Source organism: Musca autumnalis, unplaced genomic scaffold, assembly GCF_047663935.1.
Source record: "Musca autumnalis isolate F117 unplaced genomic scaffold, ASM4766393v1 scaffold_4, whole genome shotgun sequence".
NCBI lineage: Eukaryota > Metazoa > Arthropoda > Insecta > Diptera > Muscidae > Musca > Musca autumnalis.
The window spans coordinates 76,997,614-77,141,792 of record NW_027411977.1 but is presented as its reverse complement, the minus strand read 5'-3'; the positions used below and the strand labels follow the sequence as shown (position 1 = coordinate 77,141,792).

Here is a 144,179-nt window from a genome sequence, read left to right as displayed (position 1 = left end):
GACACAAATATTCATAGGCGGTATAGAAACATTAAAAAATTACATTTTGCTTCTACCTCTATACATTCCATGTATCGCTCACTAGAGTCAAGCTCAAGCGAGATAGGAATGTACTGAACAGACAAGTGTATGAGGATGACAAAACGTTATAACCATCGCAACGTTGCAAGCTTAAGATGACTATTATGACTAGTTTAATAGTCATACGATTTCGATGATTTCGGGGCGCTGAAAAACAACATGTGGTGTTATATTCTGCGTTTGTTGTTGTTGGGGAGTTACATCGTATTCCGGCGAAGAAGTTGGTGACACGGTGGGAGATGATCTGGCGCAGCCATCAGCAACATAATTCCTATCGCATTAGTCCTGGAGACTGCCTCGGAAGGGAACCCATTCCATATATTCACCGATGTTGAAATATGGTGGATGCGGTTCTGGCAAACGGAACAGGGGGGATCTTCTCAATTCCGTCACGGACCAAAAGAGCTAGGGGCAGGAACCCCAGAATAGATTTCTGTTCCCATGGTGAAGAAATACAAGAACAAAAACACATAATTTTTGAGGATATATCCCACTAGTCAATCTTCGTAGAACCGGTAGCCGTGAGATTGGTTGTTGTCGGTCTGGACGATCTCTCCATTAGCAATCTGGCTATCAAAGCTGACAAAGAATGGATCGGTGTGACAGTTTTCATCGATTGGACAATAAATGTGGTCCAATGGATTTTTTACAACCACTCTAGTATGTACATTAACTCAGTTTAAATATTCGCGTGAAAATATCACACATTCTTGAGTAAGAGTCTAGTCAATAATTCCCTGGCAGAATACAAGATCTCTAAAACACTGTGCTTCAATCGATTTTTCATTGGAAACATTATGTAGTCCAATATTTAGAATGACACATATGAATGTATGTATGTATGTACTTAAATATTGCTAAAGACAAAATTAGTATATCTGGAAAACACGTACAAGCGTACACATATACATACATACATACCGATAACGTGGAAATGCCTATTGACGAAGTTTGATTGGATCGATACATGTGCCACATTTGTGTGGATGTGTAAGAACTTCCTTATTAAACGAGGAAATGATGAATGAAAATTGATGTGTTACCTACATGCGTATGTATGTATTTATGTATGTTCGAAGCTATGGATTAGTATTTGAAGCAACACAAAGCCAACACACATAATTTCATCTATTCCATAGGAAGATGACTTGCCACACATTTCTGGCCTCTACCGTTAGTCTAGTCTACAAAAACAAGTAGGAGGAGGTGGTGTTTCATTAAATGTTAGCACAATACTGTTCATCTATCTATGTATCTGGCCAACAATGTGTTGCTTCTTTTAACGTTTGACACGTACAGGTAAGATGGGCACAGGAATGTGCGTAAGTTCAGACATTTTCGGTCAAAGGTATTATTAAAACATGTCTCGAGTATTATTGAATGCTCTTTGTTGAGTGATTGATTTCCAAACATTTGTTAATTTTGATGATTTGTGTGTTTCATTGTTGTTCGTTTCGATTCAAAGGTTATCGGATGTTCGATGTAGACTGAGTGGGAATTTGTGTCTTTTGTGGGGAGGATATTTTGGTAACACCAATTGTGTTGAGTAATTAATTAACGCACTTTTTCAACTATTTATTATTCGAGTCACGAACAGGTAGGCATATGTTTGTTGTGATCCCATTGTTGGAGCAAATTTATTTTGTCCAATGATCAGGGAAGAAAAATAAAATCTCTTTCAAAATAAATTGAATTGAATTGCGGCTAATTGTAACTAATATACATTTGTTGTTGGTTTCACACTTGGTGAGATTCAATAGAAGAAACTAATTGTATACTTTATAATAACTACAAAAGTCGTTTGGTGGTAGGGAGTTATTGGTTGGATTCTTACTATCGATCTATTTTTCAGCATAGACAGTGACTTCGGAGTCGACTCAGAAAAATATACTCTTCATGTGATGATACAACAACAGACGTTCAATCTGACATTATGTGGCGATAATACTTACTAACTTAGTTGGCACTCTACAGAACATTTGTAATACCTCGTTTTTCGATCACGTCTTCCATTTGTTTACTCTATCAAAGGCCTGACCGTCCAGTTCCGCGTGTACCGCAATGCGGCCCGTATTTATTTCCCTTTTTACCGATTCATCGTCGCTTATTCTTATAACATGGCCGTTGGCTAGGCCATGTCATCGTTGTATCTCGATAAGTTAAACTCCACTTCTTTTATTGTAAAGGGTGATCCATTTAGAGGTTCCTACTTTATTTAAAGAAAAAGTACAGAAAAACCAAATTGAATGGGGAATGTTTATTATCATTTGAAAGAACATTCGATGACATTTATTTTTTGCAGATTATGTCTACGTCTCAGACGGTCCATCCGTTCAGTCCAATTTCCAATGACTCGTTCAAGCTTTTCGACTGGTAACTGGGGAATGGCACGTCTAATGTTTTCCACCAAGCCCGGAATCGAAGCGGCTTTATCCTCATACCTTTTTGACTTTAAATTTTCTCACAGGAAAATGTCTAACGGAGTGATATGAGACGATCTTGGTGGCCAATCGACTGGTCCAAAACGTGCTCACCGAAGTGTTCTTTCAATAAGTCCATTTATTGATGCGATGTGTGGGAAATGGCGCCGTTTTGTTGAAACCATATGTTACCGAGATTACGAGCTACAATTTCAGACATCAAACAGTCGGTTATCACTGCGCAATAACGGTCGCCATTGACGATGAAGTTCTAACCGGCATCACTTTGAAGAAATAGGGTCCGGCGATTCCACCGACCCACAATCCCTCATTTTTTCTGGATGAAGTGGCAGCTCTTGAATCTCTTTAAGCTGCTATTCTTCCCAAATGTGGCAATTTTGCTTCTTTACATACACATAAAACCAGAAATGTGCCTCATCACTGAACAAAATTAGGCTCACAACACACTCCCCACATAACGCGAATATTCGTAAGCTGGGTGACGTAGGGGATGGAAGATACAAAGGAACGGTCCTGACCGGTTTTAACATGGCAAAGCCCAGGATTTATCTTGGTCACTCTTTCATCTCAAGTGGACACTGACCTCCCCGTGGTGTCTCCTGGGGAACTGCCTTAAACACCCTTTAAAGGTAGTGAGCTAACATGTGCCGCGCGTTCACCCATAAGAACGTTAAAAACTTGGGTTTGGGCGTCGGGTTAGTAACCCTCCCCTATAAAAAACAGCCTACTATGAAAAAAACTAAAGAAAAGAAAAACAAACCCCTCTAAAGTTGACGAACCCCGCAAACGTTTTAAGCACCATGATCTGCGAATCTGCACCTGGAATGTTCGCACTCTTTATAGAGAAGGTGCCGTCTTCGCATTAGCAGACGTACTTGAAAAGTACAACGCCGATATTACTGCCATACAGGAAATACGATGCATTGAGAAAGGCGTCACAACAACACCTAAAGTTGACGCAATGTATTATAGCTGCCTTGACGTAAAGCATGAGTTTGGTTGCGGATTCGTAGTTAGTCGGAGACTAAAACATCTGGTTTCCAGCTTCACTCCAGTGCATGAAAGACTTGCTGCAATTCGAATAAAAGCTAAATTCTTCAACATCAGCTTTATTTGCGCTCATGCTCCCACTGAAGAAAAGGACGAACAGACCAAAGATATATTTTACGAGCGCTTAGAAGAAACGTATAACCATTGCCCTGCCCATGACATTAAAATCATTCTTGGCGATTTTAATGCCAAAATTGGAAAGGAGAATATCTTTGGCCCAACAGTCGGCCAAAGATACAACGCGGAAGTTGGACATCGATAGGCAGCAAACACAACAGATAGCCACAGCATATTCCACTCATCAAGCCCAATTGCTTAACGCGAGCACTCCTTGTCCCGATAACATAACAACACAATGGCAAAATATTGCCGTGCTGCTATTGAAGAGAAAAATGCGGCATATAAAGCTACTTTACAATCAGTAGCAACGCGTAGCGCACGAGAGAGATATCGGGAGAAAAGGAGAGGAGAGAAACGTCTTTTCCGCAAGAAAAAGAGAGAAATGGAAAAGCGGGAGTGTGAAAAAATCTAGATGTACAGGAGCCAGAATGAAGTCCGAAAATTCTACCAAAGAGTCAAGCATCAATCTGATGGCTTTGGTACGGGCACATCCTCCTGTAGAGACCAGCAAGGTAATCTGGTAACAGATACAGATAGCGTGCTCAGCATATGGAAGGAACATTTCTCCAATCTGCTTGTATCCAATGGTAGCGAAGACGATGATACCATAGATCCAATCCCAGAAGATGGTATAGAATGTATACCGCCCGACCAAGATGAGGTAAAAACAGCAATCAACCGGCTGAAGAATAATAAAGCAGCCGGAGCCGATGGCTTACCAGCCGAGCTGTTTAAAACCGGAGGCGACGCGCTGATAAGGTGTATGCATCAGCTAGTTAGCACCATCTGGCAGGAAGAACGCTTACCCGACGATTGGAATCTGAGCATCCTATGTCCCGTCCACAAGAAAGGAGATAAGATTGTATGCTCCAACTATAGGGTCATAAGTCTACTCCCTATTGCCTACAAGATCGTGTCAGGGATATTGTGCGAACGACTAAAGCCAATGGTCAACGAGATTATTGGACCATACAAATGTGGTTTTAGACCTGGCAAGTCCACCATTGACCAGATATTTACCCTGCGGCAAATCCTAGAGAAGACCCAAGAGATGCAGTTCGACACATATCACCTTTTTGTCGATTATTAAGCAGCATTCGACAGTCCCCTCCGATCAAAGGTATTCCATGCAATGTCTGAATTTGGTATCCCCGCAAAGCTCATCCGGCTTTGTAAGATGACTTTAACTGATACCAGGTCCTCAGTTAAAATTGGAAAGAACCTCTCCGAACAATTTTGTACCAAAAGAGGTTTCAGACAAGGAGACAGCCTTTCATGTGACCTATTCAACATTTTGCTGAAAAAGGTAATACGAGATGCAAATGTCAAAAGAAATGGCACAATTTACACCAATAGCCACATGTTACTTGCCTATGATGATGACATAGACATCATGGGACGATCAGTAAAGGAAGTAACTGATACCTTTAGGAAGGTCGAAGCAGAATCTGCGAAAGTGGGTGTGGCGGTAAACGGCGAAAAGACAAAATTGATGGTGTCGACGCGCAAAGCGTCCATAGAGCTCGGAACAACTGTGGAAGTTGGTACCTGTCTACAATTTTGAGGTAGTTAAAGACTTCGTCTACCTCGGCACTGCCATAAACACAACAAACAACATCAGTTGTGAAATAAGAAGAAGAATTGTATTGGCCAACAGATGCTACTACGGTTTAAGTAAGCAATTTAAAAACAAAGCCACATCTCGTCAAATAAAAATAACACTATACAAAACGCTGATACTACCCGTGCTAATGTATGACTCCGAAGCATGGGTACTTGCGCAAGCAGATAAGGCAGTAAAAATTCTTCGAAAGATCTACGAGCCGATTTGCGTTGACGGTGAATATCGGCGTCGTATGAACCACGAGCTATATCAGCTATACAAAGGCGTGAATATAGTTAAACGTATCGAGATGCAACGATTGCGTTGGCTAGACCATATCATAAGAATGAGCGATGATGAACCCGCTAAAAAGGCGTATGAATACATGCCACATGGCGGTGTACACAGAATCGGCAGGCCTAAGCTTCGATGGAGCATACAAGTGGATGAAGAAATGAAAATGAAAATACTAAACAAAAATAACATGAACACGTGACACGACTCACGCGTGATCTGTCAAAAAAGGCAGTTGAAAAAATTATCTCTTGCTGGATATCCCCTCATTACCGCTAGCTCTTGGTTCATACAACATCGATATTCACTGTCAACGTATATCTTTTAAAGAATTTTTCTTTTAAATACACCAAGCACTGCTGTACCTGCTTCTGCAAGTATCAGGCTACGGAACCTTACATTAGCATGGGTAGTATAAGTTCTTTGTCTGCCTACTTAAGCCAAAGTAGCATCTGTTGGCCAATATTATCTTTTTTTATTCTTTCACAACTAATGTTGTTTCAAAATTATAGGTACAAATTTCCACAGTTAGTCCAATTTGTATGAACGCATTTCAATTTTTTTGTCGCCGTTTACTGCCAAACCCACTTTAGCAGATTCTTCTTCGACCTATTTAAAGGCATCAACTTAAATATTTTTCAGATCTTGTGGACGGGACACAGGATGCTCAGTTTCCAGGTGTAAGCGTTATTCCTTAAAGATTGTATTAACTAGCTGATGCATACACTTTATGCGCGTCCGGTTTTACACAGCTCGGCTGGTATGGCATCGGCTCCTGCTGCCGTATTCTTCTTATACTTATTCTTCACCCGGTTTATTGCTGTTCTTATCTCACCACATATATTGGGATTGGATCTGCGGTTCTTCGTCGTCTTCGCTAGTATGGATACCAGCAGTTTGGAAAACTGATCTTTCCATATCCTGGGTAACTATCTGCACAATTTACCAAATTACCTTTTTGACCTTTGCAGAAGGGTGTGTCTGTACCAAAGTTATCAGTTTGATATTTCACTCTTTCTCTCTGTCTGTAGAGCGCTGCGCGTTGCTTCTGATTGAAGTGTAACTCTATATGCCGTATTTTGCTCTTCGGTAGCACCACGACACTCCTGGTCGTACCATGTATTTTGCGGCTGTTTGCATGAAGTGGACAATAATTTGCCCCTGTACTGGTATGGTATCGGGACAAGAAGTGGTTTGATTTGGCCTGTTGAGTAGAATATGCTGTGGCTATCTGGTGTTATTGCAGCTTCCCAATGCCCAACTTCCGTGTTGTGTCTGTTTGTATTTTATTTGCTACCTTTAATCGGGTGCATACTTTTGCTACAAAAAGGTGGTGGTCCGAGTCTATGTCTGCTCCTCGGAATTATCATACAACCAACACAACGGATCAATTTGGTGTCTTGGTTTGTTTGAATTTTCCGACTATACGGTCCAAAATATTCTACTTTCCAATTTTGGAATAAAAATCCCCTAAAATAATTTTAAAAATATATCTTTGTTCCTTGTGTTCAGAAGGGACATGTTGGAAGAAATAATAGGGCGTACAAAGTTTGTAGAGTTATCGCATGCTCCAGACAGCCAGCCAGTTGAACGGGCATGACCAAATCGACACCAAATTCTTTCGGCACCTTATCTCGGGAAGTATGGAGGTCCTCAAGAAAAAAGTTGTACTGTTGTAATAAGAACTATTTGAAATATATTTTGAAATAAATTTTGAACGGTTAAATCACTCTCGAACCCGGGAAAGTTAGACTATTACTTTCAACGGCGTATTAGTGACAGATACAAGGAGGGGCGCGTGTTTGTGAGGTGCGCGTTTTGGGTTGAGCGATGTTGCAGATGTCAACCGAGAAACGAAATCATCCAGGAATCTAACTGATAGTACTTAAAAAACTTTATGAACACACAGTTGAGTATTTGATAATTACCTCAATTTATCGGTGCCGCTACTGAAGCCAGCCAGAAGCAGCAATCCAATTTCCCTCTTGTCACCAAGAGCGAAGATTCTAAAGGCACTACTCATTGCCATGATGAGTATTACAACAGCATTACAGTAGAGAACTAAACCGGAACAAACATAGCTTACTTAGTGTAGTTCTCCCATCTGAGGAATATGAAAATATCTGCCGCTAAATCCACTGCCACACAGTTCACCACCTGAACGGTTAAAATGTGTCTCCCCATGAATATATTTGTCGATGGTGTCCTCATTCCGACCACATTCTACACCAAGACATTCCGAGTAACGTTCGATAGCATTTTTAAGTCATCCGCGTAAGCCTTAGCTATTCGCGACAAGGTCAGAAGTAGAAACAAAGTCCTCATGTCGCTGGCCGGTGCTGACAAAGAAACCTTGTTGATTTCAATGCTATAATTGGTCTGGGGTAAGTTATGCGGTATCAGGTAGGCTTGAATAGTATGACACTGATACAGTTGGGCAGGGCAAATATACAGTAAGAATGTCGTACCCGGAGACCATCACTAATCAGCAGAAAAACGGCAGCTACCAAGGCAAACGACTGGTGTTAGGATACAGCAGCCTCAACTCGTATTGGTCTGGAATTTATGGCACAATACCCAACACATGCACTGCAGGTGGATGGGGACTGCAAGATGCCCTGCTAAACTGTCAGCTAAACCTTTCACTTGTATCCTGATTTTTTATGGGCGTAGGCAGTCTAGGATCTAGGATTTTTGTATATGGACAGAGAGGAACCAGATCCTGATAACTGAAAAGATACACGAACGAACAAATTTGCGTTGCTACAACAACAACTGATTTCCCAGACAGGCTATATAAGTCCACAAAGTTTCAATTATTACTTGAGCGAAGTTTAAGGGCTCCTCTTTGCGGTGCTGACTACTGCAATTCATTTTTGTTAGGCGATAAGGACATAAAAAATCTTCTAGTAGTCTCCAAAACTGTTGGTGAGCAGGATTTTTCCTGTTCGAAAATAGATTTATGTCTACTATGTGTTAATAGACTCAACATTCAACAAATTTTGGGATTTCTTTTCGAGTTCATTGACGAACATAAATACCAAAATCATTTTTAAAGTATTAACCGGTCACCGATCAAAGAAAAACTGATGAAATAAATGTATATCCGATTTGTTGCTTGTTTTCGTCTATCGATGTGGATCTGGGATAAGATATTTTAGCCTCCGATCAATTGAGCGATTGAATATGTCTAACACTCACTAGTATAAAATATAATTTAAATTATTTTCCTTTCGAAATACTAAAATGATCCTCTGGAAATAATCCTTCTTAACTTACAGAAATGAAATAATTTATTGCTTTTATTTGAACAATAATAATCTGTCTTTTTTGGAGTAGTCATAGACCGGATTAATACCAAACCAAAATATAAATAAAAAACAAGATCTAAAAGAAAATACAACAAACTCTAAGCTCAAAGACTAACATTAATCTGCAGCCGCTTACTGTCAGGTTAATGTGTTGGAAATATCAATCACAAAACCAGACGGTGGCAACAATAACAACTAAGTCTTGCCAAGCACAATGTGTCCAACCCGGTCTATATGTTTAAAATGACCATGGCTTATATGAGCATATTCTTACTCCATACAACAAGCAGCCTTTTTGCAAACAGAAATGGAGACCGAAAAATATTAGAAATTTTGGTCTAACCAACTTTTTTGATGGTGATATACCTAAAAAAACAAGAAAACAGACCAACCAACGAATGCTGTCATGCAAGTCACCCTCATACTCATATATGTATGTACTTACGGATGTCTGAATATATGCCCACTCCTCTTTTTAATGTGAACGAATGAGTGCCAAGTATTATTAATGCTGGTCAAATCTCCTAGTATGATAAATTATCATAAGCCAAAACCAGCTATCTAAACTTTAAACAAACGAAATCAAATAGCGGCATATACAAACGATGTATTCGAATCGGTTACTATGTATGTATGTTGGTATCTGAAAAACGTTTGGGAAAAGCGCTTACACGATTTCTTCTTATACCGCAAAAGGAATCCATAAGTAGTTCATGGCAGGATTTTTGTCCTAGTTTAATGAATGTTTTTGTGAATGTGTCACTCCATGATAGTTATATGTGTGAATATTCTACAAATGTTGGTTTATCCTGAAGTTTTATATGTTTGTATTAAATACATAATCCCAACATTGTTCTACTGTCGGAATGCTGTTAGTATATTTAATCATTTTGATTTAAGTTCATGACCATAGGTAATTAAATCTGAAGTGTGACATTTTTTGCACATGTGTACCATTTTTCATCCTTTTTATATCCTTTTCATTTTGTTAAGTTACTATTAGACAAAAACAAGTAGACATACCCTCCACCACGAACTGTATTGACGTGAATAGGAACAATAAGTTTCATTTCATTTATGAAAGTACTAAGCCCATCCTTTTATTCCTTGCAGGAGCAGAATATCTTAACTGATAATACCATCTTTAAACGAGTTCAAAAGCGACGTCATCGTTGTTCTTTCCCAAACATGTACCAATATTTAAAATTTTCCGAATTGAGATTTTGTATCCTCTGACAACACAAAATATTAAATTACATCAATCTTGGTTTGAAAATTTGACAAAAAAAACCTCGAAATACATAAAATTGTCCAGTGCCGGCTAGACTTAAACCTGGATATATGAGAAATGTTGCCAATTTTTTAATATTCCATTTCCAAAAAAATTGATATTTTCTTTTCGCGGTACATCAACGATTTTTGGCACATAGGTTAAGAAAAAAATCCCCAGTACAAATCCGCTCGCGAGAAAATTTTTGTTGTTGCGGAAAAAATTTATAGCGGTTTTACTTCTGCCTTTAAGAAAAATATTATGAAAACGGTAATTATTTTAAGGAGCATAATTGTCACTAAAAAGGGACGCCAGTGAGTAGATTGCATAATATTTGTAAAATGTTACTCAGTATTCGCTGAATTTTAATTTAGTTACGACGGTAAAAGTTTTTTCAGGGGCAAGTCCATACTTCTTGAGAATACAACTCTAAAAGTGTATAACACTCTATGGCACCATGTAGTGGCTGGAGAGCACGACAACTCCCGAACCAAATACTGAGTTGATCCACACTTTGCATATCGTAATCTTTATTCGAATATTAGATGAAATTTAAAGGTGGTGCTTGTAGGTCCACTCCTTCCGGTACCTCCCCCACCAAAGTTCGATAATATTAGCTAAAATAATACACGCGATATTTGTCGGTTCATACTCTTAACATTTTCAAAACCCCTTAAATATATACGTTTTTGGAAAAAAAGTGTTTCAATTCACACAGGCTGTGGGTATATCTCTGTCGGCAAAGCCGACTGATCTTTTTTACTTGTTATCTTAAGTCTTCAAGATTTTGGTTGGAAACCGCAAGTCATATCAAAATTGGACTAAAGAAAATGTTGAAGCTGTGAAAATTCTCTATAAGATTGTATGATTTATTTTTTCCTAGGTTGTACCATTTTCAAGATATATAAGTTTAATTTGGGAAATTGCATAAAATGACATTATTTTATAAGGAGGCGATACAGTCAGTGTATTGTCTTAATTTGAACTTGTATATCTCAAAAAGGTTATAACCTATGAAAATATTATAAAGACCAATCTTTTGAAAAATTTTCACACCTATAACATTTTCTTTAGGCCCATTTAAATAGGACTCGCGGTTTCCAAGCAAAATCGTGAAACCCTAAAGAACCCTTAAAAATTTGAACTTAAATCGCGATTTATTTGAAAATCCCTCCGGCGATTTTTTTGTTTCTTGATATTTCCCATCTATGAGCATTGTAGTTTCAGAATCTGCATAAACTTCCCAGGTGTAAGCACCTTCCGTTTAAAATTTGATAAGGCGCACCGTGACATACATATATACGCCGTCATTACTGGAAACGTAAAACAAGTTAGAAAGTATCAGTCAGCTGTGCCGACGTAGATATACCCTCAGCCTCGGACACAAAGAAAATAAGTAAACTCAATAATTATAACGTCTCTATGATATTTTTAAATTTTGGGCCAACTTCCCAAGAAGAATGGACTTTGACCCCCCAAAAAATTGTACCGTCTTAACAAGGGCCTCAAAGACAAAAAAACGCAAAAAAAAATAAACAATCCGAGAAGAGTCCTTAAACGGCACTCTTTCCAAAATGTGTGTGGCAAACACCCGAAGAAGTGTTCCGATGTAGTCCATATTCCGACGTAATCCAAGTCTCTAAGAAATGATACGATGTACAAAATTAAGACCAAACCGGTTTCTCCCTTCAAGGGTTATCTTAGGCACTAGTTAGTTTAGTTAGAGTCGTCGCAGAAAGGCGAACATGTTTCAAACAAATTCAAGACGGTTCGAGAAGAACTGTTAGACTATACTTTTCCCTAAGGAGTGGGCCGATATAGTCCATATTGGAACCTGTAGTGCGATTCTCTAACTCATTTTTTGAGTTACCGACAAAAATCGGTAAAATTAAAGCGCAAAATTATGAATGAAAAGTTCAAATAAAAGTTGACAACACTCTTGCTATCGGTAGAACTTTACGACTACTTTTTGTTCGTCGCTAACTTACCGAAAAACATCGGTAATTACCGAAATTATAAGCATTTTAATTTTACCGACAATTGTCGGTAACTCAAAAATGAGTTAGAGAATCACACTACTGATGTATGCATGGAAGTAATATTTCCACATCCCTAGTTTGGAACAATTCGGTTAGTCCCTTCTGGAACTATCGTGCGGATAATCCTAACGAAAAAATTTGAACTTTTGTGGGGGTAATTAACGGAAGGGGTAGACCAATATGGTCCGTCTTCGAACTTAAACTAAGTATGTACAAAATTTACGAAACCTCAAACTCGAACCAAATAGGTTGAATCTTCGAGAGTTATCGTGCGCACCAGGCAGCCAGACAGACGCACGGTCATGGGTAAATCGACACCAAATTGTCTGAAATGGATTTCGTCCAAGCATACTTGGGGTCTAAAATCATTATTTCGATAATCTCGTTGGTCTAAATGTTGAGGGTATAAACAAATATTAAAAGAATTTTAGAAATAGTTTTCGGTGATTTTGCTGTTTTTTCATTGATCAATTCCATCCAAAGGTATCACAAAAACTTCAAGACCCCCTGCAGCATTGTAATTTGTAACAATTTAAAACCCTGGGAATCCTTCTTTCATGATTTGAAAACTTTCCTATCATGATTGCGACATTTTGTAACATGGAATTTACATTCCATGCAAGAAAATCACAACAATAGAAAAACCACTTATATATTAGGCCGTACTTCAGTTATCTAACCGCTATATTCATGTTGGTTTTCAAGTTTATTTTCGTAGATTGCCGAAATATGTCTCCTAGAAATAAAATATAGACCAAACATTGAATTTTGATATTGTTCCCACAAAAGTTCACACGCTAAGAACTATCCGCTCATTATGCAAAATTGTTGGCATCTACCAAAATCTTTACCTCGTGTAAAAATGTTTCAGTATTAAACTATAACTGCCAACTCTAGCTCTAACTCTACACACAATTAAAACTGTGGTATTTCTGTATATACTGTTATCTGAGCATGTACATACTTCAATAAAATTGTCATCGATGGAAAGGTCGAGAGATCTTCTTTCATTCCACGTGGGTTTAATGTGTCTACCAGTAATAAAGATAAAAGATAAATATTAAATTTTTTTCCAATTTTCACACAAAAGTTTCGGTCCATTTCACCAGCTAAAAACAATCTGATCATCATGTTAAAAAAAAATGCAAGCTTCGTTTCTATCATAAGCTCACACTTTATTTAAAATTCCGCGCTGATCGGACTATGATTGCGACCTACAGATCAGAAACAAATTCGGATAAAAATTTGGTTTTTGGTCCATTTCACCGCCTAAATCATTCACGACCATCACCAATAACAATAGCGATCTATTCTGATGTGAAACCGACCTCCGTACCAAATTCCGTGACGATCGGTCCATAATTGCGGCCGGGAGTTTGATTACAATTTATAATGAACAGACGAACACACATCGCTATATCGCTCTATCTCGTCGAGATATGAAAAATGGTATATAACATTGGGGGTCTACGACGAATATTTCGCGGTGTTACATGAATTTTTAGCAAAACAAACTTTTAATACCCTTCCCACATTGTGGACTAGGGCATAAAAAAGCGCAGTGGGCTTGGATGAAATTTTCGCGATTTAATATTTAAAAACAAGTTTTATCAATGATTGTATCTTCGATGTTCTTGACTTTTTTGTATTAAATCCTATTTGATTGTTGTATTGGAATAAATATACTTTATTTCTATTTTTTTAAGTGTTGATAGCTGATAAAAACCCAAAAATAGTATCAAGCCGCGATATCTCCAGAACCGTTTGTCAAAAAATATCTTAATTATGCTAAAATAGTTTGCTAATGAGCAGCAATATCACAAAAAAGGACATTTTTGAAAAAATTCCGATTTCACTCAGAAATCCCCATATACATATGTACATACTTGTTTCCATAGTAATTTCTTTGGGGCCAAATGTGCATTTTCACGAAAATTCACTAAAATCAGCATTTATGGTCCACTCGATAAACATTTTTTTACTTGTTTACTGTTGTTCCTAAGAAACGAGTCAAACAAAAAATTGTTGCTATCGAAATCTGATCCGATTTTCACAATTTTTTATGATTCATTTTTTCATCAATTGGACCATAAATGCGGATTTTAGAGAATTTTCGTAAACATGCACATTTGGCCCCAAACAAATTACTATTATCGCCCGGGTGGGAGGGATTAGCGTTAACCGATCGCCGTAAAATGTCATATACAAGGTTTTTGGATCAAATGGTTTTTTTTGGGTCGGTCTAATGCATAGCTTGCTTCATTACAAACATTGTTAGGTCAATAATCAAATAGCATATCTCAAATATATGGCTTTGGACTATTCATTAAGAAAGAGCAGCTGCTATTCTATTATTTAGCATTATTTTGTTTTTTTTCTTTCGTTCTGTGTCTATGTAGATATGTACTATGTAGGCCGGTTTGTGTTCTTTCAGATGTAATATCGAAATAGTAAAGGAATATACACACTCAAAGAAAAACAAACAAACAATGGTGTTGATTTGTGATACCACTAGAACTGCATACATTATGTGTGTTCAAATCTCAGGAGAGTTAATTTAGATATACCAATTGCCTCAGAAGTTAAGTTCAGTTATTCCGGTTGAATAATAGGGCTCAAACTTTCAAAATAACGAAAATCGGGAGTACCGTTCTATGGTACGATTGTAACTCCAAGCGAGATTAAATACCAAATTTCAATCATTTCGGTGGGTTATTAATGTCACAACCTTCAAAATACTTTAAATCGGGAGGTACCGTTCTATGGGGGCTATATGAAGGCGTGGACCTTTACCGACTAATTTAAGGTGGTTTATACCCGCAACGAGGACAGAATACCACATTTCAGCCATTTCGGTGTAATATTGGAGCCAAAAGCTTCAAAATGCCGAAAATTTGGAGGGATCGTTGTATTGGGGCCATATGAAATATCGACAACGATTTCAGGTAGAAAGTTTTATATGAAGACTAAATACCAAATTACAGTCGTTTCGGTGTGGTATTGAGGGCGCAACCTTAAAAACACCGAAAATCGGGAGATACGCTGCTATGGGGGTTATATGAATACGTGCACCTGTACAGCAAATTTCAGGTGGAAAGTTTGTACCCTCAACGAAGATTAAATACCAAATTTCAGCCAGTTCGGTGGGATATTGAGGCAAAATCCTTCAAAATACCGGCTATATGAAGACGTGATGTAACACAGTTTTCAGGTGGAAAGTTTTGTACCCTCAACGAAGACTTAATACCACATTGCAGCCGATTCGGTCGGATATTGAGGGAACAACATCGGGAGGATATTGAGGAAGTAACCTGAGGGGAAACTCGGGAAATACGCTTCTATGGGTGCTATATGAAGTCGTGATCTATAGTGGTAATTCTTTTCTGAAATATTTTATACCACCATGGAATTATCGTTCTATGGGGGCTATATGAAAGGAAGGACCTATATCGATAAATTTCTGGTGGAAAGTTTTATACCCGCAACAGAGACTAATTATCAAATTTTGGTGTGATAATAAGGCTAAAACCTTCAAAAACCCGAAACCCGGGAGGTACCGCACAATATGGGCTATATCAAAACTTGAACCGATATATCCCATTTTCAATACCAAACATGCCAGGAGTAATATGTATAAATTCAATGCCAAATTAGGAAGATCTTAAATCTCAATCTTAAAAAAATGAGAGCTGTATCTTGACGGACATGGCTCTCTTTTTAGAATTTTATGCTGATCTAGAATATATATATACTAGCTGACCCGGTTCCGCGTTGCTGACCCGTCGTTTTGGATTTCCGTGTAAGGCTTAGTAATCTATCTACAATGTATCTATCTAATATTAGGTCTGTACGATAACCCAAAAAGTTGTAGAAATGCGTAAAATTTTTACTAAATGCTGTTCGATAACCAAATTATCCAGCAAAAGAGAGCGAGTTTGGAGAGATTTTTGGAGAGTTTTGTGACTGAGAACATGCAAATTTCTGCTGGGAAAATTTGTCCCGCAAAAATTTGCAAGTCTGATCAGCTGACTTTTAATCACCTGTTCAATGTAAACAATTCGAAATGTTAACATTTTTGACCAAGAAAATTTCGCAATTGCACATTTTTTCTTTTAGATTCTAATACCCTAGACAGACGGCAGAGTTAATTTGCATTAAAAATTTCCTAATTTGAATTAATTTTTCACCCTGACAGACGATAGTATCTGCATTTATGAAACAGCTGTTTGTGTTGTTTGTTTGTACCCTGCAGACCATTTCATAAAGCTTTACAAAAGTTCGCCAAAATATGCGAAACAAATACACTTTCTACCTTTGATCTTTTCACCACGATGAAGCAAAAATAAATTTAATTTATTCGCGATACTTTTGAGTCTTTTTAATATTAATTTATTTATCAATTCGTTAAAAAGGTCGAACAACTTCAAAACTAAATCATTTGGAATACGGAGAGCACGCCGAAAGCAAACAAACCAAAAATGATCTACAAAAACACAAAAAGAAATAACTCCAGACAACGAATCAACAAATATACAAATTTGAAGATCTTCCCTGAAGATGCAATTTTATAATTGCGAAATATTGGAATAAAGAACAAATAAAAATAAACTTATGACCTCAAGCTCAAATAAAAACTTTATTTATCAATTCGTTAAAAAGGTCGAACAACTTCAAAACTAAATCAATATTGCAAAACTTTAAAAAACATTTGAGGATGATATGATTTTCGATAGAATTGGTATGGTGGGTAATAAAATTTTTTGTGAAAATAAAAATTTGAAAAAGAGATTTGTTAGAAGGCGTGAAAAACGATTAGCTGCTATTCTACTCGCGAAAGACCACTACTTATTTTGAAGAAACGCGAAAATTGCTGATTTTTATTTTCTTAAACATGGAAATTTGACAAAAGACAACTGATTTTCAACAGCATTGCCATATTGAAATTGCTAAATTCAGTTTAAATTTCCTTTGATTTTGTGCATTAAAAATGTGGATAATGCACGAATTAATTTGAATTAAGGCAGTTAATGCAAATTAACGCTGCCGTCTGTCTAGGGTATAAAGCTGGATAGGATTAAAGCATTAAATAAGTAAACTGCAATTTTAGTCCCAATTTACATTAGGCGAGTTTACTTGCGGCAATTGTCAGTTTGTAGGTGAGAAAGGGTGCTGAGAGGCAAAGGGTTACCATATGCCTCACCTCTCTCTCCTACAAAATGACAATTGCCGCAAGTAAACTCGCCCAATGTAAATTGGGACTTAAAATTTACGTTTTTGTTCCGTTTGGTAAATATCAAAAGAAACAAAAACAAATTTCATACCTTTTCGGAAACGGCTGACTTTCTTGCAAGTTTTGCAAAATGCTGTTCGATAACTTTCTACAATTTTTCTTGCTTGAGAGAGTAAAATTCACTGAGAGAGGTTGCTGGAACTGACTGAGTAATTTTAGCTTGGAAAGTTATCGTACACCCCTATTGATACCTCTAGATATTCGAACCGAATTGACGATAAATCGACGTTTTGGTATAACCCTCATGCAATGGTATCTCCAGATGTAAAATAGAATATTACTTTAATTAAAGCCTCCACCATAATATGAAGGGTATAATAAACTTTATGATTCTGTTTGTAAACCATCGGAATATTCGAATGGGAGAACCTATAAAGTATATATTCGTGATCAACATAAAAAATAAGTGAATATAACGATGTCCGTCTATCTGTTGAAATCAAGATACAGCTCGCGATATTTAACATAGAGCTTTTCAATTTGGTACAGAAGTTTTTATTTTTTCTCGTAGCATGTTTGGTATTGAAAATTGGTTATATCGGTTCACATTTTGATATATCACCGACTGACCGCCCGATTTTCGGAATGTTTAAGGTTATAGCAGCATTATCCTACCGAAATGACAATACTTTGGAATTTAGTCTCCCTTAGAGTCATAAAGCATTTTTGCATATCAGCATAGGTCCACGTTTTGATAGAACTACCCTAGAACGGTACCGCCCGAGTGTCTATATTTTGGAGGTTTTAGTCTCATTATCCCACCAAAATGGCTGCCATTTGATATTTAGTATTCAGTGTGGACGGTACCTCCCGAGTTTAGATAATTTGGAAGTTTTTTTGTCTTCATTGTGGGTATAAAACATTCCCACATAGAATATTCGGTAGAAGTTTTTTATGTAGCCTTCATTGAACGATACCTTCCGATTTTCAATATTTTCAAGGTTTTAGCGGCATTATTCAACAGAAATGGCTATATTTGGTATTTAGTCTTCCTTGGAGGTATCAAATATTTTAGCAGAGAATTGTCGGTATGAAACCATGTTTTCATTCATAAAACCTAAACCTACCGATTTTTTGGGGATTTTGAATGTTTTAGCCACATTATTCAACCTGAATGGCTTAAACCTGATTTCAATATAATTTATGGTGGTGTGCATAAAAGTTGGGGCCGGTCGAACTTAACGTCGTTTTTACTTCTTGTTAACAGAGAGATGTTTCATTGAACACGTTATTATTTTGCACTCCTAAACATGAAAACATCTGTGATTTATAAAAATGACTTCAAAATGCTATTGGGTTTATCTATACTTTGCTGTATTAAAAACGTTGATCGAGTTATTCCAAGCACTAAAGTCAATGTTCATGCCATGTTTGCTGTCCTACCTACTAAATTTGTAAATCTAATCAGTTAGAATAAAGCTTTCAAAAATTGGACGCAATCGCGGAATTCTGCTTCCAAAACACCCATTAATGACGTTCTAGTTATTTAACCATCTTTGAAATTATGTTTGCCTGATTTCTCAATCATTTTTTTGGAATTTCGGTCAAGGGACATTTAACGTTATTTGGGTTGTACTGTATTCCAAAATGTGGGGTTGTTCGCGCTTTATATGGGCATTTCGGAGTGAAATCGGACACTTTTTCAAAAAGTGGTTTTTGATTTCCATTATTTTTTGCTGTGGTGATGCTGCTCATCCGCTAAACATTTTAGTATATTTTCATATTGTTTTTTTACTAACAGTTCTTGAGATATGGAGCCTTTGAAAAGGTAGAATTCTGTATTCTAAATGATTGTATCTTCAATTTTCTTGAATTTTTAAATCCTATTTGGTTATTGGATTGGAATAAATATTTTTTTCTATTTTTTAAGTGTTGATAGCTGATAAAAAGCAAAAAATAGTTTCAAGGCGCGATAACTCTGGAACCGTTTGTCAAAAAATATCTGAATTATACTAAAATATTTTGTTAATGAGCAGCATTATCACAACAAAAAATAACGGAAATCAGAAATCACTTTTTGGAAAAATTTCCGATTTCACTTTGTAAATCCGGATTTTAAGAATGCGGATTTTACAGAATTTTCGTAAAAATGCACATTTGGCCCCAAACAAATGACTATGGAAACAAATATCACCCGGGTGGGATGGATTAACGTTCATATATAATTAATTTTTTTGGGTCGGTCTAATGCATAACTTTCTTCATTACAAGCATTGTTAGGTCAATTACCAAATAGCATAACTCAAATATATTGCTTTGGACTATTCAATAAGAAAGAGCAGCTGCTATTCTATTATTTTGTTATTTTGTTTTTTCTTCCGTTCTGTGTCTATGTAGATATGACCTATGTAGGCCGGTCTGTGTTACTTTCAGATATAGTCGAAATAGTATCAAAAATATAGATACACTCAAAGAAAAAGAACAAGCAACATTGTTGATTTGTGATATCAATAGTGAATCTATACTGACTTACTACTGACATTGTCAACAGTACTACTGACAAACTGTGGACAACTCATGTAATTTCCTATAGACATTTTGTGTGAACGTGTCATTCGAAAGACAGTAGTGACAGTGGAACTAGTATGTCAGTAGTTGTAGTTAGCCAATAGTTCATAGATCGTACCAGATTTTCACTACTAAGTTTTTTGGCCTATTTGAAATTTTTTAAGCCGGCTCAGAATTTATAGAATTGTTTATTTTTTCACTTGTCTTTCATAATTTCTTTTGCTCATACTTGTTGTTATTAAAATTAAGGTATAAGTTTAATCACTCGTTAAATGCATGATATTTTTTTGATTTTTTACAAAAACGAACCGCCAAAATTATTTTGCACGAAACAATTAAGAAAATGAAGAAAAAAGATTCCTCTTCTTATTAAGGTAAAAGTATCAATTGTTGTCTGCATGTTGACAAAGTGTTGACTTTGCACCATAATAGTAGACAAAGTGGTGACATGTGGTAACATAACCCCATGATTCCTACTGGGATTCCACACCACTATAACTACACACATACAGCGACTGTCAAGGAAAATTATGCAACATGAAATAACAAATGTAATCGTTGTTAACTACGAAACGAGTGGAGATTTTTTAACAATTCAAAATACAATTTTGTAAGCTGAAAAATTGTCTTTAAAATGGCATAGAATATTATTTCATTTCCCGCACTGTTCTACTACAATTTTACTACATTGAGCATTGAAAATTATGCACCACAATTTTCGATTAATAATTTCCAAATGGTTAGTTTTTTATGTCATTTTAGTAATCAGAAAAGTAGAATAATTTGTTCCCTATTGTTTTCAGTAGTTTTGTCATTGATTCCGACAGAAAGAATGATGTTTCTGACGTAATTTTGGCACGATCGTAGTTAGTGTCCCTTTGTAGTCAATTTGGCTAGAAATATCTAGTTTTTTAAGTTATTTTCCAAAAAATTATTACGAACAAGTAAAAAAGTATCAGTCGGCTTCACCGACAGAGATATACCCTCAGCCAATGTGAATTGGAACTTTCATCTACGGACAGATCGAATGTATTTAGGGTCTTTTCAGTATTTTGTGGCACTTTTTGGACATTTGAACTTGCCGACGGAGTAGGGAATGGACCGACATAGTGTATTACGGAAGTAGATCTTATTTTGAGAGTCATATCTTTTCGATAGATATCGCGTCCTTTTAGTGGTTTATCGTACACCTGTTGGACCGGTATGCCAGGAAGCATGGACTTGTCCACGGAAAACATAATATGGCTGTACATCATCGGTATAAATTTCCAAAGGATCTCCGAACAGACCCTAAACTGCACTTGGACACAAATGTTGAACTTTTGTGGGGGAGGTATCATAAGGAGAGGTCCGATATGGGCCATTTCAGAAGTTAAACTAAGTTTGGACAAAATATGACGAAAGCCAAATTTTGGACCAAATCGGTATATCAATTCGAGAGTTATTGTGCTCTCCAACTACTACATATGGTGCCATAGGAGTTTTTTACAACTTTTGGGCTGTTTTCCCAAGAAGTATGGACTTGCCATTGAAAAAAACTTTTACCGTTGTAATTGGGACAGCGATTGCAAGTTGCTTCAACAGAAATCAAAGTTAGTCAAGAGCAGGTCTTAAAGTGAACTTATCCGAAATTTTGTGTGGGAGGTACCCGAAGGTGTGGACAATTATAGTCCATATTCGAACCTGATCCATATCTGGTAGTTATGAACCAAATCGGTCACATCCCTTCAAACGTTATCGTGCGCAAAATTTGTCCGAACATTTTTGAACTTTTATGGGGGAGGTATCTGAAAGAGTGGACTTACGGCTTATCCTCGAACTTAAACTAAGTTTGGACTAAATATAGCGAAGGCCAAATTTTAGACCGAATCGGCAGATGCTTTCGAAAGTTATCTTGCGCTCCGATCACTACACACGGTGTGATAGGGTTTTTTGAAACTTTGAGGCTATTTTCACAGGATGTATGGACTTGCTCCAAATAGAAATTGTGCCGTCGTATAGGGGCCAGTGAATACAAGTGGTTACAACAAAAATCAAAGCGATTCGAGAGCAGGTCCTAAACTGAACTATTCCGAAATTTTGTTTATGTTGTAACGTAGGGGATGAAAGATACCAATCAACAGTCCTGACCGGTTTTGACTTTCTCTCATCTCAAGTGAACACTGACCTCCCAGTTTTGTAACATGGAAGCTGCCTTTACAACACGTTAAAGGTTGCGAACTTACATGTGTCTCGCGTTTACCCATAAGAACGTTAAAAACTTGGGCTAGGCGTTGGGCTATTAACACCCGTCCAAACATACTACAAAAAAAAAAAAAAAAACAAAGGAAAACAAAACCCAGTGAGCAAAGACTGTAGTAGGGGTGGGGCCGACTATGTGATAACCTTAACCACTACCCCCATGCATAAGTTTATCCGACTATTAATAACCAAATCTAATATCCTTTGTCCTCTCTGGGACCCCCTTAGGCCTCCAAAATTTCGTGATGATCCCATAAAAATTGCGTAAATACCAAAAAATATGGTAAATTGGATGCATTACGGGCTTTTGTGATATCTCCCTTGTTTGACCACCTTCGCCAACCTACTTTGCATCAATGTAAAGGCGATACTGTCTTCTTACATTGATAAGCTTTGCCGTTGAAATAGAGCCTACTAGAAGTCGAGATATTCGCAAAAAAAACATTAATTTTTTCTCCACATGAATTTTTGTGCATCCAATAAATATCCGTTGTCCTGCCCATGACATTAAAATTATTTTTAATGCCAAAATTGGAAATGAGAATATATTGGTACAACAGTCGGGAAATTCAGTCTCCACAGTGAAACATGTGACAATTGAATGTAGCTGAAAGATTTCGCAACAGCGAAAAACATGGTAGCGCGAGAAAAGTATCTGGTGAAAAAGAGAGAGGAGAAACATCTTTACCGCAGCAAAAAGAGAGAAATGGAAAAGCAGGAGTGGGAGCCAGAATGGAGTCCGACAAATATACCGAACAGTGAACCATCAAACTGATTTCTTTGCTACAAGCATATCCTTCTGTAAGGTAATTTGGTAACAGATACAGACAATGTACTCGGGATATGGAAAGATTACTTTTTCAAACTGTTGGTATCAAATACTAGACGAGGAAGATACCACAGATCCAATCCGAGAAGATGGCATTGAATGTATACTGCCCGGCCAAGATGTGGTAAAAACAGCAATAAACCGACTGAAGAATAATAAGGCAGCAGGACTCAATGGCTTACCAGCCGAGCTGTTAAAACTCGAAGGCGACACGCTGATGAGTTGTATCCATCTGCTAATTAGCACCAGGGACAACGTTTACCCGGCGATTAGAACCTGAGCATCTTGTGTCCCGTCCAGAGATTTAAATTTATGCTTTAACTAACGGGGCATAAGTATGCTCCCTATTGCCTACAAGATAATTTCAGGGATATTGTGCGAAGGAGTAGAGCCTATGGTGAACGAAATAATTGTGCCATACAAATGCGTTTTTAGTCTTGCAAGTCCACCATTAACGACATGTTTACACTGCGGCAAATCCTCGAGAAAACCCAAGAGATGTTCATATACACCTACCACCTTCGACAATCCCCTACACTTAAAGGTATTCCATGTCTGAATTTGGTATCCCCGCAAAGCTCATTCGGCTTTGTAAGATGTAAAGAAATAGGACTACTTACACCAATTACCACATGTTACTTGCATATGTTGATGATATATACATCATGTGACGATCAGTAAAGGAAGTAACTGATATCTTTTATAAATTTGAAGAAAAATCTCTTAAAGTGGGTCTGACGGTAAACTGCGACAATACTAAGTTGATGGTGCGAAATACAACAAAATCGGGGGTACCGTAACATGGGGACTATATTAAATCGTGGATGTGTTTCAACAATTCTCTGTAAGGACATTTTGTAGCGAAAACTACTAATATAATAATTGTTCCACAAACATCCCATAAGGGACAAAGGAGACTTCTCTCATATCAATGAGTGCACCCCGATACATATTAGCTCAATGACCTACAGTATATGGCAGAGTCCGAACGGAGTGTCTAAGACACCACTTTTGTAGAGATGTTTTTCATTTCATGAAATACTCAGGAAATGTCGCCAACATTACTGAGAGGTATTTTGCCACCGTTGAAAAGTGTTTTGATGTTGCCTGGCCGGGGAATCGAACCCACGACCTTATGTGTGCAAGGCGGGTGTGCATACCATTGCACCACCGTGGCGGAAACTACTAACACTTTTAAAATACCGAAAAGCGGAAGTTACCGTTCTATAAGAGCTATATCAAAACGTGAACCAGCATAGTCCATATTCAATACCAAACACCCAAGGAGTAATATAAACGTTTTTACCAAATTATAAAGCTCTGTCTTAAATATCTTGATTTCAGCAGACAGACGGATATACTGTCTTCGTTATTTCGAATTTTATGCTGATCAAGAATGTATATGGGGATTTCTGAATGAAATCGGACACAAATGAGGTTTTGATGTTATTTATTTTTGCGCCATTTCTCGATTTTGAAAATGGATGGATGGATGGGTGGATAAAAATAAGCTAACTAAATTGATGATGAAATAATTTTTTTTTTTTCATTTTTATACCATCAGCATTTATGCTAACGAGGGTATGTACATACATAATCGAAATAATGATTTTAGACCCCAAGTATGTCTGGACGTAATCCGTTTCAGACAATTTGGAGTCGATTTAGCAATGTCTGTCCCCCTGTCCGTCTGTCTGGCTGGCTGGTGCGCACGATAACTCTCGAGCGGATCAACCGATTCGAACCAAATTTCGGGTAGCGTAAAATTTTGCCTAAGCTTAGTTAGAGTTCGAAGATGGGCCATTTCGGTCCACTCGTTCGGGTACCTCCCCCACAAAAGTTCAAAAATGTTGGAAAATTTGTGCGCACGATAACTCTTGAAGGGAGTAACCGATTTGGTCCATACTTTGCACATCGTGAAATTTCTACTGGAATTAATTGAGGTTCTAATCTGGACTCCATCGGTCCACTCCTTCGGGTACCTCCCACACAAAATTTCGGAAAAGTTCAGTTAAGGACCAGCTCACGAATCGCTTTGATTTTTTTTTTGTAGCAATTTGTATTCACTGCCCTCCATACGACGGTATAAGTTTCATCAGGGGCAAGCCCATAATTCCTGACAAAATAGCCTGAAAGATGCAAAAAACCCCTATGATACCGTGTGCAGTTGATGGAGCGCAAGATAACTCTCGAAAATATCTTCCGATTCGGTCCAAAATTTGACCTTCGCAATATTTTGTCCAAACTTAGTTTAAATTTGAAGATAAGCCATATCGGTCTACTCCTTCAGGTACCTCCCCCACAAAAGTTAAAAAATCTTCGGAAAATTGTTCGTACGTTAACTCTTGAAGGGAGTAACCGATTTTGTGCTTACTTTACACATTCGAATATATCTGCCAGGTATAGATCAGGTTCGAATATGGACTATATTTGTCCAGTCCTTCGGGTACCTCCCCCCCTCACTGACCCCTTTTACGATGGTACAAGTTTTTTTCAGGGGCAAGTAAATACTTTCTGAGAAAATAGCCCAAAAGTTGTAAAAATCCCTATGGCACCATGTGCACATATTAAACACTCGAACTGGTTTGGACCGAAATTTGTCCTTCGTCTTACTTTGTTCAAACTTAGTTTCAGTTCGAAGATGGGCAATACCGGTCCACAACTTCCCCCCGAAATTTAAAAATGTCAATTAAATGGTATGCACGGTACACTTTCGTGAACAGGTTAACCAATTTGGTCCAAACTATAGATCTCTAATATTTTGTCCGCAAAACTTCAACATTTTTGTTTAAGTGCAGTTTAGGGTCTGTTCGAAGATCCTTTGGAAATGTATACCTGTGCTATTGGATGTGGTCCTGTTTACAGCGATATTATGTTTTCCGTGGGCAATTTCATGCTTCCTGGCTTACTGGTCCAAAAGTTATACGATGACCCACTGAAATGACTAGCGGGCGCAATATCTGTCGAAAAGATATGACTTCCAAAATAATATCCACTTTCATAATGGACTATGTCGGTCCATTCCTTCAAATGCAACTTTAATCATATTCCACATTTTTGTCTGCAGTACAAATGTACAAAAAGGGCCACAAAATTCTGAAAATACCAAAGCCATCAGTTTAATGTTTCACTCGTTGGTAGAACTTCTTTTTGAAGTTCATTCTGGGCTTTGCCATCTCTACAGGAGGATGTACATGCACCACAGCCATCAGTTTAATGTTTTACTCGTTGCTAGAACTTATTTTCGAAGTTCATTCTGACTCCTGTACATCTCGATTATTCCGCATTTCCATTTTTCTCTTTTTTCTGGGTTCCTTGGAAGAGGCTTCCTATATCCACGTATTGAGTTTTCGAGAGTTTGCATGAGGCGGGCAATACCTGTGCTGATATATTAACAGAAATCTAAGTGCTTTCGTTAAGCTATTGGGTTAGTTGAGCGGAATATGCTGTGACTATCTCTTGTGACTGCAGCATACATTTCATTTCCTTTTTCCTACAAACATTTTTTCATGAGTGATTTTGCTACAAACCAAATTTATGTATGCTAAACTTCCAATACAACTCCATAGGAGTTATTATTATTGATGTATTTGTTGTCTTGCCTTTTGCCCGTGCAGTCCGCATAGATAGATATGTATTGTTGTTGTTTTTTTGTCTTTTCGTTATGCATTTCTTTCATTTGTAACAAATGTCCAAATGCGCAATTGCATTTGGTTCAGTTTCAACATTGCCAGCTGTGTCCGACTGTCTACCAGTTTGCTTTATTATCCATTATTATATGGATTAAAATAATTCACCTTCTGGGGGGCTTTTTTCCAGTTCCGCTCGCCCAATCGTCATCATCGTTGTATCAAGGGGACGTCGGCATGAAAACCAAGATACCGGGAGACACAAAGACTCAAAGGCGAATGCAAAAACGTCTTGGCTACGAAAACGGAGCAGAGCACTTTTAATTTAATGTTCGAAATGAAACTAGGCATTAGGAATAGAAGGAGGTCGCGGGCACAGGCATACATAGACAGAGGTATTTTACAATTCGATTGTTTGTCCGGTGGCTTGGTGCATTCTCTTTCTTGGTTCGTTGCATGGACGGTTGGAAAGCGGCCGTTGATTGCAAATGCACAGCAGCGCCACAAATGTTCAGTATCCATTGGGGTTTGGTTTGCAGCGCATATATATCTGTGTATGTATGCCTGCATACGTGTGTGTGTGTGAACGTTTGTCAGCATTGAGGTGATTCAGTCTATTATTTTGTCTGCAAGTTTGCTCGATGTCCCTCCATGCCTGGCCCATGTTAAACAACTGCAAATAGAATGTGAGTACCCCACCTTTTTTAATATTTGTGATATGATTTTGCCGTACGAGGGTTAGTTTAGAAATTTAACGGAACTGGAATTTTCCTCAATAGAGAATGCTTAAAGCTGGCGTAGTGACAAAGCCCAGAATATATCTATCTTTCATCTCAAGTGGACACTAGCCTCAGCTTGGGGACTGCCTTTTACACCCGCGAAATTTAGTGAGCTAACAAGTGCGGTGCGTCAGCACATAAGAACCATATAAATTTAAGTCGGACGTCGGATTAGTATCACATTTATTAAAAACATCAATCAATCTAAGCTCGGCGACGACCCGAGTCCAACTCGGCCAGGGATTGCCTACTCAACGCAAGCTGTCATTCTATATGTCCCAGGTGAGCCGTTTTGCTCAAAATCCTGTTGATTATGGCTGATATTGAGCAGAAACCGGGCTTTTCCTCTGTGTGTCTTAATGAAAAAAGAAAAGAAAAATTTAATTTTCTTTTTTTGGAAATGGTATATGAAAAAATAGCAACATTTCCCATATACTTACAGGGTCGCTTAAAAACTTGTTATCAATTCGTTAGAATTGGAAAAACTAACTTAATGGTAGAGGGAAGAGGGTATGAAAATCTAAGTTGTGCTATTTAAATGAGCCGCAGGATATAACCAAATTTACTATATAGTTGAACAACTTTTTAAACTACCCTCTTCTATTGTCTTATTTGCGGGTTTCGCTTGTAGGAAATGAACTTACAATTTGAAATTTCTTCAACTTATTTACTGCTTGAATCCCCTCCTGTATTATCGAAATGCCGTTTAGTATTGTGTGTTACAGGCATTAGCCAAGTTGTAACCAAGTTTATTCATAGCTACCGGGGATCATTTGAGCCAGGCTGGTTGGTATATGTTGACTGTGTAGTGTAATGCTTCAATAAGTTTTGTTTTACTTTGGGGGGCACAGTAGAGGATTTTTACGTATGAGAAGGATATGTTTCATACAGTATTTATTAAAGAAAACTCCTTGGTAGAGTTACCCACATTATAATTGTGGGGCCTAAAGCTAGTGTATTGGGAAGTACACCCTGAAAAGTGTTTAAAATTAATAAATTGCTATATTATTTTGAATTCAATTTATAAAATGTTCTACAATCGTTCCCACTGTAACTGTTTGTCGCCGCTGTTGTTTTTTCTGTAATTGGCAAGTACAACTTTTCTGCTAAGTAAAGGCTTGCGTTGCATGGAGACACGCCTAACCGCAAGGCAACCGTTTTCCTTCCATATGCAGAACACTCACTGGTCGTTTGTTTTGGCATCGTTTGTTTGTTGTCGTATTTGTTGTTGCCTTGTGTTCTCGTGCCTTTGTTTAGTCTAAAGTTAAGCTTTGTTTTAATAAATCTCTTGTTTAAAATTCAAAACACAATTCTTCATTCTTTCAGTTCATTTCTCTCCATGTCCATGTTTCTAGCTTAAGCTACCCCATCTATCCATTAGCCTTGGCGTGTTCATGTTGTTAAGAAGAAAAACATATACGAACACATTCGAGAATTATTTACCCGTTCCCGTACATGACCTACAAGTGTTTTAAGTCAATTCTCATTATCTCCTTGAAGAAAAGTGAATAATTTGAAATAGAGTTCCACCACTTAGAAGTTAATTGCATATATTTCAAAATAATCTGAGTTTTTGGAACTATGTAAGGTATATGCAATTATAGGATGCCACTATTGATGGATATCGGTTTGGTTTCAAATTTCATCATATTTGGTTAGATTAGAATGCGGTCAAATACACAACAATATGCACGGTACTCCCTTAAATTTTCAAATATTTCAAATTATTGTCAATCATTGTCAAATTGTGTAAATCATAGGAAAATCTACTATGGGCGATGATTCGATGCTTTTTACAATTCTAGTGCAAATTCGAGAAAAAAAAACAGAACAATTGAACAGAAATAAACATTTGACAGCACTTTTTTTTAAACGTCATTAACTTTTTATGAAAGTTTGAAAGTTAAATCACAAAGTATGGCACCTGGCGAATTAGTTTTGCAATACTAAACGGAACCTATTCTGAATAAATTACAATTTGAGTTATAACTCAGCTTTAGACAAACACACTCTACAATATCTCGAATATCACTGTGCGAAACGAAAAAAATCAACCATCTTCTTACATCGCGATAGAAGACAAAAAATAAGAAGACACGTTCCCAGGCTCATATCTTCTAAACCGCTAAGAGTTTCGGTTTACTTGTGGAAGCAGACTTGTAGCTCTCAGAGAATAATAATTGCGAACACATTAAATTCATTCAATCTAATCTTCAAGGTTAAAATCGTCCAGGTCAAATTTGTGTTATAATTTTTTCTCGGATTTAGGTCTTCAGATATCTAGCCTATCAAAATTGAATCAAACAACCAACTACAAAATGTACCTTAGATCTCAATAAACAACTTTCTAGAGCATATAAACTCTGTGGATATGGTACTTTAAAGTCAAAATAGCAAAGCAACTCCGATTTTCATCCTATTTTTCGGCTTCTGCTCCATAGAAACTAAACCATTAAAAATTAAAGAAAACAATCAACCACAATAACGTATCAAAGATTCCAGTAAACAACTTTCTGGAACATCCGAACTACCTATGAATGGTTCCTTATGGTCAAAATAGCAAAAAAAAAAAAAAAACTTTAGAAAATATTCGTTGTTTGTACTTTTTTCTCTGATTCTGGTCCATAGATACTGAACCGTTCCAAATTCAAGAACACAAGCAACTACAAAAAGTTACCTAAGATTTCAGTAAACAACTTTTGTGAACATATGAACATTCTAGGAACAGTCCTTCAGGTCGACTAAAGACTCCCTTCAGTCTATTAAGATTATCTTCAGCTCGTATGTAAAGTTTCCCTTCCGTTCGTCTATAAACATTCCCTTCAGACTCCCTTTATGTCGTCTATAAAGACTCCCTTTATGTCGTCTATAAAGACTCCCTTAAGGTCGTCTATAAAGACTCCCTTTAGGTCGTCTATAAAGACTCCCTTTACGTAGTCTATAAAGACTTCCTTTAGGTCGTCTATAAGGACTCCCTTTAGGTAGTCTATAAAGACTCCCTCCAGCTCGTCTATAAAGACTCCCTCCAGCTCGACTATAAAGACGACCTCCAGCTCGACTATAAAGACGACCTCCAGCTCGTCTATACAGACGACCTCCAGCTCGTCTATACAGACGACCTCCAGCTCGTCTATACAGACGACCTCCAGCTCGTCTATACAGACGACCTCCAGCTCGTCTATACAGACGACCTCCAGCTCGTCTATACAGACGACCTCCAGCTCGTCTATACAGACGACCTCCAGCTCGTCTATACAGACGACCTCCAGCTCGTCTATACAGACGACCTCCAGCTCGTCTATACAGACGACCTCCAGCTCGTCTATACAGACGACCTCCAGCTCGTCTATACAGACGACCTCCAGCTCGTCTATACAGACGACCTCCAGCTCGTCTATACAGACGACCTCCAGCTCGTCTATACAGACGACCTCCAGCTCGTCTATACAGACGACCTCCAGCTCGTCTATAAAGATGACCTCCAGCTCGTCTATAAAGACGACCTCCAGCTCGTCTATAAAGACGACCTCTAGCTCGTCTATTAGGACGACCTCCAGCTCGTCTATATAGACGACCTCCAGCTCGTCTATAAAGACGACATCCAGCTCGTCTATAAAGACGACGACCTCCAGCTCGTCTATGAAGACGACGAACTCCAGCTCGTCTATAAAGACGACGACCTCCAGCTCGTCTATAAAGACGACATCCAGCTCGTCTATAAAGACGACATCCAGCTCGTCTATAAAGACGACATCCAGCTCGTCTTTAAAACGACATCCAGCTCGTCTATAAAGACGACATCCAGCTCGTCTATAAAGAAGACATCCAGCTCGTCTTTAAAACGATATCCAGCTCGTCTATAAAGACGACATCCAGCTCGTCTATAAACTCGACATCCAGCTCGTCTATAAAGACGACATCCAGCTCGTCGATAAAGACGAACTCCTGCTCGTCTATAAAGACGACGAACTCCAGCTCGTCTATAAAGACGACGACCTCCAGCTCGTCTATAAAGACGTCGAACTCCAGCACGTCTATAAAGACGACGACATCCAGCTCGTCTATAAAGACGACGACATCCAGCTCGTCTATAAAGACGTCGAACTCCAGCTCGTCTATAAAGACGACCTCCAGCTCATCTATAAAGACGACATCCAGCTCGTCTATAAAGACGACATCCATCTCGTCTATTAAGACGACATCCATCTCGTCTATAAAGACGACATCCATCTCGTTTGTAAAGACGACAACCAGCTCGTCTATAAATACGACATCCAGCTCGTCTTTAAAACGACATCCAGCTCATCATAAAGACGACATCCAGCTCGTCTATAAAGACGACATCCATCTCGTCTATAAAGACGACATCCATCTCGTCTATAAAGACGACATCCAGCTCGTTTATAAAGACGACATCCAGCTCGTCTTTAAAACGACATCCAACTCATCTATAAAGACGACATCCAGCTCGTCTATAAAGACGACATCCAGCTCGTCTATAAAGACGACATCCAGCTCGTCTTTAAAACGACATCCAGCTCATCTATAAAGACGACATTCATCTCGTCTATAAAGACGACATCCAGCTCGTCTATAAAGACGACATCCTGCTCGTCTATAAAGACGACATCCAGCTCGTCTTTAAAACGACATCCAGCTCATCTATAAAGACGACATCCATCTCGTCTATAAAGACGACATCCAGCTCGTCTATAAAGACGACATCCATTTCGTCTATAACGACGACATCCAGCTCGTCTTTAAAGACGACATCCAGCTCGTCTATAAAGACGACATCCATCTCGTCTATAAAGACGACATCCAGCTCGTCTATAAAGACGACATCCATTTCGTCTATAACGACGACATCCAGCTCGTCTTTAAAGACGACATCCAGCTCGTCTATAAGGACGACATCCAGCTCGTCTATAGAGACGACATCCAGCTCGTCTTTAAAACGGCATCCAGCTCATCTATAAAGACGACATCCATCTAGTCTATAAAGACGACATCAAGCTCGTATATAAAGACGACATCCAGCTCGTCTATAAAGACGACATCCAGCTCGTCTATAAATACGACATCCAGCTCGTCTATAAATACGACATCCAGCTCGTCTATAAAGACGACATCCAGCTCGTCTTTAAAACGACATCCAGGTCGTCTTTAAAACGACATCCAGCTCGTCTATAAAGACGACATCCGTCTCGTCTATAAAGACGACATCCAGCTCGTCTATAAAGACGACATCCAGCTCGTCTATAAAGAAGACATCCAGCTCGTCTATAAAGATGACATCCAGCTCGTCTTTAAAACGACATCCAGCTCGTCTATAAAGACGGCATCCAGCTCGTCTATAAAGACGACATCCATCTCGTATATAAAGACGACGTCCATCTCGTCTATAAAGACGACATCCAGCTCGTCTATAAAGACGACATCCAGCTTGTCTATAAAGACGACATCCAGCTCGTCTATAAAGACTACCTTCAGCTCGTCAATAAAGACTACCTTCAGCTCGTCAATAAAAACTTCCTTCAGCTCGTCCACATAGACTCCCTTAAGCTCGTCTTAAAAAAACTCCCTTCGAATCGTCTAAAAAAATTCCTTCGGCTCGCCTATAAGAACTCCTTTGACTCGTCTATAAAGACTCCCTCCAGCCTTCGGCTCGTCTTCAAAAAACTCCCTTCGAATCGTCTAAAAAACCTTCTTCTGCTCGTCTATAAGAACTCCTTCGACTCGTCTATAAAGACTCCCTCCAGCTCGTCTATACACACCCTCCCCAGCTGGTCTATAATGACTCCTTTCAGCTCGTCTATAAAATTTCCTTCAGTTCTCCTATAAAGACCCCCTTCAGCCGTAAAACCCCCTTACCGTCTGTAAATACTTCGTTCATCTCGTCTATAAAACAATTCTCTTAATTTTCAAAACAGATTTTTCAAACTACTTATCAAAAAATTTTCAATTGTATTTCCATGTCAAAGCTTGTAATATTTCTACGAAACTAAGACTTGATAAAAACTTGGCCATTGCACTGTTCGGAACATTAAGTACTATGCCGGCAACATGTACCATTCCATCCATGTGCGGCAAATGTCATCTACCTTTAGTGTTTATTTTTCCCTTAACTACATGTAGAGAGATAGAGGAACAGAAACATAAAACAAAGTATAACGCCAACAATAACAATAAGAAGAAAATCCCCATGTTTGTCATCTACGCATTTTGTCGACCTACACAAAACGTGTGCCGGTAAATAACTATTTCAATGTGCAAACATGATGCACTGTGGTCCGTATTGGCTGCTCAAGGCTAACAAAATATTTCATTACATTAATTTTTGACTTTATTTAGTTATCATATTGCACTGCCACCAATTTACTTAATATAATGTTAAGGTTAGAAGTTTGAAATCAAAGATGTCATACTATATTCTCCTTGATATAAAAATGTGACCTATACATGTACGTAAATTCATAGTAAAATTAAACCACTGTGTTTGTATATTACTCCGTAGGCGCATTCAACCACAAGTAGAAAATCTTACCAAGTGATGCGTCAAGAGTACGACAGAGTATTTGTGTTGGCTAATGTTGGAGTGTTTATTTGTTGGCATGTAAATCCGTTTACTTACTTCAGAACCATGACTGTTTGCATGTGTGTTTGTTAAGATCGGCAATTTTAGCTGACTTTATTTGAAGAGGACGTTGGTTGTTTATGGCCTGCTTGTTTGCTATCCTAAACTCCTTCTATGACTTGTGATTTTGGTGTTTGTTTGAGTACTTCAATTATGTTTAGAATCAGAGAGGTATGTAGGTATGTTATATTTGGCATATTCTTGTTATATTTTGGTTATAAAAATATAGGTGTTTCAGTGCACATACATAGCACCAAGCCATAGCTTGGTGCTGAATTAATATTCTAAAATGTGTTACTATATTCGGGTTAAAAGTGTTATTGAAGGGACTCGTAACAGTAACCTTAGTTATTGACTATCATTTCGACCATAATAGGTATTGTCTTTTTCCAAAAAGTTGCCAGTTTTTTAACAGATCTTTATATACCCTCCACCATAATATGTAAGTAAGCAAGTTTGCCAATCCGTTGTTAATACATCGAACTACTCGTCGGACCTCGAATATCTGTTATGGTCGGGACCGGAGGCATTAAGGATAATCGATTTTCCCGCATAATGGAACAACACTGTATCTTATTTATTATTAAGCAAAAAATATACGTTCTTGCAAATATTTATAAATAGACATCGGATTTTTGCATGTATTTTATTTCTCATCCGATTGGACTCAAATTTTGGATCTAGGCGTTTTAAGGGTCAATTTTTCGATATTTGGGGTCATATCAAAAACATGCAAAAAATATGCAAAATATATGCAAAAAATATGCAAAAAATATGCAAAAAATATGCAAAAATATGCAAAAATATGCAGAATATGCAAAATATGCAAATATGCAAAATAAATACGAAATATGGACCTTGCCATTTGAAATTAGATTTCTTTGAAACGAATTTTGGTCCAATCAGAATCTTCGTATCTTTAATATTAAAAAAATATGCAAATATGCAAAATCGATGCAATATGCTTAATAAATAAGAGCAATTTTGAATTTGTGTGAAGTTGAAAAGATTTCTTTGAAACGAATTTGGTATCAGAATCTTCGTATCTTTAATTAAAAAAATATGCAAATATAAATCCGATGTCTATTTATATAAGAGCAATTTGAATTTGTGTGAAGTTGAAAAGATTGAAACTTTTCTAAAACAATTCTTTTCTACATTGTTTTTGTCCATTAAAATTTGGTAGAATGAATTATAAACCCCTGATCATACAGATTTTTACGGTTAATTAGTGTAAAATGAACAAACAATTCGGAGTTTTGCTTTCCCGGATAATGGAGGCTTATGCATAATCGATTTCGGATAATCGAGTTTCGACTGTACATCTGTATATATTATGTACATTTGTATATTAGGGTGACCCACAATTTTTTTTTTTTTTTTGATTTCCTACACCCTAATTTTTTTCCATTTCATTCAAAAACCTTATATATGTAATTTTATGGAAATAACCCATGCCAACCTAGCGATCTGTTTCCATAGTAATTTGTATGGGACCAAAGGCGAATTTTCACCAAAATTCTCTAAATGCCACAATTATGGTCCGATCAATGAAAAAACTTTACCAGTTGTTGTGGTAAAAACCGTTTTTAAAAAAAAAAATTTTAAAATCGGATCGGATATTGATATTGATTTAGGGTAGGGTAGGAAATCTAAAAAATGTATATATTATTAACCTGCAAAAAATATGATACAGCTCACAATATTTATGATAGAGTTTTATAATTTCGTATAGAAGTTTCAATTACTCTTAGGATATTTGGTATTGAAAATGGGCTATATCGGTCCAGGTTTTTATATAGCCCCCATAGAACTGTACCTCCTGATTTTCGGTATATTGAAGTTCGTGGTCTGAATATTTGGTATTTATCCTTCGTTGGTTGTATAAAACTTTCTACCAGAAATTTGGTAATTTGGCTTCGTTGGGGGTATACAAGTTTCCACCAGAAATTTTCCGATATATGTAAGTCTACGTGGTACGCCCCGATGTTCTGTATTTTGAAGTTTGTGGCCTCATAATCCTATCGAAATTAATGTTAAAATTTGGCATTAAGGTATTAAACCTTCCAGCAGAAATTTGATGGTATAGGTCCACATTTTCCATTAGCCCCCATAAAAGTGTACCTCCGATTTTCGGTAGTTTGAAGGTTGCGGCCTCAATATCCTACCCATATGACTGAAATTAGGTATTTCGTATTCGCTGGGGGTATAACCCTGTCCACCTTACATTTGTCGGTATAGGTCCACGTTTTCATAGAACGGAACTTCCCGATTATCAGTATTTTGAAGGTTGTAGCCTCAATATGCCACCGAAAAGGCTGAAATTTGGCATTTAGTATTCATTGGTGGTACACATTTTCCACCCGAAGTTTCTTGGAATAGGTCCACGTTTTCATATAGCCCCCATAGAACTGTACTTGAAGGTTGTGGCCTTAATATCGATCCGAAGTGGCAGAAATTTGGTATTTATCGGTATAGGTCTACGTCTCCATATAAACCCCACAAAACGGTACCTCCCGATTTTCGATATTTTTAAGTTTGCGGCCTCAATATCCAATAGAAATGGCTGACATTTTGTATTTAGTCTTCGATGACTGTATAAAATATTCCAGAAGAGAATCGTTTTATGAAGAGGTTCACGTTTTCAAGTAGCACGCTTGGGAATGGTACCTCCCGATTTTCGCTTGTTTGAAGGTTGTAGCCTCATATTCAACCGAAGTGACTGAGAATTGGTATCTTCGTTATGCCCACAATAACTCTAGAAGTCACTAACGATTTGTTCCATACTTTGCAGATCGTAATAATTCTGCCGGTCCACGCCTTTGGCAATGGCTTGTGCGCACTAGAACTTCCAAACTGTATACTGAGTTGTTCCAAAATTTGCATATCGTAATAGTTCTGCAAATCTTAGAGAAAGTACGAAGGTGATAGTTAACGGTTCACTCCTTTCGGTACCGTCGGTACCCACTAAAGTTCAAAAATATTCGCTTACATAGAACACGTCATATCTCATAAACGGAACAACCGGTTTGGTCCAAACTTTGGATCTCATAACATGTTGTTCAAACTTAAATATACAGAGATGAATATACAGAAATGAAAATATGCTACATATTTTGTTGAATTTTTGAGAGAGCGCGGTACTTTTTATTTACAATAATTAAGAATGTATCGGTTTGAAAATTCATTTGCGAGACAATTGTGGCTGTGTTGAATTTCGGAGGGTCGGGGTACTTCCCCTATACTCTATTTTTTAAATTCTATATCTTTATAAATAAAAATCAAATGTTGTTCGTTGGTAATTTCATTTGGGCTGGACCGATTTGGATATCTGTTTTTTTAATGTTCGTCATAACCCCACTAAGGTTTTTATGGAAAGAAAATTGTACCACGCCCATTTTTTGAAATATGTTATGTCTACAAAACTACTGAACCTATTTTGAAAATTTCAGGGAATGTACAGGGATGCCCCCTACGAAAATAAAAAACGCTACATTTGCAATAATAACGATTGTGTCGATTTGAATTAATCTAGGATCTCAAGCTTTGTCGTGGTAATGTATATTTTACGAATTTCGAAGAAGGTACCCTACCTTCTTGTATAGTGCACTAATATTTATAAAAACGTGTTTGCTTTTAAAAAAAGAATTTAACAAATGAATATTTTATAAAAAAAATTGTTGAAAAAATTGAATGGTTGAATGTTCATATTTATATTAGGAAATTTTTCTTACGACAATTGTCAGTTTGTCGATGAGGGAGGGTGTTGGAAAGCAAAGGGTTAACATACACCTCACCTCTCTCCATCAAATTGGCAACTGCCGCAAATTGGAAATTTTTTTCAACAATTCTTTTTTAATAAATATTCATTTGTTAAATTCTTTTTAAAAGCAAACACGTTTTTAGAAATATTAGTGCATTTTACAAGAAATTCATAAAATATACATTACCACGACAAAGCTTGAGATTCTAGATTGTGGACATAGGTCCACATTTGGGTATGGGCCCCTTTTTAAGTACCTCCCGATTTTCAGTATCTTGGGGGATTTAAGCTACATTTCCGCCCAAATTAGGTGTAATTTGGTATTTGGAGTTCCACAAACATTCTCCACCAGAAATTGTGGACATAGGTCTACTTTTTAATTTACACCCTCCTATAATTATTAAAAATAAACTTTGTTTAGTTTTTTTACGAATTTATTTAACAATTAAACAAATATGAAGTATGTTGCAACAATTTTCTTAAAATCTGATGCAGCAAAGTTTCTTGCATTGGATAGTGAATAGCTGAGATAATATTTACAACAACAACAAAGCAAAACCAAAATATTAGTCACCATAGTGTCTGTAATGGATACAATGGAAAACATTTCTCAGTTTTATAGTTTGATTTTTTGACTTTCGCGCCGCTAAATTAGTGGTTTCGATCACTGGTTTCGACCGCTGCACAGTGCGAAATATGAGCACTTTAGCGGAACTTTACTAATAACTTTTAAAGGAAAGAGCGTAGATTCCTAAAATTTTGCAAAAATGTTTCTTATATCAGTGGATAGTGTGGGGCTCAAATTTGGCCACATAGGCCCGCGGTTTCCCGTAGCGTTCATGTAACGCCGGCTGCCGTTTTTACGTTTTACATTCATTTTTCAATCGATTTTGCTGCAAATTGGTGCATTCAGTTTTCAGCGGATAGAAAACTTATGTACTAAATATTTTCAATATAGGTTCGCGTTTAGGTGTAGCCCCCATTGAACGGTACCGGTAGATGGGACCAATTTCAAATGTTACAGACACATTTTCCAATGTATTTGGTTGTATTTTGGCATTTTATGTTCTTCGTAGATAGAAAACCACTGTGCAAAATATTAGCATCGTAGATACGCGTTTTTGGTATAGCCCCCATATGACGGGTCCTTCATGTTAGGTATTTTAAATGTTGAAGACAAAAATTGCAACCGATTTTGATGCAAATGTAAATTTTAAGATATTAGCGAATAATCATCCTCTTCACATAAAATCTGTCAACATAGGTCCACTTCTGGTTGAAGCCCCCAACCCTACACATCCATTAAAGAGTAAAATGTCAATAATTTTTTGTTCTCATTTGTAGATATAATGTTTATTGGTCTATTTGGTCTGTACCATTTCATTTTGGAACTGCATTACAAATTTTAACGTATGTATATTGGTACTTGTACCACAGCATCCAAAAAGGTTGCACTATATATAAATCACCAACATTTACTGGTCAAAACTATGAAAAATTACGAGAGGATTCTTAATTTAACAGAAATCATCATTTGTTAGAATTAGTGAGTCCATTTCTGCAAAACACAGTCAACAATGGCGTTCATTGCCGCGTTTACCTTCCACTTTGGAAAATGCAATTAAATGAAATTTCCGAAGTCATTTTAAAAAAATTTGAATTTCTACGAAGACCTCACGTTTCCGCAGCTGTTTTATGGCTTTGCGTACAGAGGAGACCCCAAACTTTCAGATCATATATATCTTAACACGGAAATGTACGGAACTCACTTTTGAAATATCTACGGAAAATAAAAAAATAATTTTGAAAACCTCGAAAAAGCACTTCTTTCCTATTATAAGAGTTTTTTGCATTTTTTTAAAGAGTTAAATAGCATAACTGTTTTGTAAAATATTAAGAAAAATAAATTATGGCATACTGACTTACCATTTGTCCGCGCCACGCTATTTTTTAATGAACCCAAATTATATTTCTTAGAAAAAAAATATGAAACAACAGTGCAACTTTAAGTGCATTTTTAAGGCGTTTCGCGGAGTAAATCGCCAAACTGAGTATGGATCATTTGCAGTGGAGTACGAGGGCGGTTCGGAAACTTATTAGCCTATCAATGAAAGAGAATAGTTAGTTTTTCAAAAATATTTTTATTTTTCAATATAACACTGTGTGTAATTTTTTGAGTCATGTTTTATTAACCATATTCTGACTCCACAGTGTGATAGAATACAAAAAACGAGAAGACACGTGTCTCGCCGTTTTTCCCTATCTCATCAACTTTCGCGGTTATAGGCCTCCAAAGGTTTGAGGCTTCGATGTAAAAAGGGTCATTTAGTCAGGGCTATATCTTCCAAACCGTTAGGAAATTTGAATTTATCTCAGAGGCAAAGTTGTAGCTCTTGTCTTAAAAAACAAAAATTGTGAACACATATAATCCATCAAACTTCATCTGCAAGGTCAAAATTGCCATGGTCAAATTTCTTTTAAAATTTTTTCTCAAGTTTTGTTATACAGCTATCAAACCGATCAAATTTGAAGCATACAATCAAGTATAAAAATTTACCTCAGATCTCAATAAACATCTTTCTACAATATACGAACTCTGTAGAACCGGATCTTATTGGTCAAAATAGTAAAACAATTGCGATTTTTATCCCCTTTTCTCGGCTTCTGCTCCATAGATACTAAACCGTTCAAAATTCATGAAAACAATCAGCAAGAATATTGTAGTAAAGGCATCAATAAACAACTTTCTGGAACATACGAAATGTCTATGAAGGTTCTTAATGGTAAAAATAGCAAATAGCATCTTCTGAAAATATTCAATTTTTATACTTTTTTCTCCGACTCTGATCCAAAGATACGCAACTGCCCAAAAATTAAGGATACAGTCCACGACAAAAATGTACCTAAAATTTCAATAAACAACTTTTAGAACATATGAAGATTCTGGGAATAATTCTTGGGGCTGAAATTCACGAACAATTAAATTATTTTTAACATTCCCCTGCTCAGGTTTGGAAATAACAAACTGTTAAAAACTCAAGGAAATTTGAAAGGTTTGTTATTTACGGCCCTGAACAGGAAAGAATAATCTAAAATAATCGAATTTTGAGCTTGAAGAATCGTTCCTAGAATCTTCATTTGTTATAGAGACTTGTTTGTTGCAATCTAATTTTCATTTTTGTAGTTGACTGTATCCTTAATTTTTGGGCGGTTGCGTATCTTTGGACCAGAGTCGGAGAAAAAAGTATAATAAGTGGATATTTTCAAAACATTTTTGCTATTTTTTACCATTAAAAACCGTTCATAGACATTTCGTATGTTCCAGAAAGCTGTTTATTGATGCCTTTGCTACAATATTGTGGTTGATTGTTTTCTTGAATTTTGAACGGATTACTATCTATGGAACAGAAGCCGAGAAAAGAGGATAAAAATCGAAATTGTTTTGCTATTTTGACCATTAAGATCCGTTTCTACAGAGTTTGTATATTCTAGAAAGATGTTTATTGAGATCTGAGGTACATTTTTGTAGCTGGTTGTTTGCTTCAAATTTGATCGGTTTGGTAGATGTATAACAAAACTTGAGAAAAAATTTTAAAATAAATTTTACTATGGCGATTTTGACCTTGCAGATGAAGTTTGATGGATTATATGTGTTCACAATTTTTGTTCTTTAAGACAAGAGCTGCAACTTTTCCTCTGAGATGAATTCAACTTTCCTAACGGTTTGGAAGATATAGTCCTGACTAAATGACCCTTTTTACATCAAAGCCTCAAACCTTTGGAGGCCTATAACCGCGAAAGTTGATGAGATACGAAAAAACGGCGAGACACGTGTCCTCTCTTTTTTGGTCTTCTATCACGCCGCGGTGTCAGAATATGGTTAATAATTTTCGTGTTGCACAGTGTAATCTCCTGAAACTTCAATACACTTAGTCCAACGCTTTTCTAGCAATTCTATCCCTTGACTAAAATAGTTTTCCTCAAAGTCTTCAAAGGTCTTGCCAGCAAGGAATTTTTTTTATATTTGGGAACAAGTAAAAGTCACTGGGAGCTAAATCAGGAGAATAAGGTGGGTGGTCAAGCAACTCGTACTTTAATTCGTTGATTTTAGCCATTGTTAAAACACTCTTGTGCGCTGGTGCGTTGTCTTGATGAAACATTATTTTTTTGTGTTGTAAAAACGTCCTGGTTTTTCTCGAATTTGTACATTTAATTGATCCAAACGGTTGCACTAGTACTGTGAATTTATTGTTTCACCCTTTTGCAGATAGTCAATCAATAAAATACCTTTGAAGTCCCAAAAAACCGTTGGCATAACCTTACCAGGCGATTGAATTGTTTTTGCCTTCTTTGGGGCACTTCCTCCAGCTTCAGTCCATTGTTTGGATTGTTCTTTTGTCTCTGGAGTATAGTGGTGGATCCATGTCTCATCAACAGTTATGAAACGACGCTTAAAATCCATTTCATTTCGCTTAAAACGATCCAAACAAGCTTGAGAAATGTTCATTCTTATGCGTTTTTGATCGACTGTTAACAAATGCGGCACCCATCTTGTAGAAAGCTTTTTCATCTGTAGTTCTTCAGGCACTTTTATTCGTCGATCATTTAATACCATATCATGCACTTTGGCTACAATTTCTGTTGTTGCTGTTTTTGGACGTCCACTACGTGGTTCATCTTCAATGCTTGTACGACCACGTTTAAATTCAGCAACCCAATTTTTACTGTTGCATATGAAGGAGCACTTTCACCTAACACATTCACCATATCATTATGAATTTCTTGTCCCGATAAACCTTTTTTATGTAAATATTTAATGACAGCACGCATTTCTAATTTTTCCATTGTAAAAAAATTGCGGATGCGTCTTTTTTGAACACCTGTTTCTATATGAAGGAGCTGCCAGATCGAAACAAAATTTAACATGTGTTCATAACAGAGATGGAAGTTTCCGAACTGCCCTCGTACTTAGCTAACGAATTCAATAAAAATTTAATTAATTTTATGTACTTCAAAATTCCTCTAGGTTCCACTAAACTTCCCATATTTCGCACTGTGCGCTGGTTTGATTCGATGTGGTGATGCAGAATTATTCGTCTTCTCTTGTTCTTTTTCGAATTTCTCAGGAGTCTTCAGGCAAACAAATTGTAGTGTAGCACTCAGAATTAACCGTTCTATATGACTCAAGCCCTATAGTCGCCCAGGGTCAGTTTTGCCGAAGAAAGAGGCGACCATTTCCTTCGATGTGCTTTCTACATGAACAACATTCGTTGGATTTGATTCGCTTTCGAAGACCTAAACGGTTTATTCTTCTTTTGTTTCGGGCTCCTAAACATAGATTCAAAATTCGTCGTCTGTAATGATCTTATAAATGTCGTTAGAAATATTGCGATCATTTTTATTCACAATTTCTTTGCACCAATCCACAAGAGCATTTTTTTTTTTGAGCGATTGTCCAAATTTGCCGGATCTGACGAAAAAAATCCATTTTTGCGGCCATGTGTTCATGTAATATCAAATGTTATTTGGTGAAAAATATGCCCAAGGATGCATGCCTCTATCTCATGATGTATAACACGGCGATCTGGCACAATTTTGGCCACCCACACGACCATGTTTTTCGGCGAGTGTCGGCCAAGTTTGAATTAATTAAAACAGTTTTTCATAGTACTATAGGATGATCCTTTATCGACATACAAAGAATTAATTTCATCGATGCATTCTAGCCGTGATTATCCACGTCGAAAGATGTGAAAAATGATTGGACGAAAATGTTCACAAGAAAGTTCCATTATTTTTGCAAATTTATTTTTTCATGTCACTGTAAACAACACAACACATGGTGGTATGACAAATTGTCCTGAGTACGTTTAGGCTAAAAACTGTCAAACATTCCAAAAAACTTTTTCGTGCAGCCCTCGTATACCAAGGTTTAAGTTTGGCCCCAATCTATCTATATATATAAAAATGGTGTAAAAAATGTATAGTAATTCATAAAATGAGAACGGCTAGGCCGATTTCTGTAAAATTTTTTGTCAGTTATTCGTATTTTCGAGGAGAAGGTCTTTACGGAAGAAAATTTTGGAAAATCTCTCTGGAAAAGTAGGAAATTGGAAAAATCGAAAATTGAGTTTTTGTATGAAATTTTATTCCTTAATAGCGAGACGAAGTTCGCCGGGTCCGCTAGTAAACAATAATTATGTTAAAAAAAATCACTTTCAATATTCACAGATTTTCAAAAATATTTTTATTTCTTTATTTTATTCTTGAAAAAAAACCTTCCAACGTACTTCCATAATTTCCTGTGCTATTGAGTCATGAGCACACTTTTGATGAATGTTCTTAAATATTTTGTTTGAATATCAAAATTTTATCGACAATCCGCACGTAGCTTGCGAAAAAAAAAAAAACAATAAATCTCATTTGGCATACCGCCATTCAAACAAAAAAAAGAGATCCGAAACAAAGGTACGAATAAATAAAAAATCGGCCAAAGGCATTATTGTAATTTTGAATGCAACACATGATTTTGTTGTGCAAAAAAAGAAAAAAAAAACAAAAATAGTCAGATCGGGCTTTGTATCTGTAGCTCTCTGTATGGTGAGAATGCTCTCTCAATAATTTAATATCAAATATCTCAAAGATAAAAGATTTTTCCAAAAGTAATGTAAACAAAATTGTACTGGAAGTGAACCAATTGGAATATGCAGCTGTTTGTGATCAGAGAATGAAAAACTTTAGTATGTTGGAAGTAGTGAGACAGATACATATATTGGATTCACCCTCAATGGGCCAATGTGAAGATTGTGTGGATTTGTGGATAACTTGAGAGCGAGACTTGTACCCCATTTCCAACAACAGGCATAGATAAAGAAACACACTGAGAGATACAATGAGAGGGAGTTCATGTTATAAGCCCGGTTTCAAACACAGGAAGATATAGAGGGAGAGAGCGAGCGTGTCTTGTGCCTCACGTTCAACCACTTGTTGAACTCAATTTTAGTAACGTGCAACAGATACAAGCCTTCCAATTGTATCTTTTTTGTTAGTGGTGTTTTGTATTTTGTGTTGGCGAAGTGTAAAGTATCTCTGAGCTGAAAACATTGATCAGTCGCAATTGGACTTTTGATGGACGTACAACTGTTGGCGCGCACGTTTAGTTTTTTTTATTCTCGTGTATCCAATATTTCTACTTTGTTTTGAAATATAAAACGCGTTTTGCGGCATTTTAGCTTTTTTCGTTTGTTTTGTAAACAAAGCCGGAATAGAATTACAAACTCCTTATTTATGGATAATAATTCATTATATGAATAATATAAATAAACAAAATTAAACAATTTGAAGAGAAAAAAAAAACAAAGTTTCTTTTTAATAAACAGCGGAGGAAAAATAGTTGTTTGTAAACTAATTTGAATTGAAATCAAGTTCATTGGTGAAATAAAAAATACCAAACAATACCAGCGGTTCTAAGAGAGAAAAAAAATGTGCTAAAAATTAATTTAAACATCAGCAGAGCTGTGAGAACAAACCAACAAAAAATAAAAAGCTTTTTTTTTAAATTCTGATTTAATTAAATTCTCTGCATTTGTGTGTGGTGGTGTAGTTAGTGATTGCATGTGTTCTAGATCGCTGGATTACAACCGATCATTGTGCAAAATAAATTACCTCAACACAAAAGAACGCTGAATAGTTCTTCACCAATGATGTTCATTAAAGTATGAGCTCAATTTTATTGTCATTGCCACAACGTTATAAACGACAACTGCAAGCAATGACTTTAGGCGTTATCATCATTTACACCACTTTGGTGTTTTACCAAAGCTCATATGGATATCCTAATATTGATGTAAGTTGAAAAAAACAGGATTTTGACATAATTATTATTAGTTTCGAGCGGTAACAGTGGGAAAGTATCTCATTAAATCTTACTTGAAATAATAAATTAAAATTTTAATTTTACAAAATACAATTTAAATTCTTCAAAATTAAATTAAATAATACAAGAATGACGGAAGTCATCGATTTTTTCGGGTGCTTATAAGATTTGTGTGTGGAATTACCAGAGTGTTTGAACCTACCTACACATAACAGGGACCGATCGAACGCCGCAACGAGAATAAAATATTAATTAACAAAGATGTTACAAAATGAAATGTCGGAACTTTTATCCCGAGATAAAAAATATATGACGTGATTAGGACCATATGGACTAGCTGCGGTGCCAATGTTAAAACAAATCATTGAAGAATTGTTATGCGAAAAAAACACTAAATTTAATAACATTGAAATAAATATTACGAAGAGCTAAGTTTCTATAAAACCTCGCGGTCAGTTAATTTCTTAAAATTTATAAATTAGTTTTAGATCAGAAGATTGCAACACATCGAAATAACGGTCCCAGACCCAGCTTTATATATACACCAAAATGAATGTCTCTACCAGGGTTTCGGAGTCGGAGTCGAGCAAAAAATTACTAGACTCCGGGAACATTTTTTTCTACAGTATAGAAATATAACATTAACTTCGGTACACAATTTTTTTCGAAAATCATTACTTATTTTAAAAGAACTACTAGTCTTTTCATCACCAAATGCATGTCGAGAATATTTTGGTCCAAGCAAAAGTGAAGTTCTATGACAATCGAATAATAGTTGGACATTTAACGTCATCTATATCCGTCCTACAAGTCTTCTGGCAGAAGACCTACTGGTCTTCCCACAAAGACGTTGACTTCCATTTTGTGTCACAGTGTAATCAAAAGGATTTCCCATAGAGACCACAATGTCTTTCATAGGAGTCCAACAGGTCCTTTAATAGAAGACAAGGATGACTTCTCTATAGGACCAGTTGGACTCCTATGAAAGACATTGTGGTCTCTATTGGAAATGCTACTGATTACACTGTGACACAAAATGGAAGTCTACGTCTGGTGGTGTAAAATTCCCTTTGGGAACGAAAGTCCCTATTGAGTATATTAAGAACCCTAAAGGATCCCATAGCTGATGGTTCTGAGTTTTGACGTAATGATTTTTATATATTTTTGTTTGGCGATATTGTTTCATCATTTTGAGATAAAATGTTTTCAGTAAAATAGAATGAGGAAACTTTTTATAGACAATTTTGTTACTCTAGCTCAGTTCCTGTATTTCGGTACATTTCGTATAAGTTAACTAAGTATGAAATTCGGATGGTCTTAACACAGTGGACTTTTTTACAATCCCATATTATAAGGTGATTCGATAACAATCTAGTAAAGACATCAAAATCTAGTAATTCTTCGATCGAGTTTTTTAATTGTGGCCGTTCATGACCAAACATTTTAATTTTAAGCCAACAATTGAACATTTGACTTTTTCTATCCAATATTTCCCTAAAATTTAATATTTTTTTACACAATCGATCGATGAAGATCTAGTCATTGCGACGGCGGTCTGGCTGTGTGTGTCCGTCCCTCTGTCCATCTAAACCTTGTATTCACACAACAGTTCTCAATTTTGATCAGTTCGTCGGATCGTTTGGGGGGGAATAGTCAACAGTTTATTCATTTTTTTGGGGCATTCCAAAAGAAAATTCCATAGTAGGTTGTGAACAATGTTAACGAAGAGCTTCCGAACATTAAATTCGTCCCAAATTTAAATTGATATAGAAAATTGTGGAGTTTTACTTCCATGGCATATGTATGTATATCTCTGTTCCTGTAAAACGAATTCCAAGGCAAAAACCTGATAATGGAAGTAAACCTCCTGAGATTTAAAGCGCTAGGAAATCCCAATTTTAATATACATATATATTTTTTTTTAATTAAGGGCCAATATCTATGCTTCTTGTTGATGTATTAAATGGTATAAGAAGCGATAAATTTGGTCGGATCGAACTTTTTATACCCTCTACCAAGAGTTATACTAATGCAAACTGGAATAACATACATATGTTCCCACAACATCCCCGAAAGGACAACGAAGACTTCTCTTATATCAATGAGTGCACGCTTATTCATATTGGCCAATGATATGGGAACTACTTTTTATTGCCGAGTCCAAACGGCGAATCTTACGACACTACCTGAAGAAAAGTTTTTCAGGGCTGAAATATTCAGGAAATGTAAGCATTACATTGAGGGGATTTGCCACCTTTGATAATAGCTGTGTACCTATACTTACCTGAGGTTACCATTTTTACAATTTGTTACCATTTCTAACCTGCAAAGCGTTCCTTAACCCCAAAAAGTGGTAAAACTGGCAGCAATTTTTAAGAGAGTAAGAGAGGAGAGAGCACATATGCCTTTCTCTTCTACCACAGGCTACCAGACAAATTTCTGCTAGTAAAAAATGGTAGAATTGATTTTTCGACATTTATTCGACGATTATTTCACAATGAAGAAAAAATTAACGAAAAACAGAAGAAAAAGGCGAACGCTGACAAAACAAAACAAGTAAGAAAAAGCTATAGTCGGACGGAGCCGACCATGGGATACCCTATACTACTATCCCTGGACAATCGCTCTCCACGGAACTTCTTTTCAATGATTGTGAAAATTTAATTATCAAATATCCGAGATGTAATGTATAATACTTATGACCAAAACCAAAAAGTTATCTAGAATGACAAAGACATTTTTGTAGCAGGAAAGGAAAATTTAGTTCACATAGACTAAAATGTAATGAAACCCACTTATGTAGTACTACCACTTCCGCTATGTTATTGAAATTTTTACCAATTTCACACAAAAGTTTCGTTCCATTTAACCCGCTAAGTGTTATTTGATCTTCAGGTTGGTTTGTACGCTTCTTCTTCATCATAAACTCAAACTTTGTGTAAAATTTTGCGGGTTATTATTTTGACCTACAGAGCCGCTACAAAATTGGTTAAAGTTTTGTTTTTGGTCCATTTCATCCCCCGAACATTTCACGATCATCACAAAAAACTAATCATTTCTATTCTGGCCCGAACCCAACCTCCTTAAAAAATTCGTTACAATCGGTCCATAATTGCGGCCTTAAGCTTGTTTACAATTTTTAATGGACGGACACACATCGCTAAATCGCTTTATCTCGTCGAGATATGAATTTTGGCATACCAAATAAGGGGTCTAGGACGAATATTTCGTGGTGTTACATGATTTTTTACCAAAACAAACTTATAATACCCTTTTCCACATTGTGGTATAGGGTATAACTAAAAACTGTGAAATAAAAGAAGAAAATTGAATTTTTATGTTTCCCTTTGACATTGCTACCAGATCTACCATTTTTTCGTTCCTTTACTTTTCTGGTACAAATGTTCATGAGAGAACAATTTTGAGCAATTTTGACAGTTTTCTCTTTTACAACTTTTACCATTAAAAAAGTAAAGGAACAAAGCTAATTTGACGCTGCCTGGGAATCGAACCGTTTCGTTTCCTTTAGTTTATGAAAATACTAAGCCCCAAAGCCATTGTGTCTCTATCAAAACATAGCCCTATATTAACAATGTTCCGCATAAAACTTTTATATACACATTTCGATGCGAACATTCAGAATTTTTGACGTATGAACTTGTTGCCGACAAAAATATGAATTTGGATTAAAGCTCAAAATGGACCGACACCGTCCATGTTGGAAGTGGGTCTTACTTTGAGAATCATTCCTTGGAGTTGCCCACGAAAAACATAACATCGGACTACAAGAAGTACCTTCGGCAAAAATGATCATCACAACAAACATGTTGTGAAGAACGTACCCTAAGGAGTAGAGCTAGCAAACTATCGATAGTCAAACTAACGTTTTAATCGCAGCCCTAAAGCTTTCTTCATACCGAATAAATTATTTGCTACAGATAACCCAAACCACATGTTTGACCGATTTAACCTTTTTTGTGACAGTAATCAAAGCGACAGTCAGTCTATCGATAGTTTGCCAGCTGTACTAAGGAGTGGCCCAATGTGGACCATTTTCGAAATTAAACCACGTTTGGAAAAAATATTGGAAGATGCAAAGTTTGAACTACATGGGTTGCTTCTTTTATGAGCTATCGCTTGTACCAATATTTTCGAACTTTGGATGCGAAGGTATCAAAAGACCCATAAGTACCATCTTCGAACTTTTTACAGATTTGCACAAATATTACGATATGCTCCGTTATAGTCCATATTCGAACCTGATCTATGAATATTACGTTGTGCAAAGTATGGACCAAATCGGTTACTGTCTTCTGGAGTTGTAGTGCGCACCATGTTGGAGGAGGTTCCCGAAGGAGTGGGCCGATGTGGCCCATGGCGTAATCGACCCTACAAACAGTCTAAAACCATTTTTTCGATCAGGCACATTTTGGTCATATGAAAGTTAGCCTAAAGACTGAGGATATAAAAACGGGTGGTACCGTTAAATGGGGGCTATATTAAATAGTGGATCTATACCGAAATCTTTACGGGAAGGTGTTCCTCAACCAAGACCTTCGATATACCCTCAGTCGGTGTGGATTGAAATATTTCCCCAAAAGAGAGAAAAAAAATTAATGGATAGAGGTCCACATTTGGGTGTAATCCCCATATAAAGGTACCGCCCGATTTTTTATATTTTGATGATTTTAACCAAATTTTCCAATCGATTTGGCTGAAATTTTGCATTTTGTGTTCTGAGGGAACAACATAACTCCTTGCAACAAATGTTCATTATAAATCCAAGTTTAGATATAGGACCCATATAAACGTACCTCCCGATATTCGGTATTTTGACGATTTTAACCAGATTCTCTAACCGAATTGGCTGTAATTTTGTATTTTGACTTCGGAGGGAACATCATACTTCCGTGGAAAATGTTCAATATATGTCCAAGTTTAGGTATATCTCCCATATAAACGTACCTCCCGATATTCAGTATTTTGACGATTTTAGCCAAATTTTTAACCGATTTGGCTGCAATTTTAAGTTCTGTGGGAACAACATACCTCCTTGCAAAAAGTGTTCAATATAGGTCCACTTTTAGGTATAGCTCCCATATAAACGTACCACACGATTTTCGGAATTTTGGCGATTATACAGGCGTGGTATAAGGGAAATAACTTACAGGGTGGCATATGGGTGCAGCTGGATTTTTCTTTATCATAAATTAGATACTTTTCCATGTATTTAAAAAAATATAGACTTGCCCTTACGGGGCCAACATTAGTACAACTCAACATAAATTTATAGTAATGATGTTAAAAATAGCACAAAAAGTCATTAAAAAAGAATTTATTTTTAAGGAAGTTAGAAAACGATTTACGAATTTGTTTTTTTATAAGAATACTAGCAAAATGCCCGCTACTTCGTAAGCGGAAAAGGAATAATATACAAATAAGCAATATTTAGTATGGAGAACACTGAAAAATTTGATGTACTAATACCTATTTGAATTGATATTAAATTTCTTTCAAGTACTGCTCGTATACGTTTTGTTCGAATTTCAAAAAAAGACCTCTACACTTCAACAGCGGCCTACATTTTAAATTCCAGTCCATGTTTTATTAGAACGGTATGGGTATTTTGAAAATTTTATCCATATTTTCCAACCGAATTTTGGAATTTGTGATATCAAAATGTAGAAAACCATTATTCAGAAGATGTTACCCTACATAACAGTTAATTTTTGAGACATTTTATTTTAGGCCTTTTTTCTCAGGATGTAAAAACCTTCTTGTAAAACATTAGCCGCATAGATCCACCTTTTCAAATGAACTTACAATAACGTTTAGAATAGACAACAAAGATAAAAACAATTTTGTTGAAAAGGTACGTTTGACTTTTTGATTTCAGTACATTATTTAGAAACCAAATTCGTGTTAACCTAGAAACAATAGTACATTATTCAGTACAATTTTTAAAATCCAGGACCTTAGCTCAAATGTTACAGTTTTAGCTCTACTTGTTCACCCAATGTCAACGGTATTACATGTAGAAACCTTTCATACATTTAAAGGCGGATTTAAATAAACATTCTGATCCAATCTCAACATTTATTCTCATAACAAATTTCATTTATCAATTCACCCAGTACCAGTGTTTTAATATTTAGTATTATTTAATACTTCTAGTACACTTATTGTACGACCACCTCTAACAATGAACCTGACAAATCAATAATATATCAGAATTTCACTTCTATACCAAATTTATTGCAATTTTGTACTTTTCACGCACTAATGATATAATTCCATCTTCATTGCTACACCCAACGTCAAATTTAATAACATTTAGTACATTTCGTATTTCTCAATAAATCATCCAGCCCTCAGCCTAATTTTAGAATTTGTATGCATTTCAAAAAATCCTTATCTAAACACCAACACAATCCCTCATACAACAATTCGGAATTCCACCTATATCCCATCATGCAACACCAAACTGGTACAACATTTAGTACTTATAGTATGTATAAGTTTCAAAAATTACTTCCTTTTATCAAAAACTATATCCAAACCGCGATTTAGTGTTTTTCGTATACATTAGTACGAATTTCCAAAACTTTCCCTCTATCTCCACTCTGAACGTCAACTGCTATACTAATACAAATTTCACAATTTCAGCTCTACCCCTTTACACAATAACAGTTTGGACCAAATTCTGTGCCATTTAGTAATTTTCGTACACTTGTTGTACGTAAATCCACAACCACATCCATATCTCAACCCTACACACCAACAGCGGCTATAATACCAAATTTCCGAATTCCACTTCTATTCATAATACCATTAATACATTTCGTATGAAAGTACGCATTTCAATAACTATCTCCAACAGTAATTGCGAATATCAGGATTCCAACCCTATCCGTCCACCCAAATCTTAATTTTACCAAATTTAGTATCATTTATTAATTTTCGTACCCATAAGTACGAATTTCCATAAGTAATCTTAATTATAAATTTCAGGATTCCAGCTCTATCTGTACACCCAAATCCAAAATGTACTAAACTTAGTACCATTTATTAATTTTTGTACCCATAAGTACGAATTTCCAAAGCTACCTCAATGCTACACTCCATATGTAATCTTAATTATAAATTTCAGGAATCCAGCTCTATCCGTCCACCTAAATTTAAATTGTATCATATTTAGTACCATTTAGTACTTTATTCCACATTTCAGGATCCCAGCTCTATTCGTTCCCCCAAATCCAAATTGTACCAAAATTAGTACTTTTCGTACCCATGAGTACGAATTTCCAGGACTAACTCAATCCTACACTCCTAAAGTAATTAAATTCCAAATTTCAGGATTCCAGCTCTATCCATTCACCCAAATCCAAATTGTACCAAATTTAGTACATTCCGTATCCATAAGTACGAATTTCCAAAACTTCCTCAATCCTACACTCCAATAGTAACATTAATTCGAAATTTCAGGATTCCAACTCTATCCGTTCAGCTAAATTTAAATGGTACCATATTTAGTACCATTTAGTACTTTCCGTACCCATAAGTAAGAATTTTCAAGACTAAGTCAATCATACAGTCCAACAGTAATCTTAATTCCAAATTTCAGGATCCCAGCTCTATTCGTTCCCCCAAATCCAACTTGTACCAAATTTAGTACTTTTCGTACCCATAACTACGAATTTCAAAAAACTTCCTCAATCCTACACTCCAACAGTAACCTTAATTTGACATTTCAGGATTCCAACTCTATCCGTTCACCTAAATTTAAATTATACCATATTTAGTACCATTTAGTACTTTCCGTACCCATAAGTACGAATTTCCAAAACTTCCTCAATCATACACTCCAATAGTAACCTTAATTCGAACTTTCAGGATTCCACTCTATCCGTTCACCTAAATTTAAATTGTACCATATTTAGTACCATTTAGTACTTTCCGTACCCATAAGTAAGAATTTTCCAGACTAAGTCAATCATACAGTCCAACAGTAATCTCAATTCCAAATTTCAGGATCCCAGCTCTATTCGTTTCCCCAAATCCAAATTGTACCAAATTTAGTACTTTTCGTACCCATAAGTACGAATTTCAAAAAACTTCCTCAATCCTACACTCCAACAGTAACCTTAATTCGAAATTTCAGGATTCCAACTCTATCCGTTCACCTAAATTTAAATTGTACCATATTTAGTACCATTTAGTACTTTCCGTACCAATAAGTACGAATTCCCAAAACTCCTCAATCCTACACCCCAATAGTAACCTTAATTCGAAATTTCAGGATTCCAACTCTATCCGTTCACCCAAATATAAATTGTACCAAATTTAGTACATTTAGTACTTTCCGTACCCATAAGTATGAATTTCCAAAACTACCTCAATCCTACACTCCATCAGTAACCTTAATTCGAAATTTCAGGATTCCAACTCTATCCGTTCAACTAAATTTAAATTGTACCAAATTTAGTACCATTTAGTACTTTCCGTACCCATAAGTACGCATTTCCAAGACTAACTCAATCATACACTCCATAAGTAATTAAATTCCACATTTCAGGATTCCAGCTCTATCCGTTCACCCAAATCCAATTTGTACCAAATTTAGTACCGTTTACTACTTTTCGTACCCATAAGTAAGAATTTCTAAAACTACCTCTATCCTTCACTCCATCAGTAATATTAATTCCAAATTTCAGGTTTCCATGTCTATCTAAATCCAAATTGTACCAAATTTGGTACCATTTAGTACTTTTCGTACACATAAGTATGAATTTCCAAAACTACCCCGATATCTCAATCGTACACTTCAACGGTAATCTAAATTTTAAATTTCAGGTTTTCAGCTCTATCTGTTCACCCAAATCCAAATTGTACCAAATTTAGTACCATTTAGTACTACTCGTACACATAAGTACGAACTTCCAAAATAATTTCCTTATATCAACACCACTTCTCAACCTTGATTTTCATACCAAATATGAACATTGTAGCTATATCCGCTCAAAATATACAATTGGTACTAAATTTAGTAACTTTTCGTACACTTATAAGTCGAATTTCCAAAAACCCTTTGGTACATCTTTCTAAATCTCCATCAGTTACCCTCATTCCAAATTTCAGAATTCTAGCTCTTCCCGTTTGCCTAATACAAAGGGTACCATATTTAGTACCTTTTAGTACTTTTTGTACCCTTCTAGGTCGAATTTCCAAAAACCCAGCCTTATCTCACCCCTACACACCGACAGCAAACCACAGTCAAAATTTCAGCTTTCTAGCTTCAGCGGTTTCGTCTGGGCGATGATATGTCAGTCACTCAGTCACTCACTCACTCACTCACTCACTCACTAAGCTCTTTTATATATATAGATTGTCACTGATATTAACTATAAGTTTCATGTTAGCAATTGTACATTTACCTCTTCAATTTTTTGTAATTTCACTCATTACCTACGATTGCTTTGTCGATTTATTTTTCGTTTTTAAGGCACCACACACAAATCTCAACTTATTCAACTACTAATTTACCATATTATATCCGTCAATTGACAAAAATAATACTGGATATTAAAAATGTAATGTGTTTATAGAATTTTATTTCAATCGCAATCAAATTTGTCGCCATAAATTTTTCCGATTTTTCAGTTTCAACACACTCCATATTTTTATTTTGTCCTCTGTCGAAATGGAACAAGCGAACTTCTGATTTGTAGCCAAACACATTATATTCTACAGTGCCACGCTTTTGTTATCATAAAACAGGCCTGCTCAAGGTGCGCACCTGAGCTGTCGGTGTGTGTCAATTTTCTCACACACACAATTTAAAAAGAGAGCTTTTGTTTTTGTTTTGAATATTTTCAAAATTAAAAATCAGTCTCTATTGAACATTCAATGAGGAAGGTTCTGTTTTCGAATTTGTCTATGAATTTATATGCGTACACTGAAAAAATGAATGAAGATACTGAATACGAATTTTTATTTGCCTAAAATTTTTACGGCAAATTAGAGTGTTTGGTTTGTCACGAACTTGATTTGCAACAAATTATAACATCAACAGTCACATTTGGTCAAAATAAAATAATTATTCTACTCTATATTTTGAAATATAAAATAAAAAAAAAACTGTTACGATATTTCTCACAGTATACAGAGAGACAAAGGAAAATTGAAATTTGTGTATTTCAAAACCAACACAATTACAAAATGTGTTTGTATGTGTCTGAGCAGGCCTGTCATAAAATCATGTGCCGACGGAGAGCGGTAAATGCACAACTCTCCGTTTTGTAGTTGGATATACACGCTCTGTGGCAAAGTACTCACTACTTAGTAATGAGTAAAGTATGCAGTATTGCCTTAAAGAAATAACCCATTATTCCTCAGTCTACTCGTAATGTAGAAGGCAGCTTGTTTAGATTAAATATAAAATAAAGAATATTTAAAATAAATAATATATTATTTATAATAATTAATTACTTAGGACTGAGTAATTTATTTTAGTTTTGGTACTTAACTAATTTTTGTAGTTGTATTTAAATATATTTTCTGAAAGCTATGAAGTAATGAATTTTTATTTTCGGCATTAAATTCTTTTTCCAATTATATGATTTAATTTTATGTTTAACCGCACACACTTCAGAAAAATTTCAACATATTGTTTTCACCTGATTTTAATGTGACTGACAAAATACAGATTTGATATGTTAATATTGGTAATTTTCCCAACATTTTATTTTTGTTTTATTTTTTTGTTATTTTCTTCAAATAACAACAAGTCATATTTTTTTCTTACTAAACAAAAAAAAACTTAATCAAAGAAGACAAGAAAACACATCGTCACCATAAATGCCGGAAGACGTAACCCACAAAAATAAAACTTTACAGGAGAAGCAAAAAACGTTATAAAATTAAAAACTGTTTTATGGAATATTAATCTTATGAAGGCGAGTATATGGGATATTATCGATCATATACGAAGGGGAATTAGTAGTATAACCAAAACCGCTGAAGTGCTTGGTTTTGAGATCCTCCATTACAATAAAATCGGCAATATTATCCCATTTTCCGAAAAGCCATTTCTTGAATAGCATCGTTGTTTTTGAACGTAGAAGCTTGAAATTTTGCCAGAGCATGTATTTTAGCTTTATGTATCAGATTCCACCAAAAAACGAATTTCGATTTTCATGTCGGTTACGTCTTCCGGCATTTATGGTGACGACATACAACTTTTTGTTGTGAAAGCCTATCTAAAAGGCAACAAAATGTTAAATGCATCCACATTTACCGCTTGAGTCTCGTGAGATTGCAACCAGTTTTAATTTTATTCATAAACAAAAATCATTTGACTAATATGGGAAAGCTAATTTGAATAAAATAAGTTAATAAGCATCTTGGATATTTTCTTTTGTTGCTTTGTTGTTGTTGTTTTTTTTTTTTTTGAAGATATGACTTAAAAGCTACTTGCATACAAAAAACGCTATTCAAATGAACCCAACGATGGCCATAACCATAACTGCTGATAATAATAGTGAAAGAGACAAACAAAAAAACATATTTTATGTTTGACAAATAAGCATTTTTTCATAGTTTTCGTTTTTGTCGTAATTGTAAATGTTAAATGTTATTGTTGAATTTTTTTATTAATAATGCATTGATAAGAGAAATTTAATACTTTTCTTGGAAATTGAATATTTTTAGATAAATGTGGTTAGCATAATGTCTATGACCGTAGGTAACTTTTAATTGCATTTCATTTTCGAATAGCTACCATAAAACAGTAACCCCGTTTTATATTCGTCCCTACTGATAGTAAGCTCTAAATATTTCACAATATTCCAATAAAAAAATTTCTTTGTCTTTATTGAAATTAAAAATGTTATGTCTTTAAAATCCATCAGTAGCTTTTTATGATGTTAATGTGGGGTTCTTGCAGCTTTAAACCCATTTCGTACTTGGTGTTCCATTTTTTGAACAGTAAAAACACGTTTTTTTTTCAAAAAAAATATTTATGGATGAAAAACTATATTTTTGGAAACTATATTTTGGGATACTTTTTAAATTAATTTTAAAAAAATTATAAAAAAATGAAATTTAAAAAGTAATCATGGGGAATTATTGCCAATATATGTAAGAGTTTCACAACATATAAAGAGCATGAAGAACATGCGCAAACGCGACTTTTTATATGTGCAAAGTTGACTGTTCGAAATTTCGAACACTGGTTCTTATTCTATATGTCAGTGGCTATATCAAAACGTGGACATGTACTGACAAATTAGGGGATACAAGTTATTATAGCCCCATAGAAGACTAAATACTAAATTTCAGCCATTTCTGTAGGATAATACGGCTAAAATCCTGAAAACCCCTAAAATCTGAGGCTATGTAAAACATGGCCCAGTACTGACAAATTGCTGGAGGAAAGTTTAGTATCCCCAAAGAAGACTAAATATGTATTAAATTACAACCATTTATGTAGGATAATGTAGCTAAATCCCTGAAACCCCCGAAAATCGGTCGGTACCGTGGACCATTACTGACACATTTCCGGGGAAAAGTTTTTTAAGTCCAAAAAAGACTCAATAAAACTCTTCAACATTTTTTTCATTCAAAAATTATAAAATTAATCAACAAAACAAAGAGTAAATGAAAATTTTTTTACTTCTACACATACGGGGTAAGCGCCAGTGTCCGAAATTTCGAATACAATTTTCCGGGAAAACGAAAAATTGGATTTTTTTGAGTAGATTTTTGGCATCAGTGGGTCCTAATTACACTAAAAAAGTCCTAATTATCTTAAAAAAAAAATAAATAAAAAATTGTCTCGGTACGAAATTGGTTAAACGAAATTTTTACACATGAACGGATCAACCGATTTTGTCCAACCTTTGTCACGGTGCTCTTGAAGCAAATTTAAATGGAAGGTTCTTACACCTCGGAAGTTTTTGCGGATTCTGAAACTACAATGTTCATAGATGAAAAAAATCAAAAAATACCGGAGCGCTTTTTAAATAAATCGCGATTTAAGATGGCATTTTTACGGGTTGTTTAGTTGTTTTTCACGATTTTGTTTGGAAACCGCAGATTCTATTGAAATCGGACTAAAGAAGATGTTTTAGCCAAGAACATTCTCTACAAGATTGACCTTTCTGGTATTTTTGTAGGTTTTACCGTTATTGAGATATATAAGTTCAAATCGGGTCAATACATTGACTCTATCGCTTCCTTATAAAACAATGTCATACATGGTGCGCCTTAACTAACTATAAGTGAAAACCGCATACACCTGGGAAGTTTTTGCTGATTTTGAAACAGCAATGTTCATAGGTGAGAAAAATCCAAAAACAAGAAAAAATCGTTGGAGAGATTTTTAAATAAATCGCGATCAAAATTCATATTTTTATGGTTTTTTTAGGTTTTCGCGATTTTGCTTGGAAACGCAAATGAGGCTAAAAAAAATGTTGTAGCAGTGAAAATTTCCTACAAGATTGGCTGATTAATATTTGCCTAGGTTTTACCATTTTTGAGATATAGAGGTTCAGATCAAACTTTCCGATTTTTTTCTTAGGTCTTCATGATTTAGCTTGAAAACTGCAAATCCTATCAAAATGGGAATAAAGAAAATATTGTAGCAGAGAAAATGGCTTTTGTAGTGATATTTTAGTGGATTATTGTTGCCACAACCTTCAAAATACTGAAAATCGGGAGGTACCGTTCTATGGGGGCTGTATGAAGGCGTGGACCTTAACCGACAAATTTCTGAGGGAAAGTTCTATACCCGCAAGGAAGACTAAGTACTAAATTTCAGCCATTTTGGTGGATTATTGAGGCCACAACCTTCAAAATACCGAAAATCGGGAGGTACCGTTCTACGGGGGCTATATGAAGGCGTGGACCAATACCGACAAATTTCTGGGGGAAAGTTTTATATCACCAACGACGTCTAAGCACTAAATTTTAGCCATTTTGGTGGATTATTGTTGCCACAACCTTTAAAATACCGAAAATCGGGAGGTACCGTTCTACGGGGGCTATATGAAGGCGTGGGCCAATACCGACAAATTTCTGGGGGAACGTTTTATACCACCAACGACGTGTAAGCACTAAATTTTAGCCATTTTGGCGGATTATTGTGGCCTCAACCTTTAAAATACAGAAAATCGGGAGGTACCGTTCTATGGGGGCTATCTGAAGGCGTGGACCTATACCGGCAAATTTCTGGGGGAAAGTTCTATACTCCCAACCAAGACTAAGTACCAAATTTAGCCATTTCGGTGGATTAATGTGGCCACAACCTTCAAAATACCGAAAATCGGGAGGTACCATTGTATGGGGGGCTATGTGGAGGCGTGGACCTATACCAACAAAGTGGAAAGTTTTATACACCCAACGATGACTAAATACCAAATTTCAGCCATTTTGGTGGAGGGTATAAAAATAAATTGGGCTTACGTTCAGGTTGAGGCCTATTTGCCGATAAGTTTTAGAGTTTCTTTCGGATAGTTTTCGGGGTTCTTATTACAACAATATACATAACTATGTATTTTATTGTGGACAACAACGAAGACAGGGGAGAAATGGTTATAAAAGATAACATTTTTTTGTATTTCTACTCACTAACGGACCCAATAGACATGACCCGATCGCAGTGTTGTGGGGATGTACTTCTGGTTACGCCCCAATTGTGGGCTTTACCAAAAATTACATTACCATTTGATTTCACGTAGTACAGTAGTCAGAGTTCTAAATGAGCAGGAAATCTCCTCTCAAAATAGTGTTGTTGTTGGTCCATGTTTTAGTATAACCGCCTGTATAACCGTTACAAGTGGTTCTCGTTATAAAATATTTTAGACATATTTTCCAATCGAATTACCTTGGCATAACAAATTCCACACATACATACATATGTATGTACATTCCCACAGACAACCCCGAAGGGACAAGGATGACTTCAATGAGTGCATCCCGATTGATATTAGCTCCATGATATGGTATGGGACCTATTTTTTATAGTCGAGTCCGAACGGAATTTCTTACGACTCCATTTCTAGAGAATTTTTACATGGCTGAAATGCTTAGGAAATGTTGCCAACATTACCCTTACGGGCATTTTGCCACCGTAGAATATATTATGTTGCCTGGCCTGGGAATCGAAAACGGGCATTCAGCGTGCAAGACCATACAATTGCATTACGGTGGCACCCATGTTCCTTATGGATAACAAGATTATTATTATCATCGAATTTCACAACTTTAATCTGGTAAAAATAGTTAACAAATTTCAAAAAAAAGATAAGAATTAAAATTTGAAGTTGCTCTTGAAGTTCCTCTTCCAACCGAAATTAAAACCTGTACGGTTTTTTATGTTACACGAAGTACATAAATTTTCATTAAATTAAATTTATAAGCAAATAAAATTTAATAGTTTTAACTGTTTTTATACTTCTCACGTTTATGTTTCTATATCAGACCATAATCGTAAATCAATCAAATTAATTAGTTGCCGTTTATATGTCGTTTATATGCTTAAAACTATTGCAGTGACAAAATGAATGACGTCTTCACGTTAGATGTTTGAATACAACATTATGATGGTCGGTGAGTTTCCAACAGTTGTTGCTTCATTCATTTCATTGTAGGCGTTTAAACAATTTCAGTAAATTAGCAACAACAAGAACAATCAACCAACCAACCCCACCAGTCAGTCGTCTATCAATAAACATAATAATTGTCAATGAAATCAACACCTTTGTTCTAGACAGTCGGTTGGTTGTTTGTTTGATCGGTTGGTCGGTAGAAGAGTACCCCCCACCCGTTTGTTTGTTGAGGTTTTTTTGGTTTTCTTTTTGTCTATTTGTTATTAAGACACCAAAGAAGAAGAAGGAGGAAAAAAAGCAAAATTCAGTTCAAATATCGAATGTATAATGAAAATTGTATTGAATGCAATCACGGCATATCGAATAACGTCGTCAGCACACATTTATGCTCCCACAATAACTTTGGCACAACAACTCGGGTATTTTATGGACGAATCAGTGGCGGCAAGGCGATAAATAGCAGAAAACGCCATCAACATTAAACGGAATAACATTAAACTCCAGTTATAAATACATACATTTACACATACATACATATCTATGTATATGTGTATGTATGATATAAAAGAACTGATGCGGTTGCAGCAGTGGTAGATAATGTAAAAGCGGGAAAGGAGAGGATAAGAGGTTATTTGTTTATCTTTTCAGGTTTTCCGTTTTGGTGTTTTTTTTTATTTGGTTGGACTTAATGTAAGTCGCTCAAAAAAAAGAAAAAAAAAACACCGTTCGAATTGTGTAAGTAATGTTTATGGCTTTTTAACAGGGACTTTTTGTTTGCTTTATGGCCGGCTTGAAAAGAAACAAAGAATATAAGAAACACACGCACCAACATTTTTAATCAAAACAAACGTATTATCATTGAAAAGGAGAATTTCGAAGAAAATGGGGAAACATTTTTAAATGTAGTGTTGTTGTTATATGTATATTTGTAGTTTTTGTTGTGTTTCCATTATATTGTCTACTGAGTTTGCTGTTCTTCCCTTTGTATTGAGAAGCATCATTGATTAGTTGGGGAACAAGGTAAACAGAAAGCTAAACTAACGAACAGGTGCATTGTTGGAGATTATCAATATCGCCTTTCCCTCCTATGGTGATTTCATGAAATACAAATTATATCAAAAACAAAAAAAAAAGGTCCTGGTTTTATTTTAAAGAAAATGGAAGGATTTTTTGGGGTTGAAGTTATCAATCAGTACCGTATGCATACCTGAAGTCCGGAGTAACTGAAATCGGCAGGTATCGTTATTTGCTATTCATTGGGCTACACCACCACATGGACCTATGTATGTCGACAACTTTTGGCGGAAAATTTTGTTCAACACTCGGAATGACGTAATTACCGCCAATTTAGGCCGCAAATGCAGACAATAATTTTTAAATATTATTCTACACCTTTTTCAGATGTCATTCGAAACATTCCAGTTGTAATTCGTAACATTTTAATTGTAATTCGATTATTCCATTTGTAATTCGAAATAGTTTAATTGCTATTCGAGAATTACATTTGTAATTCGAATTATTCCATTTGCAACTCGAATTATTCTACACCTTTTTCAGATGTAATTCGAATTATTTTAATTGTAATTCGAGAATTCTATTTGTAATTCGTAAAATTTAATTTGTAATTCGAGAATTCCATTTATAATTCGAATTATTCCATTTGTAATTCGAATTATTCCACTTGTAATTCGAATTATTCCATTTGTAATTCGAATTATTCCATTTGTAATTCGAATTATTCCATTTGAAATTGGAATTATTCCATTTGTAATTCGAATTATTCTATTTGAAATTCGAGTTATTCCATTTGTAATTCGAATTATTCCATTTGTAATTCGAATTATTCCATTTGTAATTCGAATGATTTCATTTGTAATTTCAAATAAAAAAATTCGAATTACAAATGGAATAATTCGAATTACAAATTAAATAATTCGAATTACAAATGGAATAATTCGAATTTCAAACGGAATAATTCGAATTACAAATGGAATAATTCGAATTTCAAATGGAATAATTCGAATTACAAATGGAATAATTCGAATTACAAATGGAATAATTCGAATTACAGATGGAATAATTCGAATTACAAATGGAATATTACAAATTACAAATGGAATGTTACGAATTACAAATAGAATTCTCGAATTACAAATGAAATGTTACGAATTACAACTAAAATGTTCGAATTCGTATTATTTTAATTGTAATTCGAGAATTCTATTTGTAATTCGTAACATTTCATTTGTAATTCGATAATTCCATATGTAATTCGAATTATTCCATTTGTAATTCGAATTATTCCATTTGTAATTCGAAATATTCCATTTGTAATTCGAATTATTCTATGTGTAATTTGAAGTATTCCATTTGTAATTCGAATTATTCCATTTGTAATTCGAATTATTCCATTTGTAATTCGAATTATTCCATTTGTAATTCGAATGATTTACTGTGTAATTTCAAATAAAATAATTCGAATTACATATGGAATAATTCGAATTACAAATGAAATAGTTCGAATTACAATTGGAATGATTCGAATTTCAATAATAATAATTCGAATTACAAATAGAATAATACTAATTTAAAATGCAATAATTCGAATTACATATGGAATAATTCGAATTACAAATAGAATAATTCGAATTACAAATGGAATATTTCGAATTACAAATGGAATAATTCGAATTACAAATGGAGTTCTCGAATTACAAATGAAATGTTACGAATTACAACTAAAATGATTCGAATTACATCTGAAAAAGGTGTATTTGTAGGTCGAATTATTTCATTTGTAATTCGAGTTATGTCATTTGTAATTCGAATTATTGTATGTGTAATTCGAAACTCATATTTTTCTTTTTGTAATTCGAATTATTACATTTAAAATTCGTATTATTCTATTTGTAATTCGAATTATTCCATTTGAAATTCGTATTATTCTATTTGTAATTCGAAATATTCCATTTGAAATTTTAAACAACATATTTCGAATTACAAATAAAATTATTCGAATTACAAATAGAATAATTCGAATAACAAATGGATAAATTCGAATAACAATAGAAATGTTTCGAATTACAAATGAAATTCTCGAATTACAAATAAAATGTTACGAATAATATATTGAATTCTCGAATTACAACTAAAATGATTCGTATTACATCTGAAAAAGGTGTATTTGTAATTCAAATTATTCCATTTGTAATTCGAATCATTTTATTTGTAATTCGAAAAAACCAGATGTAAAATCAATACAAAAACTATTTTGTATTTTTTGTTTGTTTCGAATTTCAAATAAAATAATTCGAATTACAAATGGAATAATTCGAATTGCAAACAGATTACAATATTGTAGTCTTATATGCTGTTTATATTAGAGCTTTTTGCAGGGTTAACCTTCTTTATGAGGATTTGTTTGAAATATAAGCAATGGAATTGACATTTAAAACCCAGTCGGTTTGTTAAATCCGGTTATATATAAACGGGGTATTACTTACTTAGCTGGTCCATTACAGAACATTTGTTCCATAGGCCGAACTAAGTAAAGATCTCCATTTCTCTCTATTTGTTGATTCGCACTCTGGAATACCGTGCCTTTTCATCTCTTCATCCAATTGTTTGCGCCATCTATTCCTTGCCCTGCCAATTCTGCGTGCACAGCCAAGCTGCCCGTATTTATACGCCTTTTTAGCGGGTTCATTTTCGCTCATTCTTATGATATGGCCTAGCCAACGCAATCGCTGCATCTCGATACGTTTAACAATATTGATGTCCTTGTATAGCAGATACAGCTCGTGGTTCATGCGACGACGATATTCACCGTCAACGCAGATTGGTCCGTAGATCTTTCGAAGAATTTTTCTCCCAAACACACCAAGCACTGCCATGTCTGCTTGAGCAAGTACCCAGGCTTCGGAACCATACATCAGCACGGGTAGTATCAGTGTTTTGTAGAGCGTTTCTTTTTTTGACGAGATGTGGCTTTGCTTTTAAACTGCTTACTTAAACCAAAGTAGCATCTGTTGACAAATACAATTCTTCTTTTTATTTCACAACTGATGTCGTTTGTTGTGTTTACGGAGGTGCCGAGGTAGACGAAGTCTTTTACTACCTCAAAATTATAGGAACCAACTTCCACAATTGGTCTGAGCTCAATGGATGCGCGTCGACGCCATTAACTTTGTCCTCTCACCGTTTACCGCCAGACCCAATTTAGCAGATTCTCCTTCGACTTTCATAAAGGTATCAGTTACTTCTTTTACTGATCGTCCCATGATGTCTATATTATCAGCATAAGCAAGTAACATGTGGCTATTGGTGTAGATTGTGCCACTGCTTTTGACGTTTGCCTCTCGTATAACCTTTTCCAGCAGGATGTTGAAGAGATCACACGAAAGGCTGTCTCCTTGTCTGAAACCTCTTTTGGTACTAAACTCTTTGGTCTTTCCTATTTTAAATGAGGACCTCGTGCCAGTTAAAGTCATTTTACAAAGCCGGATGAGCTTTGCGGGGATACCAAATTCAGACATGGCTTGGAATACCTTTGAACGCAACGGGCTGTCGAAGGCTGCTTTATAATCGACAAAAAGGTGGTAGGCGTCGATCTGCATCTCTTGGGTCTTCTCCAGGATTTGCCGCAGGGTAAATATCTGGTCAATGGTGGACTTGCCAGGCCTAAAGCCGCATTGGTATGGTCCAATTATCTCGTTGACCATAGGCTTTAGTCGTTCGCACAATATCCCTGACACGATCTTGTAGGCAATAGGGAGTAGACTTATGCCCCTATAGTTAGAACATACAGCCTTATCTCCCTTCTTGTGGACTGGGCACAGGATACTCAGGTTCCAATCGTCGGGTACTCGTTCTTCCTGCCAGATGGTGCTAACTAGCTGATGAATACACCTTATCAGCGTGTCGCCTCCGGTTTTGAACATCTTGGCTGGTAAGCCATCAGCTCCTGCTACCTTATTATTCTTCAGCCGATTTATTGCTGTCTTTACCTCATCTTGGCTGGGCGGTATAGATTTAATTACCATCTTCTGGGATTGGATCTGTGGTATCTTCATCGTCTTCGCTGCTATTGCATACCAACAGTTTTGAAAAATGTTCTTTCCATATCCTGAGCACACTGTATCAGTTACCAAATTACCTTGCTGGTCTCTACAGGAGAATGCGCCTGTACCAAAGCCATGAGTTTGATGTTTGACTCTTTGGTAGAAATTTCGGACTTCATTCTGGTTCCTGTACCTCTCGATTTTTTCACACTCCCGCTTTTCCATCTCTCTCTTTTTCCTGCGGAAAAGACGTCTCTCCTCTCTCATTTTTTCCCGATATCTCTCTCGTGCGCTACGCGTTGCTACGTATTGTAAAATAGCCCTATATGCCGCATTTTTCTCTTCGGTAGCAGCACGACACTCCTAATCATACCATTGATTCCTTGGTGGAGCTTTCTGGTATCCAAGTATGGATTTTGCGGCTTTTTGCATGGAGTAGGCAATACTCTGCCATTGCGCTGATATGTTTTCAGGATGAGGAGTGCTTTGATTAAGCAATTGGGCTAGTTGGGTGGAATATGCTGTGGCTATCTGTTGTGTTTGCAGCTTACCAGCTAACTTTCGTGTTGTGTCTCTTCGTACTTTGTTTGTTACCTTTAACCGAGTGCGTAACTTTGCTGCAACAAGGTAGTGGTCCGAGTCTATGTTTGCTCCTCGCAACGAACGCACATCCAACACGCTCGATGAATGTCTTCCATCTATCACAACGTGATCAATTTGATTTCTTGTTTTCTGATCTGGAGACAGCTAGGTGCCCTTATGGATGTCGAGATGTTGAAATGTGGTGCTGCTAACTACCATGTTTTTTTGCCGCTGCGAAGTCTATCAGCCTCATACCATTGTCAGATGTTTCACTGTGGAGACTGAATTTTCCGACTGTTGGGCCAAAGATATTCTCCTTTCCAATTTTGGCATTAAAATCGCCTTTGCCATTCCATCGTATTTCCTGTATGGCAGTAATGTCGGCCTTGTACTTTTCCAGTACATCTGCCAAAGCGTAAACTGGACCTTCCCTATAAAGAGTGCGAACATTCCATGTGCAGATTCGCAGATCATGGTCCTTAAAACATTTGCGGGGGTCGTCAACTTTAGAGGGATTTGTTTTTCTTTTCTTTCGTTTTTTCATAGTAGGCTGCTTTTTCTAGGGGAGGGTTACACTGTGCGACACGAAAAAAATTAACCACATTCTGACACCGCAGCGTGATAGAAGACGAAAAATAAGAAGACACGTGTCTCGGCGTTTTTCCCTGTTACTTCGAATTTCGCGGTTATGGGCCCCCAAAGACCTGAGGCCGTTTTGTCAAAAAGCACCATTTTGTCAGGCTCATATCTTCTAAACCGCTAAGAATTTTGGTTTACTCGTGGAGGTAAAGTTGTAGCCCTCATCTTAAAGAATAATAATTGTGAAGACATAAAATCCATTCAACTTTATCTTCAAGGTCAAAATCGTTAAGGTCAAGTTTCGGTTGGGTTTGTATGTTCTAGAAAGTTGTTTGCTGAGACCTAAGGTACATTTTTGTAGTTGGTTGTTTGATTCAATTTTGATCGGTTTGATATATGTAGGCCAAAATCTGAGAAAAAATTATAACCGAAACTTGACCTTAACGATTTTGACCTTGAAGATAAAGTTGAATGGATTTTATGTCTTCACAATTATTATTCTTTAAGATGAGGGCTAAAACTTTGCCTCCACGAGTAAACCAAAATTCTTAGCGGTTTAGAAGGTATGAGCCTGACAAAATGGTCCTTTTTGACATCAAGGCTTCAGGTCTTTGGGGGCCCATAACCGCGAAATTCGAAGTAACAGAGAAAAACGCCGTGACACGTGTCTTCTTATTTTTCGTCTTCCATTACGCTGCGGTGTCAGAATATGGTTAATTTTCCATGACACAAAAAATTACACACCGCGTTACTAACCCTGAGCCCAAACCCAAGTTTTTAAAGTTCTTATGGGCGAACGCGCGGCACATTTTAGCTCACTTCCTTTAACGGGTGTTAAAGGCAGCTACCCCAGGTGACACCCCGGGTGGTCAGTGTCCACTTGAGATGAAAGAGGGACCAAGATAAATCTTGGACTTTGCCATGTTAAAGCCGGTCAGGACCGTTCCTTGGTATCTTTCATCCCCTACGTCACCCACAATATTGTAGTCATGATCACAAAATTTCAACTCGATCCGAAAAGTGGCGTTAAACCTTGGAACTGGATCTAATTGTGTGAATCATTTAATCATTTAAAATTTAAAAAATGGAAAATACGTCAAAAAAACTGGAACAAATGTCAAAGTCGGCGTATCAGCCAATCATACGGCGGCAACCATGTTACTATTTTTTTACTCGCCCAAATTTGTCGTGTAAAAAGTTTTTAAAGAGAGCGTCATTCAGCGCCATTTTTGCTTAAAGAGAAGAGAACATTTTACAACTTTTTTGTGTACGGGAACGCTTTTTCGAGTAAAATGTGTAAAAGTCGTAAAAATTTTAAAAACTTTTAGGTTCTGGAACACAGCTATTGTAGTTACAACAAAAGCGAAAAATATTTTTTTCATTACGTGTACTGAGTCCTTAAATTTCTAAGCCAAAGTCTAATTTGCAATTTCACTTCTTAAGTTATTACGCCTTATTTCAGATCTTAAATATGGTCCTGATGACAACGATATACATTTTTGGGGAGTATCTTGGGAAATTCCATACTTCCCATGATAAGAGCACGAAAAATACCAAAAAAACAATTGACAATTTCTTTCGGTTTTCGATTGTTAAAATTTAGACATCGTTCATGTTTATTGTCATCGGGGTTGGACCAATAACGTCAAGCTCTGTATCACTGTACAGAACTGAAAAGCTATTGCTGTACTTGCCTTATTGTCGACATTCTTGTCTATAATGCATATAGACATCCGAGATAATTGCGTTTTTACACCTAGCAAATTCTTTTTAAAACAATTGTCATTTAAATACCATTTTCGAGATTGGTATACACCGAGCGTTGTTTCCTGTCACACGCAGTTAAATTATATTTAAATTATTGCGCTTAGCGTTGCTGTAGGCGTTGCCATAATGTTATTGTTTTTCACAACCCGAACATTATCACAACACTCTACGGACCCATTGTGGACTGGGCTTTGCTGATAATATTCGATTTCATGTATGTATTGAATCTAATAGATATTCCATTTTAATTAGCTATATGACATCTTTACCACTGTAAGTTCCGTTGTGGCCCACAATTGGTTGGTTGTTTTTTTTTTTTATAACGATTCAATTATATTTGATTGTTTGTTACTGTGTTGTTATAGTTCCTTTTGTCAACATGTCATTGTCTACCCATGCTCCCGAGACCCAAACACCATCAACAAAACCTACAACAACAACAACTAAAAGAGAGTATCATTATTTTATGTAGAATATGTTTCAACGTTCCCTGCTTTTTATTCTTGCTGTTGTTTTTTTGATGATGTTGATGATGATGACATTGTCATTGTTGTCGGTCGTTTGTACTGCTTTATTCGTTCGTTTGTTTTGTAGGTCTCACATTTTTTTCCCTGGAAATTTGTAGCTGTTAAAAAGAAAACGTAAAATGTTGTATCGCCGTCCCGTGAGTAAAACCAAATAGATTGTGATGGTGTTCGGTTGACTCATTCCATAACCTAAACCCGTATATTAAACGGAAAATAAGAGCACAGGTCAGGCGTGATATTACAGTCGGTTGGTTTTAACTAGCAAGTAGTGTTTCCTTACATTGTTAAGATAGATGTTTCACCAAAGAAAAAAAAAAGAAAAGAGAAAAATATAACAACTGGGACATAAAAATATTTTTATCAAAATAAGGAGTCAGTCAATAACACACACAAAAAACATACAAACAAATATACTTTGAATAGAAATACATCCATATATACTAAGTATAATAAATATGAAACTATTTAATTAGGGTAACTAGCAGCTATAAAAATCCAAACGACAATAAAAAAATAACCAAAGTCTAACAAACTTCAAATGGACTAGTAAAAACTTGCAGGATATCAAAACTAACCAGAAAAGGGACAATTTTCTTCCTTTTTTTGTGATTTATTTTTCGTTAGAGATTTTGAAGCTTCATAATGAACTGTGGCAAATATAATGACATTCGTTATTAGCCAGGATATGAAATTTTTGTTAGTTACACTTTTATTTATTCTTTTTTCATGACTTGACTCAGCAAGGATATCCTCTAGAAGGAAATGTAAGTTTTTTTCTAGTTGTTGTTAATTAGCAGTTTTTCGTATTTTATTTGCAATATGTATTTTTCCTTTTCCTGCACTTTTCGCCCTAAAAATGTGTTTGGCTGTTCTACACCAAAACAGATTAAATACCTAGTTAATATACTCGGTATTGGTCATAATTTTTGCTATTTACACTAGCATTAAAAACAGTATTTGTGATAATAATGTTAAAAATATTTAAAAATGTAAATCACAATATATGCTAAAATAAACAGGCGAAAAATTCCCTTCAAAATTTTAGAGTCTCCTTTTATAGTCCAGTCAAAATTGACATTGAAATAGCAAAAATTCCCACAAAGCTGCATTTTAGTGGAGCTAGGGATTGTCACTAGAAGCAATATCCAAAAAGTCCCCATCAATCCCTTGTGTGCAAAGACAACTTTCGGTCAAAGGTCAAAATTTATGGATTCCTCAGGTTTTCGGGTTTTTCTTGAAAACGGTGTGTCTAATCAAAAAGGGGCTAAAGCAAATATTGTAAACAGAAAAATTCTGTACAAGTTTGGTCGTTAAAAGGAACCTTTCATGAGATATAGCGGTTCTAAAAACACATCATTTATACGCACTTATAAGGGAAAAACGCACACATTCGGTTCGCCGGTTATTTGACCCGAAAGGTCAGATTTAAAACCGAGTTAGACCCGGTTCTACAGACCCAAAGTGGGTATCGTTTGAAAGCCTATGGAAATACATAACACATGGCGTTGTTATTTTAACCGTTGCGTATCATGATGTTCTTACGTGGCTTACTTCTTCACATGCGTAATTTGACACCTATATAAGGATGTCTCAAGAATGGTGAATCCTATTGAAAAGTCGCAACGATCATTCTTGTAGATAATTTGTTAGCCTACAGCTTTTACTGTAGTCGATTACTGATAGGTCTTACCGTTTTTGAAAAAAAATCAAAAAAACTAAATAAGTCTACCAAAAAATAACTTTTGACCCTGAATATCTTCGTTTGAACACGTGGGATCGATCGACGGGGACTTTTGAGACGTTACTTCTAATAGCAAACCCTAGCTTTCCACCAAACTTCAGCTTTGTGGGAATTTTTTTTTTTATTTTGACTGGACTATGACACGTAAGTATAAAACAACACTGAAATAGCTAGGAGTGACCCAACAATGGGTCAGTCTTTGTCTTTTGGGGTTCACCTTGTCATTAATCGTTTTGTTTTCTTGGATTGGTTCGAACTGTGCTAGCCAGGGCTTTGGAGTCGAGGTAAAACTTGGCCGACTCCGTCTCCAGGACACTTTTTTTCACGACTCCGACTCCGGAGTTGACTCCGAAAAAGACAAAAATTGCCGTAAAAGGATTTCCGAATATGGGATCCCTCTCGGTCTGTTAAAGGATTATTTATAGGTAAATAAATGTTTTTACTCTGTGATTCGTAAACCTAGAAATATTCAGTCAAATTGAAATATAACAAAATACATCGCTCCTCATCTACAAATATTATAAATGAAACGGTGGTAAAATGCATTTCTGACAACATGTGCCTTATATATTATAGGTGTGTTGGGAACAGAAAATAAATTAGCTTTTTTATATGTATGTATTCATTATTATTTATTCAAATATTTACGGTATTTTTAGGACTGCAGCTACTTTTTTTGACCGAACTATCTGTAATTTGACGTTTGAGGTTCCTAGTGGCCACAAAAGTGCTCCACCAAAAATTGTCAACATATGTCCATGTTTGGTATAGTCCCCATATAAGGGTACTCCCCGATTTTCGGTATTTTGGCGGATTTGAACTACCTTTTTCGACCGAACTAACTATCTGCAATTTGACGTATGAAGCTTCAATGGGCAACAAAACTACTTCACCAAACATAGGTCAATGTTTTGGTATATCCCCCCATATAAAGGTAATTCCCGATTTTTCGTATTTTGAGGATTTTAACTACCCTTTTCGACCGAATCAACTGTATCTTGACCAGAGCGAGTGAGAATTTGGCGGGAGGTTGTAAGTTATTTTGGGTGCAATTTTGGTGGGGATGGGGTAAGTTTATTTGAGGGTGAGTTAAGTTTTTGTCTGGGTGGGGGAAGGGGGAAATTTACCCCCCTCAACTTGCTCAAATTCAAGAAGAGTTTCACTCGCGAGTGGAATTCGTGCGAATTAGAGCGAGTATTAGGTGCTCTGATCTTGACATTTGAGGTTCCCAGTTGTCTCTAAGCTACCTCATCAAAAATTGTAAACATACATAGAACCATGTTTAGGTATAGCCCTCATATAACGGCACTTTCCGATTTTCGGTATTTTGAAGAGTTCGCCTCCTTTTTTTTGACAGAACTACGTGTAATTTGACATTTGAGGTTTCCAGTGGTCAAAAAGCTACTCTACCAAAAATTGTTGACATGGGTCCACACTTTGATATAGCCCCCATATAAAGTGCCGCCCGATTGGAGACATTTCTAGATACATTTTCTGAGCTAGTATAGACATTTTGGGTATCCGTGATCACAAAATAATTGTTCCATTTCACTTCAGGTCATTTTATGGTTAAGTAAAAACGTTTTTTACTTGTTCTTCCATTCTTTGTTTAACATGTATGCTAATTTAATTTAACAAAAATGTGACTCATCGAAATAACGGTTTTAGACCCGTTTGGACGAAATTCGCTTCAGCCAATATGAAGTCGATTTACCCATGTCCTTCCCTCTGTCTGTCTGGTGCGCACGATAACTCGCGAACAGATTAACCGATTCGAACGAAATTTTGTACGCCGTAATATATCGCCCAAACTTAGTTTAATTTCATGGGGCATATCGGTCCACTCATTCGGGTACCTCCAACAAAAAATTTTTAAATTTTTTGTGTGCAATGGTGTGAACTAAAACTCTCGATGTGAGCAATCGATTTGGTCCACACTTTGCACATCGTAAAGTTCCTTCCACATATTGATCGGGTTCGAATATGGACTATATGGGCCTACTGCTTCGGGTACCTCACACACAATATTCGAAAGAAGTTAAGTTTTGAAATTTTCTTCAACAGTTTGTCCTTGCGTTTCCCTTTTCGACGGTAAACTATTTTTCGGGCGCAAATCCATACTTCCGGAGATAGTGGCCTAAACTCTCCAAGAAACCCTGACCGCACGAAATTAAATGGGAAATCCGTAAAATAAATGTCGCAGGCAGTTTCTGATTGGTTCAAACATTGCACATTGTATCATTTCACCGAGTCATGTATCAGATTGAAATATGGACTATATCGGTCCACTCCTTCGGGTACCTCCCCCACAAAAATTCGGAAAGAGTAAAGTTTAAGAGCACCACTCGGATCGTTTTGGCATTTTCTCAGTAGGTTGTCCCATCGGCCATCTTTACAACTGTAAAATTTTTCCCTGAGTAAATCCATATTTCCTGAGATAATGACCCAAAAGCTCCAAAAACCCTGACGGCACATACGAGTACTACAATGGCTAGTGTGCAAGATAACTCTCGAAATTTTCCAACAATTCCCCACAAACTTGGTTTAATTGAATATTTCGAGTTATCTATGAATCAGAAGTTTGCTCACTAAAAATTTTGGAGTATGTCAATGATTTGGTATAGCCTCACATTGCGCGGTACCCACAAATTTCACGTATTTTGAAGCAAACTCGCGATACAAAATAAATATATATTTTTTTCGTCAGAGGCCGTCAGCACAGCTTTCTGATACTTTCTTACTTGTTTTTGTTTTTCAAGTTTTTTATCGTTCTTATGGGTGAACACGCGGTACATGTTAACTCACTTCCTTTAATAGGTGTTAAATGCAGCTCCCCAGGAGACACCATGGGGATCTCATTGTCCGATTGAGATGAAAGAGGGACTAAGATAAGTCCATGTTAAAACCAGCCAGGACCGTTGTTTGGTATCTATATTTTAGAATTAGATGACGGCAAAAAATTTCAGTTTTGGCACGAAAATTCCAATCGTTTTTGTGTCGATCCCCTGATCTTAGACATTTACACCGATACTTTCACCACAGACCAGGTCAGTTGGGTATTCTACTATAAGGAACCTCGCAATGAGTTCGGCAGCACTCAGCTATACTTCCCTGAAGGACAGAAGGTTTCAATGTTGGGGGTTTTGTTTCTTCGAAACAAACTTTTTTCATTTTTTAATTAACTTACCAAACGATATACCTACATACATAATTAAATATACATGTACGTATATGGATTATTTCACTGAACTAAAGCTTTTGTTTTCTTAAAACAATACTACAAACAAATGAGAGACAGAAAGAAATTTACACGATTTAAGCTTTTTTCAGGGGAAAATTGTAACAACTTATTTCATTTCATGCACTGACAAACAGACAGCAATCATGTATGTGCGGGGCAATAGAGCACGGTGATGTATGTATTTATGTACTTGTTGTATGTGTCGTGTATGCTTTGTCAACCCAAACACCCGGGAAAACTTTGTTGTGATGATGATGATGACATGCTGCCGGCATGTGTTTTACAGTTCCAAAAAACTTCAAAAGATACAATAATGATATGAAACCATGGTGTGACTGTATTAAGAGCAACAACGCCAACAAAAGCAACACTAACAACATGGGTACGCTCAAGGAAAAAAAAAACAAAATGAAATAAATGACCTAAAAAGTTATAAGTAAAAGTCGAGAAAATATGCTATGTCAAACGGAGCAGGTAGTATATTTTAGTCCAATTCGGCAAAATTTTTAATACGATCCGAGAGATGTTTTGAAATTGCACTTTTGCAAAAATTATTGTAAAGCTGATCTATTTTTTCTTTGGGATTTTGAAAATTTAAATCATTAAAAATAATTTTTCCCTGCTATTCCAATGTAGTCTCATGGTTGAATTTCAATTTCGATTCCATATTCCTAATAATCTTATTTAACATTTCCATTTGAGTGTGTCAACATGTTGCAATACAATTCCACAATGTTTCTTGTTTTGCCACATCCTAATCCATACGTTACGCTTAGCGATAAATCCATACAATGTGGCGACCCCCCATTGTTGGTTGAGCTTCATTGTGCTTGCTTTGTATGGTTAAATGGTGTTTGTCACCATTTAATGTTGTTTAAACGCATTACAACACAGCTGGTGTTTAGGCCTTAAAATCTATTGTGCCAAGAGAGGAAGAGAGCGAAAAACACATTTAAAGATTTTAATCGCCTTATACATATGAAATCAATTTATAATCATTGTTTTTGTTTTGTTTTTCTTTACAGATTTCCCAGAATCCTTCAGCACAAAAATATCATAATCAAAAAATCAGCGAAGTTCAAACACATCATATGAAATTATTACAATATGACAGTTCTAGTACAAATGTTCCTGCTCCACCATCAACATCTTCTCCCCTACAACAACAACAACAGTCATCAGAGTCACAGACAATGCGACCCCTTCCCGTCCACTCATCGGTAATGCAACCAACAACGGTGATAATACGCAAAGATTTTCATAGTTTTAATTTTTCCGATATTGAATTGCCCGTCGAAAGGCCAACAGCATCGGTCCACTATATGCGTAATAAACATTTGTTACACGACCTGTCACAGCGTTCAGTGACGGGTACCCCAAAACCACCAACCACCGAATTGGATGATATCTTCATCAGTGTAAAGACAACAAAAAATTATCATGACAGTCGTTTGGCAATGATTGTTAAGACATGGTTCCAATTGGCCAAAGATCAGGTAAGTCTAGAAATGAAAAAATGAAAAACATTTTAACAATTTTTAAATGTGTTCTGAGTTTTTTTGTATCGAAAGTCTCTAAAACCATAATTTTTCAATAAGGAATCGGATTGTAAAACAACTCGTAAGAAAGGCGTATAGGTTGGTTTGGCCGAGCCCAACTTTTTATACCCTCCACCACGAACTGCATGAAATGAATTGGTACAATGGTGTTGATGTTTTCTACGCACTCTACGGAACGCCCTTTAAAAGAGCTCACATGGGGCGTCATATTTGTTCTTTCCAAAACATGGACCAATAGTTATAGTTTTGTTCAAAAAAGTGATTTGTGTGGAACCTTTTTATACCCTACACCACTATGTGGGGAGGGTAATATTTAGGGGTCGGAATGGGGAACAACTCATTTCGAGACAAATTCAAAGTTTTATTCTTTGTGAATATATCGGCTTCTAGTAGGGGCATTCCAACGGCAAAGCCTGTCAATGGAAGAAGAAAATAACCTTTACATTGCTGTAAAGCAGGTTGGCGAAGGTGGCCAAACAAGGAATATACCGCAATAGTCGGAATGCATCCAATTCTTCCATTTTTTGCAATCAAGCTACAGGTCGTAATTTTGATCGGATGGTCACGAAATTTTGGTTGCTTATGGGGGTCCCAGAGAGAAAGAGGCATATTATGTTTGGTGGTAGTCGGATTATATTTCGTAAAAGAAATATTTACCAGTGCAAGGCTTATGCACAGGGGTAGTGGTCGGCCCGGTCCCGACTATTGCCTTTGCTCACTTGTTTTATAATAAAATGGAATGAATGTTATTTTAGGCATTAATAGGACAAAGTACATTCATCTCACTACAAGAAATCATTTTTGAGAAAAAATTTCAAAAACTCATAAACCTAGTGTACCCCCATATGGGGGCTCTACCAACACGTGAACCTCTACTATTAGATTTTAGCAAGGGATGTGCTGTGCCAGTTATAATATTTTGTACCTCAAGCGAAGACACAATACGAAATTTCAGTTATTCCGGTAATGGAACCAAAACTTTCAAAATACAGAAAATCGGGAGTAGTGTTCTATGGGAGCTGTATAATATCGAAGACTTGTATCGAGAAATTTCTGAATGAAAGTTTTGCAACTCCTACGAAGACTAAATACCAAATTTCAGTAATTTCGGTTAAATAATGTAGCTAGAACTAAAAAATTACCGAAGATCAGAGGGTACCTATACAGACAAATTTCTGGTGCAAAGTTCTATATGGGACATTAGGGCCACAACCTTCAAAACACCGAAAATCGGTGGTACCCTTATATGGGGGGCTATATGAAAACGTAGACTAATGCAGACAATTTTCAGGTGGAAAATGTTATGCTACCAACGAAGACTTAATACAAAATTGCAACCATTTTGGTGTGATATTGAGGCCACAACCTTCATAATTCGGAAAATCAGAAGCATCGTTCTATGGGGGCTATATGAAGACATGAACCTATACCAACAAATCTCAGAGGGAATATTTGATACTACCAACGAATACTAAATACCAAGTTTCAGTCATTTCAGTGGGATTTTGAGGACACAACCTTAAATTTATCGAACATCGGGAGTAACCGTTCGGTGGGAGCTACATAAGGACTTGGACCTATATCGTAAATTTTAAGGTAGATCGTTTTATACCACCAATGAAGACTAAATAGAAAAAATTTCAGTCATTTCGGTAGGATATTGACCACAACCTTCAAAATACCGCAAATCGGAGGCATGGACCTAGTCTTCATATAGCCTCCATAGAACGGTACCAACAAATATCAAAGGGAATATTCTATACTCCCAACGAAGACTTAATAGAAAATTTCAGTCATTTCGATCGGATATTGAGGCCACAGCCTAAAATACTGAAAATCGGGAGGTACGCTTCTATGGGGGCTATATGAAGTGGTGGACATCTATGGGAGACCTAATACCAAATTTTAGCCATTTCGGAGGGATATTAGGCCTCAACCTTCAAAATACCGAAAATCGGAAGGTACCGTTCTATGGGGGTTATCTGAAGGTGTGGACCTATACCGACAAATTTCAGGTGAAAAGTTTTGTACCTCCATTGAAGACTATTTACCAAATATCAGCAATTTCAGTAGGATATTGAGGTCACAACCTTCAAAATACTGAAAATCGGGAGGTACCGCCTCAATGGGGACTATACGGAGACATGGACCAATACAAACAAATCACATATGGAATATTTAATACTTTCTACGAAGACTAAGTATCAAATTTCATTCATTTCAATGGGATATTGAGGCATCAACCTCCAAAATACCGAAAGCCGAGGGTAATGTTCTAAGGGGCTATATGAAGACGTGGACCTATAACGACAAATTTCAGGTGTAAAGTTGTATACCTTTAGCGAAGACTAAATACTAAATTTCAGCAACTTCGGTTGGATATTGAGGCCACAACCTGAAAATACTTCAAATCGTGAGGTACGCCTCTATGGGGACTACATGAAGACGTGGATATATACTTTTAAATCTCTTCTGCAAAATGACATTCCCCCATAGAAGAATAAATACAAAATTTCAGCAATTTCGGTGGGATATTGTGGTCAAAGCCTTGAAATCTGAAGGTACCCTTATATGGGGTCTATTAGAAAATGTGGACCTATACCGAAAAATTTCTGGTGGAAAATGTTATACCACCAACGAAGATTGTATACCAAATTTCGTTGAAATGTTGAGACCACAAACTTCAAAATACTGAAAGTCGGGAGGTACCGCTCTATGGGGGCAATAAAAAGACATGGATCAATACCGAAAAATTTCAGGTGGATTGTTTTCTACCCCCAACGAAGACTTAACACCAAATGTCAGCCAATTCGGTGGGATATTGAGGCCTCAACCTTCAAAATCGAAAATCGGAAGGGTACCTTTCTAGGGGGACTATTGAACAATACCGACAAATTTCCGTCATTTTGGTGGAATATTAAGGCCACAATCTTCAAAATATCGAAAGTCGGGATGTACCGTTCTACGGGCCATATCTTATCATGGATCGATATGTCCCATTTTCGATACCAAACATCCTAGGAGTAACATAAACTTCTATACCTGATTATAAAGCTCTATCTTAAATATTGCGATCTGTATCTCTATTTTAACATAGAGGAGCATGGATGAACATTGTTATATGGACTTAGAATTTTATGCTGATCAAACGGAATGATAAATTGAACTATACCCTCAATATTATGGTTATTATGGCAAATTGAATTATACCCTCATTATTATGGTGGAGACCAGCAAAAAAATCATTGCCAAATAATGGGTTTTATGAGTACTTTTTGGTAGTCGTAACTACTTACAAAACTCCCTACTAACCCACTACAAGGGCATGAATAACTAGTTTTTCATGAAAATAAACTAAACATATGTTCTATTTCTAGCACAGTTGAGGTGAATTTGTTTTCAATTTCAACACACTTCATATTTTCATTTTATTTGATTTTTTTGCTCTCTGCTTGATTTGATCATGAGAACTTCTGATTTGTAGCGGAAAACACTACACACTGCTACGCGTACGAACATTAAAGGTTGTTTAAACGCTTACAATTGCACCACCAACTGTTTTTTTATATTTAAAAAAAGTAAAAAAGTATCAGTCGGCTTTGCCGACAGAGATATACCCTCAGCCTGTGTATATTGAAACAATTTTTTTCCAAAAAACGCATGTATTTAGGGAGTTTTAAAAATTTTGGGCGTTTGAACTGACAAAAATGTTGATTAGGATTTAATATCAAAAGTTTTGCGGAGAGGATACTAAAAAGAATGGATCTCCAGCCACTACATATGGTACCATAGGGGTTTTTTAGAACTTCAGGGATGTTTGCTCAAGAAGTATGAACTTGCCCCTGAAACAACTTTTACCATCGCAATTGAGGCAGCAATGCAAGTTGCTTCAACAAAAATCAAAGTGATTCGAAAGCAGGTCTTAAAGTGAACATGTATCCGAAATTTTGAGTGGGAGGTACCGGATGGAGTGGACAAATATAGTCCATATTTGAACCTGATCTATATCTGGTGGATATATTAGGATGTGTAAACTATGGACCAATTCGGCCACTCTCTTCAAGAGTTATCGTACGCACAATTTTTCCGAACATTTTTGAACTTTTGTGGGGGACGTACCTGAAGGAGTGGACCGATATGGCTTATCTTCGAACTTAAACTATGTTTGGACAAAATATTACTAAGGCCAAACTTTGGACCAATTCGGCAGACCTGTTCGAGAGTTATTTTGCCCTCCAACCTCCTCACACGGTGTCATAGGGGTTTTTTGCAACTTTCAGGCTATTTTCTCAGGAAGTATGGACTTGCCCCTGATGAAACTTATACCGTCGTATGGAGGGCAGTGAATACAAGTTGCTAAAGCAAAAATCAAAGCGATTCGAGAGATGTTCCTAAACTGAACTTTTCCAAAATTTTGTGTGGGAGGTACCCGACGGAGTGGACCGATTGAGTCCATATTAAAACCTGATCTAAGTCTGGTACACGCTCCACGATGGGCAAAGTATGAACCAAATCGGTTACACCCTTCAAGAGTTATCGTGCGTACAAATTTTCCGAACATTTTCGAACTTTTGTGGGGGAGGTACCGGAAGGAGTGGACCGATATAGCTCATCTTCGAACTTAAACTAAGTTTGGACAAAATATTACGAAAGCCAAAATTTGAACCGAATCGGTTCATCCCTTCGAGAGTTATCGTGCGCTCCAGCCAGCCAGACAGACAGACAGACGGACGGACATTGCTCAATCGACTCCAAATTGTCTGAAACACATTTCGCCCAAACATACTTGGGGTCTAAAACCATTATTTCGATGAGGCACATTTTGCCCGTATGAAAGTGTATATACCCTTCATAGCCTAAAGGCTGAGGGTATAAAAATCGCGTGCCGACGGTGAGCATTGGACACACAACCCTTGGATCTGTAGTCGGACATACACACTCTGTGCCACCGTACTCATTACTAAGTTAGTAGTGAAGTAAGTAGTTTCAACCTGATACATTGTTTTGTATTGGGTTATATAATTACTAATGGATCCGATTTTTTCCTGGGAGGGTAAAAATATACGAATTGTCACACAAAATAGTTTCTTTATAACTAATTTTCTGATATTGTTTGCAATTTTTCCTAAGGAATAAAGAAATAAGTAGCGATTATCTCTGTTTAATTTTTATATAGCAATTGGCCCTATTTTGTTTTAAATATTAAATATAAACGTATTTTTTCCTAAAAAAAGATACTTCCACTTGTCCCATATATGTGTGTATTCAAAAGGAAAAGTAAAATCTCTACATTCCCTTGTGTCATGAAAATATTGCATTACATAAACTCCCTGATGTGTAATACAGCAAACAAAAAAAAAACCTAAAGGAATTCAAAAGAAAATAAAGTGAGGAAAAAAACTTAAGCAACACAACACCAACTTCATACATTTTCACATACTCAGATTGCTGGAAATCTTTGAGAATACCTTTAAGAGTGGCTTTAACGACTACTACGGCTATGTATGTCAGCAGCACTCGTTAGGGCACAAAACTAGAACTAAGTGAAGGACTATGTACTCCGTGAAGTACTAAGAGACTGAAAATACATGACACCCAAACTAACACCACCACCACTATTACCGAATGCTACACTCGTCATCACCATCACCCCGAAATCACATAACATTGCCATGTGTAAAATTGAAGAAAAAAAAACCAAGAATTTAAATTAAGTAAAACTGAAGCTATTTCATGAATGAATGACAAATAATAAATTTTATAAAATTCAACAGAGGGATGTGTGAATAGACTTTCTTGGGCCTTGGTTAGGTTATTTAAAATAAAAAAAAAACAATATTAGGAATCCCTTGAAAATACTTCGCTTCTTGTAAACACACAAAATTTACAAATGTTTTATAGTGACATACATACATATGTATACGAGTATATGTATGTATATCTTCTACTCACGTCTGTATTCCTAGATAATTGATGGAAGCCATTTAATTCAAGATTTATGTTTATATCTTTGAATCTCAACAATGTCTTTCTTGAGTGGGAAAAGTTTTTGAAATTGTAACATTTGGGGTGTTTAATTTTTTTATTCGTGTGAACCACGAACACATGGGAATGCCTTCCCCTTGTAATTAAAATATTCTCATGCGGGAGAATTGCGAGCGATGATCTTTGATACCACTTTGCCGAAAAATTAAATAACAATAATTTATCGATTAATTTATTTGCATTAAAAATACATGCACTGAGTGTCATTTAAATATATATTAAGAACATATTTTGATATAATTGTATAACCCGTATCACACAATTGAGAAAAATACGAAGAAATGGGTGGAGGGGAAAGAACATCTATCGCTGTTCCTGGGATCGCTGAAAACAATTCTTTTCTGGACGAAAAATAAAAAAGTTTCCTCATGGGAAAAGGAAATACATATATGGAAATATATAAATGAGGTTTTTGATTTCCTTAATTTTTCCTGTGGTGATGCTGCTTAGCAGCAAAACGTCATATCGCTTATAACGACGAAATCGAAAACTCCCGAATTTCTACCCTTTATATTCCACACAAATAAATTTCGCTTAAAACTAGACAGGGGAATTTCATACAACCCCTATTTTTGGTGCGATTCATGTCAAATTTTGGGACTGGACATATTTTTGGCTTCTGATTAAATTGCAGTCGAAACATATATTTCAATAATACAAATATTTCAATAATAGGTACAAAAATTTTTTATGTACAATTTTTCTGTTTAAAATTCTTTTCAAGACAAGTCAATAAAATAGAGAAATGTATAACTACAGCCTCAACCTTCAAAATATCGAAAATCGGGAGGTATCGTTCTATGGTGGTGGAACCTAAACCGACAAATTTTAGGTGGAAAGTTGTTTACCCCCCAAGGAAGACTTGATACCAAATTTCAGCCATTTTGGCGGAAATTGAGGCCACAACCTTCAAAATACCCGAAATCGGGAGGTACCGTACTATGGGGCTATATGAAGACGTGGACCTATACGACAAATTTCAGGTGGAAAGTTGTATACCCCCACGGAAGACTTAATACCAAATTTCACCCATTTCGAAAGGATATTGAGGCCACAACCTTCTAAATACCAGAAATCCGGAGGTACCGTTCTGTGGGGGCTATATGAAGACGTGGACCTATACCGACAAATTTCAGGTGGAAAGTTTTATACCCCCACGGAAGACTTAATACCAAATTTCACCCATTTCGGAAGGATATTGAGGCCACAACCTTCTAAATACCAGAAATCCGGAGGTACCGTTCTGTGGGGGCTATATGAAGACGTGGACCCATATTGAGAAATTTCAGGTGGAAATTTTTATACCCTCAAGGAAAACATAGTACCAAATTTCACCCATTTCGAAAGGATATTGAGGCCACAACCTTCTAAATACCAGAAATCCGGAGGTACCGTTCTGTGGGGGCTATATGAAGACGTGGACCTATACCGACAAATTTCAGGTGGAAAGTTTTATACCCCCACGGAAGACTTAATACCAAATTTCACCCATTTCGGAAGGATATTGAGGCCACAACCTTCTAAATACCAGAAATCCGGAGGTACCGTTCTGTGGGGGCTATATGAAGACGTGGACCCATATTGAGAAATTTCAGGTGGAAATTTTTATACCCTCAAGGAAAACATAGTACCAAATTTCAGCCATTTTGGAGGGATATTGAGGCTACAACTTTCAAAATACCGAAAATCGGTAGGTACCGTTCTATGGGGGCTATATGAAGACGTTTACCCATACTGACCAATTTCAGGTGGAAAGTTTTATGCTCCCAACGAAGACTTTATACAAAATGACAGCCATTTAATTGTGGTGTTGAGGCCACAACCTTTAAAATATCGGAAATCGGGAGGTACCGTTCTATGGAGGCTATATGAAGACGTGGACACATGCGGACAAATTTCAGGTGGAAAATTGTATGCTCCCAACGAAGACTTTATACAAAATGACAGCCATTTAAGTGTGATGTTGAGGCTACAACCTTCAAAATATCGGAAATCGGGAGGTACCGTTCTGTGGAGGCTATATGAAGACGTGGACCCATGCGGACAAATTTCAGCTGTAAGTTTCATACCCTTAACGAAGCCATATTGGTAGGATTTTTAGACCACAAATCCTTGAATATATTTTTGCATATGCTCATTTTATGCAAATATGTAAAAATATGCACGATATGCAAAACATGTAAAATATGCAAAAGATTCTGGACCTAATTTGTTTTATTTTGTGATAAAACGAGTTTCTGTCTTATCAGATTTTCTCAACGACCATCCTAACCATTTATGCATTTTCATGAGATTCCGCTGTCTACTTATAACGTCATATAGGTTATATCAGGCAAAGAATACATCGCAATAGTCACTATCGAAACCCAGCTTTTCATGTTTATACCCTCCACTATAATATGGAGGGTATATTAAGTTTGTCATTCCGTTTGTAACACATCGAACTAATCATTTGCGACCCTATAAAGTATATATATTCTAAGACGACCTAGCCATGTCCGTCTGTCTGTCCGTCTGTTGTAATCACTATAGCGTCCGCAATAATTGAGATAGAGTGCTGGTATTTTTTTCATAGGTAGGTCAAGTTCGAAGATGTGCTATATCGGTCCACTCTTTGGTATAGCACCCATATAACGGTACCTCTGGATTTGAGGTATTTTGACGTTCTTCGCCATATTTGCAGACCGAATTAGCTATAATTTGGCACTTAGGGTTCCTAGTGATCAACAAACTTATATCCCAAAGGATATGGGCATAGGTCCATGTTTTGGTATAATCCTCATATAACGGTACCTCCCGATTTTCGGTATTTTGAGAATTTCAGCCACAATTTTTAACCGAACTATCTGAAATTTGACATTTGAGGTTCTCAGTGAAATATCTCCACGCAACATCGTCAACATAGGTCCATGTTCTGGTATAGCCCCTATATATTGGTACCTCCCGATTTTCGGTATATTGAAAATTTTAGCTAAAATTTTTAACCGAACTAGCTGTAATTTGCCATTTGAGGTTCTCAGTAGTCGTAAAATATCTCCACCAAACATCGTCAACATAGGTCCATGTTTTGGTATAGCCCCCATATAACTGTACCTCCCGATTTTCGGTATTTTGAGAATTTTAACCACAATTAGTAATGTTTTGGTATAGCCCCCATATAACTGTACCTCCCGATTTTCGGTATTTTGAGAATTTTAACCACAATTAGTAACCGAACTATCTGCAATTTGACATTTGAGGTTCTCAGTGGTCATAAAACATCTCCACGAAACATCGTCAACATAGGTCCATGTTTTGGTATAGCCCCCATATATCGGTACCTCCCGATTTTCGGTATTTTGAGAATTTTAGCTACAATTTTTAACCGAACTATCTGTAATTTGCCATTTCAGGTTCTCAGTGGTCATGAAACATCTCCACCAAATATCGTCAACATAGGTCCATGTTTTGGTATAGCCCCCATATAACGGTATCTCCCGATTTTCGGTATTTTGAGAATTTTAGCTGCAATTTTTAACCGTACTAGCTGTAATGATCGGTATTTTGAGAATTTTAGCTACAATTTTGTCTATTCAAAAATAATCGTCAATATAGGTCCATGTTTTGGTATATCCCCCCATATAATTGTACCTCCCGATTTTCGGGAATTTTCAGTGGTCACGAAATTTCTTCACTAAAATTCGTCAAGATGGGTCCATTTTTGAGGGTCTACATTGTTTTGATGAAACTGCCCTCAATTTGACTCTTGAAGTTCCCTGCAGCTATAAAACGTTTCCGCCAAAAAATTTAAAGATAAGTTGATATAGCCCCGTAGGTGGTACCTTTCACCTAGCTGAACACATTTTTTTAGATTAGATTAGATAATACTGTGCAACAAAGTGGAGGTGAAAGTCTGGGGCACGGAAAATTCCTCTTGGGGAAGAAAGGCCTTGGTGAGTATATTATGAACCCCGAAGGATAGATCAGCCGTGAGTCGAACTTCCGCCTAATGGCGTGATGAAATTTTTGTTAGAGACCCTGTGGGTCATCAGGAATTAGCGTTATATCTTTGTTCACTGTTGCTTAAGTGTTCTACAAAAACAACAAACAAAGATATAATGCTAATTCATGATGGCTTACAGGGTCTCTTGCAAAAACTTCATAGCGCGGAAGTTCGACTCACGGCGCATCTGTCCTTCGGGGTTTTTAACATACATACACCAAGGGTTTTCATCTCCAAAAGGAATTATCTCTGCCCCAACATTTGTGTTCACAGTGTAATTTAAGCAATAGTGGGAGGCAGTAGTAGTCTATGCATTGTCGAAAAGTTGTTCCACCTAAAATTGTGAAAAGACCCTAATCATTCCATTTTAATTAAGACTATTGTTATGGTGGAGGGTATAAAAAATTCGGCCCGGCCGAACTTAACGACTTTTTACTTGTTTTTTTTTTTTTTTTTGATTTTTATTAAAATAACGAATATCACAGCTTCGGTGGGGGATCTTCAAAAAGCAAAGCCTGACTATGAAAGTAGAAAATCGCATCTTTAAAATTATGCAAAGTAGGTTGGCGTAGGTGGTCAAATAACTGCGATATCGCAAAAGTCGGTAATGTATCCCATTTTTCCAATTTTTGTAATCACGCTACAGGTCGCAATTTTAATAGGATCGTCACGAGAATTTTGTGGTTAGTAGGGCTCCCAGAGAAGAAGATTTGAGTTTGGTGATGCTCGGATAATATGCAAGTGTCGGAATGAGCAAAAAACTTATGTTGACAAAAAATTAAAGTTTTATTCTTATGCGAATATCTCCGCTTTTAGTAGCCGTATTCCAAAAGGAAAGCCCTTCAATGGATGAGAAAGATTATGACCTTTATTGGCGCACATCCCATTTTTTATTTGAATAGTACTGACGAGTATCTGAGCTTTGGTTGGATGCGTTTCAACCATGAGTCTTCTGAGCTTTGAAATGTTCCTAATTGCATTACAAAAATTGGTGCAATGCTTGTGCTGTTAAAAAGACGCTGGGATATCCCTATTTCCAATTTATGGAATTTTATTTCCATTTAAATTTGGAATATGTCTGTAATGGAATTTGGTCTAGAAATAAGTATGCCAAATTATATTGAAATCGGTTCAAATTTCGATATTGCTCCCATATATATTTTCGGCCGATATCATGCACAAAACTGACCGGGTAGAGGACGCTTTTTATCTCCTTTATTAAAAATGGTAGCATTTAGAGTTAAAATAATTGTAGTTATTCCTTTGTATATTATCTTAGTCGGGGTAGCGAAGCGCTCCGGGTTCAGCTGGTTTGATTTACTCTGCGTTAGGATTGTGATGACGATCTAAATCAGAAGGCGCCCTTTTGTACCTTTCTTTATTCCCCTGTCCTTCTTTTGTGTCAATAAAAATTACTTATGTGTTAATCACGACAAATTCAATTTATTTAAATAAAAGAAAATTAATTATCGGGTTCGCCCTTAAAAAAACTTTCTTAATTTTCATTTGATAATCAATTCAAAAGCAATTTTCCCCATCCCCTTTTTGTTTTGTTGAAAATATTCGAAAAATTTGGGTTAAAACCCTACAGCTACAACAAATTAACAAATAATAAAAAAATTCGTGCCTTCTTTTTCACAAATAAGTTACGCCCATTACTGGTAGGTATCCCATACAAGAACAACAACAATAACAACATTAATGAAGGTGGTCCGTGGGGATGCATAAACAAATCATAATGAAGCTACTTATTCAACTACCGCACATACATACACACACATAGACTCCAATACTACATGCGTCGTATTGACCTATCATGGGTTGTTTCCAACTTTGTTGGAGTGTTAATGGCATATTTAAAATAATATTACCTTATAGCTCCGTTAATTAACTTAAGTGGTATCCCACATTATAAAATCATAAATGTTTTAACAAAAATATTTCTCTCCTCTATCCTCCATGCATGATTCAAATGTCAGCAGCAGTTGTTGGTGGTGCTGGCTGGTGGCGAAGGGTAAATGAAAACCTTAAAAATTTGTTTTACGACCACCAAGGTAGAAAGAATGAATGAAGAACAGGTAATGAAGCACATTGATGCTGTCCGTGTTGATGTTTAGTATGTGGCAAGTTCCAAAAGTACCACATCAGATGATGAAAGATTTAATATTCTCTTAAATGCTTGAAAGCAATGAAAGATTGCTGTTGTCATATTTTACTATTCTATATGTGGTATGTATTTCATACCGCATAGCTTGGAAATGTTTGTCACGTTAACTGTTTTGTTATTTCAAAAATGTATTCCTGGTCACATAGCCGACACCTTGTCACAAAAAAAAACAACTCAACAGAGTACAGGTCCTCCCTTTCATATTTGTTTTTTGGGCAAAATTTCTCTCATATCCCAGGTCCCCAAATGTCAAATGAAAACAAAAATGAAACGTTTTGTTTTTTTGTTTTTGTTTAAGAAAAAAATATTAAAAAATAAGTCTCGAATGGGATTGCCTGTTATGCAGACCTTTCAGTTTAGCTGACATAACTGAATGTTGTGGACAGCCAGTTAGCAGCTAGCCAGCCAACCCAGCACAAGCATCGAAATGCAAAGACGTAAAGACCATAACAAACAAAACGTAATCAAAGTATGCAAAGGCACGTTTAGGATTTATGAGTTCTTTAGAAGACGAGATTGTTTTTTTTTTCTTTTCTGTTTTGTTTTCAAACAAAACAGACCAAAAATATGAAAATACACAACTTATGGCAAGGAAACAGGAAAGTGCATTTAAGTACACAAGTTTTGTAAAAATTCGAAAATTAGTTAAGTTTCAACAATTGAAAAGAAAGGAAATAGGAAATTGAAATGGTACTAATATGTTTTGTTTGAATTTGGAATACTCTACAGAAGACTCTATAGAGTTAGGAACTGAATTTCAAATTTCGAGTTCTTTCAGGGGTAGAAACCTTGCTGGAAAAGTCTCTTCTATATCGTTTGTGGAAAATGGGTTTTCTTTCTTCCTTAAGTCCACGATAAAGCAAGCGTTGGAGCCATTTCTCACTACATTCCTTATGATTTTAGCATAACATTCAATTCTTCTATAACACAAGCAATACAATTTTTTCATTCGTAGAGTATCACAAAGAAACACACAAAAAAAAAATCATACAGATCTCCTATATGCAGAAAAAAATTCAAAACTATTTTCTGAGCACGTTCCAGTCATGCATGACAATGACGGCGACAACAAATGTGACCAACGAACCAACAACCAACCAACCATTTTTATGGAATAAGAAAACTAAATTCCTTTTTTTTTTTGTTATAGTGGTGACTGACTGTTCTTTGGACAACAGAAGAACTAAAGGAAAGAATATTGTAGAAAGTTTAGATTTTATACCATTTGATTTGAGAGTGTTAGTGTAACTTTTCTTCTGTGACGAGAGAATCACATTGAAATCATAGAAAATTGCAACTTTTCAAATGATTTAATGGAATGTAAGTAAATTGAATTTTGAATTTGTTTTACATACATACATACATACATTTTCGGTGGAACAATGTCAACGAAACTGTTTCGAATTTTAGTTTATGAATGAGTTTTGAATATGGCATTGAAATGTTCCAAAGTGAATTTAAAACTTGTCAATTTTGGAATGAATGAAAGGTCACTTACATCGGTACAGAACGTTTTGTTCCATATAACGTATTAACAAGTTAAAAGTCGTTAAGTTCGGCCGGACCGAAATTTGTATACCTTACACCATAAAATATTCTTAATTAAAACGGAATAATTAGCTTCCTTTCCTGTCCTCAATTTTAGGTGTAGATAACCCAAATGCCTAAATTATTTAATATAATCTAAAAAATGTGTTCAACCAGTAGTGCAATTCTCTAACACATTTTTTGAGTTACCGACCAAAATCGGTAAAATTAAAATGCTTATAAATTCGGTAATGAACGGTATTTTTCGGTAAGTTAGCGACCAAGAGAAAATAGTCGTAAAGTTCTACCGATAGCGACAGTGTTGTCAACTTTTATTTGAACTTTTCATTCATAATTTTGTGTTTTAATTTTACCGACATTTGTCGTTAACTCAAAAAATGAGTTAGTGAATCGCACTACAGGTGAAATGTACCACATATGGGGACATATCAAAGTGTGGACCTATTTTGAAAATTTTTGGTGAAAAGTTGTGTATCTGTAAATTACTGATTGTTCGGTCGAATAATGTAGCTAAGACTCTCAAATACCAAAAATCGGGAGGTACCGTTATATGGGGGCTATACCAAAACATGCACCTATATTGAAGAAGTATCGTGACCATTGAGAACCTCAAATGACAAATTACAGCTCGTTCGGATAAAAATCGGGAGGTGCAGTTATATGAGGGCTACACCTATGTTGACAATTTTTGGTGAGCAAGTGATGTGACCCCTAAAAACCTCAAATATCAAATTACTGCTAGTTGGGTTAAAATTGTAACTAGAATTCTGAAAATACCGAAAATCCGAAGGTACCATTATATGGGGGCTACACCTAAACATGGACCTGTGTTGACAAAATGTTGGTGTGGAAGTGCTGTTAGCCATAAGATCCTCAAATGTCAAATTACAGCTAGAACCTTAAATGTCAAATTACAGCTAGTTAGGAAAAAAAGGATTGTTAACAAGATTGTGAGGTGTAGTTTGCTGCGCGTAACCCAATGACTTCTATCGTTATCATAGGCGAACGAGGTATTAGAAATGTTAGGGTCACCTAAGACTCGCTCTTTCGAAGTTGGAATAATAAGTACATTGTTTAGTTATACAAGGCAAGATTACTTTTATATCCTACAGAATTATGTGGCGTTGGGATGGGGGTTCCAGAGGGGAAGAAGCCTATGGTTTTTTTTTAAATGGGTTAAAATGGGTTGAAACTAACTTGTTTTTGTTTGTTTTTTCTCTATTTGTAAGTGAACCACACTTTTCACGATTTTCCTGTAAAAGTAGAAGCTAACTAAATAAGGATCATCTCACTGTTGTATTACTTGTAAAAATTTGATCTGTTTCTACCATTAAATGATGCTGACATTTTTGACATTTTCATCTAGTAGCGTTCCGCAAACAAGTTTTCCAAAAAATCATTTATAAGATTGTAGTACTTACTTACTTACCTGGCCCATTACAGAACATTTGTTCCATATACCGAACTAAGAAAAGATCTCCAATTCTCTCTGTTTCGTGCTTCGCTTTTTGGAATACCGCGCCTTGTCATCTCTTCATCCACTTGTTTGCGCCATCGATTCTTTAGCCTGCCAATTCTGCGTGCACCGCTATGTGGCTCGAATTTATACGCCTTTTTAGCGGGTTCATCATCGCTCATTCATATTATATAGCCTAGCCAACGCAATCGCTGCATCTCGATACTTTTAACTATATTGATGTCGTTGTATAGCAGATACAGCTCGTGGTTCATACGACGTCGATATTTACGGTCAACGCAGATCGATCCGTAGATATTTCGAAGAATTTTTCTCTCAAACACGTCAAGCACTGCCTTATCTGCTTGCGCAAGTACCCAGGCTTCGGAACCATACATCAGCACGGGTAGTATCAGTGTTTTGTAAACCGTTATATATAAAGGTATCGGTTACTTATTTTACTGATCTTCCCATGATGTCTATATCATTAGCGTAAGCAAGTAACATGTGGCTATTGGTGTAGATTGTGCCACTTCTTTTGACGTTTGCCTCTCGTATAACCTTTTCTAGAAGGATGTTGAAATGATCACACGAAAGGCGGTATCCTTGCCTGAAACCTCTTTTGGTACAAAATTCTTCGGAGAGGTTCTTTCCTATTTTAACTGAAGATCTTGCGTCAGTTAGAGTTATTTTACAAAACCGAATGAGCTTTGCGGGGATACCAAATTCAGACATTGCTTGGAATATCTTTGAACGTTGCGGGCTGTCGAAGGCTGCTTTATAATGGACAAAAAGGTGGTAGGTGTCGATCAGTATCTCTTGGGTCTTCCCCTGTATTTGCCGCAGGGTAAATATCTGGTCAATGGTGGACTTGACAGGTCTAGAGCCGCATTGGTATGGTCCAGTTATTTCGGTGACCATGGGCTTTAGTCGTTCGCACAATATCCTTGATACTATCTTCTAGGCGATAGGGAGAAGACTTATGCCCCTATATTTGGAGCATAAAGTCTTATCTCCTTTCTTATGGACGGGACACAGGATGCTCAGGTTCCAATCTCGGGTACGCGTTCTTCCTGCCAGATGGAGCTAACTAGCTGATGCATACACCTTATCAGCGTGTCGCCTTCGGTTTTAGACAGCTCGGCTGGTAGGCCATTAGCTCCTGCTGCCTTATTATTCTTCAGCCGGTTTATTGCTGTCTCTAACTCATCTTGGCCGGGTGGTAAACATTCAATACCATCTTCTGGGATTGGATCTGTGGTATCTTCGTCGACTTGACTACTATTGGATACCAACAGTGTGGAAAAATGCTCTTTCCATATCCTTAGCAGACTATCTGTATCAGTTTCCAGATTACCTTGCTGGTCTCTACAGGAGGATGTGCCAGTTCCAAAGCCATCAGTTTGATGTTTCACTCTTTGGTAGAATTTTCGGACTTCATTCTGCCTCCTGTACATCTCGATTTGTTCACACTCCCGCTTTTCCATCTCTCTCTTTTTCCTGCGGAAAAGACGTTTCTCCTCTCTCCTTTTCTCCCGATACCTCTCTCGTGCGCTACGCGTTGCTACTGATTGTAAAGTAGGCCTATATGCCGCATTTTTCTCTTCGGTAGCAGCACGACACTCCTGGTCATAGCATGGATTCCTTGGTGGAGTTCTCTGGTATCCAAGTACTGATTTTCCGTTGTGTGCCATTGTCCTGATATGTTATCGGGACGTGGAGTGCTTTGATTAAGCAGTTGGGCCAGTTGAGTGGAATATGTCTAACTTCCGTGTTGTGTCTGTTCGCACTTTGTTTGCTACGTTTAATCTGGTACGTAACTTTGCTGCAAAAAGGTAGTGATCCGAGTCTATGTTTGCGCCTCGGAACGATCCTACATCCAACACGCTTGATGCACGTCTTCCATCTATCACAACGTGATAAATTTGATTTCTTGTGGAGACTGACTTTCCCGACTGTTGGGCCAAAGACATTCTCTTTTCCAATTTTGGCATTAAAATCGCCTAGTATAATTTTAATGTCATGGGCAGGGCAACGGTCATAAGTTTCTTCTAAGAGCTCGTAAAATATATCTTTGGTCTGTTCTTCCTTGTCTTCGGTTGGAGCATGAGCGCAAATAAAGCTGACGTTGAAGTATTTTGCTTTTAATCGAATTGCAGCGAGTCTTTCATTCAGTGGGGTGAAGCTGGAGACCAGATGTTTTAACCTCCGACCAACTAAAAATTCGCAACCAAACTCATGCTATGTGTCATGGCAGCTATAAAACAGTGCGTCACCTTTAGGTGTTGTTGTGACGCCTTTCCCGTTCCATCGTATTTCCTGTATGGCAGTAATGTCGGCCTTGTACTTTTCAATTACATCTGCCAATGCGTAAACTGCACCTTCTCTATAAAGAGTGCGAACATTCCAGGTGCAGATTCGCAGATCATGGTCCTTAAAACGTTTGCGGGGGTCGACAACTTTTGAGGGATTTGTTTTTCTTTTCTTTCGTTTTTTCATAGTAGGCTGTTTTTTCTAGGGGAGGTTTACTAACTAACCCGACGCCCAAACCCAAGTTGTGAACGTTTTTATGGAAGAACGCGCGGCACATGTTAGCTCACTACCTTTAACGGGTGCTAAAGGCAGTTCCCCAGGTGACACCACGGGGAGGTCAGTGTCCACTTGAGATGAAAGAGGGACCAAGATAAATCCTGGGCTTTGCCATGTTAAAGCCGGTCAGGACCGTTCCTTGGTATGTTCCATCTCCTACGTAGTACTTACGATTCTGAATTATTCGATACGTTTATTGTGAATGTAGTCGGCACAGCTTCATAGAAATCTGCATCCAAATGTGGAAATTTTCTGCGAACATTTTTTCTAAAAATCATATTTTTCGGTTCTAGTATTTGCAATTGTCATTCGAATACCTCGTACTCTATTGCACATTTTAATTTTTTACGTTCCGGATCTAATAAATCATTCCCCGTGAAAATCCAGCTACTAAAACGCGAGATAATGGCCTAAAAGCTCCAATAAACCTTGATGGCACCAACGAAAATGGCAAATTGGCAAGACTACTCTCGCAGGGAGATTCTGATGGCCCAATATCCAACTAAACTGGATAGTACGTAAAATAAACCCGATAGCGTCCAAGCGTTGTATCTCGTATTATTTCCTACAGCCTCGAATTATGTACGAATATTGACAACATATGACCACTCTTACGGGTACCTCCCATACAAAGTTTGGAAAGAGTGCAGTTGAGGAACTCGTCTGGAATCGCTATTAAATTGTTGGTAGCATGTTCTGTATGCGGCCCTAGTTAAGATGGTAAAATTTTTTTCGAGGGCAAATCCATACTTCTTAATAAATTGGTCCAAAAACTCAAATACCCCTATATATGTATGTATGTCAGAAGAGTTGTGTTTCATTCTTTTCTTTAGGTCCGAGACTGAGGTTATATTTCTGTAGGCATAGCTAACTGATACATTCTAACTTGTTTTTTATTTATTTTTTATTTTTTTATTTTATTTTGATGGTCAGATAATATTCAGGGGTCGAAATTCAAATCTCTCCCGTTCTTCTGACCTCCGTTTTTAATTGACCCCAATTGCGTTACCTAAAATGGTAAAATACTAGAAATATATTTCCAATTTGAGGAATTTTATATGGCGAATATCTCTGCTTCTGTTAGATATACTCCAAGGGAAGAACATGATAATGAAAGTAGACCGAATGTGCTTTAAATCAATACTACTCGTAGCTAAGCCAGCCAAGTTTAATATTTTTAAACCTCTATTTTAATGACAATTATTTCTGTTTGGTGAATTTGAAACATATAACCCCTTAGTCCAGGAGACCACCAGAGTAAAAATCAGCGCCAAATTTGTTGTAGACAGTGATCAAATATAAAACATATGGGGAAAAAATCGTCAAGCTATCCCAATGAGGAAAACTTAGTGTGTCCCTGTAAGAAATCTTGGTACGAGAAAATTTCTCGAACCACTACCCCCACTGTAGGATACCACAACTACATTCTTTGCTTAATTGTTGTTTAATAAATAGTAATTTATTGTTTCAGTATTCTATGAAAATTAACTTAATTATTTCGCATAGCACCTTGAGAAATCTATCTTACATATATACGAGTATGTATGTATGTAAAAACAATATCATAATAAATTGTAACAATAAAATAAACGTTAAACTAAAATAGAAAAGTTGTTTCATTTTCTGGTTTCACCACTTTATGGTGCACCACAACAACACGCCTTAAATGCTTTGCTATAAATTCAGATTCCTATCTATCGAGTAAGCGGTTGGCTATCTATGTAACTTTTTTTTCGTTGTTCTCAATCTTGAAATTTAACATTTCAGTTTTTTGTGTTGTTGTCGTTTTGTCGTTTAACCAACAGTTTCAAAGGAAAAGCCACTAAACTCGTTTATGATTAATTAACGTTTTTCCATTCATTTGCCAGTAAGTCACTCTTTGCAATCTTGCACTTACTTAATGTGCAATTAAAATGACCCAGTTTATGTGGCGCACAAATATGATTTTTATAACTTAATATATATACGAGTACGAGTATGTAGTGTATAGGTATGTATGGGAGTGTGTAAGTAATGTTGTTGATCCAGTATTCAATGGTTGATTGTTCAAGTTTCTTTTTTGTGAGTGGTTGGTGTCAATAATTTTCTTTATTGTTATTTGAGCTAGACTTGTAAGCGATTTTGTTTCATTTTTGTATTCCAAGAAACAATGAAATCTGATATATTATATCCGTTTTGTAATCCAAAATGTGTAATCAAAAAAACTATTTTCTTTTTTGCATAATTTCAGACATGGTTTTTCACAGATACCGATGATCCTTATTATCAGGAGAAGACAAGTAAGTAAAATTATCAATTTTATACATTTAAATGTATGGGTCCCATATGATCGGTCACCAAAAATAAGAGATTTTGGTGTACTTTAACAGTTTCATTGAAAATCCTTTTAGCTGTCAATTTACAATAAGAAAGGATTTGTCTAAATGGTGAAAATCTGATGTCCTCTAAATGCCATCTTATAATTGCCCCATGATTCCACGCTTGACAGTAGCGCCATTTCTTCCATCTGAGTTGCTTTTAATGCTAGAATGCTATATTTTTGCATCCGAGTGTCTTTTTTCCATAGGCAGGTCAAGTTCGAAGATGGGCTTTAAAGATAACGGTACCAGCCGATTTCTGGAATTTTAAAAAATTTAGCTACAATTTTGACCGAACTACTTTTTATTTGACAGTTGAGGTTCTCAGTGGTCACAGAACCTGCTCCACCAAAATTTGTTAAATAGGTCCATGTTTGGGTATAACCCTCATATAACGGTACTTTCCGATTTTTGATATTTTTATAATAGGGCATTTTTTGGTTATGGACAAAAATCTGTAAAATTAAAACGCAAAATTATGAATGAAAAGTTCAAACAAAAGTTGACATCACTGTTTCTATCGGTAGAACTTTGCGACTACGTTTTATTGGTAACTTACCATATAATATCGTTAACTACCGAAATCATAAGCATTTTAATTTTAACGATTTTTGTCGGTAACCAAAAAATGCGTTAGAGAATCCCACTACAGCTAGGTAATTTTACGTTTGATGTTCCCAGTGGTTACGAAATTTCAATTGCCAATGTAGGTCCATGTTTTGGTATATCCCCCATGTAACGGGTTATATAACGGATTTCAGATATTTTGCGGAATATAGCTAAATTTCTTAACCGAAATAGCGGTAATTTGCCGTTTGAGGTTCCCTGAGGCCACTAAACTTATCCACCAAAAATTGTCTACATTGGTCCATGCTTTGGTATAGCCATCATATAAGGGTACCTCCGAATTTTCAGTACATTGAAGATATTAGCTATAACGTTTATCCGAACTAACTGTAATTTGTCATTTGAAGGTCCTAGTGATCACAACATACCTCCACCTAAAATTGTCACATGTTTTCGTATAGCCCCCATATAACGGCAGCTCCCGATTTTCGGTATTTAGAGGACTTCAGCTAAAATGTTTAACATTTAAGATATTTAAAACCCAAGAGAAGATTTCGTTTGGTCAACAGACCTCTTGAGGACTTTTAAGATAAGCAGAATACCTCTTGAGGTCTTCTAAGGTCTACAGGGGTCATCGTGGGGTTCTCGTTAAACAACAGAAGACCTTTATGGTCTTCTGTAGACAATAAAACCCTCTTAAGGTCTTTTAAGACCAACAGAAGAATTTTCGATATTTTCATAGGTCAGTAGAAGAGCTCTTTAGGTCTTCTAAGGTCAATATACTACTTTTTTAGGTATTCTGATGACAAAAGACAGACATCTTGAGTGCTTCAAAGGTAAATTCTTTCTAGGGACAACAAAAGACATTGTGAGATTTTCTTAGGACAACATTAGACTATTTGAGGTCTAGTTAAGTCAACAGAAGACCTCTTGTGGTTTAAATAGACAACGAAAGACCTATATACATCAGAACTTCTTTAAAGCCCAACAGGAGGCCCTTTGAAATTTTCTAAGGGTAGCATAAGACTTGTTGAAGTCGTTTTAGAACAACATAAGACCACTTGAAGTCTTCTCAGGTCAACAGGAGACCTCTTAACGTCGTTTATGGTCAAAACAAGACCCTCAAATGTCTTCTAATGTTTGTTTTTAAAAACAGAGGACCCCCCCCACCCCCTAAAAACCTCTTTCAGCTTGTCTATAAACACTTCTTTCAGCTCGTCTATAAAGACTTCTCTCAGCTTGTCTATAAAAACTGCTTTCACTTCCCTTGTGAAAGCCCCATTCAGTTCGTCCATAAAGAGTCCTTTCAGCTTTTCTATCAAGACTCCCATCAGCTCGCCTAAAGAGACTCCCTTTAGATCGTATATTCCTTCACCTCGTCTATAAAGGCTCCCTTTAGCTCGTCTATATATACTCCTTCACCTCGTCTATACAGACTCCCTTCAGCTCGTTTGTAAAGGCTCCCTTCAGCTCGGCTATAAAGATTCCCTTCAGCTCGTCTATAAAGACTTCCTTCAGCTCGTCTATAGAGACTCCCTTCTGTCGTACATAAAGACTCCCGCCAGCTCGTCTATAAAGACTACCTTCAGCTCGTCTGTAAAGGCTCCCTTCAGCTCGTACATAAAGACTCCCTTCAGCTCGTCTACAAAGACTCCCTTCACCTCGTTTATAAAGGCTCCCTTCAGCTCGTCTGTAAAGGCTCCCTTCAGCTCGTCTCTAAACACCCCTTCAGCTCTTCTATAAAGACTCCCTTTAGATCGTCTGTAAAGACTCCCTTCAGCTCGTCTATAAAGACTCCCTTCAGCTCGTCTATAAAGACTCCCTTCAGCTCGTACATAAAGACTCCCTTCAGCTCGTCTACAAAGACTCCCTTCACCTCGTTTATAAAGGCTCCCTTCAGCTCGTCTGTAAAGGCTCCCTTCAGCTCGTCTCTAAACACCCCTTCAGCTCTTCTATAAAGACTCCCTTTAGATCGTCTGTAAAGACTCCCTTCAGCTCGTCTATAAAGACTCCCTTCAGCTCGTCTATAAAGACTCCCTTCAGCTCGTCTATAAAGACTCCCTTCAGCTCGTCTATAAATACTCCCTTCAGCTCGTCTATAAAGACTGCCTTCGGGTCGTTTACAAAGACTCCCTTCAGCTCGTTTATAAAGGCCCCCTTCAGCTCGTTTATAAACACCCCCTTCAACTCGTTTATAAAGACTCCCTTCAGCTCGTCTATAAAGACTCCCTTCAGCTCGTCTATAAAGACTCCCTTCAGCTCGTCTATAAAGACTCCCTTCAGCTCGTCTATAAAGACTCCCTTCAGCTCGTCTATAAAGACTCCCTTCAGCTCGTCTATAAAGACTCCCTTCAGCTCGTCTATAAAGACTCCCTTCAGCTCGTCTATAAAGACTCCCTTCAGCTCGTCTATAAAGATTCCCTTCAGCTCGTCTATAAGGACTCCCATCAGCTCGTCTATAAAGACTCTCTTCAGCTCGTCTATAAAGGCTCCCTTCAGCTCGTCTATAAAGACTCTCTTCAGCTCGTGTACAAATTTGTATATACATTTTCTGGTCTAATTTAAATATTAAAATATTTCCACATACAATTTTGAACCGGAAAAATAACTAATAACTAAAAATAATAATATTTTATGGTGGTGGTTATAAAAAATTCGGTCCGGGAAAACTTAACTATTTTTACTTTTATACCCTCCACCATAGTATGGAGGGTATATTAAGTTTGTTTTTCCGTTTGTAACGCATTGAAATACTCATTTGCGACCCTATAAAGTATATATATTCTTGATCAGGGTAAAATTCTAAGTCGATCTGAGCACGTCCGTCCGTCCGTCCGTCCGTCCGTCCGTCCGTCCGTCTGTGGTAATCACTCTAGCATCCACAAAAATGGAGATAGGACGCTGAAATTTTGGGAAAATGCGTCTTTTGTTTGCAGGCAGGTCAAGTTCGATGATGGGCTATATCGGTCCACGTTTTGGTATAGCCCCCATATAACGGTACCCCCCGATTTACGGTATTTTGACGTTTTTAGCTAAATTTTCCGACCGATTTGGTTACAATTTGACATTTAGGGTTCTTAAGTGTCAATAAACATATATAACAAAAGTGGTGGACATAGGTCCACGTTTTGGTATAGCCCCCATATAACGGTACCCCCCGATTTGCGGTATTTTGACGTTTTTAGCTACATTTTTAGACCGATTTAGCTATAATTTGACATTTAGGGTTCTTAAGTATCAATAAACTTATATAACAAAAGTTGTGGACATAGGTCCACGTTTTGGTATAGCCCCCATATAACGGTACCCCCCGATATACGGTATTTTGACGTTTTTAGCTACATTATCAGACCGATGTGGCTATAATTTGACATTTAGGGTTCTTAAGTGTTAATAAACTTATATATTAGAAGTTGTGAACATAGGTCCACGTTTTGGTATAGCCCCCATATAACGGTACCCCCCGATTTGCGGTATTTTGACGTTTTTAGATACATTTTCAGACCGATGTAGCTATAATTTGACATTTAGGGTTCTTAAATGTCAATAAACTTATATAACAAAAGTTGTGGACATAGGTCCACGTTTTGGTATAGCCCCCATATAACGGTACCCCCCGATTTACGGTATATTGACGGTTTTAGCTACATTTTCAGATCGATTTGGCTATTATTTGACATTTAGGGTTCTTAGGTGTCAATAAACATATATAACAAAACTTGTGGACATAGGTCCACGTTTTGGTATAGCCCCCATATAACGGTACCCCCGATTTGCGGTATTTTGACGTTTTTAGCTACATTATCAGACCGATGTAGCTATAATTTGACATTTAGGGTTCTTAAGTGTTAATAAACTTATATATTAGAAGTTGTGAACATAGGTCCACATTTTGGTATAGCCCCCATATAACGGTACCCCCCGATTTACGGTATTTTGACGTTTTTAGCTACATTTTCAGACCGATATAGCTATAATTTGACATTTAGGGTTCTTAAGTGTAACTAAACTTATATAACAAAAGTAGTGGACATAGGTCCACGTTTTGGTATAGCCCCCATATAACGGTACCCCCCGATTTACGGTATTTTGACGTTTGTAGCTACATTTTCAGACCGATTTAGCTATAATTTGACATTTAGGGTTCTTAAATGTCAATAAACTTATATAACTAGTGGACATAGGTCCATGTTTTGGAATAGCCCCCATATAACGTTACCGCCCGATTTCAGGTATTTTGAGAATTTTACCAACAAGTTTTAACCGAATTATCTGTAATTTGAACATTTGACATTTGAAATTCTTAGTGGTCACCACACCTCTCCACCAAAAATTGTCAAGAAAACCCCCATAAAGCGGTACGTCCCGATTTTCAGTAATTTGATGATTTAAGCTACAATAATAAATCGAACTAGCAGTAATTTGACATTTGAAGTTCTTAGTGGTCACAACACCTCTCCATCAAAAATTGTCAACATAGGTCCATGTTCGGATATAGCTCCCATGAACGGGACCTCCCAATTTTCAGTACTTTGGCAATTTTAGGTACAATTTTTAACAGAACTAACTGTAATTTGACATTTGAAGGTTGTAGTGGTCACCACACATCTGCATCAACAATTTTCAACATAGCCCCAATATAACGATACTTCCCGATTTTCGGTACTTTGAGGATTTTACTTAAAATGTTTAACCGAACGTAGGTCCATGTTTTTGTATAGCCCCAAAACAAACCTCCCGATTTTCCGTACCTTAGCTTTATTTTTTGGACGAACTTTCTGTAATTTGAAATTTATAAGTCAACAAAAATTCTGCAACAAAAATTTTTCATTTAAGTTCATATTTTCGTATAGCCCAGATACCTCCGAACTAGCTGTTAATGACATTTGAAGTTCCCACGTTATGTACCGATTTTCGGTACATTATCTTACATTATCTGACATTTTAACGTACTCACTTAAAGTTGGGGACAGGAATGAATATTTTATGGTGGAGGGTATGAAAAGTTCGGCCCGGCCGAACTTAATGCTTTTTTACTTGTTTATTTTGCTGTCACCAAATGTCCTTTAGATAAACTGCTAAATAAAAATATGGGTTGCTTTTTATTTGAAAATTTTGCCTTTTTTTAGGCGAATATCATTTTTAGAATTAATTTTTAATTAATTTCTCGTTGGAAATCGACCTTAATGATCAATAATGCATCTGAAAAAGGAAAGCCGGAGACTCGAACCCATAACTATGTGACATGACATGTTTCGCCTTTGGTAAAGAAGGCTCCTCAGACATATCGGATGTGGGACGGCTGCTTTTGTTCTGCTCCTAGCTGTTATGATGCGAAAAGCATTATTTGACAGCTTTTAAAAATCATGCATAAATCATTTTTAAATTTCAATATCCTGTAAAACACATGAACACAAATTCAATATTGCTGCATATGTGTGGTTATTGGAGTTTTAGGAAATGCCAAAATATATATTTACGTGAGACCAGCAGCAGGCAGAAAGACAAAATGTTTGCTGTTCTTTATGCAAACAACATTTCAAAAAGGAATTGAAAACTGCATACATACATAGCTACCTTCTCAAAAACTCATCAACAAATCATAAAGCAAAAAAAAAAAAAAAAAGCAAGGAGTTAAAACAACAACAACAAATTTTCCATCAAAAATATTGCGTGCCTTAGAGCTTAAGTGTTTAGTAATCACTTGGGCAAAACAAAAAAAACCAAGCAATGAAGTGAAGTTAAGTGAAGTGAAAAGAAGCAAACAGAACTTAAAGATCAAAAAACGTTTTTTTGGCAGCTTATAGCCTTCCTGAGCTGCCATTGATTGTTGTTCTTTCGCGTTTTTTCTGTTTGCATAACTTCACCCCCATGCCATGGTATTTTCATTTGATTCTGCACGAAAACACATATTTTAAAGGATTGAGTTTTTAAGATCCAAAAAAATTTGTTTTTTTTGCTTCATTTTTAAGATTTTGTTTATGATTTTATTTTTCATATTCATTGCCGAACTTGGTGTCTGTTGAAAAATTCATCAAAAGACGCTAATTGCTTTCTAAAAGTTGGTAATATTTTTTTTGCTGTTGTTGCCTTATTTTCAACTCCATTTTTTATGGTGTTACCCATTCCATTTCGTACAGACAACAGTAGAACCAGCAACAGCAGCATATACAATAATAACAACAACACAAACGTTTACATCTTCGGTTTAGTATAAAATTCCAATTTAGTCTCACATCAAACCGCTCCGCCTACTTGACCGCCTTATTGTGGCCACTGTGTTGTGTTAATATTAATACAACAACAGAGTCCAACCACTTGATGGATACGATAATGTTGATGATTTTTGTTTAAAGAACTCAATGCTGGGAAATACGTTAAGGTAGTACAGGCGTTAGCCAATATTGGTGTTGGCGGTTGAGGGCGATGATTGCAAAAAAAATATATAATTAAAAAATACAAAAAATGAGAAAACGGTAAATATTAAAAATATAATAACGAAGATAGGGTTCGAATGTATGAATGCTTATAATTTGGAGGGCAAACATAAAAAAAGAAGGGTTGTGACGGTGTGAGCGACTGAATTCAATTCATCGATTGTGAAGTGGGGATTTTGGGTCACTATGCAGTTACAAATAAATACAAATCCCCGACTCAACAAGGATCCCACGGTATGACCAGAAGTGTCGTGCTGCTACCGAAGAGGAGAATGCGGCATATTGGGCTACACGACAATCAGTAGCAACGCATAGAGCAGGAGAAAGGTATTGGATGAAAAGTAGGGAAGAGAAACTGATTTTCGGCAAACAGAAATGGAAAAGCCGTAGTGTGAAAAATTCGAGATGTACAGGAGACAAATTGAAGTCCGAAAATTCTTCGAATGAGTGAAACATCAAACTGAGATATATCATATAATTAGGTAACTGATACAAATAGTGTGCTCGTATCCCATTTTTCCAAACTGTTGGTATCAAATGACTATGACGAATATAGGAGATGGTTTTGAGTGCATACCGTTTAGCTCAGATGAGGCTAAACCAGGAATAAATCGACTGAAAATTAATAAGGGTTCAAGGGCCGTTGGTTTACCAACCGTGCTGTATAAGAACTGAGAAGACACGCATCCTTTGTCTATTGGGAAACTCCACTGCCTACCACGATGCTCTTGAAACACCTGGGAAGTTTTTGCAGATTCTGAAACTACAATGTTCATAGATGAGAAAAATCAAAAAAACAAAAAAAAAATCGCCGGAGCGCTTTATAAATAAATCGCGATTTAAGTTGGCAGTTTTAAGGGTTTTATCTATTCACGATTTTGCTTAGAAACTGCGAGTCCTATCAAAATGGGACTAACGAAAATGTTGTAGCTATGAAAATTCTCTACAAGATTTTTATGGTATTTTTTCGTAGGTTTCACCTTTTTTGAGATATAGAAGTTCAACTTGTGACAATTCAAATTCAATTCAATTCTGTATCGCCCCCTTCTTTAGTTCCATTTTGATCGGACTTGCGGTTTCTAAGCAAAATCGTGAAAACCTAAAAAAAGCGCTACGGCGATTTTTTTTGTTTTTTTGATTTTTCTCATCTATGAACATTGTAGAATCTACAAAAACTTCCCAGGTGCAAGCACCTTCCATTTAAATTTGCTTCAAAAGCACCGTGCTACGTCGGCACATTCTTTCTAACATGGCAGACCAAGCGATATGAGGGGGTAGTGAAATTGAAACTCAAATCAAGTTCCAATATGGACTACGTTGCCCTATTTTTATACCTTCCACCATAATATAGGGGGTATAATTGTATTTGTCATTCCGTATGTAACACATTAAAATATTTGTCGGAGACCCTATATAGTGTATATAAAATGCTAAGTCTGTCCGTCTATTGAAATAAAGCTACAGCTAGCTATTTTTAAAGCTTTATAATTTTTTTTTTATAATTTTATTTATAATTTTGTACATAATTTTCTATTACTCCCACGATCGAAAAAGGGGTAAATCGGTCCATGTTTTGATATAGCCACCATAGAACGGTACTTCCCGATTTTCGGTATTTTGAAGGTATTTCGAAGGCCGAAATGGCTAAAATTTGGCATTATCTTCTTTGGTGGTATAAAACTTTCCACCTGAAATTTTTTGGAATAGGCCCAGGTCCTTATAGAGCCACCATAGAACCTCTCGATTTTCGATATTTTAAAGGTTATGGCCTCATATGCCACAGAAACGGCTGGAATTTGGTATTTAGTCTTCGTTGGGGGTATAGAAATTTTCCCCCAGAATTTTGTCGGTATAGGTCCACGCCTTCGGTATTCGGTTATTTTAAAGCTTATGTTATTAAAAGGTTTTAAAGGTTATGGCCTCATATGCCACAGAAATGGCTGGAATTTGGTATTTAGTCTTCGTTGGGGGTATAGAACTTTCCCCAAGAATTTTGTCGGTATAGGTCCACGCCTTCATGTAGCCTCAATAGAACAGTATCTCCCGATTTTCGATATTTTGAAGGATGTAGTCTCAATGTTCCTCCGAAATGGCTAAAATTTGGTATTCTTCTCTTGGGGTATACAACTTTCCATATGAGATTTGTCGGTATAGGTCCTCGCCTTCACATAGCCCCCATAGAACACTACCTCCAGAAATTTTTCGGTATAGGTCAACGCCTCCATATAGCGCCCATAGAACGGTACCTCCGGATTTCCGGTATTTTGAAGTTTGTGACATCAATATTTGACCGAACTTGTTGAAATTTGGTATTTAGTCTTCATTTGGGGTATAAAACTTTCCATATGAAATTTTTCGGTACATGTCCATGCCTTCATATAGCCCCCATAGAACAAAACCTCCCGATTTTCGGTATTTTGAAGGTTGTGGAATCAATATCCCACCGAAATGGCTGAAATTCGGTATTTAGTCTTCGATGGGGGTATAAACATTCCACCTGAAATTTGTCGGTGTAGAAATTTGTCGGTATAGGCCAACGTCCTGATATAGCCACCATGGAACGTTACCTCCCGATTTTCAGTATTTAGAAGGTCGTGGCCTCAATCGCCCACGGAAATTGCTGAAATTTGGTATTCATTCTTCGTTGGGGGCATAAATGTTACCACTTAAAATTTGTTGGAATAGGCCAACGTCCTGGTATAGGCACCATGGAACGGTGTCTGCCGATTTTCGGTATTTTGAAGGTTGTAGCCCCAATATCCTATCGAAATTGCGAAGATTAGATATTTAGTCTTCGTTGTGGGTATAAAACTTGCCACTTGAAATGTTTTGGAATAGGCCACCGTCCTGATATAGCCCCACTAGAACTGTACCTACCGGTATTAGGTTGTTTAAAGGTTGTGGCCTCAATAGCCCCGCGAAATGGCTGAAATTTGGTATTTTGTCTCCGTTGAGGGTATAAAACTTTCCACCGGAAATTTGTTGGAATAGGTCCACGCCCTTAAATAGGACACCATAGAACGGTACCTCCCGATTATCAGTACTTTGGAGGTTGTGGACTTAGTATTCCACCGAAATGGCTAAAATTTGGTATTTTCTCTTCGTTTAGGTTATATAACTTTCCACCTGAAATTTGTATGTATAGGTTCACATCTTCATATAGCCCCCATAGAACTGTACCCACAGATTTTCGGAATTTTGAAGGTTGTGACGTCAATAGTCCACCGACATGGCTGAAATTTGGTACTTATTCTTCGTTGTAGGTATACAACTTTCGACTTTAAATTTGTTGAAATATGCCAACGTCCTGATATAGCCACCATGGAACGGTACCTTCCGATTTTCCAAATTTTGATGGTCGTGGCCTTAATTTGGGATTTTGTCTCCGTTGGAGGTATAAAACTTTCCACCGGAAATTTGTTGGAATAGGTTCTCGTCCTTACATAGCCACCATAGAATGTTACCTCCCGATTTTCGGTACTTTTTAGGTTGTGGCTTCAATATCACTCCGAAGTGGCTGAAATTTGGTGCTTAGACTTTGTTGGGTATATACAATTTTCCACGTGAAATTCTTCGGTGTAGGTCCACTTCTTCATATAACCCCCATAGAACGGTACCTCCCGATTTTCGGTATTTTGACTATTTTAACCACATTATCCAACCGAAATGGCAACAATTTCGTATTTAATTTCTTTTTCAATTCTTCCTGCAAAGAATTATCGCCTTAAGCCTTGAAATGAACAAATATCAATTATTCTCCTTCTTACACCTCCCTCACAAAGCACAGATGTTTTGCTGCAAGTAATCTCTCTGTTTACCTACAACCTCCTACACCTTCAAATTGTGTTCTTGCAATATATGAAGGAGTGTGGAATATATTTGTGCAAACTTTGTTGATTGGATCTGTCCGTAAAATAATTAGGCCAACTGGTTTTGATATATTAACTAAATAATCCTCAAGTGAACGTAAAAACTTCCCGAAAATGTTGTGTCACCTATAAAATTGTCAGTTCTCAGAAGAGATCCCCCTTACCAAATAATGGTTTTACATGGTACTTTTTGGTAGCCATAACTACTTGGGTACCACCGTGGTGCAATCGTATGCACATCCGCCTTGCACACATAAGGTCGTGGGTTCGATTCCCCGGCCAGGCAACGCCAAACCAATTTTTAACGGTGGCAAAATACACCTCAGTAATGTTGGCGACATTTCCTGTATATTTCAGCCATGTAAAACTTCTCTACAAAAGTGGTGTCTTAGACACGCCGTTCGGACTGGGCGATAAACTGTAGGTCCCATATCATTGAGCTAATATGAATCGGGGTGCACTCATTGATTTGAGAGAAGTCTCCTTTGTCCCTTATGGGATGTTTGTGGAACAATTATTATTATTAATTACTTACAAATCAATCTGCTCACCTATTATTATCACAAGGACATGCCACTAGAAATAATTGGTATTCTATGGCCAATAACTATAGACAAATAATCTGCAAAAATATATATTCTATTTTTAGTACTGTTAATGTGAAATTATTTTCAATTATACCACACATTTTTTGGCCTTTCCTGGAATTGAACAAGTAAAATTCTTATTTGTAACTAAACACAATATTCACTGTGTCGTGCTAAAGGATTGTTAAAAAGTAACAACATTTCGTATTTCTGTTATCAAAAAACTCTTTTGCCGACGCTGAGCCCTTTACTCACATTTCTAGGTTTTGTAGTCGAAAACCTACGCTGCCACCGTTCTCATAATTACTTTTCATGCTACTGGTAATGCAGAAAATTTATACTTTACATTATTTTTTAATGGTTTATTCAGAATATTCAGTTAGGTTCATTGATGTCCATTTGTTCCCTACAGAACTGTTCCCCCCGCTCTTTCTCATTGGCATTTTAAAACATTGACTACTGGCATCTACCACCGTATCCAATTCTTCATAAAGCTACTGTTAACGAATCCAATTTTAATAATTTAAAATATTCCCATCCCACAACAAGATACAACACCACGCTCAAATATAGCAATTTATTCCAATACATTGGCATTTCGATGTTTTTTTTGCTGCTAATGCAATCAATGGCAGCTTTAGTGTTGTTTTATTTTTTAATTTTTTTTTTATTTCAGATTCACTCTCTATGGTGTTTTCACTTCATTAAGTTTTTTGTTTAGTGTCTTTTTTTCTTAATTTTTCATCATCGTCATCATCCGCAAGCTTTAGGGTTATCTCTTCACCAATATCCATTAATATGCGGTGAACAGAAGAGGTGAACCAAAAAAAAAAAACAAAAGTTATTAAAAAACACGATCCTCCATACCAAAGCACGCAACTGCAATGCGGGCAAGGCTAATTTTTTTGCTTCTAGACATTCCATACCAAGTTGTTGTGAATGCTGTTGCTCCTGTTGTTTCTTTCTGTTGGCAGTCAGGAAATATCTGCTGAATAACGTTTCGCCCGCATTTTAATTGAATTGCAAAATGAGTTTTGAGTTTGTTTCATTTTTTGTTGTTGCCGTGAAGATCAATGGACAATGTTTTAGCTTGCAACAACAACAACTTTACAATGAAGGGAAATTTTTAAATTAGTTTTTTAATTAGAAAATTTGTAAGCTTTTTTTTTTTTGGGAGAACAGTAAATTAGAATACCTGCCAATAAGCCCGGGGGCAGGTAATATGTACACATTTATTTCATTATGTTGTTGATTACAAATTTTTAGGTTGTAGTTTAATCGTATGTATTTTGTTGTTGTTGTTTATTTGTCGGCAATTAAATAAACAGCTTTGTGTTTAGTTTAATGACAAGGCATAGCAAATGAGGTGGCAAACTGAAACAAATTAGAAAGTAAATATGTATGTATATAATTAATTGAAATAAATTGAAAACTTTAATTCAAATGCTGCTGTACATGTACAGCATAATCTGTGGTATTCTTGGAAAGTGCTTAAATGGGCCTTTTCATAACATATGTCCTATAGGTTGAACTAAGAAAAGATTTCACTCCTCTATATTTGTAGTTTTTCTTTGCCAGTTTCGAAAATCGTGTTCTTCGATTTTGTCTTCCGCTTGTTTAGTCCATCGAAACCTTGACCTTAGAGCTGGTAAACTATGGATAGTCTGAGTATCGTTTTGATTGCTGTCGTACAGCGTTGTTTATATATGATTCCAAATCAATTATTGTTTAAATAATTCGCAACAAATAATTCAAAAAACGTGTTTTGCCTACAAAATAGTGTCAGGGATATTGTGCAAACGACTGAAGCCTATGGCCAACGAAATAATTGGGACATACCAATGCCGCCTTAGACCTGGCAAATCCACAATTGACCAGATATTTACCCTGCGGCAAAGGCCCAAGAGGAGAGAAGGCCCAAGAGATACAGATCGACACCTACCATCTTTTTGTCAATTATAAGGCAGCCTTCAATAGCCCCTACGCCCAAAAGTATTCCAAAGCATGTCTGAATTTGGTATCCCTGCAAGCTCATTCGGCTTTGTAGAATGACTTTAACTGATACTTGGTTCTCAGTTAAAATAGGAAAGAAGCTCTCCGAAGAGTTTAGTGCCAAAAGTGATTTCAGACAAGTAGACGGCCTCTGGTGTGACTTATTCAACATTATGCTGGAAAAGATTATACGAGATGCGAAGGTCAACAGAAGTGGAACAATATATACAAACAGTCATATGTTGGCGTTGGTGTAATTAATTCCTATAATTTTGAGGTAGTAAAAGACTTCGTCTACCTCGGCACCGCCGTAAACAGTTGTGAAATATAAAGAAGAATTATATTGCTTCTTTGGCTTAAGTAAGCAGTTTATGAACAAAGTCACATATCTTCAAACAAAAACAACGCTTTACAAAACACTGATACCACCCGTGCTGATGCATGGTTCCGAAGCCTGGGTACTTGCCTAAGCGGACAGGGCAGTGCTTGATGTGTTTAAGAAAGTCTAAAAAAGATCTTTGGACCAATCTGCGTTGACGGTGAATATCGACGTCGTAAGAACCACGGGCAGTATCTGCTATACAACGACATCAGTATAGATAAACGTATCGAGATACAACTATGAGCGGTGATGAATCCGCTAAAAAGGCGTAAAATACGTAAAAGGCGTAAAATGGCGGTGCTCGCAGAATTGCATGCCAAAGCTTCGATGGAGCAAACAAGTGGATGAAGAGATGAAAAGGCGCGGTATTCCAGAAAGCGAAGCAATAAACAGAGGGAAATGGAGATCTTTTCTTAGTTCGGCTTATGGTACAAATGTTCTGTAATGGGCCAGACAAGTAAATAAGTACGTAAGAACGGCGTTAAGTTCAACTGGGTCAAACTTTTCATACCCTCCAGCACCACCGTATAGAAGTAAATGTGAACAATTAGCATATCCGAAAATCCGTGAGTGCTATGTAAACACCTATACCGACAAATTTCTGTTGGAAAATTCTATACCCCCAACGAAGACCAAATACCGAATTTCAGCCATTTCGGTGGGATGTTGAGGCCATAACCTTCAAAATACCGAAAATTAGAAGGTACCGTTCTATGGGACTACATGTACTGCGGCTACAGCCCTCAAAATACCGATAGACGGGAGTTACTGTTCTATGTGGGCTATATGAAGGCATGGGCCTATATCGACAAATTTTAAGTGAAAAGTGTTGTACCCCCCAAGGAAGACAAAATACCAAATTTCAGCCATTTCGGTTGGATGTTGAGGCCATAAAATACCGAAAATCAGAAGGTACCGTTCTATGGGACAACATGACGACGTGGACCTATACCGAAAATTTTCAGGCGGAACATTTTATACCGCCAACGAAGACTAAATACCCAAATCCAGCTTTTTCAGTGATATATTAAGGCTAAAACCTAGAAAATACAAAAAATCGGGAAGTGCCGTTCTGTGGGGATGATATATGAAGACGTTGACCCATACCCACAAATTTCAGGTGTAAAGTTTTGTACCCCCCACGAAGATTAATTACCAAATTTCAGCTATTTAGTTGGTTTATTGAGGCTACACCCTTCAAATTACCGAAAATCGGGAGGTACTTCTCTATGGCGACAATATGAAGACGTGGACCTATACCCACAAATTTCAGGTCGAAAATGTTATACCCCCAATGGAGACTAAATAACACTTTTCAGGCATTTCTGTTGTATATTGAGGCCACAACCCTCAATATACCGAAAATCGGGAGGTACTGTTCTATGTGAGCTAAATGAAGCATGGACCTATACCGTCAAATTTCAGGTGGAAAGTTGTACACCCCTACGAAGACTAAATAGCAAATTTCAGACTTCAAGGTACCGAAAATAGGGAGGTACTGTTCTATGGGGCTATATGAAAACGTGGACCTATGCCGACAAAATTTCAGGTGGAACATTTTATACCCCCAACGTAGATTAAATTCCAAATTTCAGCCATTTTATTGGTTTTTGGAGGCCCCAACCTTTAAATTACCGAAAATCGGGTGGTACTTCTCTATGGCGACAATATGAAGACGTGGAATTATACCCACGAATTTCAAGTGAGAAGTTTTATACCCCCAATGGAGACTTAATAATAAATTTCAGCCATTTCAGTGGCCACAACCTTAAAAATACCGAAAATCCGGAGGTACCGTTCTATGGGAGCTACAAGAAGACGTGGACCTTTAGCAAAAAATTCAGGTGGAAATGTTATACCCTCAACGAAGACCAAATTTCAGCCATTTCGGTGGATTATTGAGGCTAAATCCTTCAAAATACCAAAACTCGAGAAGTACCGTTATATGGGAGCTATATGAAGACAGAAACATTCAAAATGCCGAAAATCCGGAGGTACCGTTCTATAGGGTCTATATGGGGACGTGGACTAATACGAACAAATTTCGGGTGAAAGTTTTATATACCCAACGAAATCTAAGGACCAAATTTCAGCCATTTCGGTGGGATAATTAGGTTAAAACCTTCAAAATATCGAAAATCGGGAGGTATTGTTCTATGGGGGCTTTATGAAAGCGTGGGCCCATACCACAATTTTTGTGGGGGACAGTTGTATACCACCATCGAAGACTGAATACCAAATTTCACCCATTTCGGTGGGATAATTAGGTTAAAACCTTCAAAATACCGAAAATCGGGTTGTACTGTTCTATGACGGCTATATCAAAACGTAGACCGATATATCCCATTTTCAATACCAAACATCATAGGGGTAATAGAAACTTCTATACCAAATAATAAGGCTCTATCTTTAAAATTGCTAGCTGCATCTTGATATCAACATACGGACGGACGAACATGGCTATTTCGACTTAGATTTTTATGCTGATCAAGACTACATATACTTTATAGGGTCTCCAAGAAATATTTCGATGTCTTACCATCGAAATGACAAATTTAACTATATACCCTCCATATTATGGTGGAGGGTAAAAAAGTGTTAAACGGACGCAACGGCTACAAAAGTTTATGTGGCCTGAAAGAGGACCTTCTCAGGCATCAGCCTACGAAACGAAACGTTGTTCCATTCAGTTCTCTAAAAGTTCTAGTCCACTTAAGTTGGAATTTCACTAAATATCAGTACCTGAGGAAAAATTAAATAGCTCACTTCGTGTAAACACTAGGATAATTTATTAAAACGGTTCTTAAAGGAAAAAATCCTTCCAACCAAAAAACAATAAACACAATATCTGTTATAAGCTTTGTTCCTTTACTAGTTTAATGGTAAAAGTGGTAAAAAAGAAAACTGTCAAAATTGTTCAAAATTTCTCTCTCATGAACATTTTTACCAGAAAAGTAAAGGAACGAAAATATGGTAGATTTGGTAGCAATAACAAAAAGAAACATAAAAATTCAATTTTCTTCGTTTATTTCACAGTTTTTAATTTTGGTTTGTCAGCATTCGCCTTTTTCTTCTGGTTTTCGTTCATTTTTTCTTCATTGTGAAATAATCGTCAAACAAATGTCGAAAAATCAGTTCTACCATTTTTTCCTTCAGAAATTTGTCTGGTAGCCTGTGGTAGAAGAGAAAGGCATTTGCGCACTCTCTTCTCTCTCAATCTCTTAAAAATTGCTGCCAGTTTTGCCACTTTTTGGGGTTAAGGAACGCTTTGCAGGTTAAAAATGGTAACAAATGGTAAAAGTGGTAACCTAAGGTAAGTAAAGATACACAGCTATAGTTTCCAGAAAATAGGTATTTCGTTCTCAAGATATTTGCAAAAATCACATGTTTTCCAAACTTGACAAAAAATTTTGTCTTTAGGAGAGCGCCACACTCATACTTTCGATAGATGTTATGCGTCGATCTGCATCTCCGGTCAACTGATGGAGTGCCTGCTAGAAATCGAAGGATAACCCCCTTTCAAATCGATGCAACCACAAGTGGCCTCTGAAAAAATTTTCCTCTTCAAAACCAATCGATTTAACAGATAATTTAAGATATTCCCCCATTTGAAAGCCATTCATTTATCTTTTGATGAATGTCACAAACTGGACAATAATTTTTCTTTTTGTAATTGTTTGATGTGAAAGATAGCACAGGGATCGCAATAAACAATATATAACCATCTTTTGGTACACACACACTCATCCATAGACTACCTAAAGATGCAAGGGGTATGAAGGAAATATTGAACGCACACAATACCCCTGAGGTAAAAATAATATGAAAGGGGAGAAAAAAATCAGCACAAACGCACACACAAAAAATATTCATTTGTCGCATTCTTTAGAAGCATCATCGAACACATAACATGACTACTGGAATTTTGATTAGGACCAAATTCCAAAACCGTTAAAAGCAAAAGAACCTTTTTTGTGCGTACTTTATCTCTGCTGCTGTCGCTGCTGATTCTTACTTACCCCTTCAATGGGTTTGGCCAGCCATCCCACCATTTGTTTACTGTTTTTGTCTTTCTTCTTTCTGTCAGTCGTCCAGTCACACCGTCCGTCCTCTGTTCTTTCATCATCTTAAAAGCAATTTAATGTTGTTGTTGCTGTTGTTGTTTTTGTTAGGCTTAGGTAGCCCTTATTATTGTTATTATTAGTATTGTGTGTCAGCCGCAGCATTCAGCATCCATCCAGAATGGAAACATTTGGGGATTTATCAAGTGTGCGAGTGGGGCCGCATCCTCCTTAACTTTTTTTGGTGTCTTTGCTAACAACGCTTTTAACGTTGATAAAGCGATAAAAAAATGTGAAATATTCCAATAATTTTTGTCTCATTAGGGAGTAGATTTTTTACTTATAGAAAAAAAATAAACGAACACTTCAACCAAGCCAGTGGTTATGGGAGAACAAAAAATGCGGAAGGTCAGCCAGGTAACGAAAACAAAACTTGATCAACGTCGTAATCACTCAGCACCACAAAGTAACAATTATTGCTTTGTGTTTTTGTTTTAATTCTTTTCTTCATCTTTCAGTAGCTTACAAAATGTTTACAATTAGTTATAAATTTAATGTGAAAATAAAGAATTTTAATGAACACTTAAATGTCTATATAATTATGTGATGTTGTTGTTGTTGTTGCGGTTTTTTCTTTCATAGTTTACAAATATGCTAGTTTTTTTGTTTGTTTTGGGAATAAAAAAGTAAATTTCATTTAATTTTGTTTCTTCTGCTTCTTTCAGATGGTCATTTAATTAACACAAAATGTTCTCAGGGTCATTTCCGTAAGGCTTTATGTTGCAAAATGTCCGCCGAATTAGATGTGTTCCTGGAAAGTGGCAAAAAGTAAGTATGCTTTAATTGTTTGCACTACAATTTGTGTTATGAGGGCCACATAAGAAATATTACAATTTTAGCTTTTATTTCTTTTTTGGGGTGACAGAAATAATTTATATGCTTCGTGCCAAGGAAATACAGTCAGAGTTAGAACGTGGAACAAGCTTAAATTTGAGTATTAAAATTTGTCAGTCAACATCAAGTATTTTGATACAATTTATGTATCGAAGAATAGAAAAGTACCTTCTGTGACAAAGAATTCAAAATTTCAAATATTATTTGAACATTTGTTTTTACCCAGCAAAAAAAGAGTTACTACCAAATTATGACTTCATTCAGTAAATTTTGGCATTAGTAACTACTTACAAATTAACCGTAAAAGTCACTATTTTTACATGGGGATGTCATTGGAAGGAAGTACTTCCTCACAGATGTTTTTTAAGTACATATTTAGCCACATACTGATAGTCGAAAAACTTGAAAAAATATACGTTCTACTTTTAGAAAAAATGTGGTGAACTTATGTTTAAATTCAACACTCCACATTTTTCTTGTGTTTCTTTTAATTTTATTTTGCTGCTGCTGGATTGGAACACGAACTGCTGAATTGAAGCCAAACACACTAGGCCATTCATACGAATAGTTAAGGCCTCAAACTTGGTCTTTAGTCTTTTATCAGATATGACTTCAGCAAGAATCCATGCTTCTTATGTTCTCGAGACCTTAGGGTTGTTTAAACGCATGCATGTACATCAACATTTTTTCGTGATTTTGTTAACGAAAAACTCCCACGACGAGGGTGAGCTTTGAACACTCAACTCTAGGATTTGTAGTCGGACACACACGCGCTGTGACACCGTACTCATTACCTATTAACTACTTAGTAATGAATAAAGTATGTAGGCCATTAAATATGTACTGCTTGATAATGAGGAGGGTAATGATTTCTCATTACTCGGTAATGCATGAAGTCATGATATGTGCTTACTATGTTCGTCCTGCTTAGCTTTGTCCGTCCGCTGGCGATAACTCTCAAACGGATCAGTCGATTTGGTCCAAAATTGAGGCATATCGGACCACTTCCTCAGGTACCTCCCCCAAAAAAGTTCAAAATTGTTTGTAAAAATTGTACGCACATTACACTCGAAGGCAATAACCCCTGCTTTGCACATCTCATTATCTCCACGATACATACATATATCTGGGGGGCCACCGTGGTGCAATAGTTAGCACGTCCGCCTTGCACTCAGAAGGTCTGCGGTTCGAATCCCAGGCCAAGCAACATCAAATTTTCAACGGTGGCAAAATTCCCCCTCAGTAATGCTGGCGACATTTCCTGAGTATTTATGCCATGAAAAATTTCTCTACAAGTGGTGTCGTAAGACACGCCGTTCGGACTCGGCAATAAAACGTAGGTCCCATATCATTGAGCCAATATGAATCGGCGTGCACTCATTGATATGAGAGAAGTCTCCCTTGTCCCATCTGGGATGTTTGTGGAACAATTATTATTATTATTACATACATATATCAGGTTTGAATATGGACTATGCGACGTCTACCTCTTCGGATACCTACACAAAATTTCGGAAAAGTGCAGTTTAGAGCCTCCTCTATAATGATTTTGATTTTGTTGCAACAGATTGTTCTCGAGGTGCTAGAGGTTTTTTTTGAGGGGCAAGTCCATACTTTCTGAGAAAATTACCGGAAAGCTGTAAAAACTCCCTTTGGCACCAAGCGTAGGAAGTGGCTGGAGCGCACGAACGGATAAACCGATTCTGTCCACAATTTTACAGTTGTAATATTTTGTCCAAGCTTAGATCAAGTCCTAAGGTGGGCCATATCGGTTCACTCCCTCGGGTAACTCCCCCCCAAAAGTTCAAACTTTTTTTGCTAAAATCCGATTTGGTCCATACTTAGCATATCGAAATATTTCTACGAGACATAGATCAACTTCAAAAATGGGCCATAAAGTTCGGAAAAGTGCAGTTTAAGAACTGCTCTGAAATCGTTTTGATTCTTTTTGCAATCACTTGTATCCGCTGCCCCCATTGCGAAGTACAAGTATTTTTTCAGCGGCAAGTCCATACTTCCTGAGAAAAAGGCCTGAAAGTTTTACATCTACGGTTCCATGTGTAGTGGCTGGAGCGCACGATAACACTCGAACGGATCAGCCGATTCGGTCCAAAATTTGGCTTTCATTATGTTTTGTCCAAACTTAGTTTAACTACGAATATTGGCAATATCGGTCCACTCCCTAGAGTATCTCCCCCACAAAGTTCAACTTTTTTGTTTAAGTGCAATTTAGAGTATGTTTGAAGACCCTTTGGAAATATATACTGATGTTACTCCTTGTGGCCCTGTTTGCGTTATTATGTTTTTCGTCCGCAAGTCCATGCTAGGGGTCTAAAACCTCTAAGTTACGCGAGCTGTCTATCGAAAAGAATTGACTCCCAAATTATTATAATTAAAAATTTACTAAACCGCTGCATTACTTAATCCAAATATATTTTTGGCGGCAAGTTCATGCGGCCTAGAAATAGGTAATGGAAAGCGATAATCGATTTTTCGATTTTGGTCTTAAAATAAAAATTTCCGTCTGGCGATTATTTCAGTTGTTTTAAAACTCGACTTTGGACTTCTTCATAACCGCAGAAAATCGATTATAATCGGCTATTCGTTTATTTTAGAGTTTTCTTTTGAAACTGTAAAACCGCCAAAACAGTAAAACCGCCAAGTCAACAATGTATGGACAACCTCGCGATTTTCCCTGCAGCCAAAAGTCGAGTACCCTTTTGAGACTTTTGACTGCAAAAAGTCGATTAATCGATAGTCGACTTACCTATCCCTAATGCGTCCATGAAGGGTAAAAATCCCTACGGTCACCATGTGTAGTGCACACGACAACACTCGAACCGTATACGGTGTTTGTCCAAACCTTGCATATCGTAATCTTTCTGCGAATATTATGGAGCAAACGATTTCGTCGAGACTTTGGCTCGAAACTTAGCTTAAGTTCGAAAATGGGACCTGTCAGCACACTCCCTCGATCCACTTTAAAAAGTGACTATATCAATTCCTTCAAGTAAAAAAATAAATACAGGTCGCATTTATTGTCTGATTCGGCTGAAAATTGGGAAAAATAAATTTTAAGCCATAGAAAGAAACTTTTGCTTTTGATAGATCTCGGTTCAGATTTGGATAGAGCTCCCATATATACATATTTTCGGACGATTTTATGTATTTGAAGCACTAAACATGCTATGTATGTATGTCCAATTGCAATGTAATTTTGAATGTGTGACGGAATTTGGTCAAGAATTAAATGTACCAATTTATATTTAAATCGGTTACAATTTGGATATAGCTCTCATATATATTTTCGCCCGATTTGAGGTATTTTACACACCAAACTCGATTTTGGTGTAAAAAGCGAGGCAACACACAGAGAGAAATGGAGATCTTTTCTTAGTTCGGCTTATGGAACAAATGTTCTGTAATGAGCCAGCTAAATAAGTAAACTCGCTTCACACCAAAATGGCGTGTAAAATATTCCAGAAGAGAATTCCCGATTTTCGGTATTTTGAAGATTGTGGCCTCAATATCCAACCGAAATGGCTGAAATTTGGCATTTAGTCCATTTGAAATTTGTCGGTATATGTCCACGTCTTCATATAGCCTCCATAGAACATTACATTTTAATGATTGTGGCTTCTATATCAAACCGAAATATCTAAAATTTTATATTTGTTGTTGTTGTTGTAGCAACGCATATATGTTCGTTCGTCTATTATTTCAGCTATCAAGTTCCTCTGTATCCAGACTCAAGAATTCCGCAACCTGGACTGGTTGCGTCCATAAAGAATGACTGACACACTGTATCTTCGTACTGCTTGCGCAACCATGTTGGTGTGAATGCGATTCAAGCCTGCCTGATAGGCACGTTGATCTAGCGGTTCTCTTTTATACCTTTGGCCCTCTCTCTCTAAATCATGAAGGTCTCTCCTGACGTGCCTGGGTGGGGGGAGCCTTTCCATTAAATCGTGACAGGGATCCTCACTGCGGTAACACCCAAGCAGGTACTTCATCGACCCCATAACCGTTAAAACCCTCGCCTCCTCATGAAGATAATCCACTGGTGTCATGAGGAGGCACCCTGTTGCAGTCCTCAGTGCGGCATTCTGGATGGTTTGAATCTTCTTCCACTGCGATGCGCTAAACTTTGCAGACCACGCTTGCGCCGCATAGCTTACCACAGACCGGCCTATTACATTGTAGGTGGTCAACAAGTTTTCTTTATCAGCACCCCAAGTGCTGCCGGCCAGCGACTTGAGAACCTTGTTTCTACTTCTGACGACTTGAACATACTATCGAACGTTATAGCCAGTATTTTGGGGTAGTTGATATTTAGTATTCGTTGTTGTTACAAAACTTTCTTCCTTAAATTTTTCGGTACATATCGACGACTTTATTCAGCCCCCATAGAACGGTACTTCCTATTTTCGGTATTTTGAAGGTTTCAGCGTCATTATTTTATTATTTTGGTATTTAGTCTTAAATGGGACTATAAAATATTCTAGAAGAGAATTATTATTATAGGTTCAAATAGGTTTTCATATAGCCCCAATAAAAGGAATCCTCCCCATTTTCAGTATTGTTCAAGGTTATAGCAGCATTATCCTTCCGAAACTGCTCAAATTTCTGCAGAAAATTATAGGAATAGGTCTATGTTTTGATGTAGCACTGTGGTCGAACTTGTATGGGAAGAGCGGCCAAAAATACTTCTTGAGCAGATATCAATACGAAAATTTCAGTAAAGGCTAGTTTAGCAACACAAATACGTACACCTGATTTCTGGCATTTTGACTATCGGTATTCCCTAGTGTTAGAAAACCTTCTGAAAAAAAATTTTTTGAATTGGTTCCACGTTTTGGTAGGGTCCCCATATAATGGTACCGCTAGATTTTCGGAATTTTGAAGGTTTTGTATAAGTTATTGAGTCGAAATGGCCGAAATGCCACTTAATCTTACCCGCAGAATATTGTCGATTAATGTATGTCGTTTAGGTTTTTGTGATTTTGCTTGGAAACCGCAAGTCCTATCAAAATGGGAGTAAAGAAAATGTTGTAGCTATCAAAGTTCTCTACAAGACTGGCCTTAATGATATTTTCGTAGGTTTTACAACTTTTGAGATATAGAAGTTGAAATTGGGACAATTCAATTCTGTGTCGTCTCATGACTGCAATTTCCCAGCTTAAACTTATATTTCTCAAAAAATGGTACAAAAATTACATAAGCCACTCTTGTAGAGAATTTTCACAGCTATAAGATTTTCTCAGGTCCCATACCGATAAGACTTGCCGTATTCAAGCAAACTCGCGAAACCTTAACGAAAAACCTACAGCCTGAAAACAAATCATAAACGTCAGTCCTGTACAGAATTTTCACAGCTACAACATTTTCTTTAGCTCCATTTCGATTGGACTTGCGGTTTCCAAGCAAAATCGTGAAAACCTAAAAAAACACCTAAAAATGTGAATTTGTATCGCGACTTATTTAAAAAGCGATCCGGCGATTTTTTCTTGTTTTTTGGATTTTTCTCATCTATGAACATTGCTGTTTCAGAATTCACAAAAACTTCCCCTGTGTAAGCAGTTTTCATTAAAAGTTAGTTAAGGCGCTCCCTTCATGACATTGTTTTATAAGGGGGCGATACAGTCAGTACATTGTTCCAATTTGAACTTCAATATCTCAAAAATGGTAAAACCTACGAAAATACCGTAAGAGAATTTTCATAGCTACAACATTTTCTTCAGCCTCATTTTGATAGGACTTGCGATTTCTAAGCAAAATCGTGAAAACCTAAACAACCCCTAAAAATGTCAACTTGAATCGCGCTCCAGCAATTTTTTTTTTTTTTGATTTTTCTCATCTATGAACTTTGTAGTTTCAGAATCCGCAAAAACTTCCCAGGGGTAAGCACCTTCCATTTAATTTGATTCAAGAGCACCGTGCCTAACTTTTGTAAATTTAACATGTTAGGAGTAGATATGAACACATTTGGTACCAAAAATTAGATTTTCATTTCTTTAACTTTGACACATGGCAGCGACCACTGTGTCGCGACGACCCGATATTGCAAATGTTGAAAGTTTTAGCAACATTATCCCACCGAAATATCTAAAATGTTGTATTTAGTCTTCTTTGGGAGTATAAAATATTCCTACAGGGAATAAACGGTATAGATTCACGTTGTTATATAGCCCCCGTAGAACAGTTGTTAAAAATTTTCGGTATTTTGAAGGTTTTAGTCACATTATCCAAAGCTGCAAAATTTAATATTGTCTCCCTGGGGGGGTCTAAAATATTCCTGCTGAGAATATGTCCACTTTTAGTCCATTTTTGGGAATGGTTTAGCTAAATTATTCAACTGAAATGGCTAAAATCTGGAGGGTAAAAAAAGTTCGGCTCGGCCGAAGTTTAAGCCGTTTTATTGTTTTTCACACTCACATACATATTCTAACCATTTTGAGTGTAATTTTGCAAGGAATAAATATTATATTCGGTATACGTATACTTTGGCAGGACCCCATTCAGCCAAAAGCCCCAACTTTTCCTAAGTTAAGGGATTTCACATCTTTGTTTTCCTAAAATATACTTTTCACCAGCTACAAACCCTACATATAACACCCTTTGCATACGTGTATGTAAAATTTCAATAACAACTGCAACGACTACCAACTAACCTTCATTCGCATTGTTTCGAAGGGTAACCCCATTAGCTGGACTGACTATACGAGTATGTAGAAATGTTTGTAGGTATTTTTTTATTGGCGTTTCTTTAGTTATTTCTTCTTTTATATAAATTGTTTGTTGTTGTTAAATATATGGGTTTTTATTTCTTGATCATATTTTCTCCTATTCGTCTCGCTTTTAATGACATTTACGTTTACAATGCCATATAAAATATATTCGTTTTAATGGAAGTTGTTTTATACTTTATGCTTGTTTTTAGCTACAAAAAAACATCGACAACATTGTCGCCCATCAAAAACAAGTGTTGTACATAAAAGTTTTTGCTGTTGTTGTTCTACTTTTGTACTAAACAACTACATATATGCATGCAAACATTTGTCCCTCTATAAACGTTTATAACATTTGGGTTATATGCCAAAAACATAACATTTTGTGAAAAAAAATATGATTTCTCACTCTAATTTCTATGAAAAATATTAAAAAGCGTGTTTGATTTTAATGCTGAACATTGTAAAGTTTGTTGTTAGTTGGGAAACATATTCAATGTTAAAAATTCGTACATATGCTACTTTTTAATATTATTTAAGGTGGACAAAGGAAAATGGAAATTAAGTGGCATGTTGGAGAACAATTTTCAGTTGTTAGTTGTTTTTTTATTCATATTTTTGTGGCAATGACAATTTTATTTTTATTTACTCTCCACCATGGTTGTGGTAGAAAGAAGTTCAGTCATGTTTCTTCAGCCATGTTTAAGGAATATCTAAGGGAATGTGTTGAAAAGATATTTCCTCTCAGGGCATCTTTACTGATATACAATTTGAAAAGATTTAAAATCATCGCCACTTAAAGCTTATGGAGTGTTTATAGCTAATATTGAATTGTTTTTAATAAATCGAACGAACATCAGGCGTTATTTCATTCCCCCATTCCATTGTGACTGTTATAGTACAAAAATAAGTTGAAACCAAATCTTCTTTTCAACACGATGGTGTTCATCTATAAATCCTGTTAAAATAACTTAATATGGAATATAATAATGCTTTAGCACACCAAACGATAAATAAAGACATATTTGTCCCCCCCCCCTTTATTGAAACATAAGGACAGTAACCTTTTTCTTTTGGGGTATTCAATCTGTTTTCTAAAAAAATCTCATATTTCGCCCAAAACATAATATCTTTGAATAACCAAATTAAAGATGCTCTTAAGAAAACATAAAATGTTAAGCTTTTTCTTAGGGACCAACTGAAACTTGAAGATGCAACAGCAACACAAAAAATATACTCAGACTACAGAATCCACTTGAGTAAAGAAAAAATAATATCGAATATCCATAAAAAAGGAAGAAATTGAAAGGATTTGACAGTTTGGCAAAAAGGAAAAAAGAAGCAAAACAACGACACAAGGCATGGAAAAGGGTAAATCATGCATGAAACAGGACAAACACGAACATAAAGAAAGACATATATATGTATACTAGGGTTACGACTTTTTGACCTTTTTTAAAACTGATTTCCTGTAGCAAGAATGAATGAACTCTTGCTTATTAATGCCTAAATATGGTTTATTCCATTTAATTATTAAAAACAAGTAAAAAATAGACCTTTTTATACCCTCCACCATAAAATACGTATTGGTTAGTTTTCTTTCCTCTCCACAATTTTATGTGGGGATATTTTGTGACCACGGAAACCCAAATACCTAAAATAAGATCAGAAAATATATAAAAAAAATCTTTAATCGGGCACCATCTTTATATGGGGGCTATATCACGGTGGCGTACCTATGTTGACAATTTTTGTTGGAGAAATTTTGTGACCACTGGAAACCTCAAATGTAAATTTACAGATAGTTTGGTAAAAAATGTAGCTAAATTCATCAAAATACCGAAAACAGGGAGGTACCACTATAACAAAACATGGACCTATATGGACAATTTTTGGAGCAATGTTTTGTGACCTTTGGGAACCTGAAAAGTAAAATCGCAAAATGTAGCCAAAATACAAAAAAAAAAACAAGTAAGAACGGCGTTAAGTTCGGCCAGGCCGAACTTGTTATACCCTCCACCACAAGTTGTATTGAAGTAAAATGGAATAAATAGTTTCCTTTCGTGTATGAAGAAGACTTAATACTAAATTTCAGCAATTTCGGTAAAACAATGTGAAGCACCATTCTATAGGGGCTTTTTCAAAACGTCGATCTATACCGACAAATTTCTGACGCAAAGATTTTAGGCTCAAAGAAGACTAAATACCAAATTTCCTATATTTCGGTAAGAGAATGTGGCTAAATCTTAAAAAATACCGAAAATTAAGAAGTACGCTTCTATAGGGATATAGGAAGACGTGGACCTATACTGATAATACTCTTCTGGAATATTTTATAACTCTTGGAAGACGAAATAACGAATTTCAGCCATTTCGGTTGGATATTGACGTCACAATCTTCAGTATTACGAAAATCGGGAGGTACCGTTCTATGGGGGCTATATCGAAACGTGGACCTATACCAACGAATTTTAGTCAGAAATGTACATACATATTTCTGACGAAAAATTGTATATCACATTGAAGACTAAATACCAAATTTCAGCCATTTTGGTGGAATGTTGAAGACACAACCTTCAAAATACGAAAAATCGGGATGTACCTTTCCATGGGGGGTATGAAGGCTTGGACCTATACCGACAAATTTAAAGGGGGAATTTGACTACCCCCAACGAAGTCTAAATACCAAATTTCAGCCATTTCGGTGAAATATTGAGGCCACAACGTTCAAAATACCAAAACTCGGGAGGTACCGTTCTATGGGGGCTATATGAAGGCATGGACCGCTACCGACAAAGTTGTGGGGGAAAGTTTTATACCTCCAACGTAGACTAAGTACCAAATTTCAGCCATTTCGGTGTGATAATGAAGCTAAAACCTTCAAAATATTGAAAATCGCGAGGTACCGTTCTATGGGGGCTATATGAAGATGTGGACCGATGCCGAAAAAATTCTGGGGGAAAGTTTTAGACGCCTAAAGAAGACTACGTACAAAAATTCAGCCATTTTGATACGATAATGAAGCTAAAACCTTAAAAATACCGAAAAACGGGAGGTACCGTTCTATGGGGGCTATAAGAAGGTGTGGACCGATACCGACAAAATTCTGGGGAATGTTTTATACCCCTAAAGAAGACTACGTACCAAATTTCAGCAATTTTGATAGGATAATGAAGCTAAAACCTTAAAAATACCGAAAATCGGGAGGTACCGTTCTATGGGGGCTATATCAAAACGTGGACCGATATATCCCATTTTATATACCAACCATCCTGCAAGTAATAAAAACTTCTGTACCAAATTTTGACTCTCTATCTTTAAAAGCGCGAGCTGTGTCTTGATTTCAACAGACAGACAGACGGACATGGTCAAATCGACATAGAATTTTATGCTGATCAATAATATGTATACTTTATAGGGTCTCCAACGAATATTTCGATGTGTTACAAACGGAATGACAAATTTAATTATACCCGCCATATGGTGGAGGGTATAAAAATCGGGAGGTACCGATATATGGGAGCTAAACCAAAATATGGGCTTATGTTGTTAAAATTGAGATGTTTGGAGATGTTTTTTGACCTCTGGAAGCCTCAAAAGTCAAATTACGGGTAGTTCGGGCCCAAAATGTAGCTAAAATCCTGAAAATACCGAAAATCGCCAGGTACCGAGGGCTATACCAAAACATGGACCTATGTTGACAATTTTTAGTGGAGATGTTTTGTGGTCACTGGGAACCTTAAACGTCAAATTACAGGTAGTTCGGTCGAAAAACTTAGCTAAAATCCTTAAAATACAGAAAAACGGAAGGTCACGTTATATGGGGGCTATACCGTAATATGGACCAATATTGAAAATTTTTGGTAGAAATATTATGTTAACTCTGGGAACCTCAAACGCCAAATTACAGGTAGTTCGGAGGAAACATGTAGCTAATTCCCTCAAAATACCGAAAAACGGTATATGGAGGCTATACGTGAACCTATGTTAAAAATTTTTGGTTGTGTAGTTTTGTGATCACTGGGAACCTCAAACGTCAAATTACAGGCAGTTCGGTCCAAAAATGTAGCTAAAATCCTCAATATATCGCAAATCGGAAGGTACCGTTATATGGGCGCTATACCGAAACATGGACCTATGTTGGAATTTTTTCTGGGGATGTTTTGTGACCACTAGGAACCTCAAATGACAAATTGCTGGAAGTTCGGTCCAAAAATTTAGTTAAAATCTTAAAAATACCGAAAGTCCGGCGGTACCGTTATGTGGAGGCTATACCGAAACATGGGTCTATGTTGAAATATTATAATGGATATACTGTGTGGCCAATGGGAACCTTAAATGTTAAATTGCAGGTAGTTTGTTTCAATAAATGTAGCTAAAATCCTTAAAATAACGAAAATAGGGAGATAGTGTAATATGGGGACTATACCGCAACATGGACCTATGTTAGGATTTTTTGTGGAGACATTTTGTGACCACTGGGAAACTCAAATGTCAAATTACAGGTAGTCGGTTCCAAAAATATAGCTAAAATCCTTAAAATACCGAAAGTCCGGAGGTACCGTTATATGGGGGCTATACCAAAACGTAGTTACAACCGACTGACGTGGCTATATCGTTTAGAAGTTTATACTGATCAAGAATACATATACTTTTTATACAGAAAAACAAACTAAATAGACGATATACCTTCATACTATGGTGGAGAATATAGAAACAAGTTCCGCACAAACCACTTTTAAATTATTGGTCTGTTCCAGAACAGCAAGAATCTACTAATTTTTACTACATTTTTCGATAACATAAAGGAAAAATTGTTATCGTAGTAAAAAATTGTAGATTTTTGCAGGTTCTGGAACAGAGCATATATGTATTTGTGGAATATAGTATGAAATAAAAAAGTTTTTTATTTGTCTGAAAAAATTAAGATTTTATGTAATTTTAGATAAAAACTCATCAAAACATCATACAGGGATACGAGGTTGTAAACAAGTCATAACCCTAATGTATAAATACCTATAAGTTTATTACTTACTGTATACATGGTTTAAGAGGGCACTTAAAGAAATACAAATCCCCTTAAATACATATATTTTTTGTGGCAAACTAGTAGAATACAACCCAGACTTTCACTTCCTTTAATGGACATATGCATGTGGGAGATATATACATACGTACATAGCTCATAATACATAATAATATTACCAAAAATATAAACATTAATATCCCACTCTCTCTCTCTCTCCCCCCTTTCTTTAGATGGTTCTGTCACTTTGACGATGACAACTATGTCAACATTCCTCGTTTGGTGAAACTTTTGGATGAATATAGTCCCACTGTTGATTGGTATTTGGGCAAGCCGAGTATTTCCTCGCCATTGGAAATTCATTTGGATAGTGTGAGTATAATAATTTAATGTATAAATAATCATAAAACGACAACTTCCCTACCCACGCCGTAACACATTTAGTTTAATTAAACTAAACTAAATCATAACGTTAAGGTTCTTTTATATTGTAAATGTATTTTTTCATGGTTAATTAATTTCACAAAATGTTGACAAGTAACAGAGAGAGAGATAAAGATACGATCATAAAGTACAGGACACACACACATAAACATACATACATATCGCTGTGTAACCTTAGATGGTCGTCACATTTATTGGCAATTTTCAAGGTAGTTAAAGTTAAAGGAAGCTTAAATATTAAGTTACCACCAGGTTATCTTAATTGTTGAAAAGAGAGTAAAACAAGTAAAAAAGAATTAAGTTCGGCCGGGCCGAACTTTTCATACCCTCCACCATAAAATATTCATTCATTTCCCCAACTTTAAGTGAGTACGTTAAAATGTCAGATAATGTACATAAAATGCTTCATTCGGGAGGCCTTTTTTATGGTGCCTATATCTAACTGTTGACAATTTTTGGTGGGCTAGAAATTGGGAGGTACTGTTATATAGGGGTTATAATAAAACATGGGCCTATGTTGACAGTTTTTGATGGGAGCCGTTAATGTCAAACAACTCCTAATTCGGTTAAAAAATTTAGCTAGAATCCTCAAAATATCGAAAATCGGTACATAACGTGGGAACTTCAAATGTCATTAACAGCTAGTTCGGAGGTATCTGGGCTATACGAAAATATGAACTTAAATGAACAATTTTTGTTGCAGAATTTTTGTTGACTTTTAAATTTCAAATTTCAAATTTCTGTTAAAAATTGTAGCTAAAATTGCCAAATTACTGAAAATTGGGAGGTACCGTTACATGGGAGCTATATCCGAACATGAACCTATGTTGCAATTTTTGATGGAGAGGTGTTGTGACCACTAAGAACTTCAAATGTCAAATTACTGCTAGTTCGGTTTAATATTGTAGCTAAAATCATCATATTACTGAAAATCGGGAGGTACCGTTATATGGGGGCTTTCTTGACAATTTTTGGTGGAGAGGTGTGGTGACCACTAAAAATTTCAAATGTCAAATGTGCAAATTACAGATAATTCGGTTAAAATTTGTTGGAAAAATTCTCAAAATACCTGAAATCGGGCGGTAACGTTATATGGGGGCTTTTGTTACAAAAGTTTATTGACATTTAAGAACCCTAAATGTCAAATTATACCTACATCGGTCTGAAAATTTACCTAAAAAGGTCAAAATACTGCAAATCGGGGGGTACCGTTATATGGGGGCTATACCAAAATGCGGACATATGTCCACAACTTCTAATATATAAGTTTATTAACACTTAAGAACCCTAAATGTCATATTATAGATACATCGGTCTGATAATGTAGCTAAAAACGTCAAAATACCGTATATCGGGGGGTACCGTTATATGGGGGCTTTACCAAAATGTCGACCTATGTCCACAACTTTTGTTATATATGTTTATTGATACTTAAGAACCCTAAATGTCAAATTATAGCTAAATCGGTCTAAAAATGTAGCTAAAAACGTCAAAATACCGCAAATCGGGGGGTACCGTTTTATGGGGGCTATACCAAAACGTGGACCTATGTTCACAACTTTTGTTATATATGTTTATTGACACTCAAGAACCCTAAATATCACATTATAGCCAAATCGGTCTGAAAATGTAGCTAAAACCGTCAAAATACCGCAAATCGGGGGGTACCGTTATATGGGGGCTATACCAAAACGTGGACCTATGTCCACAACTTTTGTTATATAAGTTTATTGACATTTAGGAACCCTAAATTCCAAATTATAGCTACATCGGTCTGAAAATGTAGCTGAAAGCGTCAAAATACCGTATATCGGGGGGTACCGTTATATGGGGGCTATACCAAAACGTGGACCTATGTCCACAACTTTTTTTATATAAGTTTATTGACACTTAAGAACCCTAAATGTCAAATTATGGCTACATTGGTCTGATAATGTAGCTGAAAACGTCAAAATACCGTATATCGGGGGGTACCGTTCTATGGGGGCTATACCAAAACGTGGACCTATGTTCACAACTTTTGTTATATAAGTTTATTGATACTTACGAACCCTAAATGTCAAATTATAGCTAAATCGGTATAAAAATGTAGCTAAAAACGTCAAAATACCGCAAATGGGGGGGTACCGTTATATGGGGGCTATACCAAAACGTGGACCTATGTCCACAACTTTTGTTATATAAGTTTATTGATACTTAAGAACCCTAAATGTCAAATTATAGCAAAATCGGTCTAAAAATGTAGCTAAAAACGTCAAAATACCGCAAATCGGGGGGTACCGTTATATGGGGGCTATACCAAAACGTGGACCGATATAGCCCATCATCGAACTTGACCTGCCTGCAAACAAAAGACGCATTTTCCCAAAATTTCAGCGTCCTATCTCTATTTTTGTGGATGCTAGAGTGATTACCACAGACGGACGGACGTGCTCAGATCGACTTAGAATTTTATCCTGATCAAGAATATATATACTTTATAGGGTCGCAAATGAGTATTTCAATGCGTTACAAACGGAAAAACAAACTTAATATACCCTCCATACTATGGTGGAGGGTATAAAAAAAAGATAATCCTCCAAAAACCCAAAAATTAGAGCGCACAACAGGCCTAATTATGGCTTAAGTGTATGTCCACATGGGCATATGGTGATCAAGTATCACCCCTCTTATCAACCTAACCTAACCTACTTTAACTTCTAAAATGGCCCATATCGGTCCTCTCCTTAGGATACCTACCCCACAAATGTTCAACATTTGTGTCCAAGTGTAGTTTAGGGTCTGTTCGGAGATCCGTTGGAAATTTATACCGATGATAAAATTCTAAGTCGATATGGCCGTCCGTCCGCCTGTCAGTCTGTTGAAATCAAGATAAAGCTGCAAATTTTTAAGACAGAGATTTGTAATTTGGCTTTGACGTTCATATTATTCATAGGATATTTGGCATCGGTCCTCGTATTGATATAGCCCCCATAGAACGGTACCTCCCAATTTTCGGTATTTTAAAGGTTTTATCATCATAATCATAACGACAAGGCTGAAAATTGCTATTTAGTTTTCTTTGGAGGTAGAAAACTTTCCACCTGAAACTTGTCGGCATAGCTCCACGTTTTCATATAGCTCAGTACTTTCCATACCTCCCGATTTTCGGTATTTTGAGAGTTGTGGCACCAATGTCCCACCAAAATTGCTGAAATTTGGCACTCAGGCTTCGTTGGGGGTATACAACTTTCCACCTGAAATTGGTCAGTATAAGTTCACATCTTCATATTGCCCCCATAGAACGGTACGTCCCGATTTTCGGTATTTTAAAGGTGGAGGCTTCGTTCGTCTTCCTTGGCGATATCAAACTTTCAACCTGTAATTGGTCGGAGTAGGTCCACGTCTTCATATAGCCCCCATAGAAAGGTACCTACCGATTTTCGGTATTTTAAAGGTTGTGGCATCCATATCCCACCGAAATGACTGAAATTTAGTACTCAGGCTTCTTTGGGGGTATACAACTTTCCACCTGAAATTGGTCATTATAAGTCCACGTCTTCATATTGCCCCCATAGAACGGTACGTCACGATTTTCGGTATTTTGAAGGTGGAGGCTACGTTCGTCTTCCGTGGCGATATCGAAATTTCCACCTGTAATTGGTAGGAGTAGGTCCACGTCTTCATATAGCCCCCATAGAAATGTACCTACCGATTTTCGGTATTTTAAAGGTTGTGACATCCATATCCCACCGAAATGGCTGAAATTTAGTACTCAGGCTTCGTTGGGGGTATACAACTTTCCACCTGAAATTGGTCAGTATAAGTCCACGTCTTCATATTGCCCCCATAGAACGGTACGTCACGATTTTCGGTATTTTGAAGGTGGAGGCTTCCTTCGTCTTCCGTGGCGATATCGAACTTTCCGCCTGAAATTGGTCGGTATAGGTCCATGCCTTCATATAGCCACCAAAGAGCGGTACCTCCCGACTTTCGGTATTTTGAAGGTTGTGGTATTCATATCCCACCGCAATGACTGAAATTTAGTACTCAGGCTTCGTTGGGGGTATACAACTTTCCACCTGAAGTTGGTCAGTATAAGTCCACGTCTTCATATTGCCCCCATAGAACGCTACGTCCCGCTTTTCGGTATTTTGGAGGTGGAGGCTTCCTTCGTCTTCCTTGGTGGTATCAAACTTTCCACCTGAAATTGGTCTTCATATAGCCCCCATAGAACAGTACCTTCCGATTTTCGGTATTTTGAAGATTGTGACCTCAATATCCCACCGAAATGGATAAAATTAGGTATTCTGGCTTCGTTAGGGGTATAAAACTTTCAACCTGAAATTTGAACCTGAAATTTGATGATTCGATTTTCGGTATTTTGAAAGTTTTAGTCATATTATTCAAACGGAATAACTGAAAGTTGGTATTTAATGGACGCTTAAGATACAAATTATTTTTACAGGTACATAATAGTAATCACTCGCAAAAATCAGACTGTAAAGGTTCCACATGCCCCTCCATTTAAAATTTTTGAAGATTTTGGTCGCATTATCAAATTATTCATGTATATCCTGGTTTTAGTCTTGTCGATATTGGGCAAATTTTATGTATTTCCATGTATTTTTTTTCAAATTCTTTACAGTTCGTGTTAGAGGTTATAAAAAGTTCGGTCCGGCCGTTCTAACTTCCTGTTTATTCAAATTTTAATTTGGTGTGTACCTTTGCTACAACAAGGCAGTGATCTAATTCGATGTTTGCTCCTCGAAACGATCGTACATCCAACATGCTCGATGAATGTCTTCCATCCATCACAAAGTGATCAATTTTGTTTCTTCTTGTTTGATCTGGTGACAGCCAGGTGCCCTTATGAATCATATCGACATATGATCAAATCTGGTGCTGCTAACTACCATATTTGTTTGTTGCTTTTTGGATTCTGAAATACCCTACTGCTAGGCTAGAGATAGTTTGCCATCCAAATTTGTTTAGAATAATTTTAATGTTATAGGCAGAACACCGGTAATAAACTATCCTTGGTCTGCTCGCCCTTGTCTTCGGAATAAGGCAGATGTTGAAAAATTTAGCTTTTATTCATATTGTATCAAGTCACTCTTCCAGCTCGCTGGAATTCCCACTGCAGTGGGATGAAACTATGGACCAGATTTTTTAACAAGCGACTAACTGCAAATTCGTAGCCCTATTCTGGTTTTATATCATGGCAGTGACAATACCGTGCGTCAGTCACCTTTAGGTGTTATTGTGACGCCATTTCCAATCCACTGTATTTGATGTATAGCAGTAATATCGGTCTTCTACTTTGCAAGTACCTCTGACACTGCGTAAACTGCAGCTTGTCTTTAAAAATCTCAACATTTCATTCCATTCAATTTCTTTTTCCTTTAACAGTTTGCGGGACCAACTATAGAGGGTTTTGGTTTTCTTTATTTTTTCCATATTAGTGGGTTTTTACAGTAGCTATAGATTCGGCCAAATCGGATACACAATTCGTAGGATATCGTTTTCAGTAGTTATTTCAGTTCATTACGTCAAGGTTCCAACTTATCTTAGGAATTATAGATAGCAAAAAAAAAAATTTAATATTTTTGAATGTGGATTTTTTTGGTCCATATTTTGAATTTTTACGCTGCAGGAGTGTACAGATATGTCCCTCTTAATCTTGATCATCTTGTTCAGACAGTCGTACATACCGGACTAAATCGCCTCCAATTTGTCTAAAGTCATTATTTATCTACCTATCTGGTTAAACTAAAGGCTAACTGAGACTTTAAAGTTAAAACAGATGTGGAAAATCCTCAAAGAAACTACGAGTGTTTGGACAGCACGGTAGCAATTGAAACTTGATCAATTTAAAATCCCTTGTCACAAAAATTATGTGTATTAAGGCTATGGAATATCATCGGAATTTATTTATGCTCTTTTTCTGTGGTTATTCCCTTCATTTTGTGGTGGCATTCTACGCTGCTATAATTTCATACTTTAAAAAAGTGTAACCACTTAAATCCCAACATAAGTCACCGGTTAAACTTTTTTCATGTTTAATAAAACCCCAGTTAAATAAAACAAGATAACCAAAAGGAAGATACATAATTATAAGTCCTTGTAAAACTTTAATAAACTTTATTTTCTTTATTGCCCTTTTCTCCTTCATCAATGTCTCGTACTTTTATCTTGACGTCATATTAAAAATAATAATAATAATAACATGTTTTTATCCGTTTTCTTGTTTCTTTTTCTTTATGTCCTTGCAGAAGAACACAACACTGAACAAAAAGATTACATTTTGGTTTGCAACAGGTGGTGCTGGTTTCTGTCTGAGTCGAGCCTTAACATTGAAAATGTTACCCATAGCAGGTGGTGGTAAATTTATAAGCATTGGTGATAAAATAAGATTTCCTGATGATGTTACCATGGGTTTTATTATAGGTAAGTGTGTGTGAGAGTTTGTGTATTCTTGTTTTGTACAATATTTAATTGTTTTCATTTCTTCCATTACCCGCAGAACATCTACTCAAAGTGCCCTTAACAGTGGTGGACAATTTTCATTCACATTTGGAGCCCATGGAATTTATACGACCCGACACCTATCAGGATCAAGTGTCCTTCAGTTATGCCCTAATGAAAAATCAATGGAATGTTGTTAAAGTTGATGGTTTCGATACAAAAACCGATCCGCGACGATTCTATTCCCTGCACTGTAAACTGTTTCCCTACTTTAGTTATTGTCCCCACAGATGATTGGATCTTTAGTTGTAAAAAAACAAATTAAAAAACTATTTAGAAAAAAATGAAGAAATTTGAAACTATTTCTATGTTATTTGTTAAAGAACGAAGAACTTTTGTTAAAGAGAAAAAAAGATCTGTGATTTAGTTTATTAATATTAAAAAAAGAAATGAAAACAAACAAATATCAAGTTGTAAAAAATGTGCTTCCCGTTAATTTATTATAAATATAAATGTTTAATTGTAAGTTGTTAAGTTAACTAATTAAAACACTTGAAAGAAACAAAATATTAATTAAAGCGATTTGCTGTAAATGTAAGAATAGTTATTTTAAAATGTATAAAAATTAAAGGAAATGAGGTGATGTAATAAATGTAATGTTATTATCCTAAAACGACATAATTGAAATAGTTTTATATTGATAATTAGCAGACCCCAGACCGTGTTGCTGGCCCGTCGCAATGGGTTTTAATGACAACTTTTTATGGACTTTATGCTGAACAATTTAAAAATATGTATGTCAAACCGAGGAGGACTTTAAATTTATCAACAGATTTTGTCTGTAACCTTCCTCTTTTCCTAATGACTGTCGGACTTTTCCCCCATTGATTCTGTTTAGGATTTATGGTCGTCCACTTTTCTTGTCTTTACCCTAAAGCGATCTAATTATTAAAGTTAAAAAATGGTAATGTCGGATTATCCCGCTTATTGAGACTTATATATTTTTGTTTTTCATGACTGATTGACCGTTGAACCTCAACATTTAAGAAAATTTGTAAATTATCGTTTTTCTTGATCGGGGGCGCAACCACCGTTGTCTCGAAAATTAATTTGCAAGCCGATGCACTCATAAGTTTAGCAAATATAGCGATTGCAAAACAATAGGCCTCCGAAATTAGTCTTCAATATATTTTCTGAAAATTGCATGAAATTTAGTTTTGGAAAAAAAATTTTGAAAAGAGTGGGCTTGGTCATCGGATTTCAAGATGTAACATATTTAAAAAAGTGGACGTGGTCCGTTATTTTGGCTCCAAAATTTATGCTTAAACCTATATAATCATAAGTTTGAATTATATATAGCGTTTAAAAGAAAGGCTGGTGGGAGGTAACCCATCTGCTCCGAAATTCATAAAATATACATAACAACGGCAAACATTGAAATTTCATGGAAATCGGTACAGTAGTATTGAAGATATAACATATTTAAAAAACAGGAGTGGTCGGGTGTTTAGGCCCCAAAGAAGTACCTAGCTTGTAGATTAATCCGTAAATTTTTAAACCGATACATGTGTAATTTTTGCAAATATAGCGGCCCCTCTGGAATTCAATAAATATGTAGGATTTTTCGGGCGCCATCCCTGTTCTGTAGTTTTTGCAGAAAATTTTTAAATTGAAAATTGAAAACAAGTGGACGTGGTAAAATGTTCTTTCCATAAAAACCTAAGTTGGGTTATGACGCTCCCTTCGAAATTCAAGAAAATATGCATCCTATTTTCACCCGGGGCCATCTCTGTACATTCCCTGACTATTTCAGAAAAATCGGTTCAGTAGATAAAAATTAAAAATTGAAAAAAGTGGGCGCAAAAGTGGGCTTTGTCAAATGTTCTGCATAAAAACCAAAGTCGAGTTATGGTGAACATTTCAAAAAAGAATTATCCTAATCGATCCAGCAGTTCTCAATTGATGCCATTACCAACGAACTACATTTGATTTTTATTTATAAAGATATACAAGCACCCCGCCACAGAAATTCGACAAAATTTGTAGCCTATCTTTACCGGGGCCATCCCTGAACATTCAGTAGTTTTTTAGGAAAGAATAAATTGAAAATTGTAAAAAGTGGGCGTGGTCAAATTTTTGCTGCATGAAAGCCAGGTTATGACGAACATTTCAAAAAAGAATTTTCGAAATCGTTCAAGCCGTTTCCAACTGATGGCATTACCAACGAACGACATTTGATTTTTATTTATAAAGATTTTCGGTGTGTAGGTTTTCTACCCATGGATACTCCAAAATACCATCTTAGATCCATTTAATAGGGAAAATGTAGCAATACCATTTAAAATAGATCACATGGGGCTTCATCTTTGTTCTTTTCAAAGCTTGAAGCTATATTTACAATTAACGAATTGAGCTTTTGCATCCTCTGACAACACGCAATACAAAATTACAGTAATCTCGGTTTGAAAATTTTACAAAAAACAAGTAAGAACGGCTTAAATTTCCGCCGGGTCGACCTTGTAATACCCTCCAACACGAGTTGTATTGAAGTTAAATGGAACATTTAGTTTCCTTTTCATTCCTAAATACCAAATTTCAGCAATTTCAAAGTATCGAAATTCAGGAGATACCCTTCTATGGGGCCTATATGAAGGCGTGAACCTATACCGACAAATTTCAAATGGAAAGTTTGATACCCCATATGAAGAATAAATACCAAATTTCAACAACTTTGGTGAAATATTGATGCCACAAACTTCAAAATACCGGAAAACCGGAGGTACCGTTCTATGGGGGCTATATGAAGGCGTGGACCTATACCGGCAAATTTTATGTGGAAAGTTGTATACCCAAAATAAAGACTTAACACCAAATTGCAGCCTTTTCAGTGGATTATTGTGGACACAAACTTCAAAATACCGAAAATCTGAGGTCTAAACCATTATTTCGATGAGGCACGTTTTTGGTCGTAACAAAGTGTGTATACCCGTTACCCGTTAGCCTAAAGGTTGACAGTATAGAAAACAAATGCATAAAATTGAGCAATACCGGTTCATGGGGTCTAGTCAGTTCTCCATCTTTAAGGAGCACAAAATTCCGATTAACCAGTTCGGTAGAAAAATGTAGGTAAAAAACGGGGGCTGTACCAAAACGTGGATCTATACAGTCTGATATTTTGCAAGATATGTTTTGTTCCCCTAGCGAAGACTAAATACCGAATTACAGTTATTTTGGTTGAATAATGTGGCAAAATTTTTCAAAATACCTAAAATGGGGAGTAACGTTCTTGGATTTATATGAAGACGTGGACCTATTTCTTGCAGAAATATTGCGATGTGCAATGTCAAGTTCGGACAAGACATGTTGGATCGTTTTGATTTTTTCCATTAGGCTGTCCTTGCGGACAACAATTTCTTACAAACGTACAGTGATGCAACAAAAATGCACGTTTTAGAAAAATGTATTTAAAATATTTTTTGAACGTAAAAAATAAGAAAAAAAAAGAAAATGAAAAGTTTACACATGATATATAACAAAAATTATGAAAAAATGTGAGCAAAGGCCATAGTCGGGACAAGGCCGTCCATGTGATACCCTACACCACTATCCCTGTGCATAAGCTTTTTACTGGTAAACATTTCTTTAGGGAATATAATGCGACTACTACCAAACATAATATGCCTCTGTCTCTCTGGGACCCCCATAAGCAACCAACATTTCGTGACCAACCGATCAAAATTGCGACCTGTAGCGTTAATGCAAAAAATGGAAACAATTGGATGCATTACCGACTATTGTGGTATCTCCCTTGTTTGACCACCTTCACTAACCTACTTTACACCAATGTAAAGGTAATATTTTCTTCTTCCATTGACAGGCTTTTCCGTTGGAATACCCCTACTAGAAGCCGATATAGTCACAAAGAATACAACTTTGAATATGTCTCCACATGAGTTTTTTCCCATTCCATAAATATTATCCGACTATCACCAAAATCAGTGGGCTTCTACCCTGTGGGGTCCCCATCAACCCCCAAAATTTCGTGACTATCCGATCAAAATTCCAACCTGTAGCGTGATTACAAAAAAGCAAAAATTGGATATATTACTGACTTTTGCGATATCTCTGTTGTTTGCGCACTTACGCCAACATACTTTGCATCAATATAAAGGAGATCTTTTCTTCTTCCATTGACGGGCTTTCCTTTTGGAATACTTCTACCAGAAGCGGAAATATTCGCATAAGAAAAAACGTCGACTTTTCTCCATATGAGCTTTTTTCTTATTCCGACTCCCGAATATTATCCGACCATCACCAAACTTAATAGGCTTCTTCCTCAGTGGGACCCGTATCAACTCCATCAATAGGCTTCTTCTCCCCCGGGGCCCCCATCTACACCCAAAATTTGGTAACAATCCGATCAAAATTGCGACCTATAGCGTGATTAAAAGGTTTAGATGGACAGACGGACACACATAGTCAGATCGACTCATCTCGTCGAGACATTCATTTTGGTATATATATGTATGGGTCTACGACCATTATTTCGATGCGTTACAAACTTTTTGGCCAAAACCAACTTATAATACCCTCCCCACATGGTGGTGTAGGGTATAACAAGTAAAAAAGTATCAGTCGGCTTTGCCGACAGAGATATATCCTCAGCAAGGGTGGATTGAAACACTTTTTTCAAAAAAAAAAAAACTTATGTATTTAGGGGGGTTTTCAAAATGTTGGGTGTATTGTATGAACCGACAGAAAATATGGATTAGATCAAAGTCCAAACATTTGTGGGGGATATAGATAGATAGGGCTTTTGTACCATACTTGCCTACGAAAACATAATATCGCTGTAAACAGGGCCACTAGACCCTTAACCACACAAAAATGTTGATCGATTGTATGGGTGGTACCCCACCAAATGGACCGACATGACCAACATTTAAATATAAACTAAGTTTGGGCAAAATATTTAGAGATCCAAAGTTTGGACTAAATCGGTTGCTATGTTTATGAGATATCGCGCGTACCATTATAGCGAACATTTCGAATTTCTTCTAATATTTGAAGAAATATTACGATATCCGATAGGGTGCCACCGTGGTGCAATGGTATGCACGCCCGCCTTGCACGCAGAAGGTCGGTGGTTCGATTCCCCGGCCAGGCAACATCAAACATTTTTTCAACGGTGGCAAAATACCCCTCAGTAATGTTGGCGACATTTCCTGAGTATTTCAGCCTTGAAAAACTTCTCCACAAGTGGTGTCTTATGACACGCCGTTCGGACTCGGCGATAAACAGTAGGTCCCATGTCATTGTGCTAAATATGAATCGGGGTGCACTCATTGATATGAGAGAAGTTTCCCTTGTCCCGTATGGGATGTTGTGGAACAATGTTTTATTACGATATCCAAAGTGTGGACGAACGCAGTACTCGGTTTGAGCTCTCCAGCCACTACATATGGTGCCATAGGAGTTTTTTACACCTTTCGGGCTGTTTTCTCAAGAAGTATGGATTTGGTAGCAAACGCAAGTTGCTTCAACAAAAATTAAAGTGATTCGAGAGCAGGTCTTAAAGTGAATTTATCCGAAATTTTCTGTGGGCGGTACCCGAAGGAGTGGACAAATATAGTCCATATTCGAACCTGACCTATATCTGGTAGATATATTAGGACGTGTTAAGTATGGACCAAATCGGTCGCTCCCTTCAATGATTATTGTGTGCACAATTTTTCCGAACATTTTTGAACTTTTGTGGGGGAGGTACCTGAAGGAATGGACCGATATAGTTTATCTTCGAACTTAAACTAAGTTTGCACAAAATATTACGAAGGCCACATTTTAGACGGAATCGGCAGATCAGTTCGAGAGTTATCTTGCGCTCCATCCATTACACACGGTGTCATAGGGATTTTTGCATCATTCAGGGTATTTTCGCAGGAAGTATAAACTTGCCCCTGCTGAAACTTGTACCGTCGTATGGGGAACAATGAATACAAGTTGTTGCAATAAAAATCAAACCGATTCGAGAGTCCTAATCTGAATTTATCCGAAATTTTGTGCGGGAAGTACCCGAAGGAGTGGACCGATTGAGTCCATATTAGAACCTCATCTAAGTCTAGTAGAAATTTCACGATGTGCAAAGTATGGATCAAATCGGTTACTTCCTTCAAGAGTTATTATAGTGCGCACAAATTTTCGAAACATTTTCGAACTTTTTTTGGGGGAGGGGGGGTACCGGAAGGAGAGGACAGTGTAATAAATTCAACCGTGGTCGACACTCGCTAAAAAACGAATGTCGTGAGGGTTGTCCAAAAACGGCCGTTGTGCCAGAAAAATAATTAATCCGTGCGTGAACGGATAATGCAAGATCGTCATGTTATATGTATACCGTGAAATAGAGGTATCCTTGGACATTTCTTTCACCAACTAACATTTGATATTGCATGAACACCTTGCCGTAAGAATGGGGTTTTCTCGTCAGATCCAGCACGATTTGGCAATCGCTCAAAAAAGCCTCTTATCAATTGGTGCAAAGAAAGTGTGAATTTATGCGATCGCGGTGCTTCAAACGACGTTCATAAGTTCGTCACAGACGACGAATCTTGGATCTATGAGTCCGAAACAAAACAACAATGGATAGTGGGGGTTTTCAAAGGCGAGCAAAAATTGTTCATGGAACTTCTTCCAAAGCAAATGGCCGCTAGTTTCTTAAGAACTGACCGTGTGGCGACTATACGGCTTGAGAATTATAGGGCGGTTAATTCTGAGTGGTACACTACAATTTGTTTGCATGAAGCCTCCTGAGAAATTCGAAAAACGAGCAAGAGAAAACGAATAATTGTGCACCATGACAATGCACCATGACTCTTTGACCGGACAAAACGATTGATGGTTCATCCGCCGTACAGCACATTCCGCACATGAAGAAAAAAGGCGTGATCAAGGATTTTCGTCGCAAGACGATGCTGCTGAAGCGTTCAAAAACCTTGTTTTGGAGGTGTCTCAATAGGAATGGAAAAATTGCTTGAACAATTGAGTTTAAGAAAACAATAAAACTATTTTTGTTGGTACGTATTTGCGTTTTCTTTATAAGGCCAGAAACTTTTCTGGCCTCCTTGGCTGAGGGGCTGCAGATAATGTCATGTTGCAAAGCCAAATGAATACCAAATTCAGGGATGGCTTTGATTACCTTTGAACATATAGGGCTGGCGAAGGTTGCTTTATTATCGAAAAAGTGGTAAGTGTCGTTTTTGATTTGATGATCTGGTAACAGCCAAGTGCTGAATTTCAACATATGTACATTGATGTGGAGACTGAATTTTTCTACTGCAAGTACATCTGCAGAAACATCATGCTCTCTATAAAGATTCGAACATTCGTGGTGTAGATTCGTAAATCATTGTCCTTTTCGACTGAAAAGGGTTTTTTCTTTTCTTTTTTATATTTTTTTTTTCATGGTAGAAATTTTTTTATTTGGGAGGCTTACTAACACGTGCACAAACCTAAGCTCATTGCTATTCTGCGTGAACGTGCGGCATATATTGGCTCACTACCTTTAACGGGTGCCAAAGACAGTTCCTAAGTTCCACTTCAGAGGGATCAGTGTCCCTGAACTTTCCTATATTAAAGCCAATGCCGTTCCTTAGTATATTTTATCCACTAAGCAATATTAGAGATTCCCAAGGGTAGGTGATCACATTATTGTTCCAATCAACTCATCTAAACTTGATATCTATCCCTGAAGAAAATCCCTGTAGAAAACTTTTAACCCACATAGGGAAAATAAGTAAAAAGAAACGAATAATTGAACTCTGAAGTAAGCTGACTAAAGCAACCGCGTGTGTAAAAAGCACAAATCTGTTCCTCTGCAACAATTGTTAATTAAAAAAGAAACTTTACCTTTCAAAGAGTCACCTATTAAAGATTATTTATTATTTAAGAGATTATCAGCAATCAGGTGAACATTTCCAAAGAAATATAAAACTACAAATATTTTATTAGCTGTAATGTCTGTTGAAGAAGTCTATTAAATTTACATTTAACATCATCAAACAGAACATTTACTGTTGTTGTCCCATTAGGCAAAACGTCAATAAAACACCAACAAAAACAATAAAGAATTAGAAGTGGCACTTGAACTCTAACTTAACACACACACACGGTAACGTTGTGCCGTTCAAAGTAAAACATACGACCCCAATTGATTGATGTCAGATTTATTTATAATGACCCAGTCAATTAGACGTATTTAATGCTGCCACAACGAACCCAACCAAATATTCCCAACACAGAAACAAAAAAGAAAACAGACATAAATGTTTGAACAAAAACCCCTCTACATATATGTACCAACGTAAAACAAACACAAAATGTTTTCTATCGAATATCAACAACCCTAATACGTCGTTTATATTATAGTTTTTTGCAGGGTTAACCTTCTTTGTGAGGATTTATTTGAAGTATACGCAATGGAAATGGCATTTGAAACCCAGACCCACTGGGTTAACCCGCTTATATGTAAACGGCCTATAAGGTAAACACCAACAACAACCAATCACACAACGGCTTCTATGGTGGATTTCCATACGGCCTCCAATCAACAAACAAACGAACAAACATGTGTCCATTAACGTAACATACGCATTGTCGTAATAATCTCAACACCAGGTGCGATGCTAATCAATATTGCCATCATGGGATAGATACTTTTGGGATACCTTGCCACACAAACAAATACTCGTTCAACAATCACAACATACATACAATGTGTAGGGACTGTAGCATACATGTGTCTATGGATTTACAAATAAAATTTATGGGGATCCTTTCAGGAATAATCCCTGTCGAAGGTTATCAATGTACTGTGAAAAAATTCAAAAAAAAAAAAAAAAATAATAATGCTATAATTTTTTTTAATTAAATTGTTGTTTATTTATATCAGAGAATATTAGAGAAATCAAATCTTTATATTCTAATAACGTAGTAACACATTACTCGAAGGAACTTTAATATGAAATCGAGGACTTACTAGACACTGACAGTGGACTGTATAAAAATATTTATAGGAACATCTTTTAAGTCACAACTCGAACAGCAAAATCGAAGTAAAAATGGTGCTAAAACTATCGAAAGACTTCTAACCGAAATGAAAACTAAGATGAAATTTTCGTTCCCCAAATTGTTAGTCACCGATGTAGCCAAGGGCACCGCATCCGAAGCTACGTCCAAGTACTAACAAGTAAAAAAGAGTTAAATTCGATCGACCGAACATTGTATATATACCCTTCACCAGGAAATATACAGAACTAAAGTTGAATAATTAGTTTTTTGGCCACTGGCAATCCCAAATGCCAAATAATATCTAATAAGGTCATAAAATTTTGTAAAACCTTAAAATTATTTTTAATATGGCGGTACCGTTAAATGGAGTCTATACCAACACGTAGGCCTATGTCCAAAATGTTTTTGCAGAAAAACCCTGAATAGCACATTACAGTCACTTAAGCTTGAAAATATAAAAAACAAGTAAGAACGGCATTAAGTTCTCCCCGGCCGAGTTCTACGAGGGCTGCTCGAAAAGTTTCTGGTCTCGGCCTCATACGCATGTATCCATAATTCGCCATCTGTGACGATCATATAAATGCCTTTTAAAGCGCCTCGAAACTATTTTTTCGACACTTCTATGACGATCTAGTCGATCTACATCTAACTGATCGCCATAAAATTTCACATAAAACGATTTTGGATCAAAAAGAAAAAAATTAGAGGGTCGGCGTTTCAAAAAACAATTTATACAATTTGGAATCCATTTAGAAATGTCCGTCCGTTCGTCTGTCTGTCTGGCTATCTGGAACGCACGACAAGTCTGGTCCAAAATTCGTTATGTTTTGTCCAAACTTACCTTAAGTTCGAAAATGAGCCTCTCTTTCAGGTACCTTCCCCACAAAATGTTCGAAAAAGTTGTGCGCACGTTAACTCCTGAAGAGAGTAACCAATTTAGTCCATACTTTGCACATCATGAAATTGCTACCAGGCACAGATGATTCCAATATTGACTTTATCGGCCCACTCCTTCGAGTACCTCCCACACATAATTCCGAAAAAGTTCAGTTTAAGACCTGCTCTCGAAACGTTTTGATTTTTTTTTTTGTAACAACTTGTATTAACTGTCCC

At 36.5% G+C, this 144,179-nt stretch overlaps 1 protein-coding gene across 1 annotated transcript; it reads left to right on the top strand.

Annotated features, from left to right (window-relative positions):
• Window positions 1-44,874: 44,874 nt before the first annotated feature.
• Window positions 44,875-134,684, top strand: fng (Fringe glycosyltransferase). Its single transcript, XM_073985006.1, has 7 exons — window positions 44,875-45,731; window positions 75,892-76,362; window positions 96,443-96,491; window positions 115,190-115,292; window positions 127,346-127,484; window positions 133,811-133,985; window positions 134,062-134,684. Exons 1-7 carry the CDS (start codon window positions 45,603-45,605, stop codon window positions 134,295-134,297), a joined length of 1,302 nt encoding a protein of 433 aa, XP_073841107.1. The 5' UTR covers window positions 44,875-45,602; the 3' UTR covers window positions 134,298-134,684.
• Window positions 134,685-144,179: the final 9,495 nt, after the last annotated feature.

Excerpts from the sequence above, each read along its gene's own strand:
- fng (XM_073985006.1), top strand. The coding sequence starts at position 45,603 with ATGAGCTCAATTTTATTGTCATTGCCACAACGTTATAAACGACAACTG. Across the intron at positions 115,293-127,345 it reads TTCCTGGAAAGTGGCAAAAA|ATGGTTCTGTCACTTTGACG; the intron begins GTAAGTATGCTT and ends CCCTTTCTTTAG. Across the intron at positions 127,485-133,810 it reads TGGAAATTCATTTGGATAGT|AAGAACACAACACTGAACAA; the intron begins GTGAGTATAATA and ends ATGTCCTTGCAG.